The 126469-nt window shown below is 41.8% G+C and overlaps 6 protein-coding genes and 1 long non-coding RNA gene across 8 annotated transcripts; 2 read left to right on the top strand and 5 right to left on the bottom strand.

The window, feature by feature from the left end:
* Positions 1 to 27714: 27714 nt before the first annotated feature.
* klhl8 (kelch-like family member 8) lies at positions 27715 to 39624 on the bottom strand. 2 transcript variants are annotated; one of them, XM_061071050.1, is made up of 12 exons: positions 39560 to 39624; positions 36735 to 36954; positions 36533 to 36594; positions 35847 to 36012; positions 35123 to 35272; positions 34518 to 34704; positions 33972 to 34115; positions 33563 to 33674; positions 30788 to 30956; positions 30544 to 30703; positions 29810 to 30011; positions 27715 to 29491 (listed from the first exon to the last, which is right to left on the bottom strand). In XM_061071050.1, exons 2-12 carry the CDS (start codon positions 36930 to 36932, stop codon positions 29368 to 29370), a joined length of 1674 nt encoding a protein of 557 aa, XP_060927033.1. In that variant the 5' UTR covers positions 36933 to 36954; positions 39560 to 39624; the 3' UTR covers positions 27715 to 29367. The 2 variants fall into 2 exon arrangements, with proteins under 2 accessions (XP_060927033.1, XP_060927026.1); XM_061071043.1 differs by having other exon boundaries at positions 34952 to 35272.
* Positions 39625 to 41315: 1691 nt separating this feature from the next.
* sdad1 (SDA1 domain containing 1) lies at positions 41316 to 46520 on the bottom strand. Its single transcript, XM_061070719.1, has 22 exons — positions 46340 to 46520; positions 46122 to 46226; positions 45941 to 46039; positions 45567 to 45677; positions 45177 to 45248; positions 44971 to 45071; positions 44826 to 44883; positions 44647 to 44721; positions 44474 to 44575; positions 44291 to 44360; positions 44087 to 44190; positions 43679 to 43736; positions 43541 to 43599; positions 43385 to 43461; positions 43157 to 43254; positions 42997 to 43073; positions 42728 to 42860; positions 42508 to 42602; positions 42228 to 42418; positions 41956 to 42040; positions 41616 to 41777; positions 41316 to 41532 (listed from the first exon to the last, which is right to left on the bottom strand). Exons 1-22 carry the CDS (start codon positions 46427 to 46429, stop codon positions 41485 to 41487), a joined length of 2070 nt encoding a protein of 689 aa, XP_060926702.1. The 5' UTR covers positions 46430 to 46520; the 3' UTR covers positions 41316 to 41484.
* Positions 46521 to 55942: 9422 nt separating this feature from the next.
* Positions 55943 to 56330, top strand: LOC133005349 (uncharacterized). The gene is made up of 2 exons (XR_009678366.1): positions 55943 to 56001; positions 56090 to 56330. It is a non-coding gene; the product is annotated as an uncharacterized LOC133005349 (long non-coding RNA).
* A 96-nt stretch (positions 56331 to 56426) lies between these two features.
* On the bottom strand, positions 56427 to 57869 carry LOC133004537 (putative nuclease HARBI1). The gene is made up of 4 exons (XM_061074037.1): positions 57241 to 57869; positions 57047 to 57159; positions 56855 to 56966; positions 56427 to 56746 (listed from the first exon to the last, which is right to left on the bottom strand). Exons 1-4 carry the CDS (start codon positions 57671 to 57673, stop codon positions 56427 to 56429), a joined length of 978 nt encoding a protein of 325 aa, XP_060930020.1. The 5' UTR covers positions 57674 to 57869.
* Positions 57775 to 59389, top strand: LOC133004638 (transcription factor 7-like 1-B). The gene is made up of 5 exons (XM_061074148.1): positions 57775 to 57785; positions 58036 to 58104; positions 58252 to 58402; positions 58583 to 58690; positions 58813 to 59389. The coding sequence occupies exons 1-5, from the start codon at positions 57775 to 57777 to the stop codon at positions 58861 to 58863; spliced, it is 390 nt and encodes a 129-aa protein (XP_060930131.1). The 3' UTR covers positions 58864 to 59389.
* Positions 59390 to 60405: 1016 nt separating this feature from the next.
* Positions 60406 to 61977, bottom strand: LOC133009357 (phosducin-like protein). Its single transcript, XM_061076842.1, has 3 exons — positions 61803 to 61977; positions 61318 to 61499; positions 60406 to 61117 (listed from the first exon to the last, which is right to left on the bottom strand). Exons 1-3 carry the CDS (start codon positions 61975 to 61977, stop codon positions 60563 to 60565), a joined length of 912 nt encoding a protein of 303 aa, XP_060932825.1. The 3' UTR covers positions 60406 to 60562.
* Positions 61978 to 67617: 5640 nt separating this feature from the next.
* On the bottom strand, positions 67618 to 112543 carry ptpn13 (protein tyrosine phosphatase non-receptor type 13). The gene is made up of 49 exons (XM_061076831.1): positions 112300 to 112543; positions 106558 to 106677; positions 103484 to 103650; positions 101753 to 101818; positions 99821 to 100006; positions 99506 to 99593; positions 96614 to 97240; positions 91430 to 91522; positions 89257 to 89356; positions 87765 to 87978; positions 86105 to 86179; positions 85823 to 85994; positions 85299 to 85449; positions 85062 to 85200; positions 84738 to 84890; positions 84107 to 84289; positions 83821 to 83983; positions 82651 to 83071; positions 81947 to 82053; positions 81554 to 81607; positions 80888 to 80977; positions 80648 to 80755; positions 80045 to 80176; positions 79426 to 79892; positions 78875 to 79006; positions 77376 to 77469; positions 76681 to 76766; positions 76422 to 76590; positions 75287 to 75504; positions 75091 to 75189; positions 74610 to 74986; positions 74358 to 74514; positions 74089 to 74244; positions 73778 to 73949; positions 73468 to 73678; positions 73233 to 73318; positions 73093 to 73154; positions 72662 to 72817; positions 72140 to 72305; positions 71935 to 72024; positions 71679 to 71782; positions 71524 to 71579; positions 71325 to 71431; positions 70815 to 70963; positions 70641 to 70731; positions 70201 to 70538; positions 69898 to 70113; positions 69741 to 69803; positions 67618 to 68203 (listed from the first exon to the last, which is right to left on the bottom strand). The coding sequence occupies exons 2-49, from the start codon at positions 106670 to 106672 to the stop codon at positions 68126 to 68128; spliced, it is 7704 nt and encodes a 2567-aa protein (XP_060932814.1). The 5' UTR covers positions 106673 to 106677; positions 112300 to 112543; the 3' UTR covers positions 67618 to 68125.
* Positions 112544 to 126469: the final 13926 nt, after the last annotated feature.

Genomic DNA, 126469 nt, shown 5'->3' on the forward strand with positions numbered 1-126469 from the left:
ACGAACCCTCTCTTCTGCAGGCAGTTGTTGTCGTTCCAGCGCCCGTCGTCATACATCTCCACGCAGTTCTCCTCGGCCACGTCCCCGGGGTGGAAGGCCATGTTGGGTTCACTGGGAGCCCAGTTCAAGAAGCCCAGAGACGTCTTATCTGTCCAGCCCCAGCCAACTGAAAAACCAAACACACAAAGGTTCAGGTATGTATTTGTCATTTATCATCCAGCTATCGTCCATGTCTGGAAGACGTAGAAGTATCGTGGTTCTTCTGTCCACGGCTGCACTCACAGTTGCGGTCCCTGGTGAGTCCGATCCAGATGTTGTGATGTTTGGTGTTGTTGAGGTTCCTGATGAACTCCACCTCCGCTCGGCTGTGGATGGACGCCAGCTCTGCCCTGACCTCCTGGCAGAAGTGTCCGGCGTCCGGCCAGGAGAAGCCCTTCTGCTCGTTGTACACAAAGTAACAGTGGCGGCCATAGGGGGTATAGAAAGGCAGACACTTCCCATCACCAGGGGCGGGAGTGGGTGGCGGGGTCTCTGATGAAGTAACGTTTTATGAAACAGGTTTTATCAACAGTTCAAGCTTTAGACTGAATTAAAGCTCTGGATCACTGTTACAGAACCAGCTGGGACGGAGAGGGAGGACAAGGCGAAGGTGTGAGTTGTACCTGAGGAGATCTTGCAGATGTAGGGTTTGGCCTGGTCACACTTGGTGTCGTTCCAGGTCCCGTGGAACCAGAGTGACGCGTGCATGCTCACGCAGCCCTCGTCCTTGATGTTGCTCGGCTCTCCTGGTCCCCACTGGGTGAAAAACACGGGCCAGCCGTCTGTCCACGAGTAGGAGCTGTCGTCCTACATCACAAAACAATGGGAGCTTTATTTCCCCCTGTGAAGTTGTTTCATAGTGAAACTTACATTACAATTCATTTCATTTAGCTGACGCTTTTATCCAAAGCGACTTACAATAAGTGCATTCAACCCCGAGGGTACAAACCAAGAACAACAAGAATCAAGGGGTACAATTTCTTCAAAAATAAAGCAAAACTACAAAATGCTATAAGTTAGTGCCATTTACGTGCTACTAAATTGTTAGTTTAAAAAATTGTTATTAATTTAAAAAAAAAAAAAGTTTATTCAAGGTATAGTCGGAAGAGGTATGTTTTTAGTTTGCGGCGGAAGATGTGTAAACTTTCTGATGTCCGGATGTCGATGGGGAGCTCATTCCACCATTTAGGAGCCAACTTGATGGTATAACTTTGTATATAATTAAGATAAGATAAATGCAGTACTTTAACTTCTAATTTTTACATTGTTTTATGACGGTTGTTTGTTTAGAACTGAGATTAGGAGGATATTTTTTAGCATTGACTGACATTTTTCAGGGGCTATAATTTGTTTTTAGTCTGTAGGTTCTTCAGTCTGACTGTTGTGTGTTTCCACCTTGCGCCGGAGTCCGATCCAGGCGTCGGCTCGGCCCTGCAGCACCACTCCTGCCACGAAGGCCTGGTCGTAGCTCATGTCGATGCTCGCCAGGTTCCCTCCCTGTTGCTCGCAGGCTTTCTGAGCCGCCTCCCAGGTCGCAGGCTCCTCCACCAGCTTGTAGCAGTTCTGATACCAGGAGACGTAGCCAGCCGGGCAGGGGCTCTGGGTTGGGGGTGGAGGGGCGATGCTGCTGGCTGAGGTGGAGCGAGATGGAGAAATATTAGTTTAGTCCGGGCCTGAACATTGATGATTGAGCTGCATCAGTGATTTAATGTTCTTTTAGGTGGATGAATGACGACTGGGCTTGTTTACTGACATTTCTCCCTGTAGCAGATGAAGCTGTGATTCTTGTGACAGGCGTCGTCGTTCCACTTGCCCGTCACCAGGGGGCCGTGACTCATTGCCACACAGTGTTCCTGTTCAGAGAGTTAAAAGATGAATGGAATCTCATTTTTAATCCTGATTTCACAGCATGGTCCACCTGCTCTGCTCCACATATCATAGAAATAAACCATGTTATCAAAGTATCCTCACCGTTCCTCCTGCATTGTTGGGCTCCTTGTCATTCCAGTTGGTGTAGAGCACTGGGCTGACCCCGTCGCTCCAGGCGTACTGGTTCTCTTCCAAGAGATCGGACAGGCCGATCCACGTGGGGAGCTTCAGGTCCCTCAGGTAACTGGACACAAAGTCTACAGGAGACGATTAAACTATTTAAACAATCTGAGCTGGACTCATTCATTCATTGAGAGAGTAGTTCCCTGCTGTACTCACCATTCTCATACTGGTCATCAATAACCGCCAGCTCTCCGCCTTGGTCTTTGCACCAGCTCCGAGCGAAGGACCAGTTGCCTTTAAGGTCGTTTCCTTTGAACATGAAGCACTTGTCCTTGAAACGCATCCAACCTGAGGAGAGTGAGGGAGGAAAGTAGATGGGCGACATATTTAAAGGTACTTCCAGCTTACAACACTTATGTCTTGACTCTGTACACATATGTTGTGTATGTGAAATCAATAACAGACAAATGATTTGCATCTGCTCATCACTGCGAGGTGGGCAATGAAGATAAAGGCTTACTTTACAGTCTGTCATTTTATTTATAAAAAATATACATAAAAAAATCCAACAACATCATCCCGAAGTGTTCCTGATTATTGATTCGAATGATTGATTATTAGATTTTATCTCTTATATTGTCTCAGTAGCAGCTGGGAACTTTAGTTTTTAGCAAACACTAATCAAACAGGAGTTAATTGTGTGTTTAGTGGGGACCTGTTTTCTGCAGCGGATTAATACGTGACACAGTGACGCTCTATGGCTCAGAGAGATAAACTGCATCGGGCCTTGGTGAATCAGACAATACCTTAGTTAGTGAATTCATTCAGCTTTGGTCTTTTCATGGTATTTACTGACAATAAGAATAGATTATATCGAGTATGCATATTGTAATGGCATGTATTTCCCGTCTGTTTGATCATGATTGAATGACGATGTAACCTTTATCATACTGCATCTTTTACTCTTGAATGTGTATTGACTTGATTACCATAGCCACTGTAACCATAATTTCCTCTAGACAATGTATCTTTGATCCTGCCTTTCCTGCAGAAACTGAATGTTTATTGGCCTGATTACCATAGCCACTGTAACCTGATTTTCTCTAGACACAGCCCTTTACTACTGAATGCATATTGGCCTGCTAGATTGTTGTATTCATGTGATCAAACAATCTCAACCTTTCCTGTTTAACACACCCCCTCCAGCATGGGAGTGGTTAGCCAGTGTATAAAGAACTGAAATGTCTTCTATCTGGGTGCATTACTACAACTAAACCCTGTGGTGTGCACCATGCTCGAGCATTAAAGGTGACGATGCTGTAAGAGTTTTTGAGACTCGTTTCATCGTTGGTAGTGGGATTGTAGAAATTGCCACAACATTTGGGGGCTCGTCCGGGATCCTAACTCATTCACGCTTCAAACCACTTTCAAGACCAAGTTTGAATCTGCGCGCAGTTGGTGAGGGATTGTTAGTGGCCCAAGAACCAGAAGTCTACCTCTCCTGAAGGGCAAGTTGTAATCAACTCCCAGGGTGAGAAGAGGCTGCTTGTGAGATTTTGGAATGAAGATTGTTTGATACGGATTTAAAAAATTTTTCCAACGGAGATACAGTATTGAAGAACCAACAAACTGACGTCTGAGATGCAGTGACATTACTTAGGAGTGACGACCGATTGACAAAGGAATTAATGAGTATAATGTCAATTAATGTCATCTGATCTCTGTGCTGGTAAGTGAGTGACTGCAAATTTATTGAAATGGGGAAATTTGATAGCAAACCTTTGACTGAAGTGTGTGATCTAATGGGATGTGCAAAATTTAAGTGTGTGAAACATGATGATGACTCCTGTAAACAGCTTCTGGTGTGGGTAGGAAAGTTTGCATTTTCTGAGAATGGTAGTTTTAGTATAAATCGAATACAGGCGCTACAAGATGAATTGGGTAAAATATGACAAAATGAAGGGTAAAACAAAAATAAATTAGATAGCATTGATGATGTGTGACTAAAAAAAAAAAAAAAAGGGAAAAGAAACTGACAACAAAATAGTGGACAGGGGGGCAAGAGGGAGGGAATGGGAAACTAATGATTGTCTTCAGCTCTCACATTCACACAGAACTGGATCTCCTTCCTGCCTCAGCCGCTCATCAAAGCCACCTGAACCAACAGCCTGCTATCTCATGCCGAGACATCCAAGGACAGTCTGCCTCAACAGGACGAACCACATCACGCGCAGCATCCGCTCCAACCCCATATCACCAAAATTTGGATGAGGCCGCTGCAACCATCGCGGCACAACACAGACTCAGCCCCATCTCCACAACAACAAGAGCACGCGACGTCCACAAGCTTCCAATGACTGAGGTGCAAAATCCAAGAGCAGACGCCGATGCAGTGATGTATGTCTACAGAGCCTGGACAGCGGAGGAGATGGGCTGAATTTCCAGTGAACTGTCAGACAAAGCGACACAACGAGGGCCTGCAGTTGTTAAAGTACTTGCCCACATTGTACAAAGGCAGAATTTGAGACAAATCAGAAGTGTCTTGCTCCACAGCATGAAACTAAAATGGGGCAGAGTATAAGGAGACTTGCCAGAGACAGACATGTGCTATGACTGGAGAACAAATGCTGTTCGCGGACATGTGGAGAGACTCTATGAGAACAGCCTGCTGAAAAGGTGGTCAGATTGATTAAAGTCTTCAAAGAAAAACGCTGAATGTTGCCACCAGAAGAACCTGACAACTCTGCGAGAGACTGTACCAGAACAAGGCTGAAAAGGGGATCCACTGGACTTATTTTTCACGTATCCCAGAGAATGCACAGAGGATGATGCATGGCTTGCGGCAGAGGCAGGAGAGAATCCAGATTCAGGTGAAAGCACCCCAAACACTACTCACACACATACAAACATTAGATAGAAGTGTTTTTAACATGACAAAAGCCAAGTGGATCTGAAGTTTTACCTGAAATAACTCTACAGGTAACAGGCAAAATATCACATTTCTGGTGGATTCTGGGGCCATAAAACAAATCATCTTCTAAATTGGGTGGTATATATATATTTTCACTGATGGGGCACCAGGCACCACAATTAAATAAACATATACCACACCACTGTCTGTTTCCAAAACAGATGGGGATTTTTAAAGTCCTGTTGACTTGTAAATTTGTTTAGCGAGACATCAAATGCGTGTCTTAGGCTTGATTTTTGCATTGTAAACAGGAAGGGGTTAAAGTCACCAGAACATGAGATATCCCAAGTGAATATGTACAACCACATTATGGTCAGCCACTTTACATATACCAATGGGACCTGTTACCCTCTGGGCACAGGAACATAACTTCAGATCTGCTTGAAATAGCACACACACACACGGCGTCATGCAGACATCTGATTTACAGTGAACAGCCAAAGTTAGTTAAGGACCAGACACAGAGTAAAAAAAAAAAAAAAAAAAACTGGTTTTAGGAAGATGAAGAAAGTGATTATGTATATTACGATAATACATTGTACGCATTGACTGTTGTGTAGACCCCCACAATAGCCAAATTCTTTAATATACTTAACTCATCACCACATGTGTCTCTAGCTAAAACAAATAATGTGCAGTAGAAAATTTGGCACCCATGGTCACTTAAGTGTTCACTATATTGTATATGGGAGGATAGGGGAGAAGCAATTCAATATGCATCCCAAATGCAAACATAGAGATGCGCATTTCAGAGCACTTTTCTGGGGGAAATCGAATTGTGTATTTAGAACAAACTGCTAAATTTAAAACATAAGGTTTGGAGTTAACCATTGACTCTTCAGAGTTAAAAGAAGTGCAACAAATTTATGGGCTAATGATAAATATGATCTGGGATTATTTAAAACTGAACCTCTCATTGTGACACCAAGGAGCACAAACCATTAATGTCAAAACACAACATCCACTCAAAACAGAAGCTGTAGCAGGGATAATACCAGTATTTAAAACCTGGTAAAAAACCGGAGTCATCATTCCATGTGCACACTCACCAGTAAGAATGCCTACTAAATTAAAAAAAAAAAAAAAAAAAGAGAGAATAATATCCACCAGAAAGCACGTGGTTTTTGTTTATTTGGAATTGTTGATTTGGCTGATGCATTGTTTTCAATGTCCCAGTTCATCCACGCTCTCAGTATTGGTTTGTTTTCACAATTCTGGGCAAATCATATATGTTCAGACATATGTCCCAAGGTTTTGTGGAATCCCCCGCAGTCAGGTCACGGGTACTGAGGCACGTAAGCGCGCTGATACGAATGTTGATGATTCGATGATTTGTTCACCAACAACACAGGCCTTTAAAGTCGACATAGTAGCATGCTAAAATATCTTGCAGACCAGGGCCACAAGGCCAGCCTGGCTAAGCTGCAATTTGTCCAGAAAAATGGAACTTTCCTAGGAGACGAAATTTCTAACAGCGGTAAAACTGAGCTCAAACGAGTGGAAGCCATCCTCAAGATTCCAACACCGCGTACTAAAACAATTAATGTATCTATAAACAGTGGATCTGTGATTATGCATCCCGGAGGCTCCACTCCTGTATGTTATGCCTTGGCCAACGACTAACACCGACAGACAACCTGACGTGGACGACAGACGCTAACACAGCATTTGCTACAACTGACTGACTTTCAGACCTACACTGGGACTAGCAGATCAAAACAGATCATTTACACAGACTGTAAACGAGACAGGGGGTTTCATGACAACAGTATAGTCCAGTCAACGACCAGTGACGTATTTCTCCTCAAAAGAAATTAGACAGCTTGGCATTGGGTCAGCCTCTCTGTTTAAGAGCAGGAATGATATCAAGAGGTCAGATTGTTAATGCCATATTCTGTATCTTATATTCTGCTAGAGCAACAACCTAATTCTATTAAGAGACATTTTCTGTTTCAACAGGTAATGCTCAAGCAGACACAGCAAAGGAAGCGGCAAACTAACCAACATACTGTAAATGTCATAATTGATTGATACTTTTTTCCTTTCTCTCACAGATTTAGCAGAAGCACAGAGCCATGCTACAACATAGAGAAAGCAGCCTGTGAAAGGGCTGAATGTACATGTCTTAACAATGTATGTCATATGAGGACGGCCGTCAATGTCTGTTTTAAATGTTTATATGTTGTTTTTCGTTTGTTTTTTTTTTTTTTATTGAAATTGTGGGGTTTCACAAATTACTCCTTCACGTTTATTTCAAAATGTTAACATTTTCTGACAGGCAACACTACAGGAGGCCAGGACAAACAAGCCCCTGGCCCAACCGTTTGAACACTTTCAAATTGGTTTCATTGATCTAACACAATGTGAAGGAAAGGAATATTGTCATGTGGCTGTTGACATGTTTTCCCTACAGATAAGCAGATGCCTCTGCAGTGGCAAAGGTGTTAGTGCGAGAAAACATTCACCCTGGGAATCCCACATGAAATCAACAAGGGTCGGAGCAGTTGAAGAGAACATTGGAACTATTAAAACAAACTGGTCAAGCGCTGTGGAAGGGCCAGAACAGGTATGTACTATCTGTACATAACCAAAATGTTGAGCCTTATACACACAGGTAAATGCAGCAAATCCCGCAACCAGCAGAGGGCCAGTTGCATAGCCGGCCCCATCGGGTGTTTCTAACCACACCTTCAGCGGTTGGTGTGAAGGAAGAGGAGAAATTACCAGGACCAACTCATCATAACTGACCCGACAGTGAAATGGACATCATTTATTTTTTTCTTTAAAACTGACTGTGGAAATATCCAAGGAGCAGGAGTGTGGATAGCCCCGTGGAAAACTCAAACCAAATAATGTTCTTAGGATTTAATGTACGTAATTATTCAAAGCCCATATTTTCAGCTAAATTCTCAGCCCGCTACTGTTCAGTCACTTGGCCTCCTCTGCGAGTGCATCCTCTGTCAATGTTTTTCTTTATGTGTACAGGATCCTAGCCACATAATTATAGCAAATATTACTTATTGTAATCAAACAAAGACTTTTTATTTTAACCGACAGTCTGCACTGCCAGAAAAAGTGTTTTAAGTCTGTGGGGAACAGGCTTACAGCTGTTTTCCAAGAGAATTCCAGTCATTTTTAGTACCCCTAATCAGGGAAGTATCTGCTAACATTACTCCACCCTAATATGGGGTGTTTACTGAACCACGGATAAATGATCTGCATGAAATGCACGGTTGGGACCTTTTTCGAATATGTTTAGCCCCTGTCATCCATGGGTACATCGTTTTTGTTTCGAAAATAGCACATAACTGAAGTAACCCAGACAGAGTGGGACTTCCCCAACCTTATAAAGCATCGTTGATCCAATTCTGATCAAAAGGGCCGATTGTAATGGCATGTATTTCCCGTCTGTTTGATCATGATTGAATGACGATGTAACCTTTATCATGCTGCATCTTTTACTCTTGAATGTGTATTGACCAAATCCAACAACATCATCCCGAAGTGTTCCTGATTATTGATTCGAATGATTGATTATTAGATTTTATCTCTTATATTGTCTCAGTAGCAGCTGGGAACTTTAGTTTATAGCAAACACTAATCAAACAGGAGTTAATTGTGTGTTTAGTGGGGACCTGTTTTCTGCAGCGGATTAATACGTGACACAGTGACGCTCTATGGCTCAGAGGGATAAACTGCATCGGGCCTTGGTGAATCAGACAATACCTTAGTTAGTGAATTCATTCAGCTTTGGTCTTTTCATGGTATTTACTGACAATAAGAATAGATTATATCGAGTATGCATATTGTAATGGCATGTATTTCCCGTCTGTTTGATCATGATTGAATGACGATGTAACCTTTATCATACTGCATCTTTTACTCTTGAATGTGTATTGACTTGATTACCATAGCCACTGTAACCATAATTTCCTCTAGACAATGTATCTTTGATCCTGCCTTTCCTGCAGAAACTGAATGTTTATTGGCCTGATTACCATAGCCACTGTAACCTGATTTTCTCTAGACACAGCCCTTTACTACTGAATGCATATTGGCCTGCTAGATTGTTGTATTCATGTGATCAAACAATCTCAACCTTTCCTGTTTAACACACCCCCTCCAGCATGGGAGTGGTTAGCCAGTGTATAAAGAACTGAAATGTCTTCTATCTGGGTGCATTACTACAACTAAACCCTGTGGTGTGCACCATGCTCGAGCATTAAAGGTGACGATGCTGTAAGAGTTTTTGAGACTCGTTTCTTCGTTGGTAGTGGGATTGTAGAAATTGCCACAACAATATCTATACATTTAACCTGTGTGTTTTATTTATGAAATATATACTTTTGTGTGTTTTATGTCTCTATTTAAGATGTTTATGTTACCTTCAGGGCAGTTGCCCTCCCAGGGCTGTGTGGGTGGAGGAGGGGTGTGGTTCTCTCCGGGGAGCTTCTTGCAGACGTAACCTGCCGCGGCCCGACCACAGTTGGCATCGTTCCATCCACCTTGACAAACCAGAACTCAGTGTAAATATCCAGCGGGGGGGGGGGGGGGGGGGGGAGGGGCACGTTAGGTAAACACGCACAGTACAAAAACAGATGATTTTCAGATTATTTTAGAAATTTCAGTACCCTGATGTCTGTTCATATTGACACACTGCTCCTCCCCGTTGGCGTTGTTGGGCTCACCCGAGGCCCAGTGAGTGTACGTCACAGGGGAGAGGTCCATCCAGCTGTGAGGATAAAACACACACATCTTGGCATTGACCTTTTGTATCGACAACACAAAAATATACATAGTTTCTGGAGCAGATCTTGCTTTATAATGGTATATAATCATACAGTTTGAATTAAAAACCCTCCCTAGAGGAAATGAATGTTAATAACAAAGGACTCTCTGCACTTTAATGTGACACAGTTCATCAAAATGTGTTGTGGGTCTAAATGACTTTTCATTATTCACTATAGAGCATCTACAGAATGTCTCTAACGTCACACCTTCACCACAGTCCACATGTTCAAATCTGAGCTGTATGATGCAGAAAAAACTAGAGTTGCCCTCAGTACAGCACAAACTTCAGCTAAGGCCAGAGAATCCATTCAAATGAACACAAGCCTTATAGCTAAGATCACATCATAGTAGCAAATAGAGCTAGAAACCTATAACAACACCGTCCTCTAACTGGGAAAACAAAGAGAGGCTGAAAAAACCTTCTCCTCAAAAAAAACACTTTCCACGATGTCAAAGTAAAAGGGAAAGAATTCCTGGAGCCACACCAACATTTAATGGGTTCTTCCCTGAGCCACACCACATCCTTCCACTCAGATTTGTGGTTGCTCACTAACAGACAAAGAGCTGCAGATGAAAATAAAACCTCCTTTGACGCAACTACAAATTCCCTTTAATTTGACCCAAACTGAATTCCGACCACTTGTACATACAGGTACTGTCCGTTCGCAATGCCGATCATCCTCAATCCGATCCAGGCTGCAGTGACTTGTCCTGTCCCCACCTGGAAAAAAAACATGCAACATATTCAACATATCCAACATTCTACTGTGCATTTGCAGTGTAGAAGTTGTAAAATAAACAAAATGAATACCATGGTGTTGACGTAGGCCTGTTCCTCTTTGCTGTGGATGGAGACGAGTGAGGCCTTCTCATGGTAGCAGCGCATGATGGCCGTGTGGAAGTCCACCACGTCTGTGTCGTTGTAGTAGTAACAGATGTCGTTGTTCTTCCTCCAGCCAACGTTGGTTCCGCAATCGGGAGCTGAGAAATAAAGTGTATTAGAACTATATTATAAAATACATCTGGCCTTAGAATAACAGAAACATGACTTGGAGGGAAGAGTTTACCTGGGATTGGAGGGGGAGGCACAGGTGGCAGGATGGGGGTCCTTCCCTTAGTGATCCTGCATATCCAGTCCTGGTGAGCGTCGCAGTTGAGGTCGTTCCACCAGGAGAACGTCCCGTTGCTGCTGCTCACCATCTCCACACAGTCCTCGCGGTCCTCGTGGTTGTTGGGTTCCCCGTGGCCCCAGTTGGTGTGGGACAGAGGCGAGCCGTCACTCCAAGAATAACCTAGAAAGCAGTTTTCATTATTGGGATCCCTTTTAATGTTCAATGGAGGCCACATGGTTTTCATCGTACTACCGTACAAACCAGTAGCAAGTCAGATTTACCTTGAGCCTCAGTGTAGCCTCAAGTTCGACCTGTATCATTGTATCATTGATTAAAAGGCAAAAACCCCTGATGACGCTAAGACGCAAAAGGAAATTTATGACACATGACACACAGAGCTTCTCGTTCCAGCTTCTCCTTCCTCTTCTCCATCCTTATCACATCAAAGTAATTCTTATCTCATCAGTACATGTTACTAACTTGTTACGATTGTGGATCGCGCGTCAATAGGTCGCAATGGTGGATCCAGTTTGGTGGATTCTGTATCAGGCCGGCTGATCCCAGTGATAATGGAGGATCCTTTGTCGCGTTGGCATCGGATGGTGGTGGACCACGACCGAGGCGGCGGCTGATGAGGGATTCTAACTGGCGGCAGTGGACAATGACTGTGGACTATAGTGGATCCCATCCTGAGGCTGGATCGTGATCTTGCTGGCTGCTGACCAGAGACTATGATTACTGCAGGACTGCTTGACATATAGTATTAAGGTTATCCTTCAAAAATGTTTACCCTCATCGATGCTGCTAAAAAACTTTAATCCTGATGATGTTTTCCTACACTTGACATCTATTGCACTTCTGTCCGTCCTGGGAGAGGGATCCCTCACGTGTGGCTCTTAGTAGGTTTTTAGTAGTTTTTCCTTACTCTTGCTGAGGGTTAAGGACAGAGGATGTCACACCATGTTAAAGCCCTATGAGACGAATTGTAATTTGTGAATATGGGCTATACAAATAAAATTTGATTGATTGATTAAGCTTCCACCGGGGTTCATCCTATACAACACGCATCCTACCCACCTCCCTCTGTGGGGTTGTGCTTGAGGCCGATCCACTTGCTGCTGTCTTTGCTGTACAGAGACAGGAACTCCTCCTCCTCCTGGTTGTGGATGCTGACCAGATCAGCTCCTCTGGACACGCAGTCCTCGTGTGCGGCTCCCCAGCTCTTCTTCAGGGACCAGTCCACATTGTGGAAGAGCTGTACGCCAATAAATCAGTTAGTATAAACTAATCTCTGACCTCATGGACCCTGAAGAGATTTGGGTTTTTAGGTGTTTCATTTTCTGCTCGATTTACCCTGTAACAGTTCCTGAACTGAGGCAGGGCCGTCCAGCCCGTGGCACAGCCCTGCGCGGGAGGAGGAGTCGGGGGCTGGGTGGGTGGGGTGATGTCCGGCCTGGGTCTCTCACAGACGAAGGCGAACTTCTCAGAGCACTGCTTGTCATCCCAGAAACCACCAATCGGACCTGTTGTCATAGCGACACAGGTCCCATCCGCGCTATCTACAGATGGGGGAAAAAAAAGGGATATCAGGGTTTTTTTCCGCCGTGTTCCCCTTGTCCTGTTCTGGTTGTTGTTTGCTGTGTACCTGGCTGGTCTCTGTCCCAGTGAGTGAAGGAGAGAGGGGCGCCGTTGTCCCAGATGTAGTCCACCCCTCCAGATGTGCCTCCTTGAGCCCGCAGGCCCAGCCACCACATCCCCGTCTTTCCCGACAACGCCACGGTAAAATGCGCCTGCTCATAACTACAAGGGAAGAGTCAAATGTGTCAGTGTGATACAAAACAAAATCCAAAGTTGATTCATCATTCCTATCAAGTAAATCAATCAGATACATTATGATACCAGAATTGCTAGGATGATGAATCACACACGTGGAAATGTACGAGTCATAACACTTTGACATAAGATATAATGCAAATAATGTGTTCACACTGCTGATCACTGTTTATACTGTAAATAACAGCGGGGAAGAAAACCTCATAAACGAGACTGTACCAACACAGGTAAGGCACATGGAATGAGTATAAGTAGAAAAACTTAATTAAATAAGAAGAAATTACTGAATTAATTCAAGAGATGATGAAGGACAGTGGAGCAGGTGAATAAAAGTTTAAAAAAACAAACACAAATAGAAAATATATACTGCAATTACAGCCGTGTGGTTGTATGCCACCACCAACCTGTGCAGTTCCTTTTCAGATATATTATTTGTCAAGACTCATGAGGTCGCCATGACCTTTGACCTCCAAACTCTAGTCAGGTCATCCTGGTGAATGTTTGTTCCGGATGTAATGAAATTCCCTTTAGGTCTGAACGTAGGCCACAAAAATCAGTACCGACCAAATATGAAGAAATCATTCTTTTCAGGATGTCCGGCTTAAAGATCTTCACAAACAACTTAATCAGATAAAGAATAAATATTGTAAAAAGGAATTGAAGAGTTAATAAAGGACAAGAGGTGCAGGGGAACGAATGCCCCCCTTAAATAGAGGAAACAGGTAAAGGAAACCGTCTTTCAAGACAAATGTTGCAGAATACTGGTGGAGTGAAAGACATCTCTCCTGTTTGAACTGGTTCTTTTCAGACTCACATGTCTCCGATGTGCAGCAGGAAGCCGTCCTGCTCTGTGCAGAACACCTTAGCATCCGACCAGCTCTGGGGGGTCTCCTCCATCCAGTAGCAGGCATAGCCGTAAGCATCCCACCCCTGATATACGTATTAGAGTCATGAGCTTATTACAGCCCCCCCAACCCGTACACACACACAGCACAAATGTGTAAATCCGTTTATGTTTAAAAGTCACATCTAAAACATGTGGTACCTGAGGACATCCGTATTGGGTGGGCTTCACAGAGGGCAGGGGGTAATGGTCTTTGGGGGTTTTGCATATGTAGGTGTTGAGCTCCGAACAGGAGGCGTCGTTCCATCGTCCAGTCTGGAACAGAGAGAAAAGAAAGGACTTGACATTCACTGAACAGAATGAATAATATGGCTGAATTCTATCTGTAGTGTAAATCTCTCCCTCTCTCTCTTTCTCTCTCTCTCTCTTGAGTCTCACCTGGTGTAACATCTCAACACAGTTTTCGCTGAAGCCGCCGTGGTTGTTGGGTTGACCCGGAGCCCAGTAGGTGAAGGTGGCCATGTGCATGTCCGACCAGTGGAACATACCCGTCAAGAACAGGTCGTTCAAACCAGTCCACACATCATTGGTAGCTATGAAGAGGAAATTGTACATTTTGGGTCGTTATTAAGCACTTTTCTCATCTTATCTACACAGTGCTACACCCTTTACGTTACAGTCACATGACCGTCAGGGGCAATTCGTGGTTCAGTGTGTTGACCAGAGACACTTGAGCATGCGGACTGGAGAAGAAGGGGATCGAACACACTCTTAAGTAAGACCTAAACCTCTGGTTACAGCCATATTATTTGTAAAGATGGACATGCCTATTGTGTAAATAGATTTTTTAATTTGAACTGCTATATTTATTCATTTTAATTATTGTTTGGCCAGGCGTTGGCTGGGACTATATGGTTTAACACCCCGAGGTTCAGGTTCAGGTTTAGTTAATCTGTGTCAGAAAAGAAAGAGGCCGTGCTTTCATGGCAATTTTTCAACAATTCTCGCCTTTATTGTGTTTTTTCTGCGATACTTTCAGATATTTGGAACCATTGTTGTTCATGCTTCCAACTCTTTTCTTGTTTCATAAATAATTCAAGTGTAAACAGGCCTTGAAACCTTCACTTCTACCTAATCAACAGTCACACATGCTATAACATCATCTTCACATTCTCCTGGGTTTTCTCTCCGTACCCATGTACATGTAGCTCTCCAGCCAGGTCTGCTCGGTCATGGAGAGGATGGAGACGAGTTCAGCTCCCAGACTCCTGCAGGTGTCGCGGGCATCGTGCCACGTCTTTCTGTCTTCGAAAGGTTTGTAGCAGAAGTCTCCGAACTCATACCAGTCCGGCCCAGAGCACCTCAGCTCTGAAGAGGACAGAAGAGAAGGGAAAATATACGTCACACAAAACCTTTAAGTTTTATTTAAACATAGATTCATAGGGCTTGTTTTTAGGAAATACAACAATTCAAATGATTATAAATGCATGGAAACTCACCCCCATCTGCAAATACGTACGATACATCATAGTCTCCATCGAATCTGGAGAAAGTAAACTCATTAATGAAACCTTGCTGGTCTGTTGCAATAAATTACAAGAAAATGAATTAAGGATGAAGCTTAAGTTTGAGCCACGTACTGTCTGGAGGTGATGCCGTTCCTGGTGGAGCCGGGGTAGAGGTCCTGGCCAGCAGCTTTCAACAAAGTGCATTCTCCACCAATTTCGTCTAGTATCACTCCAGCGTGGATCGCTGCTGCACAGATGTTTGAGTCCTGTTGCATAGAATTATGTTATTAGGTAGGACTTAAACAAATGAGGACTGTGCAGCACAGATTTAATGGTCAGAAGGTCACCTACCCCACGATACACAGAAGTGCCATAGACTCTGTAATTTGCCTTGGCACAGCCTGCTGGACAGTGGACACTGATGGAGACAAGATTTTATAATCAATAGAAATATCTCATAAATATCATTATAATACAAACAGATTAGAAGTGTCACATCAGTACATGTGTATAAATATTACTTCAGGTTTCACTTACGTCATTCGATCGTTGGCAAGGTTGAAGTTGGGCTTTGTGACGCATGCAATCGCATCTGTTGGACCACAAAGTCTTTCAGTGTTAATATATGAAAGCACAGGACAGTATCACATATTGTTTTCACAATTTTGCTTGTAAGAACAAGTGTAGTTTTTTTCTCACAGTCTGGGGTGCATCCCAGGATATCGAATCGAAGGCCCGCCTCTCCGCTAAAGTCCAGCGGGAGGATACGGACGTACTGGGCTACCACAGGTGAACCCAGTAGCTGAGTGTCGGGGGTGTTTCTGTCTGTTGAACCTGGGAGAAACTAGAAAGGAAGGAAATCCAGAATCACCACCTGTTTTCTTCCTTAACTGTTTGGCTGATAAAGCAACACCATGTGACTTTTACTGAGCAACAGCGCCCTCTGCTGCCACACACGGTGACTCATTCTGCTGGGCTCTGGTTCAGAGCGATCAAGTGGCTTTCAATCCTATCAACAGCTTCCTGAATCAAAGAGCTGCTGCTGAGATAAATACAGCAAATTCTGTGTAGAATTATTCATATTTTAAAAGTTTCCTGGCTGAGTTAATGCAGATTTTGAATGACTTCTGAGCTGATCTACAGTTCAGCATCACTCTTGAAATTGCTGGGCTTGATTCTTCCCTTCTCACATGAGGTCGTACCCACTCAACAAAGTTACATGAAGCTAAAAAAAGAGGTTCAGGGTGAGGAGTGGGAATGAAAGTGGCACAATTCTCTTTATTCCAAGTCAGTGAAGCATCAGACTCATTTTGAAGGTGCCATCTTCAACCTCAGCCCCTGGCAATACTCAAACAGCGTTACTCTCTGTTTACTCACCCGCCCGTCGCCTGTGTAATCAGTCCAGGTTGCTCCGTCCATACTGTGCTGGATCTTGAATTTAGTGAGCCAGTGGTCATTTTGAGGACAACCCTGGATCACTATCCCTGTCACCTTTCTGGCCTGGCCCAGGTCCGCCTGGATCCAGCTGGAAGTTGCTGGAGACATTAGAGTTAGAGTTAGATTGACTTGATGACACCAGTTTGTCATATATTCTGACTTAAGCTGAACTTCAACAGAAATAAAGAAGGTATTTGGGGCCAAAAAGCAAAACAGTACTTTATACGTGTTGGTACGTACGGTTTCCTGAAGGCATCCAGCAGGAGTTCCCATTCAAACGGGCTTTGTTGGGAGTGAAAGCCCCAGTGTAGGAGGAAGCAGAGAGCTGGGAGTCTGTGATGTTTCCATCCTCGACACCCAGGCCGTGAAGACACACTGGGAGCAGCCAGATCACAGCACGTTAGAGGATGTGACTGATGATGAAGGACATCTCTACAGGACAAGAACACGAAGAGGAGCCTACCTTTTTGTTCACAGCTGTAGACGATCTCAATATATTTGGAAACGGCAGGGCAGGGGTCCTCCTCCGTGTGGGCGTACACGAAGCAGAAGGGTCGGTTGTCACATGACTTCCTTACGATCGGGAGGACACCTTCCACTGTGCAACTTTCTGCACAGACAGACGTCATCGTTTGGTGAAGCAAATAACAGCAGAGGAGATTTATCATGATTTATATGAAGCAGTTACCAGTCAAAACTTATTGTAAGTCGCTTTGGATAAAAGTGTCATCTAAATGAAATGTAATAATAATGTAATAATAAAAAGGCAATGACACACACTGACAGCTGGCATTTTAATGATCCCTCTAAACTTTTTGGATTTTTAGCAACTAACGACTTATAGTTCTGTTGTTCTGCTTCTTCTTCAGAATCTTCACAGGCCCACTGTCCCACAACAGATCCAATTCAAAGTAAAAATCCCAACATGACCAGGCCCCCTACTTCCTCACTGACATGTTCCAGCACCACACTCCTCCCTTAACCCTCCGCTCCTCTGAGGTCAACCTCCTCTCACCTCCACTCAGCACGGAGCACCAGAGCCTTTTCTGGCCCCTCCCTCTGGAACTCTCTTCCCAAACAAATCAGAGACTGCACTTAACCGTCCGAGCCGTGTGGATTTTATATTTATAGTTTTTCGCTTTTATCTGCTCTCTGTTCTTTAATCCTATGTTTAGTTCCTTTCGCTACAGCACCTGTTGATCCGCCCAGATGTGGACAGATGTCATCACTCTTCCGACCGTAGAAGGCAGACTGGATGTTGATGACACTTTCTTCTGGACAGTGAAGGACGGCGGAGGAGTCCTGGCACACCAGTGCTGTCATGAAACCTGTAGCAGCAAGACGTTACCCATCTTGTGAACCGAATATAACTGATCATAATCACATTTAAAAGTAATAACAGTGAGGTATCAATACCATCATGGGGTGGAGGAGGCTCGGGCAGGTTTCCTGACAAAAAAAAACATCAGTATGGTTTTAAAAAGATTTATCAATTTTATTGTCTTAGTTTTCAATTTGCACAAGTGGCAACATTCCGAGCCACACATCTCACCTCTCCGCTTGCAGATGTATCCTCTGTTGGTATCACAGTTGTCATCATTCCAGTAGCCACTGTTAATATATATAGAAAGGCAGTCTTCCCCATAGTAGTCATCTGGGTTACCTGTGAAGGAAGACAAGAAGGAGGAAGAGAATCTAGTGTTGGTCTTCCTCAAACCCCTCTCTCCAACTCCAACTCTTTTCAATCCCCCTTTCTCGTCTAATAACAGAAGGGGAACGAGATTTCTCCGTTGCTGCCCTCAAGGTCTGAAACAGTCCCACTTCAGACTCTTATTTTTAATTCAGCTTCTGTTAATGTCTTTTTATATCTCTCTCTTTCTTTAACAATGTGTGAGAGGTCATTTTTGAACATTTTCATTGAATTCTACAAGAATATTCCTTGGATCCTGATAAAAAATAGTTTGATTGGTGCAGATCCACATAAATATCTGGATTTAGCCAAGTTGAATGTGGTTTAATAAGGGGCCTGTGGTGGAGGTATGTGTTCTACTGACCTTCTAGTGTCTGGATGAACTATCACAGATATTATGTGAGATATATTTGTGTTGAATATTCACCTGCGCCCCAGCGAATGTATCTGAAAGGAGAGCCGTCCATCCACTCCCAGCCGCCCTCAGTGATGGAGTCATGGCCGCCCATCCACAGTGAGATCCCTGTGGGACTCGTCTGGATCACCCCTGGGAGGAACCAACAGAAATACGAATTAGATATATTCACTTTATCTATCTATCTATCTATCTATCCATCTATCCATCTATCCATTTATCCATCTATCCATCTATCTATCTATCTATCTATCTATCTATCTATCTATCTATCTATCTATCTATCTATCTATCTATCTATCTATCTATCTATCTATCTATCTATCTATCTATCTATCTATCTATCTATCTATCTATCTATCTATCTATCTATCTATCTATCTATCTATCTATCTATCTATCTATCTATCTATCTATCTATCTATCTATCTATCTATTTTTCTATCTATGTTACCTGTGATGTACACTACTTGTGCATGAGCAACCCAAACAGGGTCTGATCATGAGATTTGATTTCCTGAAGAAACCATAACATTATAATAGGCTGTAATATTGAATGTTCTGTATTTAGACCCTCGTCTGGATCACCCCTGGGAGGAACCAACAGAAATACGAATTAAATGCAATCATTCAAACTATCTATCTAGCTATCTATCTGTCTATCTATCTATCTATCTATCTATCTATCTATCTATCTATCTATCTATCTATCTATCTATCTATCTATCTATCTATCTATCTATCTATCTATCTATCTATCTATCTATCTATCTATCTATCTATCTATCTATCTATCTATCTATAGATCTATCTATCTATCTATCTATCTATCTATCTATCTATCTATCTATCTATCTATCTATCTATCTATCTATCTATCTATCTATCTATCTATCTATCTATCTATCTATCTATCTATCTATCTATCTATCTATCTATCTATCTATCTATCTATCTATCTATCTATCTATCTATCTATCTATCTATCTATCTATCTATCTATCTATCTATCTATCTATCTATCCATCCATCCATCTATCCATCTATCCATCACTCTATCTTTCTATCTTTGTTACCTGTGATGTACACTACTTGTGCATGACCAACCCAAACAGGGTCTGATCATGAGATTTGATTTCCTGAAGAAACAGTGACATTATAATAGGCTGTAATATTTAATGTTGTGTATTCAGATCCACACCCACCTGATAAATATAATTAGACATAACTAGATAGACACAATGGGTGTAAATATGTTATATGCACCATGTCAATGTATTAAAACAGGCTGCATTCAGAAAATAATAATAATTGGAATAGAGAAGTGAGGAAGTGGTACCCTGTATGAAGGCTTGCTCGTAGGGATCAGTGATACTGATGACGTCTCCTCCCTGGTTCACGCAGTCGGCTCGAGCCTCGGCCCACTTCCTCATCGACAGGTAGTTGAACAGGTAGCAGTAGTCATTAAAAGGGTCCGGCATCCAGGAACCACATTTATCATTCCATCCTGCAACAAATTGAACAGACAGCTTTAAATAGACACATCCAGATTAACACACACATTTGATCTGTCTCTGATGAAGGCTGAGCTGCTATGATCAGTGTAGTATAAAGGTTACCTGGTCCAGATGTTGGGGGCTGGGGAGGAGGTCCTTGTCCCTTGGCTATGAAGAGACAAGACAAAGATTAACTCCAAACTAGGATATGAATGCAACAAGAGGCATATGGATAGAGCATTACGGGAGAAAAATTAGTGGATCAGACCTTTTTTGCAGATATATTCCTTGGTGGCAGAGCAAATATCATCATTTAGTTTCCCAGCATCCTCGTGAGTCATGCCTCTGAGGTGCACACAGTCCTCGTTATCCCCCCCGTTATCGGGCTGGTGGTTTCCCCAAAGAAGGAAGTCCTGAGATCCAGAATTTTTTTTTATTAAATGCTTTATCACAAGCAGCACCAGTCATTTCAAGGCCCTTTTGAACACAGACAATTGGAGGAAAGAACAGGATCTCCCCAGGAATCCAACGATTTTCAAATATTTGTGACTGTGGTGATTTTTAGACACTTTTTGCATTGTGTTACAAAATGAATCAAAGATTTATTTTTCCAAAAAGCAAATATTACTTCTGTCTTTATCACTCACTGTAGGAGTTCCATCGGTGTACACAAACTGGTTTTCAACATTGATGTCATTCAAACCGACCCAGGCCTCCGCCGGCATGTGAGCTGCAAAAGAAGAAAAGAACAAGACCAGCAAGTTCATTTAAAGGGAACAATATTAAGCTTCTTCAGTTTTTCTCTCCTCCATATGGACCATATTCTCTCTTTGTCGCTCACCAGTCAGGAAGCTGAGTTCTTCCTGTGAGTGGAAGCTGGCCAGGTGACCCTGCTCTCTGCTGCAGTGGGCCTCAGCATCGTGCCAGTTCTTCACCCCCTCAGTCTCGAAATGATAGCAGAAGTCCCCGTACAACAAGTGTCCAGGATCACAGTGGGAATCTGAAGCAAACAAATTAAAAGGTTATTGACAAACCTTTAACCAGACGGTATATAAAAAATAGTTTGTCAGTCCGACTGACCGGGAGGTGAAGTTGGTTTCGGATTCTGTCCGCCCGTCATCTCACAGATGTAACCCAGGCTCTTGAAGCAGTTGGTTGTTTCCCATTTGCCGTCATAGTTTCCTGGAAGAGAACTTGGACTCAGCTGATCTGGACGTCAGAAGATGCGTTGGTGTCAATTTAGAGCTGGAAGAGTGTGTGTCCTACCTGTGAAGATCTGTCCACAGTCCCAGACACCTGCAGTGTTTCTGGGCCAGCCGGGACCATAGTTCGAAAAAGTAACTTTGGATTTATCCACCCATTTGAAATCTCCATCCTGGTCTTTATCTGGTAACATCAGAAACCAAAGGGGGGAAAGACAATGAAGGGGCGTGTTCACACATCACACATTTACTGTGAAGGTAACAATGCATATTTTCTATTGTTTCATGGTGAGAATTAAAACATTAAGTGTGCAGAATACCTGATAAACCTATCCAGATGTCAGGGATGTCCACTTGGTGGAAGTCTGGAAGTTTCCCGTTAATGTGGAACTGTTCTTCTTGACTGCAAACAAGGAACATGACAAGCATTTAACAGCAACTCAATGTGTGATTCAGAGATTACAACCATGAAGATTGTGTCTTAATGTAAAACTGTAGAGTGTATACATTTCAGTACAATGACACATTGACACTTTTGCTATAAATACATCTTCATTGGGTGATCTCTCCACGGCCTTGTCTAACTAATGTGGACATTTTGCAAAACAAACTTTTTCCTTTGCGTTTGGTCTCATCCACACGACAACAGTGATGTAAGTAAAAGAGCATTTTCAAATCTCTACAACTGCTTGAAGAGTTAAATTAATATTGTTCTTCTCTGGTATTTGATGAATCATTTCCTTTATTGCCACCTACTGGCCTGGCATGCTTGGTTTGAGCTTTTACAAGCGTAGATTTTTATTTATTTATTTATTCTTTATGTCCATTAATGAAAATTTAGGGCCTAAAGATCCACACAATTCCCTGAGGTTCAGTTGGAAAGCAAAGTAGAGCAAAAAGTACAATATTAAAACTGTTATACATTGTGTTCTTCCCTACTTGTCTATGATCAGCAGGTGAGCCCCCATGTCCGAGCACTTGGTGAGGGCGTCGTGCCAGGTGGTCAGGAGGTTGATGTTACTGACCAGCCAATAGCAAGAGCCGGCGAAGCTCGACCAGCCATCGGGGCAGATGGCTGGAGGAGGAACAACAGGAAAAAGGTTTACTTTGATCGTATCACTGGAACTAGACAAGTCTTATTTGTGTAGTTATAAAACGAGCCAGCTTACTGTTCAGGGGTCGTTTACACATGTACGGGCGCTCGTATCTGCACACATGTGACCGCCACTCCCCAAATCGATCCGTCGGATCTTTGATTATTGCAGCACATGAGCCCGACTGTGTGTCACTGTCAGAGAACAGATTTGTTTAAAGCATGACTGCACAAATGGATGGATGAACGCAAACGACAGGTGTGTGTTATGTGTCACATCTTACACAGTAGGTTCACCGGCGGCCCAGTGTGTGTAAGGCAGTGTGTTAGCGTCAGTCCAAATGAACTGGCTGTTCCCCACTTCAACTTGACAGGAAATCGTGTTGCATTTCTGAAGAAACAAAGCTAATCTTCACACTGATGCTTTTTCATTTTCAATGCAACGATACAGAAGAAATGAGGGAGAAGAGAAAGTGAAGTTCTTCTCTGGTTTTCTCTCACCAGTGTGGAGAACCCAATCCAGAGGTCAAACCGTGACTGGTCCAGTGTCCCTGTGACGTACTGCTCTTCTGCTAGAGAGGTGATGGACAGCAGGTCCCCCCCGTCCAGCACGCAGTCGTGTCTGGCTGCTGACCAGCTCTTCCTCATGTCGGCCTTTAGCTTGTAGCAGTTGGAACCGTACGGCCTCCACCCGTTGGCCAGGTCACACTGTGGCCCAGGATTGGCTGAGGTGGGAAAATATAGTGTGATTAATCCTGTCAGTGAGAGAGATCTGAGTCTATCAGCATTTCCTTTGGCGGGTTCAGTCAAAATCTAATTCAGCTTTTAAAAAATGGTTTCATGTTAAAAGGATTGAATATTTGACCTGCAAAATAAGGTGAAGTTAAACAAACAATCCATTTGTCTTGATGGTTCCAAACAGGAAGTGTTTCAATCTTTTCCTGGCTTATCTTTTTTGTTTTGTGATTTCATAAGAATGCAGAAAAGCTAAACACAAGATACATTTGGTAGAGTTTAAATGTACCCTATGGTATACTTTAATCAGTCAATTATAAAAATTAAGCTTATTACCACAAGCTCAAATTAGGTTCGAAAAGTGTTTTTCTGTATAGTGTAGTAAAGTTAAAGTATTAAGTTAACCGTCAGCCTGCATGAGATTCAAGTTTGTACATATGTAGAAGAGATTTGTATTTGAAAAACGTACATACATGAGTACAAAGTTTTTAATTGTTACTAAAACTTTAGACTTTGAATTTAATCTGTGAACAAATGACATCAACAGTGAGAGTTCACAACGACAAAGAGGGGAAAAAGTGCTTGGTCCAGACGGTTTTTTATTGCATGAGCTGGAGAAATAATCAACTTGAATAGATTCTAAGTGTAAAAAATACAAGTCTAAATCACTTTGGATACTAGTGGGCGGACTTACGGTTGAGGTGCTTGCAGATGTGTTTCCTCGGCACGCTACAGTCTTCATCGTTCCATTGTCCAAAGCTGGACCCGACCACTTGACCACAGTCCTCATCGTTCCAGTTGTCAGGTTCGCCTTCCCTCCAGTGTCTGAAACAGCAGAGAGGAAACCAAACTTAAAATGTACTTAAGTTTTGTGTGATATGAAAAATTTAAGAGTGTTACTTACGATAGATACTCGATGAAAGGACTCCCATCGCTCCACTCCCAGACGCCCTCTGTCACTTTGTCATTCAGGCCAATCCAGTAGCTCTCTGTGCTGATTTGTGTTCTCACCCACAGCTAGAGAAAACACACATGACAATACATCAACCCAGTGTGTGAAATAACAACATGTGTGTGTTTGTTTGTGTTTGTGTGTGTGTGTGTGTGTGTGTGTGTTTTTGTGTGTGTGTGTGTGTGTGTGTCTCACCCTCTCATGAATGTCCTGAATGCTCATCAAGTTGCTGTTCTGCTCCAGACAAAATGCATTGGCGTCCAACCAGGGCTTTGTGTCGGTTGAGAAGAAGTAACATTTGCTCTCATACTCCCTCCAGCCCTGCTGACACTGACCACGGGCTGAACATACAACAAAAGCATGTTGCAATTTAAAGTACAAAAGATCCAAGCAACACAGAAAAGTAATAATGTAAAGCAGCTCATGTTAAAATATATACAAGTAATACACGATATTAGATGACAAATGTGAATTATGTTGAAGAAGAAACGATTTATATGTTTTATAAATGTCAACAGCAGCTTTTCTAGAGTAGATTATTTTGACAAACAATCCAAACATAACGCCTTTGTTGTGATGTCTTAAGTTTATATTTCTGTCCATGTGTTTGTTTGGTTTTCAATGTTGAATAAAATATTTAAAAATGCTTTTTTATGTTAATCCAGGGGGGGTAGGTCACATCTGTACTGTCTGTTGATATAATGATAATATTTGTGCATTTAAAAAACAACCACTAGTAGTAAATGCAGACTTGTGTTAAAGACAACATGGGGTATTTTAAACAAAGGAAATATGTTGTTTGAGACGAAAGTAATCTGATTACTTCCGGTGGCTGATCAGTAAAACAAGAAGAAGCTGCTGATGTGTTATTTCTCAAGCTGGTGAAGGATTTGAACGCACGTCAATCATAAATGTCCCGTGACAGATCCGCAGTCAAGCCGTGTCAGTCGAACCTCAGCACCGCACACAAAATATATGGGTAATGTTTGACTTTAACAACTTTACAGACAATATAGAGTCACATGTTTAGCACAAGAGAAGCTGCTCTGGTCGCCTTCGTCTCCACCTGCAACGATGAAGACTAGGATGTCTGATGCAAAATAAAATTAGATTTGTCTGTGTTTAAACTATTTTGCCGTCTAACGACAGTTAAAATATTTCTGTATAATCATAAAGTAAATCACTCTTTCTCTGTTGTTATGACATTTGACAACAACTCAAAAAGCACAATAACCCAGTGCCTATTTTCTTCAAGTTAAAAGATGTGATCACTGACATTTAGAAATATCTTTAGAGATCTTTGGTAATAAGTATTTGTCATCTCTATTTTCTGATGAATAGAAAATGATTTATTTTCCTTCAAATGTCACTGTTGGAAATGTACGGAAGCGTATTTCATTCTACTTACTGAGAAATAATTATCTTGGAGATTTCGAGATAAGTTTTCATTTAAAAAACAAAAACAAAAACAAACCTAGTTTTTCTTAGATAAAAAAAAACCCTGATAGAATATGTATTTTGTTTACATTATCCTGTTGAAAAATAAACATAAAATCTGTTTTGTTATTTAAAAATTGTGCAAACATCATACAGCTTAGGGACTGTACAAAAATTTGATCGACTTGATTTCTTAGTCAAATTAAGATGTTGAATATTTTTGGAGCTGAATCTTAGTTTTATAAATTGTTAACGGATCAAATAGACAACTTCCACTTGCTGTGAAGTTGCAACCACATACAGAGGACACACATTAATAACCTTAGGGCAGGACTTTCTTTTTTCAAGTGAATGTAATACGCTTCCATAGAAATTACTGGTATTTTAGTAATTTTTTTAAATTTCTATCCATCTTTTAATGTGATAAACACAACCCTCATTACATCACATGTCTGTAGGAAAGGTATCTTTACTTAATTCAGCACAAAACACAAGTTATTCAGTTCATGTCCACTACAGCTACGCCACATAAAAGCACATGATGGATTCAATCTGAATTCCAAGTGGTTATATTTGGTGTATTGTCTCTTAAGGTTGTGCATCCCAACACTTTGACTATGTTTGATGTTACCGTACTTAAAAACAAAGAAACAAAGAGACTCACCACAAACTAGAAGAGCAGCGAAGCTGAGCAGCTGCACAAGACGTCTCTGTCCTCCGTCCATTGGCACTAGTTTTATATTCACCTCTCAAGGTGAGTTTCTACACATCCTAATAGAGTTAATGTGTTTTTTCTCCAAATTTCTCCCTTAGCCTGTCAGTGTGTGTGTTTGTGTGTGTGTTTGTGTATGTGTGATGTGTTCCAGCTCCCAGTCATCAGACCTCTGAGCATCTTCTCTTTTGGTTTGTCTCTTTTCAGCATCTGACAAGGGTCCAAAGACTGAAAGCAGTAAAACACAGATGACAAACATTTTGACCACTTGACTCATTTCCTACAACCTGCTGCCGTTTGTCACCAAATAAAAACATCAGTGTCTGAAAACAAAGTTGTTATTTTGATTCCACCGTATGCAAAATTGAGGATAAACGATTTGACAGTTACATATAACAAGTGTAACTTAATGTTCACATTTTAAGAAAAGTATGGCTAATTTTCATTGAAATTAGTGAATATTATATGTCTTAAGAGTATAAATAAAATTTAATTTCTAATGTTAACTAAATCACAACTGTTGAAAATGAGTTGTGTGGTGAAGGTCAGAGACGTGATAAGACACATTACATGATACAATGTCCGGGTATGTAAACAATATGAGAAACCGTGTGGAGCTGATAATCTCAATGAAAAACTGACGAGTGTGACTCACATCTGATACAGTGAAACCACAAAGTCCAGGAGTTTATAACAACCTCATGTCAGCTGTCAATAAAGTTTATACTGTGGAGCCTCTGCCTTAAACTGTTACTTTTTAACTCAGTTTAATTGGATGTTAGAAAACAATTATCATAAACTTATAATCAAATTCTCATTTAATCCATTTATTTATATTGGTTGCATTGCTCAGCCGACATATCACGTTGACTTGAGCTTTAAAAATGTCTAATGGTAGAAAAGGTAGAATATTACGAATTGTAAGAAAGGAAACCTCAAGGTGATGGATGGACAACTCACACAATCTATGTTTTAAGGCTGAATTTTCCCAGAGAGATAACCGTTGAGGAGGATGTGTTTTTCACTGCTGTTAGTTCGTCTTTGAGCAGGATCGTGCAAAAGCCACTGAAAGGATTTGATACAAGCCCAAGAAGAACCTTTTCCCTTTTGGACTGGATTCATTTAAAATTGTAGATTTTTTTAACTCTCTTTTGCAGATCTGTATAATGCTCCAGGTTTTGTGAATCAAAATAAGTATTTCTCGAGGGAGGATCTTTAGCCAGTTACTGTATGCTGACCTGTGCTTGGCCTATGTGTTTGACCTCAATATATATACTGTACATGCAATATGGTGATAAAGTAGCCGATCAGCCTTAGACGAATGTGCTCTCAGATGCATCTCTAGTTTCATAAAGCTGCAGGAACTCGACCGGCGAAGGCTTTTCAGTTTGTACTGAGTCCTGACTGGAAGGAAAACTGTTCGTGTTACAGGGGAAAGAAGAGGAATCCCACCAATAAACTTTACACGTAACTTTATTGTACCAATTTATTCCAATTCCATGTGAATAAAAAGCACAAGTGGGAAGCAGCCAAAAGGAGGAAGAACAACACAAAGTACAGTAAAATTTACAAAAGACTCGGTCTCATTTGCGAACAAGGTTGGCAACCTCAGTTGTGGAGTAAAAAGTATTGATAGTATTAATAATGATAGGACACAAATTGTGCAATTATATCTATACCTCTAGTATAAATCGTATATAGAATTTCTGTTTTATAGTCATGACTCAGCCTATTCTGAAAAAACAAGTGTTGCTAGAAATTATGACGTTTTTCATTTAATGACAAGTGAAAGTGAAAAATAAGCATCTTCAAACTCAAGACATGAATAACACGAAATTCTCCATTTAGGACAAAAATATACTCAGACTTCGTATCTATTCTAGGAAAATAGTGCACAGCAATGGATTAGATAGTGTCGTAATGAATAATACCAAAGATACACCCATTTTATAATACAAAAATGTCCATATATTAAAATATAACAGAACCGTCTGCAGAGACAAACCTCAGCTGAATCTCAAACACATGTGAAAACTCCAACTAGGATTACTGACAGTCCAGCTATCGTCAAACGCAAATCTTAAATTTTTAAATCTGCCGTCACTTTGAATACATTTCTACACAATAATGTAAACTGAGAAAGAAGTGGGGATGTGCACCGTATTGCTCTGATCGGTCCTTCACTCTCGGCTTTTTAGCTGTCAAACGTTTCTCACACCTGAGGACGAGGTAAAAGCGGCTGACGCATATTGGTTTGTGTTTGGCACTTGCATCAGTTCAATTCCCCCGGCACCTTCTGCCCAAGTGACTGACTTGTCCCAGTCAGCCATTAATGATTGTTCAAACACATTTACAGTCGTGTCCCAGCTGCTGTGATCCAGCTTAAAGCAGCTGGAACCGCAGATAGAAACAGTACTTTAGCGTCAAATTCACCATAAAGAAAAGAACGCAGGAATCTTGGAAATCTATTTGTCTACTCTATCCTACTTGACAGTGATTGCTGATGAAAGTGTTACAATTGCACACGCTGCACTGCAAAGGTGTTGAGTCCAGTATGAATGTGCCTAAATTCTTTCTCTGAGAATAAAGAAACCACAAAGCAGAGCCAAAGAGAAATCCAGATAAAGTCTGAGGCATTATTCATCGGAAATCTTTTCATACTGGCCCACTAAATAGCCCATTATCTATTATGTGCACGGTTAAGGAACCTAGTTGTCCTGATCCAAGCTCAGCTCTCACTCTCGAAAGGTTAGTCGTCAATATGAGGCTCAGCTTCTATTTTCCCTTTTGAAGTCAAAAGTATGTCGAGAAAGTAAAACAAAAGAAAGTACAGTACAAAATACTACATCACTGATTGCAAATAACACCAGCACGGGTCGAGAACAATGTCTTCAGAGAAGATTTGTCAGGCGTGAAATCTTCCTCCGTCAGAGTGCAAACTGAACACCAGCCTTCACCAGCTTGAGGCCGATGCTCAGAGAGTGTTTACATGAACAACGTCGCAGGGCAAAATCCCCCGGTGTGCTTTTTGTGCCGTGTTGCCTGTGCAGTGATCAGAGCTGAAGGCGACCGGGCAAGTCGGCCGCCTGGCACTGAGCGGAGCGGAGGTCACATGCAGTTGACCACGTTGCTGGAGCCCTGGCCGACGTCCCTGATCTTGCTGACGTGAGATTTGCAGACGGCCACGCCGGCTCCGGCCCGGCAGTGAGACACTGATCCCACCAGCTCCCATCTGAACAGCAAACACACACACAGATTCAAAACAACACTCCAAGAGGAAAACATATTAACCATCTTAACTCTTATTTAAATGAAAGCATTGTAATTTTTCTAGTATGTATTGTGTTTGAACTAATCATATATTTACACCAGTTTTAATGCTCAGATAACGTCATTGTGATTCTATTGGATACTTCTTGGTTTTGAAATGATGGGTTTTCACCAGAAAAAGGTTCTTCCTATGAAAAAGGAGCTATTTAATTATCACACAATGAAGTTTGATACGTGAAGAACACATCACATCACATGTCCTCATCCATCGCCTCCTCACCTGTTCATTCGAGGCTCAAACGCCTCCACTGTGTTCAAGTAGATGTTACCGTTGTGGCCCCCGACCGCGAACACTCGCCCCATGACGGTGGCGACCCCCACTCCCCCCCGAGGGGTCGTCAGCTCCGACACGTACTCCCAGCGGTTCATTCGAGGGTCAAATCTCTCCACGGAGCTCAGGGGGGAGTTGTCATCAAAACCACCTTCGGAAAGACATTAAAATTACATTTGTCTTTCTTAAAAAAAGGTAAATGGTGTTCCAGCAGGAAAATGACAGGTATCATGATTCTTCACTGAAAGTAATATGGACACATGTTGTCAGAAAAACATCATGCTCAGGTGGAAATGTTTGCAAAAGTGTGAGTTGGATTATGTTGAGTCACTCACAAGGCAAAAGGTCACAACAGACGTTTGAATGAACCTTGAATGACTCGTCAGATACAAGTGGAACAATAAAAAAATCCTTACACGTTGTGAATAAGTTACCAGAAACGTTTTTCTTCCCCACATGTGTGTGGTGCACTAAGGCATATGACACAGGTGTAAAATAACAAACACCAGTAATACCAGCAGGGTGATCGAATCAAGACAAATGACATCTTAGAGCTTCTGTAGACGACTCCAACAAATGTAATCTCTCTACTAAAGGGATCAAATCTGAGGAATAGATAATAACTAGTGTTTGGAATCTAAACTGACAAACCTCCTTCTGCTAAGTGAATTTATTTCCCTCACCCACGACATAGAGGCAGCCGTTCAGTTTGCTGACTCCATTCCCGGCCCGCCGCTGGCCCATCTCGCTGACCTCTGTCCATTTGTTGAGGTGAGGGTTGAACCGCTCCACGCTGGACAGGGACGCCACGCCGTCGTTGCCTCCCACCGCGTACACAAAGCTCTGGCATGAAGAGGACACAAAGCGCTGTGTTGATACTGTGCTAAACATCAGTCATCATTTATCGTCTTCCCTCTTCGGTCTTACCCCCAACGACACGGATCCCACCCCTCCTCTCGGCGTGTTCATCGGGGCCACGGCGCTCCAGCAGTCGCTCTCGATGTCGTAGCGCTCCACGTCGTTGAAGCAGGAGTTGTCGTCCAGGCCTCCGATGGCGTAGATGGGACCACCCAGAGCGGCCAGGGCGATGCCCCTCCTGAGAAACACACACCCTTTTTACCCAGCACTCTCGGTAATTGGAAAAGTGTGTGGTAAATGGTCAATTGGAGGAAATGCAGCTTAGCTATCAATTATTTCATATAGTAACTCAGAATTTCCCTGAGGTGGAAAAGGAGGAAAACCTTTTAAATGAACAGGAAATAATGAAATTAAATCCTGCTCAACACAGGAGAGTTAACAGCTGCTGAATCATTTCCAGGCTTTCAGTATAATCGTTACATTACACATTTCAAGAGACTTTGTCCAGCTTAGTGGATGTAGCCCCAAGATAATCCGACCAGCTCCGGGTCATTTTTGGCAAGCTCCGATTTCAAGATGTGTACGAATTCCTTCTCTCGGGCACGGTGCTGCTCAGAATGAGAGATTACATAGGAAGCTGAGGGCTGTTGTTAGAAAACTTAGTTGTTCTCATACACACTCAAATCTGAGTGTTGTTCTCACTAGTGTTGCACGGTGTACCGGTACTAGAAAGGTACCGTGGTACCCTTACGTTAAAAACGATACGGTTTAGCATATTTTTAGTACCGGTACTTTATTAAAATAGCAGGCAAAGAGAGCGCACTCTCTGCTCCGCTCCCTGTCCCGCTGCCTGCATGCATTGACTGCGAGGGGCGGGGCTACCCAGCTCTCACACATGCAACAGGCAGCCGTCACTCACAGCGAGGAGGGGAGACATGGCCGAGCCGACCGTCCTCGGCTTGTTGGAAGTGATTCTCTCTCAAACTGTGTGGCGCAACGGGCGGAGACATGACAGGTGGAGCGAGCGAACCGGAGGGGGGGGGGCCGGGATGCGAGAACTAATGCTTTGACGTCCGCATCTCTTTCACGGCGTAGCAGTAAAACAAGTCGTTGTTTCACCGGAGCCGGGGGGGGGGGGGGGGTCTCATCCCGCGGCTCCTCGGCCCGTCTGCAGTGGCTCCCTGTGCAGTGTTCATATGTTGAACGGGAACGTCACGTTCATTTGTCAAATCAGCATCGTATCAGACCAGCATGAAAAAACCAAGAGCGGGCGTGTGTGTGTGTGCGTTTGCGCCCGCGCCCAGGCAGCGCACACACACACAGGCCCCGGAGCCCCGCCCCCACTCACTCGCTCAGGTGGCATGTTTTTACTTTTTTTTCACCTCAAACACACATCTGTAAAATTATGTAACTCTTGTGGAAATAACTATGTAGTCATATAGTCAGATACGGACAATAGGCCTACATAGCCGTATATAATCAATGCTATGATGTCACTAGGGCTGCAACTAACGACTATTCTGATAGTCGATTAGTCACCGATTATTGAAACGATTAATCGACTAATCGGATTATGAATGACACAAATTCTCAATTGCTCTTATTTAGCAAACAGCTTTTAAATTTAGCTTGAGGTTGTTCGAGGCATGTGATTACTGAAAATAAAGGAAATAAAAATTGATACTTCATTCAAAAAAAATGTCTTTTAATAAACTTTGTTGCATATAAGGGTACTGCTGACACAAAAGCAAAGAAAAATCAAGTTTTTGTCCATTTAAAAGCAAGGACAGGTAAAGTGCTAATAAAACAAATAAATTAAAAATCAAGTATTCATTTTTCCTGTTAACAAAAATGACAGGGAAAGTAACAGCAATAAAAACATCAACAAACGAAACTACAGTCTTCTTCTGACTAAATAATTCTGATTAAAACAAGACGTTTGTCAGGCAATAGGATAACATAACGCTTTTAAACTCGTTAATAAAAAGTTTAAACCATATTTTTGTAATGGATTCTAGAATCCTGCGCGCAGGTATAAACGTGTATATATAACATCTGACAGAGGCGAGTCCGCATCGTCTCCGGTACGAAGTCACACGTGACTCCTCCTCCTCAAATGCGCGTGTCCTGCTTCCATGGAGAGCAGGTCCGCTGTACAGATATTGCAGGTAGTTTTTTTCGGGCTGTTACGGGTGAAGTTCTCCGGAACTTTTTACTTTCTGGTGCGCGATGCTGCTGCAGCGGAGGCCGCCATCGGACTGTGTTTTGACGCTATTGCACATGCGCGACTTTCAGAGATAGGAAGGAAGCGAGATGGCTCACTCCTCAGCTGCTTTCATCAGCACATCCGCTAAAACAACGTTTAGTTCCGCTGCGCGGCACGAGAAACACGTGCTATGACGTAACCAACGAATCATCGACTAGTAAATTCGTCGGCGACTATTCCTGTCATCGATTTTTGTTGACGACGTCGACTAATCGTTGCACCCCTAGATGTCACCATGTAGTTTTCATTAATATCTTGCTGTAGGCTAATACTAATATGAATACCATTTGTTAAGTGTTCAAAAAGCTGGGCAGGAACAAGCTGGTAAAAAAAGGGAACCCTACAGATGTTTTATTTATTACTATCCTAGATAAATATACCAGTATCATATCGTATTTGTGGTATCGTATCGTATTTGTGGTATCGTATCGAAAGTATCGAGTATCGTGATATTTTGGCAGGTATAGTATCGAAGTCATAATTTTGGTATCGTGACAACACTAGTTCTCACATCCATTGAGTCTGGAATGCTTTGGGAAAATCTTAATTCACAGTCATTATAATGTAGCATCATGTACCTCTTAGTGTTCATTGAAGCTTTCATCATCCATTTGTTGGTGAGGGGGTCGAACATCTCCATGTCGCCTAAGTGCTCGTTACCATCATGGCCTCCAACAGCATAGACTTTGCCTACGAGGGTAAATCAATGGATATGAAGATGAGTCTTTATGATTGTGGGAACAGATCAGCTATAACAAATAATGGGACAATTTAATTTTCAAAATAATCTATGAAAAAGTCAAATATTAATGTAAAATAACAATATCAACAACAATAACAATAAAATTATTATGAGGCTTTCATAATAAAGATGTATTTTGAAAGTGATTTAAAACAATTCACTGACTCTGCAAGCCCCAAATATTTATAATTTAAATTTATATAAACTCACAATAATATCTCAATAAATATATATTCTTCTCTTACCTCCAACAGATATGACACCCACGTGACGTCGTCTGCTGTTCATTTCTGGGCCGAAAAACCAGCTGTTCTTAGTGATGGAGTAGCACTCGATGCTGCGAAATGGATCACCTGAGCCCCCCCGGCCACCCACACAGAACAAAACCCCTAAAAGAAAGGTCAGAAAAGAGAACACAAGTTACACTTTATGTTGTTTTTAAAATTCCACAAGGAACATTGCTGTGGTGATAAATTTGGATAGAAAACCAAAGAAATAAACTGAAAAACTTGTGTAAAAATGTAAAATTAGGGTGGCTAATGAATGGCAAAAATTCAAATTGGGCTAAACTAAATTTACTTGGGCTTTTTCCACAGCATAAGTGCCTTTGTATATTTCACATAATGCTATAAAAATGAGTAAACCTTTTAAAACTCAAACATCCAGACATCCAGTGTCACGATGACAGTTGTGTTTTCTTTCAGAGGAACAAAAAAGTGCTGAATGTTGCTACAAATACCATACAAATCAGTAGTTACATATTCAGAGACCCAACCCAACCATAAAAGTACCTGCAGTGTGTTTCCGGGGTACGGTGTGGATCGAATACTCAAAGTCAGTCACCACCTTGTTGCAGAGGTGGAGGTGGTAGTTCCTGGCTTCATCCATCAGGTCACGACAACTCAAGTTACCTTTGATCATCTCGTCCTTCGCCACAGTTCCAGTGAGGAACTCGACGGGCAGCAGGGGGAGGCGCACCTGAGGGAACCATCATATAACGTACTGTGATTGTAAAAAAGGTTACATAAAAGCTGCACACGGTTTATGCAACACCAATTTCATGCACAGTTATGTAGCTTAACGTTCAGTTAATGAGTAAAACGGTTTATAACATAAGATGTGTTTCCAAAGACAAATCCCAAACATGCAGAGAGACAAAATTGATAAATTAACATTCAGCCCAACCAAACCATATCCTCCTGTTCCAAGTGATGCCGCCTCTAACCTGAGACATGATCTCGTCCAGCCAGGCCTCGTGGTGCTGCGGGTTCGCTTTCAGCCATTTCACTGCGGCGTTATACACCTGTGTCTCTGAGTGGATATTGAGCTCACTCGAGGACAATAACGTGCGCAAGTGCTGGGGAGACACACATGTGAAGTCCTCACACTCCACTACCTCGATGAAATGCTCGCAGGCGTAGCGGTCGGCCATGTCCATCAGGTCCACGCGATTGTGGCTCTCGGCAAAAGTCCGAACTGCCAGGCAGTTGGTGGGGTGGAAGTGGGCCTTCATGTACTCACAGCAAGCTCTCGCCACCAACTCCACCTAACAGAGTCAGGCAGTAATGGAAATCCCTCCGTGTGTAAATGGTGTTATATGGAAAGACTCTTGTAACATTTGAAAGTGCTGAATGAAATGTCCGGAGATCACTATACAGCTTTTCTTGATCATATTTATCCAAATAAGGTCTTACTCAGAAAGCAATAAAATAATTACGAGTATTCAGACCTTAGTCACATTGTGTGGATAAGTATTGCATTACAAAGTCCACATGGAGCATTCTGCGACACTGTTATACAGCAGTTACCAAATGCATGACAACACATGCCCTGGGATCAAGTGTAAACAAGTAGTAGGACTTGTAATGTCCATTATGTTGACATGAGTCACAAGTAGACTCTGTTCTGTAACATGTAATCAGAAATATGGATAAAATATTCTTTAAGCAACTCAAGTAAACATCATCATCAAAATAGATCTTATTCAGGTCAATGGTCGGACTAGTGCTGTCCATGTTAACATAGTCACTGACGGAGCAGAACTCCTTCATTCAAGTCAAATAAGGAGACCACTAGGCTCACACTGTTTGTTGATTGGTGACATGTGTGTGTGTGTTTACCTGAAGGATGCAGGCAGCATAGAGCAGTGGCTGGACATTGTCCACTGTTAACGTGAGCTTGGAGGAGTAGGCGAAATGCACCAGGTCCTGGATGGCATCCCCATCAAAGTCCTTGATCTCTATCAGATTCTGTTTGGCCTCGGACATCTCTGACAGGAACATGGCCCTGCAAGAAGAAATATCCACTCAGACGACGACGAGGTGAAATACAGGATCAAATCATCTTTAAGAGACTGCTCCACTGACGGCCACTCGATAAATATGGAGGTCTACACGGTGCATATAATTTCACCCACACTAAAAGTTTGTTCAGACTTTACATGAATGCTGTAGCAATCATTGCATTTTATTTGAAATCGAATGTGGTTGCACTGCTATTACACTGTGATATGTTTCCTTCCAGATGTAAACATACAAGTGGGAATACGTGTCATGTTTCCATCAAGGCCTCTTTATGTAGATGAGCATAACAGAAAAGTCTTAAGCCTCGAGAGTTTACAGACAGATCTTTGTTGCATTAATTTCAGTGTGTTGAATCAGAGCTGAAAGCATATCCAGCATGTGATGTGTGGTGTTAAGGACAGAGTCCACAAGGAATAAAAACTACTTTATTACAGTCTTTGCTGCACTGAAAATTAATAATTAAGGTTTCAATGTAAAACTAAAGGAGAAAAAATTGAACATACCGGAAGTAAGGGATGACACAAGCCAGCACCAGCTTGTGACATGGTATCAACCTGCTGCCCACCTAGAACATAGACACAAACAGATTTGTCCGGCTATTTAGAGATGGTGGATAAGATAAGATGCTTTATAAAATCATGGAACATCAGCTGTGACAAAAGAACAAGACCAACTTGTCACTTGAGTCCACACAGGGTGACTCACCTTGAGCGTGACGTCGCAGAGCTCCCCCACTTCATAGAAGTGCCTGAGGGAGTTATGGAAGTCCTTCCACGCCTCGTGAGCCTCGAAGACAAAGGAGCCATCAGGCTCACAGTTTGGTTTCGGTGCCTTGTTTACCGGCCGCTTCTCCTTGGGCTTCAGTTGCTTGGCATGGTCTGGCACCACATCCCCTGGTGCCATAGCTGGCTACAGGAAACAATACCTACAGGAGAGATGAACCACTTATTAAAGCACATTGGAAACTCACTGGATTGTTTTGCTCCTCTGTAGGAGACATTGTTTGCTGACTTAAAGTCGTGTAGCTGTATTAGGTTCCATTGAAACTAATGGTTGTTTTAACTTAACCTTTATTTAATTATGGTTAAAACAACACTAAATTGTTAAACCTACGCCCTAAAATATATAGGATCTCACTCTGACAAATTGTACTCACAACTAGGTTGTATAGGTGATGTAGAAATACATTTTTATTTTTCTATTAATAAATGCATGTCACTGGAACCGAAACAATTTGTCCTTAAAAGTTCTGACATTCATTTGAGTGTATTTTTTGTGTGAAAATTTAATTATTTTCTAGTTCCTTATATGATGGTAAATTTTAAATTGATGCGTTTTGATCCTTAAGTAAAAAAGAAAGAAAAAAAAAAGAATTAGAAGACTTAAATCCAAAAACTCTGATAGCCATCTTTTGATATTTTTCAATCTAGACAAATAACCTAGAACCTAGAAGTAGTGCTTTTTACAATATAATTACATGAAGAGGTCGTTAACAACAGTATTCAATTACTGCCCATGGGAAAGTAGGTCAGATTTTAACAGCACCATGCGAGAATAACTACAACGAGAAAACACAGCTCAGTGCAAACAACATTCTATCGGCTTAAATGGAGGAGACAACAGAGGAACTGGTGTTAGGGGGGGATCCCCTGCAAGCCGAGCAGGTTTGGTCAGTAAAAACAACAACGAGCAAATCTATCCAAGATTAAGTAGCGCACCGCTCAGGTAACACAGCAATCAAACCATAAAAAACTCCTACCTATTGCCGAGTCTGATGAAAAATCTCCACAGAGAACAGATGAAGTGAGAGCGGGCCGCCACAGGCCGAAGCTCCACCCCCACCCTACAGTTGATGTACTGTCTCTCTCTCTTTGAAGCTATGCCTCTGAAAGTGAATAGACTCAGTGTGTCGCCCCCTCATCACTAGTCCCCTCAGCTGTGAGAGCTGAGAACATCCAGTCCCGTCATATGCACGGATTCCACTGCTGTTCTACTCTGAAAGCCCGTTCACGAGATTCCCTTCTCCAGACTGTTTACTCTCTCAACACATGAAGCGATTTGTAATATTCGCTTTCTTCAAATACAGACCCAGGATGAGTTGGATCCCCTTTTATAGATGGTAACGTCATCAGACAGGGATCTATTATTTATTACGCGTAAGTGGAGCGAGAGTCAATAATTTAAAGGGATGTGTTGCACAACTGCTCGACTAAGCTGGGTACAAACGGGAAAAACAATAACAAGCACCTCTTTGAATCCATGCAGCATCCTTCTGTGCATCTTTGTGTCCAGCATATATAAAGAGGGATTCCCACTAGGCAACCAGCACGCCACGTTAGACAGAAAAAGGTACTCGGAGGATGAGCAGCAGGCACTCACGAGAACCCACTGTACCGTTGTGACGTCATATCTCTTCTCCCACCTCCGAAAGCGACACAGCATCTGTACTGAATGCTTCCAGATACCAGGCGTCCATGGTTCTGTCCTTTGGTCAGAGTTTGGTGACAGTAGAGTGAATACCCAGCTAATGAGTTGCTCCCTGCAAACTGAATTACTTGATTTTCTTAGATGGACTTGTAAAAAAAGTGATAAATGTCCAGAAGACTATTTGCAGGGTTACTACAGGCGGCACAGCAGCATTTAAGAACTTGTTGCGATCATAACAAATGAAACTTAAGACCTAGGTCAGGTACGACAGATCTGAAGGAATATCAAAAATACACTTCTCTATCAATGAGATATTATTTACTTGTTTAAAGTGTTGAATCTTAACAACTGGTGTATGCAAGCATTTAGATTGTATTTACACTTTATACATTGAGATATGTAAACACATATTTGATTGATTTCTTTTGATTGTATAGGTCTGATTTTTTTATTCTAGCTGATCAAACCGGTCCTCACTACTCCACCATGTATCACACATGTTATTATATCAGGTTATGAAGGCGTGTGATGGCTTTTGTTTGTAATAAAGTTGATTTTGCTCAGCAATTACTGGACACTGGACGATCTAGGGTTGATTTGAGTAAATGTTAAAGACAGCAGCTTTAATACAAATGCAGCATGTGATCTGTTTACTGTGAGTGACAGCTCGCACCTTCAGACGTCATTCAGAACAATTGGGCTCATCTTGTTATTAAAGAGTGAAACCCCCAACATGCTCTGACATGTATTACAGACAGGTTAGCATAGCACAACCATCAACAACAATCTGCACCAGCAAACACGGGTCAACATTTAATGCAGTAAATGAGTGTGGTTGTGTTTGTGAGTCACTGGGTTGTTAACGTCCCCCACATTCGCAGCTAGCGATGCTAAATGTGACAAATGTAGCTAGCTAGACCTCAGAGTACACTAGTGCTAGCCTGCCTGCTAGCTAACTGTAGCTAGCAGGCAGGCTAGCACTCGCAGCTCACGTTCACGGTTTAACCACGGGTTTAGCGGAAGTACTAAACGTGCGACGCCACAAGCGACAGCAAAGCATCATAGAACCTCGGTGTGTGGAGAAGTGTGTTTAACTTAGATACCTCATGTCGCAGCTGAGAGTTAAGATGCCGGCTTCTCTGAGTGGAATGTTTGTTGTGCTTCCAGGTGCATCATGGGAAGTGTAGTTTCACGGCGTCACCTGAAGGATGCCAAGTTTTAATATCCAGTTCTGCGATGCTCCTGGAAATATACGTTATGGACAGTGGTGCAGTGTAATGTTACTAAGACCTGCATGTGAGTACACATTGGAGGTACTTTTGCTTTAATTAATACTTCATTGCAGAGCTGAATTCATACTTTTTTACTCCACTGTATTTATTTGACTTGAGCTATAGTTACAAGTTCGTTTTCACATATTAATTATTTGTAGATCTAATTTAACATATGAAAACATGAATATAGCTTGTAACATATGATGCATTTGTTACATTACATAATAGTAAAGAACAACTACAGATGAAATAGTTTGTTGATTGTCAAACATTCCTGGGTTCCAGCTTTGACTGTTGTATACGTGTGAAGTTTAATCACAGCAGAGTGATGAACCTTAAGAAGCTTAATATTTCTCTAGTTAAACCAAAAATATAAAAAAAACGCTACTTCACTAACCGGTTAGTAGAATTGTGAAGTTTCATGAAAGAATAAAAAAGGATAAAGGTACAAATTTAAAGTGATAAGTTTTGACCTCAACTCAGTGAAACCGTTGCACAGGCCTGCATGCAAACACATCAATACAAATAATAATCTAACTCATACAATTTGACTGCATTGAATAGTTTTACTTTTGAAGATGTCTGCATTTTCCAAAGTGTTCTTACATCCTTCAGTAACATTTTCAGCACAGGGCTTTTTCTTTTACTGTGGAATTAACCATTAAAAGATCTAAATACTTGGGTGATAAAGAGTTTAGGAAACCTACTCACTGTACTTCTGCTCACCAGGAAACAACACATCAGCGTTTACCAAATTACATTTATCACTTATGATTCCACATCAGGTTCAATGTAATTTAACAACTTCACAAAGAGTACATCTGTCATTAAAACCAAGTATTTGCAGACACAACAAAACCTTCACTTTGCTCAGTTGTAAAACACACGCCATCACTGTTTATTTTGTCTTCCAAATCAGTGAACAGATTTGAACAATTAACAGACATTTTCAAAACATAATACGCTTTACATAACGTGCAGTGAGGACAAGTTAGACCGTCATAACACTGATTATATAATTATATTGGCCAGTAATGTTTCACCTACACATTAACGACACCTCACAGACTGATTGAGCCGGAACTGAGCCGTTTACTGTTTATCGCTGCTGTGTGAGCATTTTTCTGATCCACCTTCCAGACACTAATCAGAAATATTGAAATCAAGTCAATATTGTGAATGAATGATTAAACTTTCAATCTCTGTTGAAATTTAGCCACTAAATACCAAGGTTTTCATAACAATAATAAACTCAAAGTCCATGGCTGCAAAACTGAACTATCAGATTCAGCTAAAATCTGTCCTTGTACTAGTGGGATTATATGTTACACCACTGTGCTACATATACTTCTTATGTAAGTGGAATCAGGTCAGTAGCTTGAAAGTAAATGTGTCTACTCTTTTTCAGTGCCTGTGATCTAATGAACTAAAAATATACATTTTATCATCAAAAATCTGATGTTTGCTGCCTGCATGGAGCGAGTAAAGCAGTTCAAAAATATACGTGATCAATTGCCCATTTATCAACGCGAGAAAAACAGGATAACAATTTTTATCCATAATTGAATGAACATACTCACGTTCACACAATTAAAAGGTTTATTTCAGAACAGAGTACATCTATGCAGTTTCTCCACTGAATATAATACATTAATGAGCTGACATAGTTTACAGGCCACTGAAGGATGAATAATATTTGACATAGTCAAAGATCAGGGTTGTGACGACCATCATCATCATCATCTCCACGTGTCCTAATGGTGCTGCTTCTTCCTCTTCAGGAGAGCATCTCGCAGAGCGATCTGAAACACAAAGACCAAATATCTCAAGTCTAAATGCAAGAGCACAATGAAATGGAGCAGCAGCTTGGCCAGACGTGTGTTACCTGTCTGTCTCTGAAGGAGCGTTTGCCCTTTGTCCTAACGTTCTGACTGTGTCTCATCATCATGAAGTTCTTGGTCTTCCTCTTCTCCTTGTTGCTGGTGCTGGCGTGAGAGTTCAGTTTGGAATGCTTCCTAACGAAGTCCTTCCGGTCGCTTCGTCCCTCCTGGAAAATCAAACACATCAGGGGTCAATCAACTATTTAACTAAAGTTTTTGCCCTATTTTATAAACCGAAGAATAAATGAGTTGCTAGTTTATCAGCTGCTTAACAACCATGATGTCACTGGCCAGTTAAATCAGAGTATTTGATATCAGTCCACAGCTCTAACACAGGCTTTTTACCATTGCTGTTGCCAGACGTGTTTCCTTGTCTGATTTGGGTTTTTTATGCAGTTTCTCGATGTTTCTCAAAGTCAGCAGCTCCCCCCTGCAAGATTCAGAAACAAATAAAATAAATATATCAATTCTTATGGATAAACTTAACATGACAGTGACAGCACCCTTATTTCAAGGAATAGGAGACGAGAGAGAATTGCCTTTCACATGAAACAGTTCATATTTGCCGGTGATTTAATCCTTACACTCAGAGAACATCCATCAAACATCTCTTTCACCTGTTGTCCTCCTCATCGTCACTCAACACGATCTTCCTCTTCTGGCCCTTGCCCGGCGCGTTGTTCACCTCCTTGGCTATCTGCACCAGACGGATCTTCTTGAACTCGTCCTGCGTGAGGAGCCGGCTGCCACTGACCGCAGCTGCCTTCGCCTTTCTTTCCTCCACCGGAATACTCTGAAGCTTCTCCGCCTGAAACAACCACAGGAAACTCTGAGATTAGAACAAAGTCACTGTGTGTAATCGTCCTAAAGCAGCTCAACAGAACCAGTAACTCTCACCACTTCTCCTACGTCTTCATCAGCCGAGTGGTGAACGTCCACCCACTCCCCGTCTTCATCATCATCATCACCTATACTGGCGCTCTCCCAGCCTTCTGTTGTACAACAGGAAAAATATGCATCCTTTACATTGATTATCCATCATCTCATACAAACAATATATTAAATAAAATTGTTTATATCTTGTAGTTCAGATTAGATAATTCAATCAACTGCTGACCTCCGTCCTCCTCTCCTTCTTTCTTCGCCTCCCCCTCGACCTCCAGAACTTCAGCTCCAGGGATGTAGTCTTTAGATTCAAGTTCTCCGTAGTCTTTGATTTTAGCCTCTGTCGACGCCTCTGTGGGTCTCCCCTGGACAACAAGAAGCACATTCAAAGTAAGAGAGATGTAGCTTTGTCACTGGAAGAGTTGGAGATCTAGTTCCAAACACACTCCTCAGTAGTATATGAGTAAGAAAAAAAGCATTTTTAAAATTCATTGCGCTCACCCTGTCCCTCTTCAGCAACATCTGTGGATCCAGATTCCTGAAGAGCTGGATCAGTCCCCGGGCCGACATCATCACATCTGAGGGGAACACAAACACACTGTGAGTGACTGAACGCACGTGCGCATGATGTGGTCGAAATACAACTTGTAGGAAAACCCACTCTTGTCTTTGTGGTTCTTGTACAGAGCCAGGTCCTGCAGCAGATCTTCATTGATGGCGAGGGGACAACGAGCTGTCAGTTCCTTGATGGCATTGATGCTGGAGCACAAGAAGAGGAGAACTGTACTATAAATCCATGAAGTGATACTTAGCACTGGAGTTAAATCTTACTTTTCTCTATTGTTTCCTTCACATTATATAATCATATTGACTCATGGAAGCCTCTTACCCCACACACATGACCTCCCCAGAGTTTCTGTCAGTCACAAAGTTATTTGCGATGGTCATGATGACAGGTTCAATGACCTGCACGAGTAGGAAATACAGCGTTAACAGTGCTCAAGTGTTTATTAACGACTGAATCAAAGTGTCGATCTTAACGTACCTCCGGAGGAACGAGCTGGTGAGACGCCTGGGCAGCACACAGCAGAATCTTTGTCACTTCTACAAAAGAGCAAAGATGGTTTTAGAAAGATGTCATCAGCTCAGGTTTTTAACTTCACTATCGGAGATTAAGTTTCACCTCTTTGATGAGGCTGAAGGAACCTCTGGATGAAGGGATAGAAATTAAAGAGGAAGAGCTGTAGATGGAAAAGAACAGAGTATAAGAATCAATATAACATATTCCATCTGTACTGCATTTATACTTCTATGTAATATGTCCACACAGCCCAGGTACACACATACACAACAGCTATGTTTATTAGCAAAATAATGAGTTAAGAATATCAATCAACAATAATTTGTCCCAGTTAAGATTGAATAGAATTGATGGTTGTAAAGGACGATAGATTTTTGGTTGTCCCGCCTCGTCCCCCTACAAATCGCCTACTGCAGTTTTATTTAAGGTAACTTTTCTCTTTATAAAGATATTATTTAAGAACATGTTTCCCCCCCCGCCAAAAAAATAATAACATGATTAGGAAGTTACCTCATGGATTCCAACCAGTCTGGATATGAGCTCCATCATCATGATCTTCACCTCGAAGCGCTCCTTAGAGCTTTCCAACTGTTTCAAGAGTTTCTCTGAGAAATCTTTATAAAAAAGGAAGGTGATATTAGATAGTTGTGGTAATTGTACTAAATTACATCGGACATATCTATGAAGTATTGTGGAGAAAAGAGGTGAGCCTACCTTGGGGATCATGAATTAGGTGAATAGCAGAAAAGTTGAACACCTCCACTTTAGCCTTTTTCTTGTGTTTCTGTTCAAAAACACACAAGTATTGAAAATTAAATCAGTGAACTCAGTTTACCTGAACAAGTGTGTAAGAAAATCAGTTCTGTGCGTGTGTCTTAGTTGTTACAACAACGGTACCTTGAGAACTTTCATTGCTTTTTCCATCTTCTTCTTGTTTTTGGAGGTTTTCCTGCCTGTGGAGTATTTCACCATCACATCTCGGGTTGTCGGTCCCTCCGGCTGGAAAACAAGTCGTACTATAAGCCATGTTTGTGTCTCTAACGCCTCTTATCGAAGGCTGGGATGCTTACCTCTGAGTCGGAATCGCTGTCGTTCTTTTCACCTTCATCTTTGCCCAGGAAGAATTTAAGACCTGCGACAACGATCTAGGGACAGGGGGGGTGCAGGTGAGCATACATGTACAACATCGTTTTTTTATCCAATCAGTGTCAGTGAGTAAGTGATGGCTGTCAAGTGAAAACAAACATACCTTTGTCACTTTCAAAAAACATGCCGTTGTAATGACGTTAACTGTTTTCGCATCGTTCCTGTGACACAAACAAAAAGACAATCAGGTCAAGAAATCGCCTCCGCTTGACAATCTCTCTCTTCAGTGTATAAATCATGACTCTCACCATATGTTTCTTTTGTAAAGCTCCGCCATCACATCTAAAGAGATCTTGGCTGCGATGGGATTACTGTCTCTCAGCATGGTGTACATGAAGTTCTGTAACGTCTGAAACACACGCGACAGGATAACTTAGACAGTGAGTGGTGGCTGTTTGAACCCAGACAGTCACATGTGAAGTGCACACGGCACGAGTGCGTTGTTTATACTTACTGTGTTGACCTTGTTGTTTTTGTGCTTTGCATTGATGTTTTTGATATCGACAACAATGTGTGTGTACAGTGTCTGGAGAGAAAAGAGGAAACGACACAATCAGAGAGAGTTACAGGTTATTTACAACAAATACATACTTAAAAAATTGGTCATATTTTCAGAAAATGAGTAACCAGATTCCCACCGTTACTACTAATAAGCTCCGGTCTCAAAATACTTCGAAATATGCAATTATGTATTGATAAACCGAAAATGCTACAACTACGTAAAATCGAATGACCATTTCAATCCGTCTTTCTTTACTAAATGGGACAGACTAGCCTTGAACCACTAATAGGCTGTCGGAGCTGGTTCCTGCTGTAGCTGTTAGGGGGGGGTGAGCGCTCTCACCTTCCTCAGCAGCTTGTCGTGACATCGCAGCAGCTCAAAGAAGAGCTCCAGGAGACAAGTGGGGTCGATCAGATTCTTGTTTCTCAGGAGAATCATGGCTTTGCAGAAGGTCTGACCAGGAGAGGAGAGGAGGGGTGACATGTCAGTGCTGTGTGACATAAATATCAACAAGCTCCATTTCATATCAATCAAATATACTTTCTTGTCCCCATGAGGCAAAAGTGCAACAGCAGCTTCAATAGTATATTGTGCAGCAAACAAGAAAAAAACATTACACAAGGACATCTAGAGTAAGACCCAGAATAAAATGAGTTAAATATTGCACCTGCCCTGAAATCCCTTGAAAATATATTATGTTTTTATAATATCCTCACCATTCTCAGGTCGGGCTGCAGGACCGTGTGGTAACTCAGCAGTAAGCCGGACAGCTCCTGGGGGAAGCCGGACAGCTGCTGCAGGTAGCAGTGACTGACCTGAGGGACAACACAACTCCTGTTAGCACTGTTCACATCCATGATCAGCACGACTCACCGCAAACACACGTTCATATGTCACCTGGGCTAAAAACATGACCAGCTCCGCCAGCTCCTTGTTGGGTTTGTCCGGCTGCAGCTTGAAGATGTGCACATTGGACTGGTAGTGTCGGAACTGCTGGGAGAACTGGAGCACACACACGGGAACACACATACGAGTGTTTAGTGACCATTCTAGGAATTGAACATGCGAGTGTGCGAGCTAGCAGCGTTAGCATCCTCTCGGCTAACAACACTCACCTCCTCCACGTAGGACTGCGGATCCCGTTTGATGAGGTTCTGCAGCTGTGGTAAATTGTTTGGCAGTTTGTTGCTCTGGCGACCGGACATGGTTTAAGTTGTTTTACGAACCCGTTCTATTGTAAAAAATGAAAATACAGAACTTTTCACAAGATAAACGTGGCGACAATGCGGGCATCCATTAAAGGTCCCAACAGGAAGTAGCGTCACGTCACGTCCGTTTCAATAAAAGGGGACGTTCGAAGTTATTCAATGATCAAACTTTATTAATGTGACACTTTGTTTTTTGCCTCTTTTCTGAGACAGATATCAAACACTGGTTAAACCGTATATAAAATATGATTTAAATTATAAACAGAGAGAATATGAACTTTGATTTGAATTGTTGGAAACATTTCGAATATGTTGCTCTTCCATTAGAAAACCTATAAAACACACATTGCCCTGCACTGACTAAATACCAGACTACCGCTATGTTGGCAAATTGTGTCATTTGGCATAACTAGAAAAAGGCGATTTGTATGATTGATTGACTGTCGACTTTTTGTTTTAACAAGAAAAACACTTGTACCTTGGAATAGAGGTTGCCGACTGCGACGTCCGTCAATCCATCCATCAGTCCGAGACTCGAGGTGAGCTCACCGACCTTTGACCCTGGAGTTTCTGACTGACACCTGTCAATCCTTTGGTCCAGTGTGTCTTCAATTGGAGATGCTTCCAGGCTGAGAGGAAAACTATCACTAATTAGATTTTCACATTCATTAAAGCCAGCGACTGTTCATTCACACATACACACACTTTAAACCCTGTAGTCTTCTTACTATGGACAGATCACTCCCTTTGAAATGAGAAGTGGCCTGAAGCAGACACCTTGGAATACAGGCCACCGCTGTACAGACTGGGTCATTAAGAGCAGAGTGGAGAGGAAGTTCTGGTAAAGTAGATCCCAAATCATTTAAATAGGTGCCATCTTAAGTAAAAGCTCACATCCAGTCTTTCACGTATACCTAAAAACACAGATCCTCCATTCAGAGAGAGAGCAAAATTATTCTGTGGGAGCAAGTGTTTGTTCACTTGTTATTTGTCCGCATCAAATGAATCGAACACACAAAGTCACTACACAACATCACAATGGATCTATCAGCTATCAACAACAATCTTAAGTCCGGAAAAACACTATAAATCAATCAATAATTTCATGTTCTATAGTTTATTTCTGAGGAGCTTCAGCCAAAGCCGCTGAATTGTACATTCAGAACATCTATTACCTCCTTATTGTGAGAAATAGTGGTGGATTCAGTGTTTCAAACATAATTTGTATTCAGCATTTTGCAATACATGTTCCTGGTACTACTTGAAAATGCCAGTTTATACATAGTCAACAGGAGAACACATCCAGTTGAGAATCCATACTTAGCAACATGAGAGGGATCAGATGCTCACACGTTTTCAAAGAATTTGTTTTCTTCAGAGCTCCTCCATTTCTCATACTCAGTTTTAATGCAATTGCAAGAAGAAGTGATACTGCTAAGTTTTTTTTAGGACTGATCATAGACTTTACCTAAAGATGGATGACATGTCTTCACATTCTGCCACTGTCCTGAAATGAAGCCAAAATATCAACCAGGGAAAAGGATCTTGACTTATCACGAGTCAGTCTCAGCCGTCAATTATGACATTACATCCTATTTTCATAGCATCAAATGCCAATTAAACCAAACTTACCGGAACAATGAGCAGTTGAATAGCAGTCATGCCGTCCATCTTTATAAACACTTTGTGGATGGAATGCCTTCCTGTCTGATTTAAACTATAAATGTAGGATGTTTCCGAAGTAAACCTCACAACCCACCAAACTTTTTAAGTTCTCTTTTCTTCCCGCCAACGATTCACTGTCAGATTAACCAACCTCTTTAGCACACGTGCACATTCTATCAATGTCCTATGACTGTATGTATATTTCTGTCTCGTGGAAAAATACAGGTAACGTTTTGTAAAATGTGTTTTGAATGTTTGTCTTTCAGAGGCGTCCTTTACCAGGTACATCAGTGCTTTATGTCAGTGTGGCTTTTCATTGGCTTTGCTCAGACTCACTGTTGGTGTTTAGCTTTGTAGGCGGTTGAGGCCTGAAGCTTGGCTGTGTGAGGTTCAGCCTCCATTTTATCTGTGTATGTATTTTTGGCTTCATCTCTGCTCTGACATACATGACAGATGAAGAGTGTCGTTGTCTCAGGTCTTGTGAGCGAAATAGGAACTGATCTGAGCTGTAGTTGTGTTGCACATGACAGCACGGTGTGAGCCTTCAGCAGTGATGTGAATGCTGTGTTAGCAACTGATCTCCAGAGCTCTACTGATCCAGACATGCTGGATTACCACCTGTTGCTTCTTTAACTCACTGCTTTGGCTCTGGAAGTTTGTTTTAAAGGATGAGGCAATTGCTTTAATAACTAGATGTTGATAACGACTAGAAAAGCCTAATTAAATCAAAGCTGGTACAAAACTACAGGTTTCTGAAGTCTGGCATTAAATACACAAATTCATATAGTTCACATGTGTCAAACTCAAGGCCCGCGGGCCACATTTGGCCCGCGCTGGTGGGAGACGCAGATGCTGCAGGAAAACTTGTTTTTCTCTTGCTACTACAGGATATTTGATTTTTCTTTGAAGTCAATTATTTTTGGCTGTTGTTTGCCTGTAGAAAATGTTTTCGCTGGAAATTACTCTGGAAATACTGCAGATAGAGCCAGAAAGCAATTAATGAAACTGATTTTATTACTTTTATATTTATTTATGTATTATTTGTATTTCATTTTTTTCATAATTAATGTTGTTTTATCGGCATACTCTATAGGCCTTGTTAGTTCCAGGTTCAATATGTGCACTAAGGTTCTTTCAATAAGTTTTCAATAAACGTTGAACCCATGTGGCCCTCGACTTGAAGCAATTTTTTGATTTCGGCCCACTGCGTATTTGAGTTTGACACCCCTGATATAGTTAAACGGAGCCCGACCAATTTAGTCTTTTAAAAAGATATTAGTATCTCTGTTTATGTTTGTCAATATGCGCCGTTATTTTATTTTAAGCACAGAATAAACGATGGAGTAAAGATGTGCATTTATGTACTGAACAGTAATAATGAAATATAAACCAAATATGTTTCTTTATCATATCATTACCAATCCCTAATATTGGTTTTGGCATCGGCCCCCAAAAATCCATATTGTTTGGGCTCTTTTGTTAATGAAACTACTTAAGTTTAAACTTTAGCTTTTGTATATTTGTTTGTGGATAGACAGAAGAATGAAGACATGTCCAAATATAATTAAGTTATTGCTCTTTTTCGGCTTTGCCAGCTTTGACTTAATTGACCTTTTATCACCTCTCTGAACTGTGAACTCACTTGTGCGGCTTTTTAAAAATTACAATCACAGAAAACATTTCAGTTTTTGAATATTGCTTACTTATGTTTGTTTGTACACAGGGTGCAAATGAGCAAGGGAACTGCACTCATTAGGATTTCCCTGGTAAAATGAAGGTAAATCCAAAATGCAGTGAAAGAATAATGTCTGCTTTGTAATAGAAATAATGAATCTTGGTTGGGCTTTTGAGTTGAAGGTGCTTGAGGTGTCAGGTTGATTAATTTAGTCGAGTGTGTTTTTAGAAATGTCCTTTTAGCAGAAGAGTTGCGTCTGGAAACATTCAAATCTCGTGGTCTAAGACTCTTTTAAACTGAAGATCACTTAATTACATCTTTTTGTAGCTCAGAACCGATGTCTTTAAATGATCTCTGTATAACAGTCTCATGGATGCTCTGAATGAAAGAAGCCTTGTTGTGTGGACAAGTGGAGGCTTGATAGGTAGAAAATCCTGTGGATGTTCCAGCTGATCCAGTGGTCGGAGTGTATTAGCCTCGCCGATGTGTACGCTCAGCAGCACAGTTCCATCCCTTTGTTCTCTAAAATCAATATCTCTCCATCTTCCCCTCCACCAGACTCCTTGCCTGACCAAACCTATAAAGACGAGAGCGATGCAGCCACCCTGAGACAGACCCTTCCAGATTTAACGCCCGACGACCCCTCCGACGCCCCAGCGCTTCCTGCCGAAGACCTCGCCTCCGCCCCTGCCCCCCCAGACGCCACCGCAGACGCAGCCGAGGGCGAGGGAGCCGCGGACGCCGGCGACCAGGAGGGGGACGAGTCTCCCAGCAAATCACCCTCCAAAAAGAAAAAGAAGTTCCGCACTCCTTCCTTCCTAAAGAAAAACAAAAAAAAGACAGAATCCTAGATTGGGGAGCGTTTGCGCAGTCCTCAAGGCTGAGCGCTTCTCACTTCTGCTTTTTGTCCACTATGGTATCACCCTTCGAGCAAGCCACAGTTACACACAGTTACGCTTTTTGTTGTTATGATATCATTTTTGTCGCTGGCTTATTAACCTATTTTTCCTCGTTAGTGCGTGCCAATTTTGTATACAGTGTAAAAATGATTGCATAAAGGTTTTTAATCATTAGAGGCTTTAAGTTGTGAGAGATGCATTCAGTCTTCAGTCTGGCCTTTCACGCATGTCTCTTACTACAGGCCCACAGACTCGATGTGAGGTTTCAGGGTTTTATCACCCTCAGTTTTTTTTGTATTTTAAGAAAAGCAGAGAATTACTAAACTGTTGTAACCACTAGAATGTATTGGGATTGTATAAAAAATGTGTAAGTGTCTTTAAAATACACTGAAAGAGAAGCTTGTACCCTCTCATGTGACTGGAGGTTAACGCTGATGAAGAGAACTCCGAATTGCATTGTGCTAATTTAACCTCTGAAGCTGTGCATCTATTTTAATCACATGTTAGCAGGAAACTCAGTTGAGATATTTTCAGCGGATCATTTAGCCATGGAAAATGTAATCACACAGAATCCATATTAACGTCTTCATAATCCAATATTTGATCTGCATTCCAGCTGAGTCACATCAGAGGTATGTCGAATAAGTAAAAATCTTTTTTTAAAAAACGTTTCAGCACAGAAGAGGCATCATATATAGGTCTGAAGATGATGTGGATCATTTCAATAACCAACTTCATTATAAACCCACATCTGCAGTGTGAATGATCCCTGTAAGTGTAAGAGAGCGCTGTGCTTGTCGATTAATCACAGGGGTTGATGATGTATTTGCTTCTGGCTCTTAAGTCTTTAGTATGAAGGAATGTGTAAAGAAAATCTTAGTTTAGTTTTTTTTTTTTCATTTATTGCTATAAATGGTTCTTGACTTGACTTTGTTTTCAATTGACCCCCTGATTTCACTCTGTTTCTTTGAAAGGCAGAAAAAGACAGATATGCTTTGTATTGTGTGAGAATAGGTGTAACTTTGTTCTCGGGTACATCCATTTGTTTTTCTTCTTTCTTTTAAACCTCTTGCGCTTTTTCTCACAAAGTAGATTGAGCCATAACGACTTGCTGTGAGAGAGCACTGTGAACCTGCTCGTTCATAAACCACTGTCGCACAGTGATCACAGTCCATCACAGACGTAGATACAGATGCGGGGGAGCATATAAATGACAATGTCGCCGTTCACGAAGCTGCATGATTAATCCTACTTCAGAACTGGACTTTCCTGTGTGCAGCTCGACTCTGAGCAAACCGACTTTGTCACTAATTACTTGTGTGTTTCCAGTTGCAGTAAACGCACACTGGAGAAAGCAGTTCACATTTTTATTTTCTCACGTGTGTAATCATTAGTGTGACTGCAGTTGAGTTGTGCTTGAGGTTACAGGGCATAAATACCAAGGCCACCTCCGTGCATTGCTTCCTAACCCTGTTTATTCATCCTGTGTAAGCGAATGGTTAGTCATCAGTCAGTCTAACTCATGGTGAAGTGAAAGAAAACACTAACAGGAAACTTCACCTACTCTGAGGTGATTACAGACCTCAGTGTTTGTTCACTGCAGGTGTTTTACCTACAGAGTTACATATAAGCTTAGAGCTCCGCAAGGACTGCATGTGTAGAGTGTTTAGAGCGTGAACTGTCCTGACTAATGACTCCTTTTAATTGATTTCTATTTAATTTTAGCTTTCGTGTGCTGATGATTATAGTAAAGTCCTTTTATTCATAGTTTTCATCTGAGTAAACCACACGTTTATTTTATTTTACCCCTCAGATATGCTGATTTGTGTTCTGTCGGAGCTACTTCCAATTTAAATGTCTCAGCATTAAACATCTACAGAATTAAAACTTCCACTTCTCTTTTGGTTCTGTCTGTTTTACAACCATGAATAAAAAACACTTCATTATCATAGCTGTGTTGTGATTATATTGAGTTTATGTTTTGAATGTGTGAGATTAATCTTGTGAAAATATTTAATATTGTGTGTGTAACAGTTATTTGTAATATAATGTAGTATGTTTTTATATTATGTTTATTTTTTTTACAAATACATATGGAATATTTATATATATATATTTGTAAAGTGTACCTCGATCATTAATTGACTACTACTTACGACAGTAAAAGTATTGATAGGTGTTATAATACATATATAATATGTGATGCTGTTTGAAAAAAAACAGCTTGGTGTATTTTTCTGAAATACTCAAGGTGACGCAATTAGCGCGTCACCGGGACTATAAATTGGCGTTTAGCATCATTTGGGTCATATCACCTGTGGAGCTCGTGTTAACCAGTTTGTTAACATGGACACTTACAATGAGCTGGACCTGAGCAGGCTGATCTTTGGATACCTTGTCGACCCGACTCCTCCTCAGGCCAACCCGATGGACGACTGGTTTAACCCCCTGGAGGAGACCCCTGCTCAATACCTCCCCCTGGACGAGACCCCTGCTCAATACCTCCCCCTGGAGGGAACAGGCCTCACCCTGGAGCAGCTGCTGGAGGATCTCTGCGCTGACCTGGTCGCTCCAGTGATTTGCCCGCAGCAGCTGATGGAGGATCTCCTCTCTGACCTGGTCGCTCCACGGATGTACCTGCAGCAGAGCCTCCTGCAGCCCGGCCCCGTGCACTGCCAGACACAGGTAAGGTCCTAACTGCAGGCTAGAGATAGATTCACAAGAACTGGATCAACACCCGTGTCCGAAAGACACTTTAACACAGGGTGTCACGATACCAAAAATTCAGTAGTCGGTGCCAATACCAGTAAAATAACACGATTCTCGATGCCAATTTCGTTACCACGGTTAGATTATCTAAGATTCCAAAAGTGCATTATTTGATGTCCTTTACGGTAGTTTAATGTGCTTGCGCATATTCTGAGGGTTATACAGTAGTTGCGGACGCATGTGAGTGACGCGTTGTTGTGCGACACGTTATGCATTAAAGCGAGTTTAGCATTGATTTACAGGTAAAATTCTCCTGACATCCCTCGTCCTAACTGCAGGTTAGAGACAGATTCACAAGAACTGGATCAATACCCGGGTCCGAAAGAGACTTTAACACAGAAACGACAGCTCGTAGCAGCCAAACCTGTTAAGAGAGCATATTACTGTGAGTCTAGCTTCTCTTAGGGATGTTTACTTTTGAAGAAGCCTCCTGTGACCCCCCCCCCCCCCCCCCCCCCCAACATCCCCATAGCGGGCTAAAATCCCAAGGGTCGAATATGCTAATGAGATAATACGCTAGCGGGCTATTGTGATAATATGCTAACGATCGAATATGCTAATCGTCTAATATGCTAGCGGGCTATTGCGATAATATGCTAGCGGGCTAAAATCCCAACGGTCGAATATGCAAATCGTATAACATGCTAGCTGGCTAATGTGATAGTATGCTAGCGGGCTAAAATGCTAACGATCGAATATGCTTATCGTCTAATATGCTATCGGGCTAATGTGATAATGGCCTAATATGTTATCTGGGTAATATGCTAGTGGGCTTTACACAATTTCAAGATGAAAACCTATTTATGTTTCAAATATTGTTTAAAGGTTGACTATCTTTAAGTTAAATAACCTGTATTCTTTCTATGTGTCATATGTGAAGTTAAGTTTGTACTTGCTATGCAATGCCCGAGTTGAACCTGAGTAATTATTAAAAGTGTTTTTGTATATATTTTACTTACTTATCTCACGACATGCTTGTCTGCAAACAAATGCCAGTGACCAAAAGGAACGCCTTGTGTTTGTGTTTTAACTGAGGGGAGTCACATTGACAATGTCAAGATGAAATGATTATAATACAAGGGTCTGGTATAAATATGTGCAAGTTGTGTTTTTGACTGATGACACAGAGGATGCAGTTTGTCTGACCTCCTGTTTTTGTGTTTTCACGTATAGCAAACAGAGACTCAAACCAAACACCTGGGGCCCGTTTCACAAAGCAGGTTCAACAAACTCTGAGTTAAAACCTTAACTCTGGGTTGAGCAACTCTGAGCTGTCAAACTCTAAGTTTTCGGTTTCAGAACAGGTGATAACACTTAGTTCAATCAACTCAGAGTCAAGGTAACCCTGAGTGAAGCTTGTGCATGAGGATATAAAAAGCCTTCATCAATGGAACACAGATAACATGATTCACCATGGCAACAAGTGGTGACAAAAAAGAAATGTTTTGTCTTGAATGTTCCACTTATTCAACAATTATATTCCATATGTGTGTCTGTGAGCACAGGTGCAACCCAACAGGCACCAAACGGACTTGGCAGCAGCTAAAGATGAAATATAAAAATGTAGTTCAAACAGGTAAGGTATAATAAAGTACAAGCAATTGTGATGTTGTTTAGCCTGCCCTCATTAAACAGCATTTAGTGGCTACATTCAACATGTGATGGATATATTTAAGTAATTAGGGAAATCTGCAAAAAAAAGAGAAATCCCAACACTGCCAGTATTTAATATTGTCTCTATGAAAGCAACACCTAAATGCCTTTTATACATACAAGTCTCCAAAGTTGTGTTTTCTGTATGTATTTAAATTTGACCTCCATTATAGCCAACAGAAAAAAGGCTGAGGCCCGCAAAACAGGTGGCGGTCCACCACCACCACCTCTCACAGAGGCTGAAAAGATGGCCCTCAGTCAGAACAGTGGACGACCCATTGCTGAGGGCATCTCTGGGGGGAGTTCATCGGACCCACCCACGCCACAGGTCACAGGGGCCTACATAAGAGGTAAGTTATTCAAATGAATGGCATGTACGTTAATCCTTTTTCTAGTGTTCGCTCAGTAATGGCCACCCATTCATCTTAGACACAACTTAGTTGGCACACTGATTTTTCTTGTAGCAGTAAGCTACAGTTCTTTGCAATTGGCTGCTTTTGCTTTCAGATATCAATCTATTTTAAGGTGACTCAGAGTTTGAAAAATTGTGTTTAAATTAGGTGGGGCACTTTTCTGGGTAATCATCAACTGTCTAATCTTCATTTTCTACCAGTTACTGATGGTGTAATCTGTCTCGTTGAGCCTTCTGCCATAACAGACCTCCATGCTGTTGTAAGTACTCTTAATATTCCACAGATTTTTCATAATTGGTAGAATATAACACACACATTCTGTTTCATTACAGGAGGATGAGGAAGAAACCTTATCAGCTGCCACAGAGAGGGAAGATGCAGAGAGGCCCTGTTGTTCCACAATACAACTTGCAACTTCTTTCTCTCTAACAGAGCCATGCTGGAAATTACAATGGGGAAGAAGGTCCATCAACCTCCACAGCACAGCTTACCTCAGTAAGATGTTGTTCAGCATTGACCCACAACTTACAATGACACTAAATAGACATGGCACTGAAATTCAATGTCATTTATGTTCCTATAGCTCCCTGTGAAACAACTTTACAAGGTATATTTAGAATCTCAAATAAACAAATCACACCTAGAAATGGAGCACATAAGGCTGCAGATCACCAAAACAGAAAAGGAAATACAACTGCTGGACCATCAGTTAAAGGTGGGTGACGTGCCCACAGGTGGATGTTTTTTAATTGTTTCAACAACAAAGGATTAACAACTGTACAAAATTTGTCCTTCTAGGAAATAAAGAAGACCTCATAAAATGAGATGCATATTGTCGTTCTTGAACATTGGGGAGGTGATGGGTCAGTTAGAAATGATTGACACATATCATGTCTCTAACAGCTCTTCCATCTCGTGTATCAGCAGGGGGGGGTATGATTAATACCTGGATCACAGGGGGAAAGAGTAGGACATTGTTCTCCTCTAATAGTGGCAATGTTGTGGAGAACCACACATGCCACTATAATGTCACAAGCTCTCTCTGGGGTGACCCTGAGCCTACGAAGGCACTGGAACCGGGCCTTGAGTATCCCGATGGTCATCTCCACTCTGGCTCGTGTCCTGCAGTGAGCCAAGTTGTAGTGTCGCTGTGGGCCAGGCTCAGGGTCAGGGTAAGGGGTCAGCAGATAGCGCTGGCAGGGGTACCCTCTGTCTCCGAGTAGGTAACCATCGAACTCTACTATGATAATACAAGATACAGTTTGTTTCAGTTGCAATAGGAGGAAACAAAATATTTGATCATAGGATATAACTATATACTGTATATAAATTATATATATAAACTCACCACCGGCAAATCTGGCACTCAGTGTCGACTCACGAAACATTCGTGAGTCATGCACAGACCCAGGCCACTTCGCTTCCACATTGTTAATCATGTGGGCTCCATCACATATGATCTTCACAGTGGAGAACAGTAATTAGCTGTATGGTGTAGTGTATTTAATTTGGAATGTTAAAGGCTACTATTTAGGCCTACCTGCACATTAATGCTGTGGACAGATTTCCTATTCACATAATCTCCTTCATTTATTGAAGGAGCGATGATAGGAATGTGAGTGCCATCTATGCAGCCAATCACACCTGGAAACCCTAAAATATATCAAATTGACTGATTAGTGCTTCAAGTCTCAAAGCTTTATGACATAAATGAATTACTGCTTAGACTGATACCTGCAATTCTGTGGAACTCTTCTTTGAGAAGTCTGGTGGGTCTGTGACTTGGGAACACTACAAACGTGCATAGTAGCCGTTTCAGTGCAAGTGTCACATTTCGGACAGCCCGACAGACAGTTGCCTTGGACACATGCTCTGCATCACCGACGTTATACAAAAAACTGCCGTTGGCAAAAAAACGAAGTGCAATACAAAGAATTTGCTCGGAACTGAGAGCATGTCCACGATGCGTCATGTGAGCGATGTGAGGGCTGAGAATATCGTTTATATAAATTATAGATGATGCAGAGAAACGGAAACGCTCAAACAGATACTCATCAGGGAATGATAAAACATCCAATCGGGGTCTAATAATCCTCTCCCGGTGGAGATGTCTGCGGAGTATCTGTGCCTCGACATCAACTGGCTCTTCAATAAAAGGACACGCCATGTCTGCCACTGCCTTCAGTCTGCAGGCTTCAACTTAAGAGCAGGAGAAACTCGGGGTTAGTTGAAGAAAACCTGCCAGCGAGCAGGTTAGGTTCACGGAGTATGTTGCCAGGGTAACTGACTCAGAGTAAAGCTGAACTGGCTTTGTGAAACTGAAAAACCAGAGTTTCCCTCATCTCAGGGTTAACTAACTCAGAGTTTTCACTAAACCTGCTTTGTGAAGGTGAGGCTGAGACCTGTTGGAGTATTGTAAGTACAGGCACACACACACATTCACACACATAGACACACCTACAAGGCTCTGTTTTTATCTTCAACCCTACTTTTATCTGTCATCTAATGTGTCTGATTGTGTTTCTGTAGCGATCAAAAGGTGATTTACGGGGCTCCAGGAGACAGAGTTCCTCCTCCAGTGAACGCCCGCATTACAGAGTAAGTCTGGTTCCCAGTCGTCTTATATTTCATTTATTTATATTGACTTGTGCACCAAGGTCCCAGCTAACATGTTAGTTTCTTTCCTCAAACTTTTACACAGTGGTAATTCATGCTCTCTGTCTGTTTTGTTCTGTTTCCCCACAGAAAGAGAAAGCGGGTGATAGAAGAGGAAGAGGAGTATGTGAAGAAGCCGCCCAATGCCTTCATGCTGTTTAGGCAGGAGCAGAGGCCCAAAGTTTTGGCCGACCTCAAAAACTCCGGTTGTGCGGCTGTTAACACCATCATTGGACAGATGGTAAGTGTCTTTGAGACTCTGTGTAACACAAACTTCACCTCACCGAGCAGCGTCTAAGACAACACTTCTTAAACCTCTGGATCTGTTCATATTGTGTTTGTGCACTTGTCAGCCTGCAGTTGCGTGTGGTTGTGTGTTGCTTTGTGCACTAGTGTTAACTGACATGTTGTGTGTCCACAGTGGAAGGCACTCTCTCAAACGCAGCAGCAGACATATTATGCAGAATCTGACAAGCTGAGAGAGACCCACAGCCAGCTCTACCCTGGCTGGTCGTCAAGGGACAATTATGTAAGTTCACTGCTCCCATACAACTCATACATGTTCATGTTGTTACTCTACATGATGCAACACTGATGTTTTATCAGCTGATGTCAGATAGAATGTTTAAAGTATTTATTTTTTGTTTACAGGGAAAAAAGAGGAAGAGGAGCCCGAGGAGGTCCCGGGCTGTGAGGCCATGAGGGGCAGCCTGATGTGTCTGGCTCAGGAATACCCACTGGTGAAGTTCTGCAGCGTCCGCAGCTCGGCCATCAGCACCAGCGCACTGTTCAGAGACAGCGCTCTGCCCGCTCTGCTTGTATACAAAGGAGGAGACCTGATCGGCAACTTTGTGCGGCTCACAGACCAGCTCGGGGAAGATTTCTTTGCTGTGGACGTGGAGGCCCTGTTGCAGGAGTACGGCCTACTGCCTGACAAGCCCCAGGTGGTCGCCAAGACGGTTCGCAATGGAGCCATCATACAGACCATTGGGAGTGATGAGGACTCTGACCTTGATATAGACTAGAGCCACGCTATCTTAAATATGTTGTATGCTTGACATAGCATAAAGGTTATTATGAACAAACAAAGCGGAGACTTTGAGAACAAGGTCGTAATATTAAGAGAGTAAAATTGTAACTTAATGAGAATATATATATATATATATATGTTGAGAAAAAGTGTATATTTTTTTAGGAATCAATAAGCAAAGAGAATCAATGCTTTAAAAATGTAGATATTGGTTTGAACTGATCTGTGAATACAATAAATGGCAAACTCAGGCAGTTCAGTGTGTTACTTTTTTTGTTCACTCATATGTTGTTGAATTAACTGACCACTCATTGTGGATATAATTGTTTGGCCACATGGGGGCAGCAGGAGAAGCTATGACAATAATCTCAAATCATGAAGTTTGTATAGTGGATGTGCAAGAGAACAGTAAATTATGGATATTTACGCAGACACAGATGCTGAAAATTGATAGTTGTGTTGAAACACCATCAGGAAGAAATGGTGCTCTGACCTTTCACATGACACATTGATTGCAGTTGCTTTAGTTTTATTATTCAAGCATTATTTCACAACTCTGATAATGAAGATGCAACAGTCACTGAGTCCAAAGACTTTACACTTTATTATTCTTAGTATTTGAAATGTTACAGCACATATAAAAGTTATAAAATGAACTTAAAGTCAGAGGATTGTTGAATGTTTCATATTCGACAGAGTGACACAGATGATACAAAGTGGATGCACGTGGATCAAAAACAGGGAAGTGTGTTTTAAAGGTACAGTGTGAAAGAATTTAGGGGGATCTAAGAATAAATTATAAGGTTTTTTCTTGTGCAAGATCACTTGAAACTAAGAATATGTCCACATAAAGAGAGAGTCCTCTTGTGTTGTACCACCACATTCTACAGTAACCCAGAGAGGACAAGTCAAACACTGGCGTTTTGAAGGGGGGATTAGAGGTGTACTCAGGTGGTTGCAATCTGGAACCCCTCCACTAGTGGCCACTAGATCCTACACACAGGTTCCTTAACACAACAAATAAACAGTTGACAGCCAGAGCTCAAATAAAATATTTAACCTACATATGCAGCATTCACACCGTGCTTAACAACAGGTCCTTGATAATAATAATGGCTATTGTTACTATCATTAAATATAAATCATATTTACCATGGAATGATTAACGCCCACCTGACCATGATTTCTGTGCATTTAATCTTCACTTTGCTTCAGTGTTTCTAGGATGTTGCTGTGTGAAGAGTAAATGACAAATCTGGCTCAGTCCCTTATCACATGGGGTTTGCATAAATATGTATGAATGACGTATTGTCCATGCAGACTGCAGGTACACTATTCCCAAGCATACAACATATTTAAGATAGCGTGGCTCTAGTCTATATCAAGGTCAGAGTCCTCATCACTCCCAATGGTCTGTATGATGGCTCCATTGCGAACCGTCTTGGCGACCACCTGGGCCTTGTCAGGCAGCAGGCCGTACTCCTGCAACAGGGCCTCCACGTCCACAGCAAAGAAATCTTCCCCGAGCTGGTCTGTGAGCCGCACAAAGTTGCCGATCAGGTCTCCTCCTTTGTATACAAGCAGAGCGGGCAGAGCGCTGTCTCTGAACAGTGCGCTGGTGCTGATGGCCGAGCTGCGGACGCTGCAGAACTTCACCAGTGGGTATTCCTGAGCCAGACACATCAGGCTGCCCCTCATGGCCTCACAGCCCGGGACCTCCGGCTCGTAGATGTGGATCATGACCAGCGTGCTTTTATCCTCTTCGTCTAAAGCTTCCAGGAAGTCCTCGCCGCAGACGAGCTCCTGGACCTGCTCGAAGCGGCAGAGCTGGCGCCGCATCTCTTCAATGCGCTGCATACGGTAATGCTGGAGGAAATCTTCATCATCCTCGCCTTCCTGGAGCATATTGTACGCCTGCATTGTCATCTGTATAGAAGAAAAACAGTAGCTATTAGTGATTAGTTCAAGTAATTGTTTCACATTTCATTAGAAGTTCTTGTTCGCAAGAGTTTAACAGAGACATCTGGGACAATGCAACCAGTCTGGTTCGGTCCAAAAGTAACAACTTGACACTATCAACAAGCATTTCTTTTTACATGTTTCTATCTCTTCCCCATCCTACTTACTTTGCCTTTAATTTTTTCCTGCAGCTCTTTCTGTTTGTCGCTGTCCTTTTCCATGTCAAGGTCAGAGCGGCAGGTCATCGACAGTTTCTTGATCAGTCTCTCCATCTCCTTCTTCTGCTCTTGTTTCTGCTCCACCTCCAGCTGCTTGTATTTCCTCCAGTCATTGATCACGCCCTTCGGTCCTGAGAAGGAAGAGCCGGTGTCACTGTCATCATACTAACTACTGTAAACATGAACCATATTCTAAATAAATATGATTTCCATATAAATGCATGATCAGAATTGATGATAGCATTAGTATAGATTTTGTTGACATTTCAGATATTATATGAAGCATAGTATTTTTTGTCTGTTTTAAATCACTGTAACCTGCATATATTTATTGGACAAAACCTTAAAAAAAATTCTAAATACTAAAGGGCACTTAACTAACAACAAAATTATCATTAGTTTCAGTTCTGGTCTGTATTTGTAATAGCTGATACCTGTGTTAACAGCACTTCCATCAGCGCTGTAGTCGATCTCTGGCTCAGCCACGTTAGCGTCCCTGATGGTCTTCTTCGACCCTTCCTCTTCCTCGTTGTCACTGCCCTCATCCTCACTGCTGCTGTAGTAGTACTGCAGCTTCTCTCCCAGGATCTTATCGTCCAGAGTCGTCATGGCAGCAGCTCACCTGAGTAAAAGAGTTAACTTAAGTGTGTAACAGGACAGTGATACAAGTCTCTGAAACAATTGTGACTGCTTTCATATAAAATAGTATTATTAAGTTAATGTTTATTCTAATTATCAACATGACTGAAAGCTAATCCCTCCATCTTTGAACTACCTGCAAGGGAAAGCGTGAGTACTAAGCAAAAATAATAATGTGAACTAATCTCAGGCATTTTCCCCTGGAAACAAAGCAAACTCAGAATTCTTATGTAATCAGACTATTCTAAAATAGATTAAGTAGTTGATGGAAAAAAAGAGAATGATTGGCAACTGCTCAGCTCGTCAAGGGACAATTATGTAAGTTCACTGCTCCCATACAACTCATACATATTCACATTGTTACTATACATGATGTTACACTGAGCTTTTATCAGCTGACGTCAGATAGAATGTTTAAAGTATTTATTTTTTGTTTACAGGGAAAAAAGAGGAAGAGGAGCCCGAGGAGATCGTCTAAGACTGTCAGTGGGGTCTCTGCAGGAAGTGGCCGTCCTCCCCGCTTTGCTCCTTCATGGAGAACTTCATGATAAGGAGCAGTTTGAGCCTCCTCCCCTCACAGCACATCTGCAGCTGTGCTCCTCTCCACTGACTCTTGCTGTTTTTTTATTAGATTTTACTATTTTTATACAATCTTACCTTGTGACTGTATGAATCTCAGTCAATCTGTTGTTTATATTTTACAAAGTATCTTTTTAATAATGTTAACCTCAAAGATTGTACGTATCATGTTTTTTATCAAAATTGGTGTTGTCCTACTAATTATGATTGTAAAGCACTTTGGCTCAACTCATGTTGTTTTTAATATCTGCACGTATAAATAATAAAATTAAATGATTCCTCTAATCACGTCCTGGTCTGAGTTTTGATCGAAACCTATTGTAACAAGTTTGATTTGAAATACTTGATAGCATTCAGTTTAGTTTTACACAATCATGTATGAGTCTTTGTGAGAGTTACACTCATGCGGAGTCCTCCAAGCTTGGTTTTATATCAGAGCTTCATCCTATGGCTGAGAAAATCATAGTTCCATTGTAACTCCATGGACTGAGTTCAGTAGAGATTAAGTCCCTCTGACTGACACATTATTATTATAAATAATAAGAATAAGAAGTAGAGAAATTGAGAAAAGTACAGACATTATTAGATTACTGCTGAGTCATCTGCATGTGACTGCTTTTTTTATCCATATACAAATATAACAACAATAATATTGATGATTAAATAATACTAATTTCACCCCAACACACAGACACTAAACAATGTAACTAAAAACCTTATGTTACTTATGGTACAAGTAGGGTTGCAAAATTCCGGGAATATTCAAAGTTAGAAACTTTCCATGGGAATTAACGGAAATTAACGGGAATATACGGGAATTAACGGGAATAAACGGGAATATACGGGAATTAACAGGGATAAACTGGAAATGTTGTGGGTAATTTATACTAACTGTATTTACCTTGTCATATACAGACATAAATATAAATATTTTGTTTTGTCATAGGCTGATTTGAGCCCTGTGGAAACTTTGGGCACTTGACTATATGCTTCTGCATCGTTGTGTCATTCTTAACATAGGTCTTTGCACAGTATTTGCAAATGTACACAGCCTTTCCTTTTACATTGGATGGGGTGAAATGTCTCGACACATGAGATAGTGCACGGGCATTGTTCTGTAGAATAAGATGAGAAAAAAGCTTGTAAAAAAACGCTAATGCAATGCCAGAGATATACATAGTTAGCCAAACAACTGGAATCGTCTGTAAACATTTCTCTGGTCAGTTTGCTTCTTCTGTTTCTTTCATTGAAGGGCCATCACTAAGGGTGAGTATTGTGCAAGTTCTGTGTCAATGCAGCACCATCTAGTGGCGAATATCAAACATTTCACTTTAATGTGTATTGAAATCCTACAATTGTGCCCATCTGCGCAGTACGTGTTGTAGTGACTCAAAGAACACATCTGTGTTGCAACATATGAGACCATGAAGGTAAAATAACCCTTGAAAGACAGAGTGAGTATGACACTAGTGGGGAGAGATTTTATCTCCCAAAATACTAATTAACCAAGCCCACACGTGGGTGGTTGAAATATGATTTCTAAGGTTTGGATTTTTAAGGTTGCGCACAGTATAGAATCTAATGTTCAGTATTTGTGTTCCTTCTTTGATGTCATCAAAGAAGCCTTCTTCATTTAGGAGAGCTGGATTAAAGACACACAAGAGAAGGCTCCTTTGATGACATTGATAAAGGAAGAATAGCTATAAAGGAATATAGCAAATCAAAAAACAGCAGATACTAACACACATATTTGCAACACAGGCCGAAGACTAAAATTATCCTGTAAGAAAGGTAAATACTGGTTAATAAAGAAAAAAGGAACTGGGCAGGTGACATGGTGGAATAAAGAGAAGCTGTTTTTATTCGTTGATATTTTTGATGAAATGGTTACATTACACTTTGCTGATATCAACCTTTCATTTTCTTTTTCACAGTTACAAAGCCAAAGAGATAAAGGATGGATCCAGTGCAGCCTTCTTCACTTGAAACCCCATTTAATAACAGAGATAACACACGTCCTTCTGACAGCTCTGTCTCAAAAGAACAGGAAATAAAGGAGAGGACATTTTGTTTCGATGAAGAGTTTGAAGCATTCGATCCTGAGGAGTTTGCTAAATGGGGGGTGTATGAAGCCTATTCTTTCCTGCCAGGTGTTTATCCACCGCTAGACAACCTCCAGGCCTCCTCACCAGGTACCAGTGTCCAGCCAGTGCTCATTTTGATCCCTGTTGTTTTATGTCTCTTCTCACAGAAAAACTGCAGAAAAATCACCAACGACAAACAGACAACGCAAACAATTCAACAGCAATGTCCTTGGTTTCTTATATTCAAGATGAAATGGCCAAATTACACTTTGCTGATATCCACCTTTTGTTTTCCTTATTAGTTGCAAAGCCAAAGATATCGAGGAAGGATCCAGTTATAGAGTGTTATTCACCAATGTCTCAGGAGAAGAGCATGGATGAAGTCTCCACTGCTGCCAAAAGCTCTGTTCCAAGAGTCGGGGGTTTAGAGGAGTGGATCGCTATAAAGGCTTCAGAGTATGAAAAACAGGAAATGCGCTCTGTTGAAGAAGAAGAGGGAGAAGATGAGTGGATCGATATGATGTCTGAAGACTATGAACAACAGGAGATCCATTTTGCTGAATAAGAAGAAGAGGGATTAAATACGTGGATCGATATGATCGCTGCAAAGTATGACAAACAGAAGAACAACTCTGTCCCAGAAGACAATCTCATCTTGTGAATGAGTGTGTGTTTGAATCTTGGCGCTTCAAACCGTCCTGTAGCATAGTTAACGTGACTGGTGTAACCGTTGGTTACACTACAATGACTGTTTATGTGGACCAGGATAGGAGATTCTAGGTCAGTAGGAGCCCTGGACTTGAGAATCAGTGATGAGAATTACACAACAGGATTTCTTTAAATGAACTTGTATTTAAACACAAGCTGCAGTTCAAGTTTGTTTGACAGTAGAATTAAGCAACAATTTCCCCTAAAATATAAACAGAAATAAATAAAATAAAATAAAGTGTTCACAAATAACTCACTTCAAAGTCCGTAAGTCCAGTCTTGAAAGTCAAACTTCTGGATTGTTCGTTGGGGCCTAATCCGTCTTTGTACAGGATCTCTCCTACCACACCGTGGAGTGAAGAACATGGAAGTCAACATTTTCTCTCAAGATCTTTAGGTTGGTTCTTCGATGTCCTCTCTTGCACCAGAGAATTCGTTTTTTCACCACTGCTAACTTTGCCAATTCAGAATTTGAAAACACATACAATACGAAATATGATGCATTGTTATAAAGTCAATAAAATAAGTAGTATATGATTACAACATTAAAAAAAGGTAATTTTCCCCTGCTACTTAGTCTATAGGGTTTTTATATTATGTTTTATTTACATTGTATATATTGGTTTATTTTTGTCGTGCACTGATTGCTGGTTGTACATCAAATTGCCCTTGAAGGATGATAAAGATTTTCTTTTATGGACAACTTTAGTTAATCACAAGCTGCACAAACCAAGCAAGAGCAGCAGAGGAACCCAGCAGCCAGCAGGGGGCAGCCTCAGGACATCACATGGAAACAAGAAGCAGCAGACTGCTTGGAAATTAAGCAGCAAAGATCCAGGGATTTGTTGTTGTTGTAGATTCGTGCAGTAGTGAGGCCTCACCTGGTCTGTGCATGAAGTGGAAGTCAACTTGAGAAGCTAAATTAACGAGAACATCCAGAGGGGGACAGAGAGCCAGCTCACCTTCAAAGTAAAAGTTCAGGAGGCCGGATGTTGATTTGATTAATGAGTAATGAGTGACCCTTACTCCTTGTGCTAGTTGATGGCAACAATATGTAATTTATTTGATCACCGAATATAAACTAGAAGGTTTTGCATGAATTTTCAGAATTATATTAAATTAAATGTGTCCCACACTGTGATTCTTGTAGGCCGCAGAAGCCAAGGCTGGAAACTACTGAGTTATTCTCTAACAATAGGTTTTTAAAGCATGTTAAATCATCCAGTATCTAAAATCCATATATATAGATAAAAGTTATTTTTAAGTAAGGCTGTCAAATATATGTACTTAAGTAGAAATTACATATGCTCTCTGCTACAGTATTCCCAGCCAATTACATTCCAGTCGTCCATCAAATAGCTTCAAAGTGTAGATTAATTCAGGACAACTATGTGTAATCAATACATATACATCCACACAGGTGCCTGTAAAGTATAAGTGAACTGGTGATTAAATTATCATGGTTGTTTTTGGGAGCCGTCAATTTAAGAGCCACTTTTGAAGAATATATGTTAATCGACAGTAAGATTCATAGCTCATGATATCTACACATAGGCAGTGTATAAAATATACTAAACAAATAAATGTATGTTGAGCTGTGTTGGGCACAAGGGCCTTTACTTTATGTTCTGTGTGACAGGAAGTAAATTCATCTTTATTTCTATCATTAACTGCAAACTTCTCCTGTCATTTACATGAGACTGAGTCACTGTGTGTGAGGGAAATCCACCACAGATAACCTGCTTGCTAAAATAACACATTTCAATATAATGCAGTAAAAAACTTCAAACTATAGTTACAATTTAAAGTCCACATTTATCTGACTACATCAGCATAGTTCTTTGTTTTTTACTTTATCAGCTTCCTTTTAAATCTAAGTAATGCTAATAATTATTAGGTACTAGTGTGCTACCACTAGTTCCCCCTCTCAAAGTGGCAGCAAACGTTTCCTGGAGCTCCTTTTATGATACTGTGTCAACCCTTTCAAATGAGCACAAGTTGCAGCTTCTCCTCCTCATGTGAGATGTGTAAGGATTATGTTTTTAGAACGTTTGGATGTCCAAGGTTGAAAAGGGATGGAAACTTCTCTGCAAAGCATGAATGGCATAAGGCTCATGTTTCATTGTATTTTTTCAAAAGTATTTCAAAAGGTGAAGTGCAATAAAGTGATAAAAAAGAAGAATTTTTTTTCTTTTTAAATGAAAATGTCTGCTATGTACCATTTAAAATGTATCCAGTTTAATTTTCAGGAGATGAATATGTACACTTTTAATTTCATCATTTACCTCAGGCAGTGAGCAATTACTGTAAAATAGATTTACAAAGCAAATACTGACATAGTATTCTGTCAAGGCATGTTCCAGCATTAAAATAGGATTCATAATACACAAGTACAAATTTGTTCCACATAAAATATGAGATCATTGATCACTTTTATAATTATTTTAGAATATCCAAGAATTGAAAAAAAAACATAAGTGTTCTCTTGTATGTGACAACAGGAAATACAATCAGCAGTTCTCGTAAATGCATTGAGAGGGAGTAGCAGCCAAAGAGAGAAAACTCAAAAAAGCAAACATAAAAATATAGACTTCTTAAAAGGATTTCCTCTCGAGGAACCGAACATTTTAAGGCATTTTAAAAACATGTAGTGTAAATTTGGCAATTTCTGCCTGTGTCAACTCTGCATTTTAGTTTTCTCTGGTGGTAACAGTCGCCCAGGACGCGGTGTCGATATGTGGCGTCTACTATCCTGAGATGCTTTCCTCTGCTTGAAGGCATCTGAGGACGTAGAGGATCACTTGATAGCAGAAGATATATTGGTCCTGTGGGAAAATAAGAGGACAAATGTGTGAAAAAGTCAAAGGCTTCCTCCATACTAATAATGAATATTAACTAATAAAACAATTTATTTCATGGTGCCTTTGTGAGCACCCAAGGAGCTCTCACAATAGATCATCAATACACACAAATAAAAGTAAACCGAGGGTATAATGAGATTAAGACACATAACAAATACATCATATTTATTGTTATTATCTCTTTAAACTTTATTTCATCCATTTTATCTTGCATTAACTTGTTTAAATTTGTAATATTGCACTGCATGTATTTAAAGTTTTTTTATTTATATGTGAAGCACTTTTTAAATCTGTTTCGTAAAAAGTACTGTATAAATTAAGTTTATTATTATTCATGAACACTGGGTATGTGTGTGTCGGTGTAAACAAGAAGCTGATTACGTACTCTGCAGTTTGTTGCCTAGTTACAGAAAATACTACATACAAGGTGCAGCAATGTTGAAAAGTAAGGTTAAGAATTTTACTCCGACCAACGATAAGGGGGAACGTGTTGGTATTTGCCTTCACCGCTGGAGGTATTTATTTATTTAAAACCAAAATATAGTTGTGTAGAGAGTAGGGTTGCAAAATTCCGGGAATATTCAAAGTTGGAAACTTTCCATGGGAATTAACGGGAATATACGGGAATTAACGGGAATTAACGGGAATAAAGGGGAATAAAGGGGAATATACGGGAATTAACGGGAATAAACGGGAATAAACTGGAAATGTTGTGGGTAATTTATACTAACTGTATTTACCTTTTCATATACAGACATAAATATAAACATTTTGTTTTGTCATAGGCTGATTTAAGCCCTGAGGAAACTTTGGGCACTTGACTATATGCTTCTGCATCGTTGTGTCATTCTTAACATAGGTCTTTGCACAGTATTTGCAAATGTACACAGCCTTTCCTTCTACATTGGATGAGGTGAAATGCTTCCACACATGAGATAGTGCACGTGGCATTGTTCTGTAGAATAAGATGAGAAAAAAGTTTGTAAAAAAACGCTAATGCAATGCCAGAGATATAAATAGTTGGCCAAACAATTGGAATCTTCTGTAAACATATTTTACAATTGATGGATAAACGTATGGAAATAGGCTAGATGAACAGATGAACAATCCTCAATCAGCATGCTATATTCCCCAGTAATATCATCGAAACTTACCTGACTCGTCCTGCACACTACAGCAGGCCTCAACAGCCCTGCTGTAGTGTGAAGGATGCTGGGAATTATCTGTGCATGTGATGGAAGAATGCACAGTGGAGGGTTGAAAATCAACGTGCAGTGTGTGCTGCATTCCATACATCTTTAAAAGTAGAGTTTTGAATGATGTTTTTATTGCTCCGCGTTTAATTTGCGTATTTTTTTTTTTTTTCAAAATTCCCAAAATTCCCGAGTTAAACTTCCCATGGAAAGTTTCCGGAAATTTACTGGAATCTTTCCACCCCTTTGCAACCCTAGTAGAGAGCACAGAAGGGTTAAGGGTTAAAAAAACTTTAAAAAAAAATCACCTCTGTCTGGACCATTCCCTGCCTCTGAAGTCTCATGTTCCTGACGACATCTGAAATATCAAACTACAAAACAAAAAAGATTCTTATCATCTTGAACAGAACAAATAAGAATATAATGGAAGATGTTAGTAAACAAGGTAAAGACAGTAAAACTTACATCGGCATCTTTACTGATGAGACCCAGAACCACGTCTATGCAGATGAGGGTTCCTGAGCGGCCGATGCCGGCGCTGCAGTGTGTGATTATCGGCCCCGACCGATGAACGTGCCTCATGTAGGAAATAAATGTGAGCAGCTGCTCGGGCTGTGATGGCGTCCCGTGGTCGGGCCATCCCGTGTAGTTCAGATGAGTCACAAGCTGGGTCTCATTAGTCTGAGGAGGGAGCACACACATTAGACATGTGTAAGAACTTCGAATTATTAGAAGAAAAATGTAAAACTTAAATTGACATGAGCTTACCAGAACGTCTTTGAGCTCAATGAGTCGGATGACAAAGTTGTCCAAATACTGGTCTTTGATCAGCGTGACCTGCAACCTGTCGTCCACCATCTCTGCCGTCCTCGACGTGTCCGGCCAGTACCGCTGACACTTCACCTTGCCGCCCTCGACCTCTTGGGTCATCATGGCGATCACGTTGGACTTCTGCTCCCAAACCATTTGCCAAAAGTCGCCCAGAGTGGTGGGCAAAGGTCCCTGGCAGGCGATGTACATGAAGTTCTCATCCTTCACCGACATGTTGACAAAGTTGGCGTTGATGTAGCCTCCGTCCTTGCCCAGCATAACTCGAGTGGTGTCAACTGGTGGAGATAAACGTGTTAAAATCACATTTCAAACTTTGTGCACCATTTGCATATTTATTGGAAAAAACGTCAAGATATGAGATGAGAGACTTGTCTTACAGGGAACAATATTCTTGTAGCGATTCTTCTTCTTGTTCTCCTTCGTCTGACCTATTAAACAGTCATCCAGCGGCTGGAGGTTTTGAAGATTCTGTAGAGGGTAAAAAAACTTTATTGAAACCAGATGAATCACAATCAATTTACATGCGGCCGACATTCAAAGTAGCTTCTTACCTCAAACTCCTGCAGCGGGACCTTCTGCTCCAGGAGGCCCCTCATCATGCGGACCACCGTGTTGAGCTTCGGTCCCGTGTACTGGCCGTCCGGCACCACTTTGACCAGCGGCAGAGAGGTCAGCTCGTCCTCTGTGATGATTGGCCCGTCTGGCACAATATGAAGGATACATGTATATACCGCTTTAAAAAAAGGTTACCGTGACGATGGTTGTTATCTTTTTACGAGCACAACATTGCCTCTATGACCAGACAATCATTTTTCACTTTGACATATTACACCAATATACTGCATACAAAAATACATGGATCACGCTCAATGATTAGACTTTTATAATACATAAACGAAAACACACATGTATATATATAGTGGTACTGTTTCTTTTGACTCCATCCTCAATGATCTCAAATTCAATGCGTGAATCTAGATTTAATCTTCATTTACCAGTTGTTTTAACTCCCCTTCTTAAATCAAATTTAAAGTCCACAGTTTGGAGAGAGTCGGTCTTACCCTCTCTTGATTTGGAGTTCATGTTCTCAATCGGCAATTCATCACTTCCCCACGTGATTTCATCCTCCTCTGGCTGTCCAGCGCTCATTTGCAGATAGCTGTTTATTCTAAAAACACAAGCAGTGATTGGAAGTGAATACAGTGAATAAAGTGTAGATATAAAAATGTGATAGGTGTTCATCCAAAGTCAAAATCTTACTTTTCATTTCTTGGGTCGTCAACACTCTCCTCCTGCCATTCCGCTTTTCTTGAACTCTGATTATGAAAAAATTTAAATCAGTAATAAATTATAATTTCAAAAAACAGATATGATCAAAAGATGAGTTGATAAAGTTGGGCTGGTTTGAGTTGTACCTCAGGGGAGTCTTCAGGTAGAGAAGAGCCATCACAGTCTGTGTCCTCAGAGAAATCTGCGCTGTGCTCCGCCTCCCTCCTCTGCTCTGGATCCTCTTCATAGTCTGTTTGTGAAACAGGGAAATGTCATCTAGTTTGTAAAGGTCACTTGATTTACTCACAAATTAATCAATGCTCTTAGTAAAATTAGAAAAGGTATCAGTACTGCTGCATTGAGAGTCTCAGTAAATATTCCAGCCTATACTGTGGACTCTACCTATTGGTGGTATGGGAGGGAAGCCGCCGGATTTCATCTCATCGTGAGGAGAACACAGCTTCGTCTTCACCCCACTGTCCTCACTCAGATCTGAAGCAGCAACAGGACACACAGAATTACATCTTGAGAATTTTTTCTAAACGTAAAATGCATTTCGCCATTAACATTTTTTTAAAAGATCCCCTATTTTAGGTCGTGGTTTTACCTGTGTTTTCATTGCACATGTCAGAGTTGATGGGCAGATAGGAGAGGTATGTGTTTGGGCTCTGGTCTGGCGGTCTGGACACTATGAGATGCACCAGGCCTTTAGCTTTACGGATGGTGGTGACGGCCTTGGTGTGGGACACACCGGTCATTAGCTCTTCATTCACCTACAACACATGATTAAAACCTTTAATAGGAGGACTGGTAGTGGTTTTAGAGCATCAATAGACACTTAGTTTATTACACATATTCATTTTTAGTACAAACAATCATAAACAAGGCAAAGCTAAGATATGTAACAATAGAAAGCACATGTTACTAGAATGAATGTTTTCTATTTCCTGTATCTGCTATTATGTATGTATTAATAAGATAAGATGAGATAATCCTTCATTAGTCCCACGATGGGGACATTTGCTGTGTTACTCATCAAAGAGGACAGCCCCCCCTAATAAAGATGGACAACAGTAAAGTAATAATGAGTAAACATGCAAATAAGCATCAAATGTCGAACATCACTCACTTTCAGCAGCCTGTCTCCCACTTGCAGTTCCCCTGAGGACTCAGCTATCCCTCCTGGAGTGATTGATTTCACAAAGATCCCCCTCTCCCCCCCGATCACAGAGAAACCCAGACCTCCGGCCTGCGGCTTGTCCAGATCCAGCTGTATAATTTCCTCCTGCACATAACACAACCATACAAGATCCCCTTCAGTCCATGATTCCAAACTGAGCTAAACATGCAATTGTCTTTATCAACATGTATTTATCTTTGCTTTATCACTGTTTTTCCTTCGCTATAGACACACCAACAACTTGTCTAGCCACTCGCTTGGAGTTATAAACAGAAATAACAATAAATGAAAACGAAGAATGTTTTAATTTAAGTATGACAACAGACTATAATGCGCAATATATATACATAAATAAAATGAAACAGTTTATTTAAACCCACCTCTAAGGGACTAAGTGCTGCGAGACCCTCTGTATCTCTTGATTCCTCCTCTGTAAGAAAACCTTTAATAGAAAAAAGTGTTGTTATTATATGCAAAATAAAAGACTCAGTCACAGATGCCACATTCAGGGGAAACGTACCGTTCATGCCGGATGAAACCTTGGGGCTGATGTTGTCGAGGAAATAGAAACCTTTCTGCCCAGATGGAAAAACAGGCTTTCCATCCCTTTGAGCCAGAAGAAAAAAGACAAGTTATTTAAATTATGGCATGTGAAGTATCTTCAGCTAAAAATAACCTTCTGTGATGCCAACACCAACTGAGCGTGAAAAATTCCATTTAGGATACACCCGTCATTTAGTGTTAGTGCAGATTACCTTGTGGCCTTGAGCGTCAGGTCGTCGAGGGACAGCTCCAGCAGCCTCTCGTTCTCGCTGAGTGTCAGGTCCTGGGTGGGAGCGCCGCTGATGTAGTGGATTAAATCGAGTGGTTTCAAGCTGCCCTCGTTGAAGGCCTGTGATGCTGGCAGGATGTCTTTTACAAACAAGACTCCATATACGCTGTCGCTGCCGCCGTCCAGAACCAAACCTGGGGATACGAATGGGAGAAGAGCAGTTCACGTGTGACTTAAAGCCAGACCAAGAAACAGTGGACATATGGAGTCTTGATTTCGGGCTGTTTACACACCCAGTGGTTCTTGGTTGTCCTTGAAACAAATGTCCGGCAGCAAGTGGGCTTCAATGGGGGGTTTGGGAGCCTCCAGGACCCTCCCCACAGTTAAATCAACTAACCGAGGGGCAGCACGCACCAGGTTGACCACTTCAGTGTGACCCATGCTACTCACATCTGTGTCGTTCACCTGGAGATAGAAAATAAAGGATTCATTTATTATGGATTTACACATATAGTATTATGAAAAACCTTTTTTTGGTTTCTCGCTGGGAGTTGGACGTGAAGACTGATTCCAAATGAACGAGGGGTGAGTGAAGAATTCGTACCATAATCATTCTGTCTCCAGGCCTGAGTTGTCCATCTGACTTGGCTGGATCCTGGACAATGTCATGGATGTAACAGCCATGATCATTCCCTTTGGTGAGGGTGAAGCCTAAGCTGCCTTTTTCTGACTTCATCAAGGACACACTCAGCTCAACCTCCTAACAACAGAGAAGAATCTAAGTTACCGGAATGAGTCAATATTTCGATGCACAGTGAAGTTCAACCTTTTCTTGGAAAGATTTCACAGGAACTATACTTTCTCTGTTCTTACCGGAACAAACTCCTCTATGTCCTGTCCATTGCCAGACATGAGGTTTAAGGGCAGAGGCAGTGGAGGAGGTAGTGGATCTGGGCTTGGGGCAGAGTGGGAGGACAGCATCGGTAGGGAGGGGGACTCCAGATCAGTTGTGACAGGGGATGATGGATGCCTGTGAAAACAACCACAAAGACAATTTCATATAATATACCAGAATAACTTATCAACACAAATTATATGACCATCGATCCAACAACGTTCAGGTACCTGTGGCTGAGGTCTGATCTTTGCATGTTTGGGGAGTAGAAGGCTGAGTGAGCGGGCTCGTCCAGGTGACCGGTGCTGTCGTAGCGTCCCATCCCCAGGTTGCTGCCGGGGGTGTGGTAGACGCTCTGCTCCCATGTCTGCCTGCTGTGCTCCATGGCGCTCGGGCTGAAGGCTTCCTCCACCTCCTCATCCCCGTCTGTGCTGTCGCTGTAGCTGTTACGTCGGCCGGGGGTTTTGATCAGCAGCCTCTCCAGAGCCTCCTCCACAGAGCTCTGATTCCTTTTGGCCTGCAGAGCCGGCGGAGAGGCCGTCCTGCCTATGCTCGGACTGGGCTCTACCTGGGTCAACACCTGCTTTCGGGGGGATGGCATGGGTGTCTGAGGAGAATCAAATAACATCAAACAAAGTTTTGAGCAACTGGTGATGCTTGAAAGTTCAACATAGTAGTGAGGGTCAAAAAGAATATAATTCAGTGACTCACCACGGCTGAATTGTCCATCTCAGGAAGAATACCATGTTCAGGTCTACAGAGGAGTAAAGTCACCTCCTGACCTGTTCCTCGTAGAGCTGATATCACCTCCTACATGCAGACACACACAATTCCAAATTAATTATCAAACGACCCTTCTTTCTATTATATCAATCTGTGAGGCAGAGGGATAAGCCGTCGGACGTACATGTTGCGAGAGTCCTTTCAGGGGCGTTTGATTGACCCGCATGATGACGTCGCCCACGTTGATGCGACCGCTCTCTGCAGCCGGTTGACCGGGAAACAGCTTTTTAACTCGCACCATGCTGGAGCCGGGGGGAGGTTCGTCGGGGATGTTCTCCTCTCGACTAAAACTGAAGCCCAGGCCTGACGTGTTCTTCAGGAGAAGAACCTCAAACACGTTGTCTGTGGAGACACAAATTGAAAAACTGACAGTAAGAAAATTGTGAATGTGGATGAGCACAAGCTGCCTTTAATCTGTGACTAGTAGAAAAATGTTGTGCAACTATTTTGAGAAGCTGCTCTATAAAGTGCAGATCAGAACCTGTTTTATAGTTACTGTACAGTTTCCAATGAGTGAGACTCTATAACTCACTAAAAACACACACACATCAAGTATTTTCCTGTAGGCAACACATTTTCCACCTGACACAAGAATAATCATGACAAAAAAGTTATTGTAAATCTTTTTCATACCATTGACTGGTTTTGTGGTTATTCACAGTAATCTGATTCTAAAGTGAGTAGTAAATCTCTGCAAAGCGAAGCAAAGTGTCTCCAGCTGCAGAGACACCACCGCCGAGACTACGCTATAATCATGTAGTATAGTATAAAAGAGTGTAAAAAGAGTATAAGAAAGTATACAATTAATTTTTTTTTAAAGCAAGTACTTACTTACTTTTATTCAGGTAAGAATGTGTATGTGGTACTTTTACTCTTACTTTATTTGTACTTTTATTCAGTAAAATATTCCTGCACCACTGGAACACAACACAAGGATGAATACATCATTCTTGAGAATCATGTTTGGTAAAACAGTGTTGTGTTTTTTCTTCTAACTTGAGGCAATTTCTCAGAATGAGAACTAGTAGAGGCTGTGTCGACTCAGCAGTGTGATGGTGTCCTTCATGCAGACCAAATGCTGAGATGTGAATAGTCAGCAGTGAGCTGCTAATGGGTTGTACACACACTCATTTGCTTTCATGTAGAATAAATAATCTTTGTAACACTGTTAAAGAAAATAAATAAACATGTATGTATGGTGCACTATAATGGGGTTTCCTTTGAGTGCATTGTAACAACCCTTTACTGTGACCCCTCACCTTTTGTGATAAAGCTGTACTCTGGTTTCACTTTGACCTCCGGCGGCTGCTCTCTGTTCTTGGCCTGTTCTCGGTTGCTGCCGGCACGAGGTGGAGTGCGCTGAGGTGTGAGGGGAGTCTGGATTCTGTCTGCAGGCGGGTGACCCTTCTCCAGCAGCAAGTGCACTGTCTGAGGGAGCAAATGTTTTACGTTGCGTTACTGACCAGCCGGGGGTGAATGAACAGCTTGCGGGGAAGAAACGTTAATGTCATGGCTCACCTGCCCGGTGTCTCTGAGAGCCTCTACCGCTTGCTGATGAGTGGCTCCCTCCAGACTCTTTCCATTGACGGCCACCACGCGGTCACCTGAGTACAGGACAGACGCAGAGTGGTTAAAGCAACACTATGCAAGTATTACTGAGCAACAGCGCCCTCTGCAGCCACATGTGGTGATTCATTCTATTGGGCTCCGAGTCTGAGGGGTTTTCATGTAGAGAAAAATCTAAGAATATCAATCTCTGGAGCTCTGACGGCGTAGTCACTAAACTGACAAGTGAACAGTAGATATTACCCATGATTCTCGATTTCCTGAACTAGAAAAGCTGCAGATGTATATAAAAAATACACCAACAGATTCGAGATAAACGCTGGTTTTTAATGATTTCTTAGTTTTTTTTTTCATCTCATCAGCAGTTGAGCATTTCTCTTTAACTTCTTGGGTCTGATTCTGGCAGTTAAAGCTGTGACTATCTGTCAATTCCACATTTCTCACCGATCATCCCCACTCAACAAAGTTACATAGAGCAAGAACAGATGTTCAGGGTGAAGAGTGGAAGTGACAGGGGCACCACTATACCCAGTCAAAGTCAGCCACGCATCACAATAATTTTAAAGCTGCTATTTACAGATACAAAAGTTGCATTGTGTCGCTTTAAGACACATTACTATCTGTGACGTGAGTGTCCAGGCTCTTACCTTTCTGTATCCTTCCATCCAGCTCTGCTGCGCCTTTCGGAATGATGGCTTTGACGTAGATGCCTCCATGACGAACGGTTGTGTTGACTCCGCCCTGAGAAACAACACACAACTCTTAGTCTAGTCGGACAAAGAGACATTAGTTGGACTTGTATTTTCTATGGGGGTTGATGTGAGGTGTGGAGGCTTTTGTTACATTTGCTTTGTGATAAATTTTTTGCCTTTTGCTGTTGGTTCTAGAGTATGAATTTGGTATATTATGGTATATATCGTTTGTCTTTATGAACAATAACTGACTGATTTTGGTAGAGTTTGCAAATGCTGACATTTACTGGGGTGTCAGTTGCTTCCTTCCCTTTTTAAAACGATTTTGCATGATGATGAACGTTTCTGGTTTGACCAATCACGTTTGAGCAGGCTTTGGTTGCCCCCAGGTAAACAGTCTGTGTGGAGAACTAAAGAGAAGGAACACGTTGATTGAAATGCATCGCCCATCTGCTTTTTATTTTACCTGCATTCCTAAGATCAGCCAAAAGAAATGACAAAATTGAGCTCATCATTACTGGCAAAATTTGTATTTTCAGCTGTTAATGTTCAGTCCGGGTTTCCCCACTTACTCTGACTGCACTACTTCTTTGAGGACAATAATGTATCTTACATTTGCGTGTCAGAAAAGTGACTTAATGGCTGAAAACATGGTTAAAAACAGGCCTTAATCCATAGAATAACTTGGTAATGAGCCAACACAAAATATTCACCAACAGCCTCAAGTGCCAGGAACCATAATGCTGCTTTTTCTAAACTTGTTGACAACCAACATGTTTATTTATCTTGTGGTGTGGTTGAATTTTCTAATTACCCCTAATGCAACAGTTAAACAAAGCGTTTATCATTTCACAATAATGAATTTGGTTGTAAATTAAATGAAAAATCCTCCACTGTGATGTTACTGACAAGATCACTGAGGTTAAATCTAAACATTGATGTTAATTTTCCATTCAGTGCCCTTCTAGCTTTGATAATCTTGAGGTGAATTTCATGTTCAGTTTTCTCATCAGTAATTATTCTGAACACAAACACAAATCTGACAGCAATCCTGGTCTGAAGACACACAGTCAAGTGATTTGTTATGGAGTACATTAATCCATTCCAATCAATACAGCCATGAAAATCTGTTAAGAAGAAATGATGTTAGTGGCATGTTAGTGGCAAAGCTCTTTGCAGTTAGTAAGCAGCCATGAGAAAGCTCACTCCTGTTCAAATTGTCCATGCTCCTCACTGTGAAGAGGACTTTTAATGTCTAATGATTAAAAACATAAAGATGAGATGCAAAATTAGTTTGATGGACAAATACTCTCACGAGAGCTTCTAGATCTGACTACACCCACCGTAACATGACCAAACCAAGCAACATCTAAACCCCTTCACAAAGGCGCACACACACACAACAGTGACAAGATGAGGGGGGGAAAGGGGGAAAAACAAGAGAGGATGAAAACCTTGCCGAACAGTACCGTGACACTTATGCCCAGGCTGCTGTCTTTTTTCGACAGCTCAATGTCAACTAGTTCTCCTGGTCGGAGACTATTGACCCCTGGGGCATTACCATTTACATTTTCCACGATGTGTTCCTGCAAACAAAGAACAGGGTTTTAAGTGGAATTATCACAAGCTGGAACATGCAGAGAGAAACAAGGGACGAAGGGGGAGTGAGAAAGTTGAACTGCATAAAGAGCAGATCATAGATTCAGGGTAAGACATGCAGTGTTCAGGTAACAAACTGCCTGGCATTGACATTGTGAATGCAATGATAGGCCAAGTTTATATACAACAGGCAGTTAGTTGTGCCAAGCATCTGACAGCTAATGTGTGATGCTTGTTTACGGAAGAACCATTCTTCTCCTATTCCACTGACGAAAGTTGATTTGTATTTGCTGCACCAGGATAAAAAAAAACAACCTCTGAGTTTGAATTATAAATCTGCCTCATAGACACGTACCCATGTTAAATAAAATGTACAGCAATGAATTCATCAACACAATGGTCGCACCTTTTTGACTTTGTGTTTCTCTTGACTATTGGAATACGTCTCCTCATCCATGTCTGAATCCCCCCAGTCGGAGTGCTCGGAAATTTTCGGAGCTTCTAACACTTTAGCTTTTCTGGTTTTGGGAGGCAGAGCCGGCGGCGCAGGGTCCATGTCAGGTTCTGGTCTCAGATGTTGGGCAGTGGATGCAGCTGTGGGAACAGCCCCAACTCTATCTAGGCACTGTTGAACTCCGTTAACAGGGGGCTGGCTGATTTTAGCGAAAGTGCTCATCCTGGAGTCCTGAGAACTGAAGCTGGAGGGCCGGGGGACTGTGGACGAGGCAGCTGATGGTGGACCAGGACCATCGGGTGGAGGGCTGGGGCTTCTCGTTTCCATCCGCTCCTCTGACGAGATATCAACTTCCATTTCTCGTCTAAGTGCAGACAGTGAAGACTTGGCCTGGTAGGGGACATGGCCTGAAGAAGGATCTGTTAAATGAAGACCAAGAGGAACCATTTTAGACGCCAGTAGTAAAAGTAAGAGAAAACACAGATGTGTGTAATGCACTCCTTACATGACAACAAGAAACAACTATGATACACATCTTAACTTAACAATTCATTCACGTCCCTGCTGTTACCTTTGTAGAGCCTTTCCTTGGGCTGTGACACCACCAGAGTAATGTCATCCGGAGCTTTCTGAAGGATTTCGAGCGTGGAGGCGTGAGAGAGCCCATCTAGGTTTAATTCATTCACAGAGATCAGCCGGTCACCTGCGTCAACATTACAGCCGTCACTCGCACGGAAGATGAATAAGTGTGGCCAGAGAGAAAAACATTTTCACAGCAAAAAAAATAGAATGACACTCTGCAGAATGCATATTTCTACCAATGACAAATAGTCCCCTTAAATCGATCAAGCTACACTAAATTTCACACAATCATTATTATTATTTGTTTTAATGTGCTGGATTTTTTTTCATTTAGATCGATTAATTATTTACTGGCAAATCAGGGAAAATTTCAAATTTTATTTCGCAATGTTTAAGCAAAGAAAAAAGCCTGGACTGGATAAACACCAAAACTAAATGAGTTCTTCCCTGAGCCATTCTGAATCCTTCACCAAGATTTGTGCATTATCTTGCTTACAAACCAACCAACACATAAATGGACATGGGGGGTTAAAAAAAAAAAAGGTTCAATCCACTCATTTAGGAGAGTGAGGGTCACACAGCAGAGGCCTACCAGGCTTGAGGCAGCCGTTGACGTCAGCAGGACCCCCAGGAGTGATGGAGCTAATGATTGTACCAAGATCCGTACGACCAGAGTTCTCCCCTCCAACAACCTGGAACCCTGGAGAGCACAGACAAGCAGAAACAGATATAAACACCTAAATGCTCACACTCTCAAACACAATATATCAGTGGAAGAACAAAAAGACTAAGTTGTTATTTCAAGAAAATGCATTTAGGGGTTTAACTTTACCTAGGCCATATTTCACATCTTTCTTCAGGTTTACAGTTGTGATCTCTCTCTCTGGGGACGGTAAGGCAATGAGCTTTTTCATGAGGGAATCTATGCAAAGCAAAGACACATGGCATTTACTGGGAGCTACCATAAATGCATTGCATGAGTTCAGTCGTTTTTGACCGAGGCATATGGCAGCAGTGGAAATCCGGTGAATTAATTTCACAAGGGATTTACGGTAGGCCACTCAGAGCGCATTGGAGTATGTGCACTGTAATAATTAATCAGCTCAGACAGGCAAACAGCGAGGCTGAATGGCCCCTACTTTAGCACCATTGGCTAATGGGCCTGAAGAGATGGTCTAAGCTCGGATGAAAGGGAAGGTCGCGAGTTCAGTGCCAAGTATGGAGCTATTAAATGGTGGGAGCAGGGCCAGAGTTCAGTTCCGCAGGCAGGCTGCACCGAGCGGACAGAGACTTAATTCTAAAATTACGTAACTGTGGTTTAGGGGTCTTTTCTGGGCTCGCATATCTGTACTTGGCTGTGCCGCCATCAACATATGGTCCAACAGATTGACGGGGAGGATTAAGAATGTTATAAAATGAGTTCGGTGGAGAGTGGTGGGATATTTACTGCACTTTGCATGTGTGGAAAATGAGAGGAATTAAACATTTAAATACCTACCATTAACAGAGGCTGGGGTTGAGGGGGGGGCCGAGGAGCTGTTCATACTGACCCCTGGAGGAAGAACACAAGAGATCAGCAAGGCCTTTGCTTTGGCTTTTGGGCACTACACAAAACAACGACAACTGCATGTCGATCTCTGCCAGTAAGGGTGAACTACATTAGCATGTTATTATTTTCTGGTTTCCATAATATAGATGATGCAAGTCAGCCACAGTAGCAGCAGTAGTACAAGTAAAAGGAAAAACACATGACCAAATATATCCCGAGTCTCTACCAGACCTAGCGTTACATGAAACATATTTATATGGGATGGTTTTCCTGGTAGGACCTTGACACAACAACAAGCTTCACCAGTGAAAAGCAACATTCCTCACAGGTGATCATCCTTACCTACTACATAAGCTTGGCCATTGTCCTCCATGGAAGAAGAGTCAGATTCTTTCTTGGACATGCTGAGGCTCCAGGTCGGGCTGCTGTAGGAAGCTGTGCTGAATGACCTGAGATGGAGAGAGCGAGCAAGAGGAGAGGATTGAAACTTCCCTCACCGGAAGAGGAATCAAAAAGTGATCGGTAATAATGTTTAGGTCTGTACATTTTTTGAATGCACAGAATCCGATTAAATTTAAAATCCCACGTCATCTGTAAAATATACACCAGAGGGAGCAACTGGCGTAAAAAACATGTTTGTTATTGATGGCAGTAGGAACACACACACACAACCAGGTTAGCACAACAACACAGATGCTCATTTGAAAGAACACACACACACACGCACACCAACCTCCAGAGGTTTAATTAGAGTTTTCTGTGTGTCTGTAGTGTACAACAGAGCCAAAGCCCCGGTAACGAGTCTTAACTTAGGAACCTCTGTCCTGAAGTGAGCTCAGAGACTCTGACAGTGAAAACTTCAAAAGGGGGACGACTGATTTGAACAAGTGAAGTAAAAACAGCCTAACTTTAGTCCAGTTTCTGTGTAGTTCTGATGGAGGGGAAAGCACTCACATAGCAAAGTAGTCTGACATTTTATTCAGTGCTACTGTCTTCATATATATTTATGTATTTGGACATCAGTCATTTTACTTCTCTAAACTCACTTGTCCTGTTGCTGCATCATGGAGTCCGTGTCGGAACTGGCTCTCTGGTGTTGCTGGAAGTGAGGGGCCACTTGGTTGGGCTGTGGCTGACTCGGCCCACGATGTGACTCAGCCACTCGGTACTCTGGAGACTCCGGCATCTGCCCGAGGTTGTGGTGAGAGCGGCTCATTGTTCGTGGGTTGGAAAGGGACGTGGAGGCCACGGGATTGAAACCCGGGAAGCAAAGTTTGTCTTGGACAATAATATGGCCGGACGGCGGCTTGTTGAGGGTCACCTCCGAGTACGAGATCCTCTTCAGCTGGTCCGGGTTGGAGCGCGTCGATAAGGTGGGGGCCAGGCTGCCTGAGCTCAGCGTCCTCCCCACTGAGTCTCCACTGCGGTGGTCAAGAGACTGCTGCAGAATGCTCAGGGGGGAGTTCTCTGATGAACAGGAAGGAAATGCAAACACAAAATGAGTGAACTGTTAATAATATTTATTCTTAGCGACATGTTAATTATTATTAGAGAAAGCAGTCTGAGATAATTCATGTTTGGATAGATATTTAGGTACTGCCTTCTACACTAGTAATTAAATCTGTTAACTGGATATATACATCTTAATCATTATGGCTACGTCTCGACCAAAGACTGTGTATAAAGATCTGATAGCTCTTAAAAGTGAAGCCGAATCATATTGACCCGGTGGCTGGCTGCAGCATAGTTCAAAGACCAAACCCTGGTCTCAGTAAAAGAGATCAAACCAAGAAATACACTATTGAAAAGACAAACCACCACTTAAATAGCATTAATGACATGATTGATTGACACCCTACATAATAATTGATGTGTAGAAGTTTAGGAATAAAACTTACACACAGCGATCAGACAGGACTGGTGTTTCACGAGAGATGGCAAATATATCTTATTGTTCAAAGCAGTATTTTTCATTTATAATACACTGTTATAAGTAATGTAAATCTTTGAAAAGGGAATTTTGGTGTTGGCATAAGGTTTTATCTTAAAAAAATGTGCAAGCTGGCTGACACATGCAGCTGTCATCGTCAGATCTACACTTTGGGGTTTGTTTTATGAATGTTTCTCTCTGTGATTATTAAAGTAACTTAATAATAATATATATATAATAATATTTACAGCTGTCTGAGCCTTGTGTTCTGTTCTGTATCTCCTACCTAATTCCTGCAGCTCCTGGTTGTTTTGGCGGGCCTTCATCTGCAGGTGGAACTTGTGCTGATCAGAGCAGAGCTGGAGCAGATACTGACACGTCTTGTTGCTGTCTGTCTGAAACAGATGCTTGATCCCATCTGATGTGTTCTGCAGGCAAACCTTCTTTTTCTTCAAGGGGACAAGTCAAACACATAAATGAAAGTGAGGACAGACTAAACTCTTTCACAGTAATTACACTGCATGTGCAGCAGAGTGACAGTTTTATTTCTGATAACAGAGACGGGTACGTACTGCAAAGGAGATCTTTTTCGTATCCCTCCAGGGGAACCTCAGCACGGGGGTACGGTTTCCGTTAAGGACTTCAAAGATGAGCACCCCTTTGGAAAAGACACCCAACATGATGCCTGTCTGAGACCTCTTCTCAGGATGCACCCGATGAAAGTGGACTCCGTACTCTGTCAGCCTCTGGCTCACCTTTAGGACGACCAATACAGGGAGTCTTTAATACCCACAGTGCTGAGATATACTACATGAAATGTTACAACTTTTTAGAGGTTTCTCCATTGGGTCAGTAATCCATTATATACAATATGATGTAGCACAGTGCAATAAATCAAATAGAGCTCCTTTCAGAAGCCTGAAAATTTTAATAACACCATTTAAAAAGAATAAATGCAGTAGCAGTACACAGGTACCTTTTTTTTGAGGACACTAACATTTATTTTGTATTCTGCTGCCAAATTTTACTCCTTCCTGAAACTCCTGCCATTTGGAACCCTTGAAGCTTCCCTGAAGTTAGTCACAAAATAACCAGTTCTGCTTAAAACCACTTTACCACAAGAAGTGAAGCAATAACTGAGAACATATTGGGACTTGCACATTGTCAAAAACCTTGATTCCTGTGTACGTTAGTCATACTGACCTCAATGAATTCAGACTCTGCCTCCGACTCAGACAGTCCGTAGTAGTTCCTGTGAAGTTTAGGCAGCTCCTCTTTGAGGGTCGCCTGGTCCACCTTATCCAGGATGGTTGCAGGCAGGTAGTGCTCCAGTCGGAAATAGGTCTTCCCATGGAGCTAAGGTACAGAAGTTAGTAGCATTAATTTGTTGCTTCATGAAGTTTATTTCAACTAAAACAATATGTAACCTGATATTTTTTGTTTCTTTACTTTAACCTCACAGTATATACGCTATATAATGATAAAAAATATTTTTTGCTGTTGAGATGCATTATAGAAATGTCTTACCTCAGGTTGGTAGTCCCCGAATTCATTCTGCAGCGCCAGTGACGAAAGTACCATGGCATTCTCTAAGTCACAGCGCATCCTCTCATCCAAGATATCCTTCCGCAGCTGTAGATAGTACTGATGTTTGGTCATGGCATGCCTGTTAGCCACAGGAACCAAAGTCGTTTTATTATACAACTGATATGCAAACATCAAAGTGTAGTGTTCTACAACAAAGAAACCAACACAGCTACTCACTGTATGAGACCGATATCTTCAACGAAGAATTTGATGCGTAAGAAAAGGTTAAAAGGCACGTCACTTTTCTTCTTCTTAGGATCCTCCTTCCATCCGTCTGGGGCCACTTTGGAGAGTTTGGCATCGGACTCGACGAAGAAAAATTCAGTTTCTGCGAGTGGAATTTGTTGGAGGAGAGAGTGGAGTAGGTAAATGAATGGGAATCAATCAGTGAAGTACCGCAGACGGGGATTTTTACATTTTTAATGAGACATCAAGTGTAGGAAATTAAAAGACCATCAACCTTTGAACTAAACTAATCAAGTGACATCTAATGTGAATGATTTATAATCCCTGAGTTTCAACCTTTCAAAAGGAAATTTCTTCTCAAGGATAAATGTGATGCTTTCATGCACAACCCTGGGCTCTTTTCTTCTGTGAGAGTATCCGAGACTTCATTTACTGGGTGTAACTAATAATAACTTCACAACACACACATTTGACCACCTCTAACCACACACGTACACCAGTACAACATACTGTACCTCTGAGGTATGCAAGGCCGAACAGATGGTGCTCCACCAGCCCGATGTGGGCAACCACCATGTCAAGGACGTCCTTACACACCGCCTTGATGTCACAGCTCACCTCCAGCTTTTGGCCATTCAGCAGTACCACACCCACCTTTCTCTGCACGTCCTCTATCTTCCCACGTTTCTTGCGTGCAGAAAGGAAAAAGGAGGGAGTGGCGAATTGTAAGGGGTAAATAAAGCAGCTCGTGTCACACATAGAGATCATCGGCTCTAAAAACAGATTTACATCCTCACCATTATTGAAGAGGGAACAGCTAAGGCTACGCAGGGCTCGCTGGACATCTTCACAAACTCAGGCCCAAGGAAGTTCTGCCATTGGTGCAAAGATAAAGAGCAAGTGTCAAAGGGAGACCTTTATTTGAACCAAAATGCTGAAGGGTTATTTTCAACCTGAGACTTGTTTTCATACATTCAATATTCATATATAATATAATATTCATATGCAATTATGCCAACTGCTTCCGTTTCATCCCTGTTTGTGAATGCTGATCTAAGATACAAAACATCTGTGAAACATGTATCACTTCCTATCTCCGTGGGAACACTAACACTCATGGCTCAAACCAGTTTTATGAGATGCTACTTTCGCAAAACGTCACCGACAGCAGCTCATGCGATGCTTTTGTTGTGTTGGGTTTCTGTTGTGCAGTCTCACCAGCAGTGGATGAGCAAGATTCCTTTAAATCAGCTTGAAGAATTTTGTTTTACGTAATGGAAATCCCCACATGATACATTGCATCATTTAAAAATCTCCCATAAACACACTGCAGCAAATATGTCTTGCCTTTAGTACAATTAATTACAATCAACCTAAATTATTTGAATGCACTGCTAACATCCGCAGAGTTGTTGCTAGGTTTACTCTCTTGCACGAACACATTTTCAAAATTGGCAATAGCAGGCTGGATAAATCAGACCGTACCCAAAAAAAATCCCATATATCCCACAACCCACATATTTGTAATTAACATAAGGATGCTGACGTGAATTATGTCTTCCAGTCAGCAGTTTGTATTAACAGGACATCCAGCGAGCACAGTATCAACAACCTGGTTGCCAGTGAGCTCATGCAGATTAAAATTGTCCATCCATCATCAGATATTCCAACATAAACAACTTTCAAGCAATTGAGAGTCCGGCCTCGGATCCAGGGAGTTCCAACTGCAGAGTGTGTGTTGAGATGATGTCTTTTAACCACTTTCTGGAGTTGGCTGTGTCATGCGTGTGTAGTCTACATCTCCATAGTTACAAAGGAAGTTTTGTGTATAAAGCAAATTAATGCTGAAGGGCCTAAGTAACTAAATGATCCTCTAAGCTGACAACTCCATAAAGATATCTTTGTGTCTGTTAAACCCAAACATAATGAAACTATTTTACCATCAAATAACAGCTTTGGAATCTTTTTGATGGTACACTGACTTGTAATGGGGAGAATGGAGCCTCTGCCATTCCTACTCAGCACCTCAAACGCCCGTTCACACACTATGTAACTGTGGAGAGAGAGAGCGATCTCCCATGAGAAGTGACGGACTGAATCAACGTCAATGGCTAGAACTGCCAAAATCAGGCCCGGTTAGTGTGAGAGTGGTGCCAAGTTGTAGATGAGCTAAAAAAAAACTTAGTAGACACCATTCTCAATGTTCAGTGAGTAAACCTTTTAAAATCTTGGTGTGTTTTCTCAGCTACAGGAAGCCGGGGTTCATGAGGAATAGAAACCATTTGTCTGTGCAGGCATCGCACTGGTCAAGCAATTGCTAGGTTTTGTTTTCTCTAAATGACAGATGCTTATCCACTCAAACTCCCAGACCAACAGAATTGCCACTTGTGTCTGCAGCAGCCAGTGTTGATCAGCAAAAGTTGCATAGTGTTGCTTTAAGTCACGAGCTGTGCAGACCTTGGGTTTGCGGAGTGGCAGAGAAGAGGTATAGAGGGGGTCTCGAAGGTCGAGCATGGAGGTGCGCGATGGGCCCAGGGGTTCATCTGCGGTGTAGAGGTTAGCCCTGGACAGCCTGCTGGCCAGGTGGGCCTGGAGCCGCTGCACCTCCTCCTCCTGCTTCTGGAGGAGCAGCTCGGCGCCAACCAGACCTTCATCAGCTCCTTCATACTGCCTGCAGGGAGGAGAGCAGAGGAGGGAGTGTCAGAACAATCTGATATTGCCAAAAAGCTGAATAAGAACAGCTGTTATCTGCAGATGTCTGTTGTTTGATGTGAGACACCTTGTGGGATTCTGCTTTGATTTGTAAGCTCTCTTTGAATGTGCCTGAACAGAAAAGACTTAACGGTATCAATGAGAGGTAGACACGTCGAAACAAAATGTGTTTACACAGGAAAGACATCAAATACTACTACGACTACCACCAGTGCTCTGTGCTGTGGGACGGATTAAGAACTTGGGTTTTTCTGTGAGCAGGCACGGCAACAGCAGGCGGTTAAAGTCTGTAATGCCAGAGATTAGAGAAGACAGGGATTGCTGAATGTGGATGTCGCATTAGATGACCTCACTAGCGAAGCATGGGGATGACCCTGCTGTGCCCGACCAGCTGCGTGAGGAGCAAACAGGTCGCACACCGGTGACTCCCCTGCTCCGTGTGTCACATATGAACATTTAGATTCCAGACACACACAAACGCCCATGCAGTGGGGCAGATGGGGAAATTCATGTAAACAACATTTACCACCCAGAGTAAACAATGAAACCAGTTATTAAATCAGACGTTACATAAGGCACATTAGTGCTGCGAGAAACAAACACCTGCTGCAGCCACTGCAGAGGCTTAATAATCTGCAGGGGAGGGGGGGCGGAGGGGTTACATAAAGCCCCACACACATTCAGCCAATCCTTTTTGTACAATGACATAGATTTTTCCATGTCCTTGGTTTATATTGCCTAAAAAATGGAAACGGTCTAGACTAGATGTAGTAGTGTTCAACAATCTCTGTCAAATATGAATAATAAGACAGGAAAAATTGTGTGGCATAGAAATAAATTCAGCCTGAGCTATCGATCTTGGGGTATATAACATCCAATAAGGAGAAGATTTTTATATGAATTACAGAGTAACTGTAGGTTGGCTCTTTAGGGGGAATATTAATTGATGTTTTTTCCGCCTGAACCTGTTATGAATACCAATGACTGATGTGACATTATTACTTATTCGCAACTTTATATTAATAATATTTATTTTATTTATTATGATATCTACTATGATTTGTATTTCTGTATTGCTGGTACATCACATGATTTGCGTCAAAAAAAGGATTGTGGGTATTTAAGATGGTGACTCTGTTTCTCTATCAGAACAAAGAGCCTAGGGGCATCACTGGCAAATAACCAACACTAGTGATGTGTTGTTAAATAGCCGCCTGTACACATAGGTGTGCGTTACCTGTGCCTCTGTGTGTTGTGACCCGTCAGCGACAGGACATCGTGTTCAGAGGAAAGTGCCAGCTGGGAGCCGAACCGCCGCGCCTCGCTCGGCTTCTTAGCTGGATGAGAGACGTGGGAATATGAGCTGTGCACACAAACACTCAAGAGGAGGAAATTATGTCTTCACATGTACACAATCAAACACGCCCCCCTCTGGATGCAGACACGTGCATGAACATGTGTTGAGGGAGGTGGAATACTTAAGGAAAATTAGGCCAAATCAGCACCACAAATTAGATGTCTGTTGCCCTGTGTAGTAAATGTGTGTTAAAGACCTCCGCTGCATTACTGTAACAGGAGGTGTCAGACGGAACCAAAATATACTGAGTCAGGTCCTGCCCCATCTAGTGTATTAAAAACCTTTCTGTGCATACGAGCTATTACTTACTGCTTTTTGTTTTGGAACGTGATCAACATATTTCAGCCGTTCCCAAATGAAACTGGCATTTTTCCCACGAAGGTTTCAACTCTAAACAGCTGTCTCAGCTCAGTGCAAAACAAGACGACAGTGTTAAATGGAGTATGGGTGTTAGGTGAGCTTGAATAAATGTGCATTTGACCTTTGTCAGCTCTGTCTCCTTCTGCACTGACAATTGTAAGTATATTAACCCTCTGGGTACTGGTCTGGAATCGTTTTAAAAACAACAGCACGTCAGAGAACACATTAAAACTATCTACAAGAGTAAAAATTGTTCCAGTCCAGTTTCTGAGTGAGTGTGAAGTAAAATGGAAAATTCCTTAAACCAGTGACACGTCGTAGTACTAGACTTTCATGTGACTGCCAAAATGAGAAAGAACTTACTGGACTGAAAATAGTTGTCGTCCTCAACCAAAAGGAAACAGTGAGGACACATTCAGAAAGAATCATAGCCGAACTGCATTGTTAAATTTTAACAAGGACTCTATAATATTTAAATTGTTTAGGAATCTGATCTGGATGCCATAAGTCTCCCTGGGAGGAACTGGAGGAAGTTTCTGAATTAAGATCAATACAAGCATCAGGTCTCAATAGTGACAGAATATTTAAAAAATAAAGACATAAAGAAATGTGTCCTACTAGCATAATAATCTTCAGTATCTCAGATGTCTTTCCAGACCCTGATAACTTACCACACAATGTAGACTATCAATAGATCTCTGAATTATTCCTGGTTGTTATTCCCTTTCCCTTTACTTTGTTCCCTTTGTTCATTTCAGCAGGAAATTGGAAGTCGATGTATCAAATAGCACAGTGAGCTGAGATATTACAGCTTACATGTCGGATACTCTAGTTGCTCAGTTTGGAATTATTAAATCTGAGCTGCAGCCATGGCTCTGTTTCCCACTTGAAACCGTAAACCAGCTAAATGTTCCCCACACTTATCTGTGTTTGAAGTCTTGTTTATATTTATCGCACAATTCTTATTTTGCACGGAAAGCGGAATTTAATCTTGTGCAATCCTACGTAAGTGAGGACATTATCTAATTCCCCTAGCGGAACCAGGTGAAGTCTGACAGCAGCTTTCTCTCTAGAGCTTCTTAAAATAAAAGGCAGTGTTGGGGCACCTCTTGCAGACAAAGCTCGCCCTGTAGGGTTTGGCTCGTAAGACAGCAGGAAATCTGGCTTTGAGCAGGACAGACAAGAGGAAATAGTCAGTGGAGACACAGAATAATTGATATCCTTTGCCAGGGGGTTCGAGTCCAGGGTTCGAAGCCCAGACTGCTGCTGGTTTAATAGTGAGATTCCCTCAATCAGTCCTGCATTAGATGAGACCCATGTATCCAAGCGAGGCTGCTCTGTTTGTCCTTTTGTTTTTCAATTTAGTTTGTTGATATATTAATGTTACAACTTGACTGGAGCAGTTTTGCTCTTCATCTCTACTTCAAGCACTGAACCAAAAGTGAGATTTGATTTGAAGGAAAACGGAATATTGAGAAACGGACAAATGGTAAGGGTACAAGACTTACAATAATACAGAAATATGTTAAGAGTTAAGAAACGACGCAACCCAGAAACCAATGCAAATGATCCCATTCCAACAACCTCAAGCCACTTCTAAATTTTTACCTTGATTTTTCTCCTCTTTCCTTTCCCTTCAGAAAACTAAACTAGCAAATAATATAAATATGAGGGACACAGAGGCATAATTTACCTTGTCTGTAGTCTGGATCGGAGGAGGCCACTGAGGGGCTTTCACTGGATGAACTGTAATCACTGTTGTACCGCTGGTGGGTGTGGACTGGGTCTGAGGGAAAGGTAGTTCAAATAAATCATAAAACACAAATCATGCAGCAGTTTTAGTAAATAATCGATGAAATAAGTAAATGAAACAAACATAACCTCCATGCACATTAGATGACTTACAATGGTTACATGGACTCGTTGTTTGTGGGGGATGTTATAATAAAGCCATTTGTTCTTCAACGTCAAACAACAGAGAATTTTACAAAAACATTTTCCACGAGACTTGGACGACATAAAATTGACGAGCGCCTGTTTTCTTTTACAGGACTGTCTCTGTCACCTATGACCCAAACCGGTATACTGAGACACACAGAGCAGGAATTAGTCATGCTGTTGATAAACACTCCTGGTGAGAGACATATAACTTCACTGGAAAGCAGCTTTGGCACAAGTATACGCAGGCAAGCCTCCTTTGGGGTTAACAGAGCATTTTGCTGAGGGTGTAATCTCTTGTCTTGCTTGACTGGGTGAACCATAGCAAGTACAGACCAGTTCACCACAATCATTTCCTCATCTCAGAGGTGCACTGCCTCATCATCTCAATAATGGACTCAGATTTTGGTGCAACACAGGAAAACAACATGAGCAAACATCCCGAAACAGCCTGAGCCTGACCTAAGGTGCCTCGTGTTTCTCTTCCTCTTACTTGGAACCTGAAAGTCCTGCTCCTCAGTACCAGCAGCATAGCTCGACTGAGTGGCATTCCCCAGTCACTGCTCAGGCATTTAGGTCTGCAACGTTTCACAGCACAACAGTCTTCTCTTTGTAATGATGTCTATCTTATGTAAACATCATTAATAAAAAAAAAGAAAACATCAGGGCTCAGCAGCGACTTTAATTTTACTTAGAAGGAGGAGGAGGAGGAGTACAGGTCACCCAAAATAGGTTTCCATCGTCTGCTGGTTGGTGACTCATTGGTTCCTCGACTGCTTTAAAAGGTTCAGAGGAGCAGACAATGTTTTTACAATGACTTAGCTTCACTCATAAGAGACACATGCACAAAACGAGGATCAGCATTTCATCGTGAACTAAAAAAAAAACCTGAACCTCAGAGCAAATGGAGGAAGGCGAATGGTAGAGGGTCACAGCTCGTTAGAGAGATTAACACAGAGGTTTTGCAGATAATGTTTGAGTGAGTGAGTGACGGGGCTAGATAAACATGTTCTGCATACCTCCCTCTCTCTGATTCTCCCCACAGACTGCTTTTGTTTATTTGCCAGGAAATATGTATGAAGATGAAGACAGATAAACTCTACGTCCTTTAAATGAGTGTGAATGGTAAAGTACCATCATATACATCTATAGATAAATTCCCAAGCGAGGAGGATTGTAGGCACGTTTAAAGTTCTCTACAATACTTAGTTCAATCGATTGAAAATATTAGAAGTCACGTTTGTATAAATATCTCTTGAAGATCTTGTTCAACACAATAGGCCAATAGTTATTTAATCTCAATTTATTTTAAACTGCAGAGACCGTAACATGACGCATTTTTTGTCATCTACCCCCGACATGTCTTGCCCAAGTATGACCCTCTCAGCAGACATAGTTGCAACACTTCCATATTACAACATGCCACTGAACGCACCACCGATTGTGTTTAAATGAAACGTTTTTGCTATGTTTTCGGCTTCCTTCTGGGCTGAACGCAGCTCAGGAGTTAATTCATACAGACAACTTACTTCCTACTCGGCTCTATCATGTTTTCCTTACTGAAATCAGACCCACTTGCTGGAATGACCTGCACTTATCTCTCTCCTCCCTTTAACCTTATCTTCTTGTTACCTCTTCCGTGACCGTGTTTCTTTAGTCCCCCTCTCCCCGATTCCTCAACTGATACTTTGACACCAGTTTTCTCTGAGAACATAAACAGACTCCACAAGCTTTGCCTTTTTGGGGTGTTCAAGCTGAGAGGAGACACAAACTCAGGCCGTGAGGTTATTTAATTTCTGGTGGTCCCGGTGGTGAAGGAGGAACTCCCTTGAAAAGGTAGGATAATAGCTTACAGGATCCCCCTCAAGTTTCCACAACATTAACATGACTCAGAAGAAAAGAATAACAGTGTACAGTTGCAACTTTAAGAGCAGGAAAAAAAATGTATTAATGCATAAATGCCTGTTTACAGCATTTCCACATTCTTTCTGAATCTTGTGTTGAACATTATTCATGATGTAAAGAAGAAATGAATCAAGCAGCTGATTAAAATGGATCATAAAAGCCTTATTATAAAAGCCCTGGGAGCACTCTATAATCACTCCTGTTGTGGCCTCCGGAGTCAGCGAACCAAATATAATTATGAAAATTTGGGGGCTGTGCTTTTTGTGCGAAAACCTCCCCCTTCCCCCGGGGAAGAGGCAGTGTTCTGTGTTTGTTGTCCATGCTGGACCCGCCCCGGCCGAGAGCCACATGACCCGCTGCCAAGTGCCTGAAAAGTCCAATAACGTTAGGAATTCCCTCATCCGCTACGCATGACTCCAATTACAGTCGGTAGGTCTGTGAGGAAACTTTCTACCGATTGAAGCAACTTGGCAGCAAAAAAAAATAAGGAGGAGGAGGAGGAGGGGGAGGTGGTGTCACCGGGTGAGACATGGGGGACAAGATATAAACATGCCCATGCACACACAGGCATGCACGCACACGACATTTAGTTATGTTCATGTAATCCATATTTATAGGGTTTAACATATTTTTTTAAATACACACACACACAAAAGACAGAGAAGCAGTTGGGTGAAACCTGAGAGCACTGACCACTGCTGCGCCATCACTTTCCTGTAGAAAAGAACAGAAGAAAGTAAGAAAGAGGGAGAGAGAAAAAGGGAGAGAGAGAGAGAGAGAGAAGGGGGTCTCTGCCAAGTACATCCAGGCCCGCAAATGGTCTGTGCTTAATTAGGCCCCATTCATATTATAGCAAAACAGAGCTGGGATGGAATACAACAATATTTTGCCTCAGTCTTTGTCGCGACTCTCAGTCAGTTCAGATGGAATTAAACATTCCTCTTTGTCAGCATGGAGTCTAACATCAATCAAAGTTTTGTATTAATTAGAAGAGACTGACACAGAAAACAAACAGGACCCTGTCAATCTTCTCAGCACACACACGCCAAACACACACACACGTACACGCACACGCACACAGTGTGATAGCTTGGACATTAAACAGGGGCTCCCCACCAATCAAATTTTTCTTGCTCTAACACTCGGCCAGTTGGAGAAGCTTAACTTCTTTCTTCACACAATCATACGAGAGAAAAAAACCATAGCGTCCCTGATTACAATCTGCAAAAGGCAAACAGGGAGGGTTGGAGAGGAAGGAGTTGCTGAGGATAAAAAGCCACAGTTGAGGAAAATAATTCTTGGATTGTGGTTTGGTCGGCGTAAAATAGGCAAAAACATTGCCCTAAAATCAGGGAGACTGGTCGTTGGGAGGTAGAGAATGGGGGGGAGGAAAGGGAAGAGGAGGTGAAAGTCAGTGGTTCACTGGATGAAACCTCCACTGCCCCCCCAGCAGACCCATGTAGCCACATGTGATTCTTTGCATACAACTTGCCTGCATATGGAGACTTTACTAAGAATTCAATAAGCTCCTGAGGAAAATGTAAAGCTCTTAGGGATGACTGCTGACATGTTTCACAATTGTTGGTTGGTGGGGGGATGTGTGAGATTGTGTGTGCATGCGTGCTCTTGATTGTTTGTGTGTGTGTGGGGGTTATTAACTATATTTGCCCATTTTATTTATATTTGTTTGTTTACAGCCATATGTAAAAAAAGAGATGGACCTTGTTTTATAGCATGTGTGACAGTTAGCAGCGGGCTAGAATTAAGCCGGCCTGTAATTAGAATTGACAATTTGCAAACCGCTCTACCCGTGACTCATATATTCTGTCTAAACATTGCTGCCCAGCCACCACCAATGATACTGCATTCATGCCAGCATCCAGCTCCCATCCCACATGGTAGTTACAGATGGACACATAACCTGCAAACCCGCCCGGGCGTCTGTCTGCTCACGTCATCCTTATCCACGTCACGTTTTCACCTCTCAGATCAACCCAGCTGATGCCTCTCTGTATTCTCCTTTCGCTCAACCAGCGTTAACTGCATGATAAATTCATATCACCACAAAGTATGTCTGTAGCCGGGTATCATTTTGAAATTGTAATGAACACAACAGATAACAGGCATATTCACTGTTGTTGTAGCCCGAGCACTACAAGTCCTGACAAAGCACCGGCACAGCACATTACACAATAACGACACATGACTCTGATGTGTCACGAAAAAGCCCATTATCTCCAAATAATAATGAATTCATGTGTGTAATCTGCTCCCATGACGATGAGCAAAAAAGGTGCGGAAAGGAACGATTGCAGTGAAGCTGTAACTGCTAAAACACGCAGAGTGCGGTTTGAACATTTTGCAGATTGAGTCGGAGGAGAGAAGTATTTCAGCTCGTTCGGCTCAAATGTGACACTCCGTAGCCTATTGTTTAAATGTGAGTGAATCACGGTACTTATTAATTAATCAATTAAAAAAGCATGTGCATAGTGCTTATCTGAGATTCAAGCAATATCAGGCAGCCATTATATTGAACAAATCAATCGTATTATAAGCGTCACACCTCATACTGAGAGACCATGAGTGATGATTATTCTCAGTCAGTGGTGAATTCCCCTCCTACTATCAGCAAAAGCCAAGGACAGAAATAGCTGTGAAAGAGTGAAAAACCTTGAGAGATAAATTCCAACCATGACTGCTTTTTCACCTCCGAACACTTTGCTAACCACAGCACAAAGAAGGTGGGATAGACACATTTTGGATTTCGTAAAGTTACAGAAGCTGCTAAACTCAGCCCCGAAGTGTAGAGACGGTGTTGGCGTGAATCATCTGACAAAAACTCCTGGGGAAGCACACTGGCTCCATATGAGCCAAGTCCCTTGTATCAGTTTGATTTACATACTGTCCCTGTAGCATGAGACGCACTGCAAATTTCAAAAGGAACGTCTCAGACATTAACCCATAAAACTTAACCCAGAGGACTTAAAATCAAAGCGTAAAAGCATGTTAATGCATGTGAAGAAAGTCTACTCACCATCTACTGCATGCCTAAGCACCTGAAGTTTCCTCTGTCTCTCCTTGATCCTGTCATAGGCGCCAGGAAGGCCTGAGCCCACCGACATGGCTGAATAGTGATGAGGCTTCCTGCTCTTCAGCCCCGTAAACTCAGGGTAGAAAGAGTCCTTCTCCCTGGATGGCCGCAACGCCAATTTGTGCCTCCCTATAGAGTGGGTACTAAGAGCAGTGCTGCCCCTTCGAGCGTCCTCCAGTGCCCCAAAACGAAGAGCATCTGGGTCAATGCAAGCCAAGTCAACAGAGGAAGCCCAGGTCTTCCTGGCTTGAATGGGGCCTAAATCACCAGCGTGGTAGGGTAAAGACCTCCGGTCCAGTTCCACCGGCCGGCCTTTTTGCTGTGGGTGTAGAGGGTGCAGGTAGGGATAGGAGTGCTGGTGGTGAAGTTGGGGGTGTTTGGAGTAAAGTTCTGTGGGGGATTCGGGGTTGTGGTGATAGTCAGACAGGTGATACTGCTGGGCTGCCCCCTCCTCGCCCTTCATCAGGCCCTGTAGGGACCCCATGGAGCGACTGAGGCCCCGGTTAAGAGATGTCTGCTCCTGAGTCCTGGCTCGATAGCGCTCCAGAACCCTGGGGGCGGCGCTCCTCCCTGAGAACAAGGGAGAAACAAAGTGTTAATAAACCTTACGGTGTCAAAACGTTAAAAATCACAAACTAAAATGCACAATTATTAACTGGAATACTTGCAATGCATATGGAGATACATTCAGGAGGAAAACACTCCCAAACAAACGGATATAGGCATATCTGTTTTTCAAATTCCAGCATTAGAGATAATCTGAAATACCAGGGGCAATATCATTTCTAAAACAACACCTCACATTCAGAAAGTTGAATTTATTATGAGAGAAGGGATTAACAATGATTTTCTGACGGCATCAGCACAACACAGTAACTAAACACAAAACTGTCGACTACAGACGTCCCCTCCTTTGCTCCGATGCCCTCCCTGGACCTCTACAGCCCGAGCACCTGCTGCCGGCCTCTCACAGCCCCTCTACTGAAAGATTCAGTGCTGCTACTGTAAATGAATAATTGGGTAGGCATTCAGCACGTCCTCAGATTCCCCAATCAGAGCGTAAAAGGGATACAGCAGACAATGCCAACCAGTGACCAGCCTGACGTGGCCTCCCCTTCTGATTGAATAACATGTAATGGTTTTGTGCAGCACCACAACCACATGTTGATAAATGCTTCCTTCCACTGCTGTGATCCTGTGTTGAAACCGAGAGCTTTGTTTCAGAAACTTCCTTCTTGAATTCAACTTCAACATTTTCATTTCATTATGTCAGGCCCTAACCAAATGCTGCACGGCCATTCAACAGATTAGATGGCAACTGATTAGAATGAGAAGCAGCAATAGGAAGTTTCTGTTATGAAGCCCCATGAGGATGCAATGTAGCTGCATTCATTTAGTTAAATAAGACAAAATAAACCAACAAAAGAAGAAGAAAAATCAATTCAAGAAACATGATGTGCGGCTCTGAGCTTTAAGGAGTTCCTACTGTGTCTGCACGTCTGTTTTGTGCTGTAGCTTATTTCCCCCCCATTACCTAAAGACAAACAACAGAACAGAGTAAACTGTGCCACAATAACAAATCATCCAGCCCATCAATCACTCCTTTATTTTGTATTACTAAATAATGAATGTGGATTTCTTTGACTGCATGAACTCCACCAATGACGGCTCAGGCGGCCGACATGTGCATGACAAGAGCAAAAAACAAGACGAAGGGATGCAGAAATGAGAGAGCAGAGGGAGACGCTAGGTCCTGTAAAAATGCTGCATGTGGTGGTTTAATCTACAAAGCATATGCTCAGTCTTAACACATCAAAGATGGAGCGTCCTCCAGAAACCCAGGGAGGCACACAAGGCACAGAAAAACATCACAACAGGCTGCCTTTTATTTTTCAAAGAAGTCAACTGTTGCCACAAGATTTTCAGCTCATACGAGTGGGGTGTTGCCGTCATGTGGAAGACAGCGGCGATGAACTGGCAAACATAAAAATATCTACCATGAAACAAAAAAAAAGACAATGACTGAGTTCCCTCAGCAGCAATTACAACTTGAAAGCACTGGAATACAGAAGGGAAAGAGCCGCTCCTTGAGAAGAAAGACGCTCAAGAACTGAGTAATACTCTTTGCATGTACTTTCCCTAGGGCGGGCTGCCGCCGCAGAGACAAAGCACAGATACAAACAGCAGCAGCAGCTTCACTGGTGACTCCAAAATATGCATCTGTAATCAATGCCATGCTTACATAATCGGGAATATAGCCATGCTCGCTCTGTGTTCTCCTCTCCACGGCCTGGAAAAATGCCGGAGTTCTCTCAGAAAACCACTGGGAGGATTCGGTCATATTTTCCTGAATTAAATGCGATTCAAGGTTGTACTGCTGCTGCTTTTAAAATCTTTCCCTCCAGAAAGCCAGGACGTGAGCGATGAATAGCTTGACAACAGGGAAGCAATGTAGATCCGACTTTTAATATATAAACAATATATCCAACCACACGCTGTCAATGATCAAAGCCTCAATTACTTTTTGACCTAAATATCACGTTAAATATTTTCAACATTACCTCAATAAAGCCTACTTATCTAGAGTCTGGGGACTTGTTCTGGTTCCAGGCTCTGTTACATTTTGTCACTCAAATGACGATAAGGAAACATATGTGTGGCCTGCTTTGTATTAAGCAGAAACCACTATCATGAACTACCGGCAGGAGATAGATTTAAAATCACTGTGTAAATAAATGACCTTCTACACCATTAAAAACTTCCTCTATACATGACACCAAGTAAATGCAGATCTAGTTGCTCTGTGTTGAGTGTGCGAGTGCAAGCTCATCTTACCCGAGGGTAAACCTTTTCCCCTCAGCCTCTCTCGAATCTCTTTACTCCGCTCTGGAAGAGATTCTCTATCAGTCAACAGACCGTCCAGCTGAGGAAAAGACAATGAGAGTGGAAGTAAAGGGAATGAAAAAAAGATAGGAGGTTAGAGAGTTTTTCCATTTGACAGTCATCCATCCTGAAATTGTGTTCCAGCATCACTAGCCACATTATCTAAGCAGATAACTCACAGGTTTTCTGGAAGATGCTAAAATATAGACAATAGACAATTGAATGTTGTGTTGTGTTGTGTTGTAGTTCCATGACTTAAGTGTGTACCTGAGAAAGGCTGCCCAGTACCAAGCGGACCAGTTTTCGGATGTAGGAGAAGGGAGGGTCACAGGTGGAGTTTCGGATGTGTTTGCTGCAGATGTCCAGCACCGTGCGCAGCGACATTCGACTTATTGTGACGTCATCGCACATGTTGAGGAGCAAGCTGTTCAGGTGTTCCCCCAACTTCATGGGCTACATCACAAACAAAATCACAGTTAACACACAGTGATGAGAGCACAAGGTACTGTTGAGTCTAAAGCATCTCTGAAGCTGATATCTGTATTATCATGCCGATTTCTTTGTGTTTAGATAACGAGGTACAAACCCACCACCTACTTTAAATCTCCACCTACTCAATCAAATCAACATATTTTATATTATAAATTGACTTCTCTCCAAGAGCTTAAATACAACTACGGATTATTAGAGCCACTTGAATATTATATAATTAAAGATTTTGACACTTAAAGTACAACTTAATTGTTGTAATATTATGAATTTCTTCTTAATTATGACTTTATTCTCGTAAAATGTACTTTCTTCTCCTACGTAAGATAATTTCCCTGCACAAAAAAAAACAAAAACGGCTACAATTCATTATTTTAGTATTAATGTGGATTTTTTGGCTTTGGCTCCGAAAGGTTATCTGACTCAGGGGTTGGTTTTGTAGAGTGAATAAGAGTATTGCCAAGATATATATACTCCTTTTTTCACAATGTTTTCATTTCCAAAAGAATTAATATTTATGATCCTCCATCTCCTGACGAAACATCATAAGAGGGAGGTGTCTTCTAAAACTATCTCACAGCTCAGTATCACTCTATTTTTTATAAAGCTCACTTTTGAGTAGTCCAATCTCAGCGGAAAATCTTCGCTTTAATCTGTCCAGCAACTATACCCAGCCCACATATTCCGTTTCCCTTGGAAACATGCCACAGTGCTGAGGCTGGAAGTGGTTGAAACTCTGTTCCACTAAGAATCTCTGGAGTTCAGTTGCATGACTGAAAGCAGCTTTAGACCTAAAGTGTCTGAATAGCCAGGGTTTCCAATGCATGTCTATTATGACACTTGTTTTCATTGTTTGAATGCATCAGAAATTATTACATGTTTTATTTGACTTTAAGATTGTTACAAACTTTGCAGTCGCCATGAACACAACTACAGCAATGTTTGAAGAAAATTATATGATCAGAGCCGATTGAGCCTGAGCTCTTAAGTAAAGCGAAGCGGATAATTAACTGTGAGTGCAAGTTCTGTTGTCTCAAACCTGTGACCGGCACTTTCTCACAGTTCTGAACGCGCTGTGAGGATTGTGTTTTACACCTGGCTTGCTCTTACTGAGATAGGAACACATTGTGAAAGAGGACCGTCTATTTGCACATTCAAATCTGTTCCAGAGTGCGTTGAGCTTGCACGTTTTTCTTATCAAGATGAGATATTCAGATAAAGATCAAAAAGGCAGACGCTGAGAAACTGCTGCTTTCAGAAAAGTTATGAACCATTTGGGCTGCATTAGTAAGACTGAAATATGGAACTCTTTGAAGTATTATAAATTGTGTGTTACCACACACTATGCACATTATCATGATGCCAGTGTGATGTGAAAATACAAACTTGGATTTTGTTTTATGCCAACCTCACTTAAATGGGAGACATTATCAAACCTTGACAATGAATTTACTCTGGATTGTTAACTCTTTCAGTTTTTAATATGCAAAGTGCTCCCTCCTGATAGTCTTGTATCCTAGTGTCAGTCCAGTTGATTCGACACAATGTAGTGAAAGGGTTAGTTTTTGAAAGCATAAAGGCAAAAATCCTTTGTTGAGTTTATTGGAAATGAATTAATTTCCGTCATCCTCCTCATGAGGTTAATAACCAATTGTATATGTTTCCTTATTGCAAACCATTTGTAGGACAGTGTCTGTAGTAATGATTTACCTGACTTTGGGGGATCTCGTAATCCGCTCCCCAGAACAGGGTCATCCCCAGAGAGTACATGTGCATCTGTAAAAACAAAAAAACATTACTTACGTTACAGAAGCTTCATTCAATCTCTGTCTCTAAAGAATCTCGAATGGCACTGAGTAGAGGCCTTGGCACAGCTCTGCCAAAGCCCATTAGTCCCCTTAAAGTTAATCAAGTTCTCACTGAGTTTGACTGATTGTGCCTGTTGTTTTTCATCAAGAGTCAAAAATTAATCGGGGGGAAAATTGTTAAAATGTGAAAAAAAACCTTTTTGCTATTTTAGAGAAAGTGAAAATAACATTCACCGATTGCTTTGCAACAAACCAACCAACAAACGGACAGAGGGGAAAACACAACCTCCCTGCTGGAGGTAAAAAAAAGTAAAGAAATAGAAAGATGAGCAATATAAAGGTTTAGATGCATTTAGATTCACTAGGCACAGAACCTTGTTGAAATAAGTCAAACTTCCTCATGTGTATAACAGAGAGAGACAGAGCAGTGCTCACTAACTGCTGGTGTAATAAAAGGAATTCATTCTTCTTCTCTGGGAATGAAAAAAACAGGGGCTTTCAGTCTAAATCCAAAAACATTTTCCATTTTCCTGTCCTTATTACTCTGCACTCATTACTTGGAGAGAAGTCACTTCCCCTGAATGTTGAGCTTGGTAGAGGAAAGAATAATTCGGGGATTGCCAAAGAATGCAACACACTCCTCTAGTTCTTTTAGGAACAGATCTCACAACGTAAATTTAAAGACACACTCGCGCCTTCAGAAAATGTGGAAACTTAAAAGGCTCCCTTTAAAAGCAGCGATAACCACCGCACAAGATGAGAAAAAGTGAAAGGAAAAATGGGGGCATTCGCAGCTGACGTATATTTACCCAGTGTCTGATAATGAGAGAAACAGATTATACTTTCAACACTGAAATAACTCGGCTGGGGAGACGGGCCCAGGGCTGGAAAACTGACTCAGCACAAATCTGTGTTGAGGTCTGTGGGGCTGTGCCAGAGAGAGGAATCCAGTCATGCAAGCTCTGGGCTACTCCACCAGAGGGGCGGGGATGAATGGGGGGGGGCGTGGTTCTGAGAATATGTTAAAGAAGTAATATCTTGCATTGCAGGAACTAATAATACGGTTGCTCTTGTTCTGAATCTTGCAGTTGCACAATTCATCAATCACCACAAGAGAGGGTGTCTGCAGCCATAACTCCAGCTTGAGCATATAATGACAAGATTCATTATAATAAATGAAAGAAAAGATAAAGCAGTTCACCAGTTGAACACAAACCATGAAGAAATAGGTCAGTTGTAGGGAAGCTGGAGGCAACAAAAATATGTGTGCCTGTATATGTGCACTTTTATACACTGTCCTTTTACACCAAAATGTTTGGGTATAAGAAAACTGCTAAACCCACCGAAAGGAGGACTGGCTCTTGACTGACTGTACCCTTGCAAGCATGGGAGCCTTTGCTCATGGCTTTTCACACCAGCACTCTGAAGTGCAATGTGTGTCATAACATCACAAAGAAAAGGTGCAGCATCAGGGTCTACACTGCGAAAATAAAATAAAAACACCAACGTGTCCTAACACATAAGCACTAACAAAAGATGTGGGTCATATAATGCACAATAATGAAGCATTCGAAAATATAGACTTGTACGTTTGTGAGTTTCTATCAGCACATGGGTTGTGTAAAGTTTGTACCTTCTCTATATCCGAGACTGAAGTCAAGGAAAGCCCCTCCAGGACCTCAGGAGCTGTGAACGCTCTTAAGTCCTGCTGGGTCACATATTCGTCCGTGAATGAGATGTTGCCCGAGGGCATGAGCAGGAGGGACCAGGGAGAGATGATGAAGCCCATGGCTGAAGGGTCTGGAGGGGGAAACAGATAATTAAGCCACTGGAGATATGATCAGGAACAAAAACAGGATAACAAATACAACAACGTGTTGGAATTCCATTATTTGGATTCTTAGCCATTATCATAAAAAAACATACACACACTGTTAAAGTGAAGTACTGTGTTTTAAAGCATCCAAGCATTAACTGCCTAACTGCAGACAAATCGGACCACAGTGAATGTTTCTCGCAGAGGCTTTTGGAGTTTATGGAAATTCAAGATGACTGAAGTAAACAAAAACACATGTTGCTTTCTTAGCCTGCAAGAAAAGAACTGTTGAGGCATGGAAACAGAGAGGAACGGCTACACAGCGTAATTCTCTTTTCCTACAAAGCCGCAGCCAGCACTTTGGTCAGAGAATGTTTTAAAAATACACAAAGGAATGTTTGAGCAGTGCTGCAAAATTCTTTTCTTCGACTGATACTCGACTCGGAGAGAAGCGCAGAAAAATGAACAGCCGAACTGGGATTTGAGGCACCAAATATCTGCTTTCCAAACCTGGAATTTACTATGTAAATACAAGTTTCCTGTTTAAAACACAAAGTGAACATTTGGAGATCCTGCTAGGTGTATCCCACTCGGAACTTTTTGCTCTGGAGAAGCCATAACAGAGCTGAGAAGAAGTTCATGACTCAGCCTGAGCAAATACTGTACGTTTTGTTTTTTAGGATGAATTACAAAGGAAACAACATTTTCTGTAGATAAACTGAAATGAAACCATACAGGATCTAACAGAACCACTAATGTAAATATCGGACTTGAATATGTACCATACAAGTGTACAATTGCAAGTTATTTATCAGGTAACAATGTTGTTCATCAGCCTGATAAGACACTATCTGAGCTGGGAATTATCATGATTTATTACAGTGATAGGTCGTCCCACAAATGTAGATGCTGACAAACTGCACTGTGCACCATGCATTCAATTCCCACGGCAGTGGAGAGTGACAGATGTGTAGAAGCATATAACCCCGGATGAATTACAAAAACACAGCAGAGCAGACAGGAGAGGAGATAAACAGGAGACAAATAAACAAACAAATGTAGAAGGCGCGGGTTTCTGTATGATCCTGCATAATATGAAGATGGGAGCATGAGGAGGAATCCCTCTGACAAATCTGAAAAGTTCACACATCACCTATTCACACAAATCAGTCAAACAGTAACTATCCACTACTGTTTAACCACAGTGGACATGTGTGCTAATGGATAAGTGTTCGACAAGGTGACTCCACTCACAATATTTGGAAAGGTAAATTTAGCCTCCATACATACACAACAGAACACAACACACTGACAGAAACAAAAAAAAATCTTTGTAAGTCGGAAACTTATGCTATTTTAAGTATAAACCAGTAAAGACTCAACTTCTCCATGACTGTTAATAGCTGAATAGGTCATCTAACGCATGAAAAATGTTTAAATGGCCGCTATTATTTATCCACTCCTGTGGTAAACATACTTCTTTACATAGCTCGGTGACTATATAATGGCTGGTTCCAACATCTGCTCTTCAAATTTAAGCCTCACTCAGCAGTCTAAAACTGTACTTGTACACGAGAGGCCACAATTTTCTCAGTATAGCTACACAACTACACACTAGAGGAAAGAAAGAGAGGGGGGTTGTTAACCATCACAATCACTGCAGCACAACGTCATGCGCAGATTAATTCATCTAAAACACACAAGTATCCAACCTTTTATCTTGAAATCAATATGTTCAGAACTACGTCTCAGAGGCAGTTTTTGAGAATCTCCTCATTATAAAAGCGTTTCAGAAGATTTAGACACTGATCAGAGGGAATTCCAACAGCTTCTCACAAAGTTCTCAAACGGAATCTGTCAACAACTGTGGAATTTAAGGTCAAACCGATTAGATCAGAAACCCACGGTCCCATCTTGGCTACTTCTCCATGTCAACAATGATGAATATTTTTGTTGACTCATTTAAAGTCGACATAATCAGCAGCACCAATGTGTCGGATGGAAACGGCACCAACACCTTTAACCTTTAATAAAAACACAAGGTTGTGCGACGGCCCCTGACTCATATCCTGTCCAACGTCTCCATAGTTACGCTTCTCTTAGTCAGCCGTTGTTGAAGTTTCCTTTATTTACAAAGACCCACTGTTACAGGACAACTTCATCTCCCTCGGCCTTCAAGGACGACCGATGACTAATGAGGTCAATAAAAACATAACTAAGCACACTACCATTTTACAAATGATGCTGACAATTAAATAACTGCACAGTTTAAATTTGAATGACATCATCGATAAAATAAAGGTAACTTTAACAAGATGAACATTAACCTAGAAAACAATAACCTTCATGCCAGGCTCTAGCAGGTTGCAGCAAATAACATTTTAGAACCTACGTATATCACGTATGACAGGAAGGAATATCCATGAAAGTCCATGAATTATACTTCAATATAATTGACAGTAAGGTGAAGAAGTATAGTGCAGAGTAACCATCGTAAAATACAGGCTGCGACAAGTGCTCTGCGATAAATTCAGACCGGGGTGATTGTAGACTTTTAAGCTTGACAGAAGAATTGTGAAATTAACTTTAACAAAATGAAGACCTACTTAAACCTATTCAAGACATTATAAGTAATATTTTAACATATTCAGGATGTTTTAAAGGCTAAAATCCAGTATTTTGAATTTTACACAATGCATTACATGGGATCTGACAACGGGCAATTACAAATGTTAAAAAAACGGTTAGAAGAATTACAGAGAAGGCTGTATAAAAAGTAAATAAAGGAAAGATGGGACATAGGAAAGTGGTGTGTGTAGGAAAGTGTTTTATGCATGTACATTCATTTCTAGGAAAGGTCTCTGAGGACTTGATGTCCACATGTTCAATACCTTTATGAAAGAGTTCTTGGAGGCTCTCCGCACTCTGGCTGAGCACCGCCCAGACCTCCTCCTCCTGGAGCGGACCTCCTCGGACCTCCAGGGCTTCTGCCAGAGACACATGCATCTTCCCTGTGCACAGAGTAAAAAGGAGACAACTGATTTATACCAGACAATAATAACACACACAAACACATAAATAAGCTTAAACCATAAAAACAGGAGAAAATAGCACAAGCTGTCTTTGCTGTTATATGAAAGGAGCCTCTGGCACAAGGTAGGACGGAGTACATCTGCACCTCACATCATGTATGTCTCCTATACTTTTATATTTAACTTCCCAGGCTGGGTTGGGATCATTGTTAGGTTTGGCACATTAAGTTCAGATCAACATTTTGTTCTTTCTCATGCCCTAAAGTGAACTCCGGCATCAGAGTCTTATCCATGTCTGCAGTAGAGGAGGAGTACAAGCACAAGAGCTACACATGGAGACACATCCTGCTTTACACAAGTTACATTCAACAAAGTGGCAATGTCCAACTATTTCGAGTGTGAGTGTGTCATAACCGGATAAACTTCAAAAATAAAACTTGACAGGCGCAGTTGAGATCGAAATGAAGGCTGAGTTTGAAGATGGGTGTGGTCGGAGCCGTGACAACTAGTGAGTTGAGCAAGGGAGTGTTTTATTGCTGTGACTTCAATTTCTCATTTGCATTAGGAGGAATGTGTTGATTGCAAAAATACGGTCTCAGCATTTCAGAGCTTCTATTGAGACAAAATAAAGTGCATATCGTGCATAAAAGTCAGTGTTTACCAAACAATTTTTTTCCAGTTTATCATACCTATCAAAACAACCAAAAACACAAAGTGCTCAGAAACGCAAAAGCACCAAGCAAAAGAAATCACTCTCAATTAAAACAATTACCGAAATATTCTATTGAATTAAAAATAAGCTGTTTAACCCTTGGCCTGAGCAACATCATAAACATAGTGAGCAGGATTCATTGCTGCACTTTATCTACCTTGATTTGGAGAATGATTTTGCCAGAGCGTCATGATATGGACATTTTGCAAAGTTATTGGTCTCATTTATAATTTTGTTTAAAAAAATGTTTGGCCTAGTAGATGTTATCATTGGCCTGGTGGCCAGCGAAGCCTGTACCATTATGGAGGAAAATATTTATGTGCATAAAAACATTAAGTGTACATATTCCACAGTTGTAAATCAAACTATATGACAATATTCTGCACAACCTCCAGTGCAAATACAGGGTTTTTCCTTTATTACAAGACCCAAATGCAGCGTCTAAGCTATTTTGCACAGCACCTAAATCAAGTGATCAGAAAAACCTATGCTGAGAGTTCTTGCATGCAGCACGCAGCACAGTGTCATGAACAACCTGAAACACCAGCACACAGAGATGGGCAGTAAAGAGACTAACAGGGCCAATAAAAACATAATGGATTGTACATTTAATGTGGGGGTCCAATAGGAATTGCTCCAGTAGCCCTGATGGCCAGTCCAGCTATGAACCAAGGAAAAATATGTCAAGTAGCCAAGAATAATGAAAACATTGAAAACGCCCCAAGTCAATTCAAATACCTTTTTTTTGTTCCTCCTCTTTATACGATACCACAAAAAAAAACATTTGGTTCAGTGTGAAGCAACCAAATTTCCCAATACCTGGCCAAGAGACAGTCATAGTACAATATAACAAGAAACTTGAGAAACCGGATTTAACTGAAAACAAATCCGTCATTTTACCACCGACAACTTTTCTGATGTTCTGAACTTTTGAAGCTTAATTTTCCTCACAAAAAGCTCAGCAAACCCACAGTAAACACAACACTGAATCTATTTGGACTTGTCTCATCACAGCTGTTACTCATGACTATATAAATCGAAAAAACGTTTAGCCCATGACTTAAAAAACAAAGCAAACGAAAAGACATCCAAACAGGAAACGAGTCTTAACCTTTACGCAAGATCAAGCAAACATCAGCCATGTGTGGGATCAGTACCAGAGACTATGAGAGAACATTTGATCATCATTCATTGTCTATGGCACAACTGTCCACAACAACCTTAAAATAGTTTCCACACTTCTTCAATGTAAAACCCAAGAGCTTGGCAGGTGCACAGATTTGGCTCGGAAACCCCAAAAAAGAGCTTAACAGCGACAAGTGAAATGTGTCTGACTGTGTTCTGTGATATTGTTCTTTTGACACTCTGCTAACAGCAATGCACCTGTGGGTTTGAGCCCTGGTCTCGGACCATATTTGGCTATATTGTTGATTCATTTGTTTCATATATTCACAGATGTTTGTTATCACACAAAAGCACAAACCACATTGCTGTGTGTGTGTATGCAAGTCAACCAGAAGTCCATTCATTCTGGGAACCTCTGTGTCTCTTCGCCTCATGTACATTGATAAACTTTTGACTAACAAAAAGGGGTTCATGCTTTATGCTTTTGGCAAAACACATCACAAAACTGGCTACAAATCTGGCCAGTCGACCTCCTTATGGACCAACTGGTTATATTTCAGCCACAATAATGCTTTATGCACATATTCCTCATATAAACTGCAAAGATGGACGACCTGACTGCTCGCCAAAAGTGAAGCCAAAGACTCTTGATCACCACTTGGAGGCCGCGTCACACATTAAGTAAGTTTTTATGTCATTTCATGTCTTCCTTATCAAACTGTATGGAGTTCTTTTTCTCATAAGTGTGGTTTTAATCACTTATTGGATGTTATATAATAAGAGTGATACGGGAGGATTGACAGCTAAGAATGTCCCGTGATTGGTTGAACACATGTATTGACAAGACCTTGCTACCATGGCTCCGTCCATGTGAAGGAAAGAAAATAAGCAGGGTTCGAACATAGTTCTCTCTTTCAATTTAGACTGGCACTGAATTAATTAACATATATAATCTAGGAACCACATCTCACCTAGTTTGTGACAATCTATCCAACAGTTCTTATTTCAGATATTAGGTCCAGAGATGTTGATACAATGAAAACAAATTCAGAGTTGAAGATACATTTTGAAACGCAGCATAACCAGTTTTGTTGCGTTGGCATAAAGAGACAAATCGGAGAATGGCACTCCTCTAAAAGCAGCTTCCCATAAATGTGTCAGCAGTATCATTGGTGTCAGTGGAACGTATCTGAAGGAAATATGTGAAACAACATCCTTCCTGTGAAGCGGAGAGGAGAGTTAATGAGGCAGAGGACTAATAGTTTATGCAGGAATGCAGGTTAACCATTCTAGTCAATTGGAGGCGTGAAGTGTGAGGCGAAGTGGGTTACTACCCATCTTGCTCATTACCCATGAGAATGGGGAGAGCGGGTGCTGTGAAGACCGATTGTTTTGTGGCCCTTGTTATTTCAACAGAGACCTACAGTGGAATGTTTTTTATCCGCGCTGAGGCTGCTGCACAGGCCAGCTCCTCTCTCATTGGACTATGGTCCTACTCATTATTGAGGGGGCTTAGGAGGCAACGGCCCAAAACAGTGAGAGCAGACAGCCTTCCCCACTTCAGCGCCTCATTCTCTCCCTCTTTCATCAAACAGTGGGCATGTTTGTTCCTAGGTATTCCCACACTAGAACTAGAACGGAAAAAAAACCAACTAAACATGGCTTAAGTCCGCTGCTGCTGCAAAGTGTTTGACAGTCAGTCACAAGGATTTTAAAGAAAATAATCCTGGAAACGTGATAGCCTTCTTTACTCAGCACTTAAGTGAAGCTTTTCCTTTCCTCCCACCTTCCTGTCTGAGACACAACTGCAACCCATGAAGTGGAACTGAAAACAACAACCTGAAACCTAGCACCTCAGCTGAATAACCCAGAAGGTAGAAACAATTTCAGGTTCTGCTTCCTTTCAATGTTCATCCCTTCTCCATTTGCCTGGAACAAAAAGGAAGGCCAGAAAAGTACATACATCTTTCTCTCCGCTAATCCGAAATCTTTTGAAAGCCAGAGTAGCTGCACTTTTGAAGCAATCCCCCATAAAAACACGCCAGATTCCACTTCTTCTTCCAAAAGCATAACTCATAACATAAGATATGAGCAGGAATTTGCTCATATTCTCCAAACATCACAACTGTGGTCTCAGCTGGCAAACACATTTGGAACAGAAGCTGGCGAGGAGAGGATCTCGGTGCCAGCGCTGAGGTGAAGTCGATACGTGCCAGGAAAAATTCAACGACAAACTCTGAGTGAACCTCTCTTCCCAGAATCATAACGCATTGTGCAGGCGGCGAGCGCACACGCATCAAATTCAAAACACACGGCATCCAGGAAGGTCTGGATCTGACTGTCCTCTCAACAGGAGGAATGATGTAAGAAGTTATGTTTTCAGAGTACATCAACAAACCAAGATCAGAAAGCTGAAATGTAAACTGTCGACGCACAGGTAAGGAACCTGATGTCAATGCACCATCTTCAACGTGTTCTTCCCAGTGACACCAGTAGAACCACTGGGGCTGTGTTTACAGACGTGCCGTCCCCGTGTTTCCTGTAAAGAAAACAGTAGCGGGAATGGTGCACGACACAAGTGGTGACTCACCTAAATAAAAGGGTAAACCCAGTGGCTGGTTGTCATTAATTGTACCCCCGCTCACAACTGAGGCAATTTGCCCACACGCTTTTCCAGATTTTCTATTAAACCCCTGATGGACACAACATTGTCCATTACATCACCAAAACCCTGCATCTTCCAGCCATGGAGCGGTTTCTGTCTTAAGCCACCCTGGACGTTAGGTTTCTCAGCAGTGCCAGGGACGGGGAGGAGGAGGAGGAGGAGAGCCACGACTATTCCATGATTATCAGCCCAACTCTGGACCGACAGCCCTCACTTCTCATTTTGGTCTCGACCTCATCCGCTCCATTTCTGCTAATCACAGGGTTGCTGTGCAGAGCAGGGTTTTTTGCACACACACAAAAAAAGAGAAAAGAAAAGAAAAAGCTCACTCCAACTGCCCCCCCCCCTTCTTCCTCCTCTTTACCCAACACACAAACCCAACCCCACTGGCTATTTTTCCTACGATGATGCTCACTCCATCGCAGGACGGATCTCGCTCCATCACTTTGTTTCTTCCTTGAGTCTTGAATGACACAGATTCACAAAAGAAAACATGCCGACCTTTGACTTTTGAGTCAACTTTACTACGTTTCTATGGTAATGAAGGGGGAGGGGGAACAAGTGGGCTTCTTGCAACCCCCCCTCCCAATAAAAGCTTCAGCCAGTGCTGACACTTTGAGACTCTGAAGTGATGCATGCATGTGGGTCAGGGGCTGCAGAAAAAAACGCAGGAGAGGGAAACTTTGAGGAAGTTTGTTGGGGGGGGGGGGGGGCACCATGTTGTGGGCTCTCATGGCTGCTGCATTGGGGGGGGGGGGTCGTCACTAGTGTGGTCAAAGATGCTTCATGTCATTTGTTGTGTTGCTTTAATGCAACACAAACACACACACACGCACACAGCAGAACTTCCTGGTTAAACACTGAGAATAAGAGTTAAAGTAGCCATTAGTAGCCATTTTAGCATAAGATCAAACAGAGTTTAGCGCTTTAGCACCGCAGCAGCAGCCGACTCAAGCCCTCAGCTTCCCGGGGCAGAGAGGCAGAGAGAGAGAGAGAGAGAGAGAGAGAGGAGAGCTGACAGCGGCGACGCCAAACTTCGCTGAAAAAACAATTAACTTTACAAATAAGTGTTTCTTTGAGCGGCTAATGGGAAACTTACCGGAGAAGACGAGCTACAGGAACACTCGGCAGGGAAAGGCTGGAGCTCCGGCGAGGCTTATGTGTGCTCACAGCAGCGGGAGCAGACGCCATCCCGTCCACAAAGACACATCTCGGCGAGGAGTCCCGCACACACGCACCCGGGCAACAGGTCCTTCCTCCCGGGCCCCAGCGGTGACTTCGCCCCGCGGACACCACGGAGCTAACCTCCTCCTCCGGATTAAAAAAAAGACAAAGAAATATAAAAAAATCTCCACTCGAGCTCAGAAGTCGTGTTCTCGGGCCACTGCTCGGCTCTGAGCGGCCGTGTTACTGCCGAGCAGCCGGATAACCCCTCCCTCAGGCCGGGGAGCGTGGGCTGGCTGCTGGGAGTGACTGGGAGGAACTGGGAGGAACTGGGAGGAACCAGACACCTGACTGTCCACTGGCGTTTCTATAGTAACACACACACAGACACACAACTGGGAGGAAATGTTTGATTATGGAGAAGATGGTTTGATCAGTGTGAGTTGGGGTCACACACCTTCCTCACCCCCTGAGCTATTTCCCTTCCAGTGACTGAACTTATTTATTTAAATCAATAGCTGATAAAGCAAACCTCTGATCAGATACTTCATCATCTAATGTCTTATTATTCATTCCTGGACTATTTTGAGAAGAGGAGCTGACAATTTACTAAGTATATAAACAAATATATATGTCAAAATTAGGTTATTTTTTTTACGGTGGCCCTGAAGTGCAACAACAAATCACAAACACGACGACAAATCATAAAACACAACCTTAAATCAAGAAACATTGTGGCAAATCACACAATCTGACTCACGACACCCAACAACGAGCCACAACAATTCACCACAAAACACAACAAACAAATCACAAACACGACCAATCACAATACACACATTTCAAAACAAAAACAAATTACGAAACACGATTACAAATCGCAAAACACAACAACATTAACGTAGTTGCTATTAGACAAGACTGTTTTGTGATTTTTTATTGAGTTTTCTTTTTTACTTTACTTTCTTGTTTGCCATTGTGTTTTGTAATTTCCTGTCATCTTTCCTTTTTTTTGCAGTTGTGTTATATATTTGCTGTTTTGTTTTAAGATTTTTGTGTTTTTTTATTTCCTGTTGTCTTATGTGATTTGCACATCAAGGACATCCTATATTTCCTTTCCCATGACATCAAAGTTGCCTGACAGTCATTTCAAACGGTCCGGAAGCAATTCACAGTTGAGCACTTCCTTCCCATGGTGCACTTCAAAGTTGCTGCTCCACATTCATGGACTGTCGTGTGCCATCTAGTGGCATTTAGTTGTCAGTGCATGCTGCCTCTAAACAATGGTGGCTGTGGTGAAAGGCCTATCTCTCTCTATCTCTGCCTGCCAGAGCCTGTCAGTGTTAAAAATGCATGATCATTATCTCCACTGGGCTGAAGTGATAAGACGTGATGCTGGTTTTTATCTCTAGATAGAGAATGTTCATGTTTTCCAGCATTTCAGAGGCTTTGAGTGATAACAGTATGTGTCTGTGACTGATCACCCATCAGTCTAGGGCAGGAATCCAGTGCCTTACCCCAATCCATTTGGGGGTTGGTGGGGCTCAGTGTCAACAGGACATGCTCTTCGTACTTAGCACCACCTTATTTGATAAAGAATGATATGATTTCTGACCGTTTTGAAAGTTTTTGAATGTTACCTTTGACCATTTTCAAATTGAGTTAAGTGGTTCGGTATAAGGCCCAGGAAAATCGAATGTGACTGCTGCTGTGCAACAGAATAGACTTAGAAAACAGAAAATAGGACAAATTTAATCACATCGATTTTGTCACGGAATATAACAATTTTAGTTTCTTAGCATTATCAGCAATCTGTGCATAAAACACCACCTTTACAAATTCTCTTTCTCCTCATGAATGGCACAGAGTAATCTGATTAAATGGTGAACATTCCTGATGGAGACAAGTAGCTCTATTGTTGGCTCTAGCTGTTGGGAATTGCAGTTAGTGGCATGTAATGGTTAAAATAGTTTTAATTTGCCTCATCTAGAAAAAATTACAACACAATATTATTTTTTAAATGACTTCCTCATTTACAGCTCATGGCATTTTCCAGAAAAGGAGAAGAACGTGTTGAGTTACTGGAGGGCTGGTTGCTGCCCGGCGTGTGTGAGCTGTCCTGAACTTTTACCAGGAGCTTTTCCCATTGGCCACACAGAGTGCGGTATATATGATCACTGTTATAAACGTTTGTCATGTTTAAGCCATTTTCTGCAGTTTTCTAACTTGTAGCAGCATGGAAAAGTCGTTAGATAAACCGTTGCCAAAATGATGTGTTATCTCTGTAAAACAATAGTCTTTAATCTCTGTACATCACCTCAGGCAGAGAGGCCCCCACGCAGGAGACTGAGAGGCCGACAGGGTTGTGATGACTCATGTCTCATGAAGTGTAACCAAGAGGCTCTGAATTTGGGATTCCTACCTCTTTCTATTTCTGTCAGTGCTGTCCTAAATACCTCCCTCATCAGAGCTCTTCTGAGCCCCAGGGGCCATTTGCAGTGAAGACTTAAAAGAGTGGATTTGCCTGTTCTGACAGTGTTAGAAATGTGGGGCGCCAGGTATTGTGAGGATGGAGGCGTGTGGTTAGCTGACTGGTTAGTTTAGCCTTCGGGGTCCAGCTGCAGAGAATTAAAAAACTTTGCTTGAGCTCTTTTCCTTTCAACGCCTTTGAAATTAGTTCTGCCAAAAAAAACTTGCCACTTTTAGAGGAACCCTCTGAAATGAGTGTGCACTTATGTTAAAGCTCATGTGGGCAACTTCAGTGGGCGTCTATTTAAATCCTCAGGATTTTCTCAGGCCGGTGGGTGACCTGTGCTTTAAACATTCAAAATCGGTCTTAGTATAAAAAAACTGGATAGAATGTACGAATAGAGTCTTGTCCAAGCAGACCCAGAGACGTCCTTCCACTCTGATGAATTCCATTTATCTTTGTTGGGTGATATGGGTCATGTGTTGGATATGTTTGATATCTGTGCATGTCAGGGTACCTCATACATTTGAGCCTGTGCCAGTAAAGCAAAGAAGTATTGGAGAAATACAATAACAGGAACTGTCCCATCCCCATAATGGTGTCTTTATCACATCAATAGATAATATATTCATGTTACCAGTGATATGTTGGTATTTGTAACATTGATACTTTGTTTTGAATAAATGTAAATAAAATCTCACTAAACACAGTCAATACCTGCTCAACACCAAAAGTCAAACAAATATAGCAACTGGAGCTGGTGTAGTCAGGCAGGCCTGTGCAGCTGATACTTTTCTCAGGTATTATATTTGTTTTGCTATTTTATGATACTTGTTTCTGTACTGGTTCTGTAGTGTTGCTGTAGTAGATTGTACTTCATAAATGAATTTATATAGCCTTGATTTCAGCATTATATCCAAAGAAAGAGCAGAGATACTTTAAGTTCCTTTATTATTATTATCAATATTATTAATAGTATTATTATTATTGTTATTATTATTATTATTATTATTATTATTATTATTATTATTATTATTATTATTATTATTATATTAAACTGGTTGCTGGTTGCATCAATACAGAATTACATATGTGTGAGATGAGCCTTAAGATCACAGGGTGGGTGGTGGTGGCAGGGACCAGGATGGAAACACACACACACACACACACAAACGCACAAACACACACAGAGAGAGAGACGTTCCAAAACACCCCTCCCATCCGGAGAGAGCCTCACATGAGATCTCCACCTCTCTCACCATCCTCCCTCCCTCCCTCTCTCTCTCTCTCTCTCTCTCTCTCTCTGCTTGACGTCAGACGTGCTCCTGTTGGGTTGCCATGGGAACATGATTCCCTGTACCCCCTCCTCCTCCGTTCTCTTCCCTCTCTCTCTCCCTCTCTCCATCTCTCTCTCCCTCCCTCCCTCTCTCTAAGCTTCCCTCGCTCTCTCTCCCTCCCTCCCTCCCTCCCCCCTCTCTCTCTCTCTCTCTCTTTCCCTCCCTTCCTCCCTCCCTCTCTCTCTCTCTCTCTCCCTCCCTCCCTCCCTCCCTCCCTCCCTCCCTCTCTCTCTCTCTCTGCTCTGGTAGGTCCACGATGGTACAGCCAGCATCTTGCAGCACAATGGTTGCAAGGTGGTGATCAGTGGGAAGAGAGAGAGAGACAGAGAGAGTGATTCAGCATCAGCCAACCTGCGTCCACCTCTGCTCCTTTTTCCTTAAGACACATATTTTTTGATGTATTAATTCTCCATCTTTCTGATCGTCTGAATCAAGCCGTTGGCACAGCTATGGTCGCCGCCGCAGCACTGTCTCCCGTCGGGATGTTTTGAGAGAGAAAAGGACCGTCACCGGACTGGGGATCGTCATCAGCTGACACGGAATGGTAAGGGCCGGTTACGGGGTTGCGGTGTGGGATGCTCGGCGGTGGATGCCGCGCGATGCTCCGCCGGACAACCAGCTGCTGCCCGGAGGAGGGTGGAGTGATGAATATTGATTGGTAGGGAAGGTTAATGAAGTCCAATGTAGTGATGGGGGAAAGGGACAGCCATGATTGGAATAAACAAATAAACAACTAAATAAATAAATAAATTACAGTATCTTGGTAGATGTTGTTTCTGTAACTGTACGTATTGGCGCTATACTCTTGTCCATCAGTGCTCTCCATCTCCATCCCGTAGGCTTAAAAACATCCCACTGCTTATTAGAATAACATCCCATAACAGGGTTGTCATGTGCAGGATGCTTCTCTTTGTTTATTTTGCATCTGATCACCTGATTATCTGTCATCCAACCGCTCTGACTGTGTGGTGGAGTGCTGCAAATGGATGATGCAGGAAAGATGCTTCCTCTTCAAAACACAAGCCTTGCCCATGCAGGCTTGGTACTGTTAGGCCTCACATGCAGAGTTTGTCTCTCCTCCTCCTCCTCCACCTCCTCCCCCCCTCTCCCACAGAAGTCAGCTGCGCACCTTGTGCATTATGCAGACCGTCAGTGCTCAACCAGGGACATGGCACCAGCCTCAGATCCATCACGTAAGAGCTGGCAGAGGTAGATGGCCCCATGATCCCAGACAAACAGTCGGAATTGATGCTGATTTATTGATTGATGAGGAGTTCTGGTTGGTGGCTCTGATGCTGATGGGTCCAGGGTATTAAGGGGAAGTTTTAAGGGCCTGGTTATTAAAACTGAACTCAAAGCTGCATGCAGAGGGGGCGGGATGCTACAGTAGAATACATTCTGTTCTGGATTAAAAGAGATGAAGCTTCAGAGGATGGTAATTTTCTTAAATCTGCTTTGATTTTCTGATGTGGATTACTGGAAACCCACTTCATTAGCCCGAAACCCACACTGCCCATTATAGTGATTGGGATGCATCACACCACCTCCAGTTTAGGAGCACAAACTGCTGGGGTTACTGTTGTGTTTATGCTTCTTTTCCCTTTCAGATTTTGCTTTCCCATGCACGTACCTGTGTGTGTGTGTGTGTGTGTGTGTGTGTGTGTGTGTGTGTGTGTGTGTGTGTGTGTGTGTGTGTGTGTGTGTGTGTGTGTGTGTGTGTGTGTGGGTGTGTGTGTGTGTGTTCCACGCCCGCAGTCCAGGACTAATTACTGGTGCTGTGGAGTTCGGTGAAGGTTTTTAAAAGGTGTCACAACAAACTCTTCACGTTCGGGACAGGAAAAGAGAAAACGCTTCAGCGCTGTGACCTTGGCTGCTGAATAATTCACGAGGCGGGCTTCCATGCTTGTGAAAGTGCTGCAGGGAACACGCTTAACAATTAAACAAAGCTTTTTGTGGGTGTTTCTGCAGTGGCCGAAGAGAGTGACAGATCTCTTTTAATAGGAGAATCAAAGGTTGCACCATGTTCCTCTTCATCCTCTTCATCATCGGCAGCTTGTGACAAACGAGAGACAGGAGTCTGAATCTTTCCTAAATATTTGTGGTGAATTACACTAAAGAGGCTTCAGCATTATTCAGTCTGTTTCATGTGAGGTAGTACAACCACTGCAGGTTTACAGACACACACACACACATACACACACACACACACACACACACACACACACACACACACACACACACACACACACACACACACACACACACACACACACACACACACACACACACATACACACAGATAATCACTGATATTGATTGGGAAGGTAGCTGGTTTAAGCAACGGGAGCCCATCAATTGGAAAGAGCAACCACAGCAGGCTGATGTTGCGTCGCAGACTGGGATGGCTGCACTGTAATTCCATTTTGTTTTGCAGACTTTGGATCACCAGTACTCTAATCCTGTGTTATGTAATAAAGTAAGGCAATGTATCAAACTGAGATAATGGTGGAATTACAGGCATGATTGATCAGCAAATTGGAACTTATGCTTATGTTTCACTATTGATTTATCTGCTGAATATTTTTTCACAATTAATTGATTATTTGAGTCCATGGCGACATATTTAAATATATTGTTCTGTCCAAAAGCCAAAAAATACTGAATTCTTGAGAACATTTAAAAAGCCTCACATTTTAGAAGACTACAGACAATATTGACAATTTTTTTGCTTACTTATTAGAATAGTTGCAGATTAACACAGGGCCGTGCCTAATGATTATTTTCATTATTGATTAATGAATTGTTGAAAATGAATGTTTTAATCATTGATTAATTGACTTATTGTTTCAGCTGTTAAGATGTGGATTTATTTTAAAATGAAATTACATTAATTAAAAATCATTATAGACATCGATCAATCAAATTTCAATCAATCAAATTTTATTTGTATATCCCATATTCACAAGTCACTATTTGCCTAATAGGTGGATTTAATGCATTCATGTGTTGTGAAGACAAATAAACGAGGCAGCATCTCAAACCCTGTATGAATGAAGATTTAATTGCCACCAGTTTTCAGGGGAGCAGAGTTTAAGCGAGAAAACGTTATAAATACCAGTTCAGTATATAGCACGGTGTGAGGGTTTATAGAGGTTGAGAAATTCATGAAAATACCTTTTCCAAAAACCATCGCTGCTGATCATTAATCGCTGAAATATTCTCGTCTCTTTCTGGTGGTTTGTGGTTTGAACAATTATACGTGAGGTCAGTGTCGTCATTAGAAATGAAAGGATCACTGAGGAACGCTTTCTGTGACCTCGGCTGAGTACTGCGGTTTTAATAATCCATACTCCTTATGCCGTTACAGCAGCTCAAATAGGATCCAGAATAATAGACAAATTATTTGGGTAAGAAAGAGGTTTTTGTGATAAATAAATGTATTTAAGGTTTTTGGTTAGATGATAAATGAAGTTGTGCTGTTAGTTTGTTTATAGTAGAATAAGTGTCACTTTCGGCTGATGTGTTTGCAGGAGTGTGTTTCTCTTTATGTGCTGTTATGTTCACATTGCCATAGATACATGAATCCAAAGATGAAAGGTTTCACAGTATGTATGTATTCATCATAGACTGTACAGTAAATTTCAAAAGCGAAAGCGTCTCATCTCCCTCTGGTGCAGTATCCGGGATATTTCATCTTCATTTCTGGATAGCGGGAGGAAGCGGAGACGCTTGTTCATATTTATATACAGCCTTGGTTGTCTATCAACTGAACTTAACCAACTGGTAGCATTAAATTATACGTAATTATTACTGGTCAGCAATTATCGTTTTAATGTCTTTCCCAAAGGGATGCAAACGTCTTACTCTACTTCATTTTTTATTTTCTTATGAATAAAGTTTTATTGTTGCTGCATGAAAGTTTATCCGCTCAGGCTACAACAAACACAGAGAGATGGGCCTGCAGAGTGAAAACACAGTTATATAATTGGATCTGATCCGACAAAAATGCAGCCTTTATTTGTTTTGTGTTGCAGATATCACAGAATGCGAGACTCTTAATCTCCTCTAGATTTGGCGCCAATCTCCTCGCAGCACATCTGTAAAGAGAATTAAGAGCCACCAAAGGTCAGACACAACTGTGAGGCCATCAAGGGATTTTAAAGAGGGGCATTTGTTCCAGACTAATGACATTACATAAAATCCTGCTGCATATCATCAAATCTCTTAATGCACTCTCATTAAAAGACTTATTAAATGCTGCGGAAGCTAAAGGCATGTACCATGTTATCATGTAGGCAGATATTGAAAAAATTAAACAACAAATATTCTTATCAGTACGCACATGTGTTTGGGGCATAGGGGAAATACAAGCAAGTACAAGATGTGATACAAGTACAGGAAAAAACAACATGAGCGTTGCAAGATGGACAATGAAGTATCGCACCCAAAGGCTAATATTATTGTATAAGCCTCAGAAAAGTAATATCTCAGAAAACAATAATATATAAAGAATATTTTCATAAAACACATTTAGCAGAAGAATTTCACACTGCCTACAAATTTTGCCATGTGAAAGAGACATACCTTTGCAGCGGTGTTCTACTTTAGAAAACATTACTTTAATCTTAGCATTAGAAAAGCTCTGTGGTCTTGTCAGATTAAACCTTTTTATCATTTTTATGTGTTAGGAGTATCCAGGGGCTTGTTTTACACAAGGCACACAAGTTTCACTAGCGCCCCCCTCTTGCCCTCTTCCTCCAAATGTGCTCCAGGTTCTGGGAGAAAGTCTGTAAATCACACCAATGTGCTCACGCACCTGCCAAAGCCGTGCATGTTGTTACCATGCAGCTGATCAGAAAGCTGCAGTGCCAGCAGGTTTTCAGCTTACATGCCTCTCGTTTGGGTCAAGTGAATCAAGGGATGTGAGCGAGAGACGAGAATCTGTGTGTTTCAGATCTACAGAGACCAACCGGATGTCAGAGAACATTTGAATTCTCACAACCTGTAGATGAGCTCAGCAGTCGGCATAGTGTTGTTTTCTCCCCCCCTCCTGGCCGGGCCTGCAGTTTGAAGTGCTTCTCGTCTCCCTCCCCTGAGCCCATGATGGGAGGCTGCTCAGCATTTGGCTCAGGCTGCACAGTGAAAAGGCAAGGCTGCGTACTGCAGGAGAGGCTGAGGCTGCTGAACCAAGCACTCACAATGGAGCTCCTAGGGAGGGGGAGGGGAGACGGGTGCAGCGAGGCTGGGAGCAGGAGTGGAGGGAGGGAGGGAGAAAAGGGAAAGCAGGGAAGAGGGAGACTGCAGGCTCTCGTTCAGATGGAGGAACGGAGACGTTGTGTTGTTGTGTTATGTTGTGTCATGCAGTCGTGACGCACGCTAAATGTGAGGCTGACAGAGGGAGGAAGAGAGATGAGAGGGGAGGAAAGCAAAGATGGAAACGACCAGGAAAACAATCAGACTGGTGTGTGTAGTAGACATCTGGACGGGCACATTGTGCTCTTTCATTCCTCCTCCATTGCTATGGCAGTCAATGAACCTCTAATGCAGACATATAACATTTCCTATAGAACTCAACCTAAAGTCTTTGTTCCTCCACAGAACAAGGATTACAGTAACTGACCAACTATGGAGCGGTATTAGGCTCAGGGGGGAAAAATGAGGTGAAAGACTTTATTTTGTTTTCCATTTGGAGAATAAAGTCTAAATGTCAAGAATACAGTAGAAATATTGAAAATAAAACCAAGTGTTGAAAATAATGTCAAACGAAGGGCTCTTTCACACTTGCCTTGTTTGGTCTGGTTGTCTTTTTCATGTAGTTGAAACCAAAAGAACAGGTGTGAAAGGTGCCTCGGACCAAAAGACTAAAATTCAGTTCCCCCAAAAGGCTTTGTCTGGATCACACTGAATCATGGTTCTGTTCGTTTGCAGAGTGAAACACTTTGTTGGATAGTTCAGACTTTTGGATCAATTGCGGGAATTTGAGACAGATTTCTACAGTAGAAGAAGAAGAAGAAGAAGAAGAAGAAGAAGCAGTTTGCAGGATTGCAGCGGTCTTCACCCCTAGAGATGTTGGATTGACGAGGGCGTTTATTTGGTGTATTTAAACTAGTGTTGAGTACAATGCCTAAAGTTGCTGGTAGTACTAGCATATGATTTTTGACTGATTCATTAATGTTATCAATTCAAACAGAAAGACATTGTGAACTAACAACACACCAACAAACTCACGCCCGTCTACAAACCAATCTTGAAAATTCTAGTTTTATTCTCGATATTTTATTTTTTGATGCAAAATCTAAACTTTTCTGATTTAGTTTGACTTAATTCTCAACCTTTCAAATGTATTTACAAAATGCAAAATGGACTTCCACTTGTTAGTTTTGTCTTATGCCTGGACCCAATATTGTTCTGTAGAGAAAAAGATGACAGTGACGTCTTTGGTTGGACTGCACTGTGCTCCAGACTTGTAAAATACACATCATTATTGTATTATTATTATATAACCATTATCAATTATTTCACTGCTTCCGTAACATTATTGCAACATGTTGACTTATTATTTTCAAATTAAACTAAATATTCACTTTTACCCTCCCTCTGCCGGTAAAACCCCTTTTGCGATCCCACCCACTTTCAGCAGATCAGATATTGGTCTGACGTGTCACCTGGCGGCTCTTCCACTCGTAATGAAAAGGTCTCTCTCAAGACACACGGGAAATAGCTCATATCCTGTCCTTTATTAATAGTGGGTCGTTTTTTAACCTCGACACGAGGAAAAGCCTGATGAATGTGATCCCACTCATGTTGCTCTCCAGCTGAAAAAGCTCTCTGCTTGGCCCCTCGGCCTTTCACGGCAGGTATTACAAATAGATGCATAATAAACATCATCGTAGAATGAATGTTTGCTGCATTTACCTGCTGCACCAAATGTTTTCTTTTGTTTGATGTCAAGGTGTTCCTGCCGTTCACCCTCAGAGTCATGACTGTTAGCGAGCACCTGGCATACTAAAATATTTACGTGGGTGGTTTGCATTTTATTGAGGGTCCGACGCTTCGGTTGTCGGCAGGTACGTTCTGGGTGATCTTTGGTAATCAAGTACACAGGGGACAGAGATGCCGGACAGTGTCTGTCACATGTGGGATCTGGATGTACTCACTGACCCATGCTTTGTGTAAAACTGTGGGATTTTATATTTGGGTTTACATTTACAGACAAGTTCATGTTCAACAAAGGTTAATGGTGTATAGATTTTGTACCTGTGCAGATGAGGTTACGTTTTCATTGTCAATTTGTTTGTCTGTATGTCGGCAGGATTATAAAAAACGACAAACTTATTTCCATAAAATGTTGTGGAGGGGTGGGGCATGACCCGAGGAGAAGTTCGTAGTGGGTCTGAATAAATGGGCGGATTTTGTTCCCACCTTCTTTGACATAAGGAGATAAGGTGCAGCCTTGGTGGATATTTGTTCACATGTCGTAGCCAAAGAACCACACTGTAAGGTTCTCTGCTATTGTGCATTAGAGTGTGGAAACCCAATCCCAGCTTGTTGGGACCCAGATCAGGCCTGCTTCAAACCAACATTTTGAAAGGATATTTGGGTCTGGTTGGGTTTGGCCTCCTTGGCTGGGCTATCTGATGTTTTTATGCTGCACGTGCCTGTAATCAGGGAAAAAAATTGGGCTCGGTCCCAAAACGAAATGCCTGTCGAGTTGTGGTCTGGCCGAGCTAATTCTCTGTCAGGGCTCGGCCGTTTTTTTAACCCTAGCTGATGTCTGTTGTGCATGCTCACACTGTATCTTCACTGTTACACTCAAAAGAAATGAATGGAGGTCAAGGAGGTCATTTTTTTCAAACGTTTCTGATTTTATATTTAATTTAATCATCAGGATTACACAGGAATTACCTAACTAAGGGAAGTGGATGAGCTGGTGAGAATCCAGGTTTCTCAAGCATTAGCAACCAATAACTCAATAATTCATTTTTTAAGCAATAATATCTTCATCATTATTTAAACATAATTAGATAAATGAATATTGTTAAGAGTTTGTACAATTTGGTGCAGTTTACCAGACTGCCTCTGCCTTTTATTATTTTATTATAGGAGTAAGACCGCGGGGCTTGGCCTCAGCGGAGGTGTGCGCTCTACTGAGTGCCACTCAAATTATATTACCTGCTATGAAAGTTCAAAATCTGCTGTGGAAAAAGCACCGTCGCTGACACAGGCACTTAAACTGAACACAGGCATTATAAATGTTATAAGGAAAATGTCCTGCTGTAAAAAATAAATAAAAAGACCCCAAAGGTCATCTGTGCCAGAGAACTATTACAACCCATTGTTACCTTTTATTGCTGGACGACCTCTAGCAGGAGCAGCAGGGGGCTGGGGTGGATGGATGGGTCTTGGTCAAAACAGAGAACTTGAAAAGACCTTTTTTCTTCTCCTGTGTGAAACTAATTATCAACATTTCTTCTATCCTCGATTAAAAAACCTAGTCCATGATCCTTTCCTGAACCTAACCACATAGGTTTTGTGACTGTTAGACAACTGAAATCAAATTTTTGTCATTTTTAACACAATTATTGACGTAATTGTGCTAATTGTGGTTTGGACATGTTGGCCGTAGCTGCTGTTGATCATAACAAATCTCCAGAATCCAAGTACAACCATTTACTCCTTTGAATAATCATTTTGGGCCTCTTTGCTATAATGCCACATTCACATCATATTCAGTCCCTGGTTCCGTGCAGCTATAGGCAGAGACTTCTTTAACGTCAGCCTCAGAGGCCATGGTTTGCACCTCGGCTTCCAGGTGAGAGTAGAAAAATGGTAAAACACAACAACTAAAGTATTTTGGAGACTGAGTGCCAGGATAGAGAGTTCCTGCTGCATGATGGGATGCTGCCTACCCAGTATGCAGAGTGATTGTTGCTCTGCCTGAGGCGCTGTTGTGCTCATGGGGGTGGATGTAACAGAAAGCCCAGGATCCACATAACAAGTACCAGCTAGAACTGCAGAACACAGACCCACACAAACACACACACACACACACACACACACACACACACACACACACACAGGCACAGACAGTTGCATAATTCAGCATCAGTATGGTCAGCACTGGAGATTAATGGTCGGCTAATCAGTAATATGCATTAGCCCGTTCTAGATAATTAAAACATCCTCACAGTGTTTTCTTCTCTCTCCATTTCATTCTTGTAGTTTCTTTTGTTGTTTTTTCTTAATTACATTTGTTCCATCATCACAAATGATCACTTCTTTTGTAATTGTGCGGCAGATTTGTGTCTGTGAATGTGTTTGTGTGTGCGTATGACAGGAAGCTGCTGAGCCGCAGTTTTGTGCGCTTTTGGATTTCATCTATTATGATACAATATGTTCTGATTAAACTGGAACCAAATCCCTTTGTTTCACATGTCACATTTCACAGCTGATTCTGTTATTTTTCAACCTGGGCCCTATGTTTATGAATGCGGGGGTGTAAATGACACAAAATGTCCACTAAAATTACGTCAGGTTGGCAATAAAAGGCTCAAATTGTTATTCTGGTGTCTGGCAAAAATTGCACGTGTCTCGCTCACTGAGAAGTTTGCCTTATTTCAACAGTAATTACGTATTGCTGTGGTGTGGGCTTGATTGAGTTGATTACTCGTCTCTAACTGGTGTGCCATGAAATCGTTTCTGCACAGGCTCCACATTGTCTCTTAAACTGGTTTGAGTTTGCGATCACACTCTTTTAATTACAAAATACAGACATCAGCAGTTGATTCCAGAAGAGAGATATACTCTTAAATCCTCCTGAGCAGTTTTACACAACCTATCGCCCGGTGCAAAGAGTCCAGAACCCTTGCAGGTCCTGCATAACAGCTGCCGCTTCCGAAACTCTGATGCAACAGCTTGAAATACTCCTGAGCAAAGCTTCAAGAGCAGCAAACAGAAGGGAGAACTGCTTTCAATATCGTGGTTTATGTTCTTATCTTGCAAAACTTGCGAAATATGAACTTCCCTAATTATCTTTCTTTCATCAGATCAAGTAGCACTGTATAAAGGCAAAGTCACACAGCGTCAGGATCAGTTCACCACAACTCTTTTCTAATGTATTTTCATTTTTGAAAAGGAATGGAAAATCTCAGTATCCGAGTCCCAACCAAAGTGCGTCTGAAACCAAATCTCATTGCAGAGATGGAATTTGGCTGCTTTTATTAAATAAAAACCTTTTTGCATTAAAATTAGTCAGTACTGGAAGTAAGGTTTCAAAAATGTACTATTTTAGTATTGAT

This window comes from Limanda limanda, chromosome 1 (genome assembly GCF_963576545.1).
Source record: "Limanda limanda chromosome 1, fLimLim1.1, whole genome shotgun sequence".
NCBI classification, from domain to species: Eukaryota; Metazoa; Chordata; class Actinopteri; order Pleuronectiformes; family Pleuronectidae; genus Limanda; species Limanda limanda.

Bases quoted from the DNA above. Each gene is read 5' to 3' on its own strand.
- klhl8 (XM_061071043.1), bottom strand. From the start codon at position 36,932: ATGGCACCAGGGGATGTGGTGCCAGACCATGCCAAGCAACTGAAGCCC. The intron at 34,705-34,951 runs GTTAGAGGCGGC...TGGTTCCCTCAG, and splicing joins TGGACGAGATCATGTCTCAG to GTGCGCCTCCCCCTGCTGCC. The intron at 33,675-33,971 runs GTAAGAGAAGAA...TTACCCTCGTAG, and splicing joins GGGTGTCATATCTGTTGGAG to GCAAAGTCTATGCTGTTGGA.
- sdad1 (XM_061070719.1), bottom strand. From the start codon at position 46,429: ATGTCCGGTCGCCAGAGCAACAAACTGCCAAACAATTTACCACAGCTG. The intron at 45,678-45,940 runs GTGAGGATATTA...TCTCCTGGTCAG, and splicing joins TGCAGCCCGACCTGAGAATG to ACCTTCTGCAAAGCCATGAT. The intron at 42,041-42,227 runs GTGAAAGAGATG...TGAATCTTGCAG, and splicing joins GACGATGAGGAGGACAACAG to GGGGGAGCTGCTGACTTTGA.
- LOC133004537 (XM_061074037.1), bottom strand. From the start codon at position 57,673: ATGGCGTGTCCTTTTATTGAAGAGCCAGTTGATGTCGAGGCACAGATA. The intron at 57,160-57,240 runs GTATCAGTCTAA...GATATATTTTAG, and splicing joins AGAGTTCCACAGAATTGCAG to GGTTTCCAGGTGTGATTGGC. The intron at 56,967-57,046 runs GTAGGCCTAAAT...TCCACTGTGAAG, and splicing joins TCCACAGCATTAATGTGCAG to ATCATATGTGATGGAGCCCA.
- LOC133004638 (XM_061074148.1), top strand. The intron at 58,403-58,582 runs GTAAGTGTCTTT...GTGTGTCCACAG, and splicing joins ACACCATCATTGGACAGATG to TGGAAGGCACTCTCTCAAAC. The intron at 58,691-58,812 runs GTAAGTTCACTG...TTTTGTTTACAG, and splicing joins GGTCGTCAAGGGACAATTAT to GGAAAAAAGAGGAAGAGGAG.
- LOC133009357 (XM_061076842.1), bottom strand. From the start codon at position 61,977: ATGACGACTCTGGACGATAAGATCCTGGGAGAGAAGCTGCAGTACTAC. The intron at 61,500-61,802 runs GTATCAGCTATT...CTTCCTTCTCAG, and splicing joins TGGAAGTGCTGTTAACACAG to GACCGAAGGGCGTGATCAAT. The intron at 61,118-61,317 runs GTAAGTAGGATG...TCTTCTATACAG, and splicing joins AGGAAAAAATTAAAGGCAAA to ATGACAATGCAGGCGTACAA.
- ptpn13 (XM_061076831.1), bottom strand. From the start codon at position 106,672: ATGCATGTGTCTCTGGCAGAAGCCCTGGAGGTCCGAGGAGGTCCGCTC. The intron at 72,818-73,092 runs GTGGGTTTAAAT...TGTTATGTGCAG, and splicing joins CAGCACTTAGTCCCTTAGAG to GAGGAAATTATACAGCTGGA. The intron at 70,539-70,640 runs GTAAGACAAGTC...TATCTCCACCAG, and splicing joins CTACAAGAATATTGTTCCCT to TTGACACCACTCGAGTTATG.